The sequence below is a fragment of the Ostrea edulis genome, chromosome 7 (assembly GCF_947568905.1).
Source record: "Ostrea edulis chromosome 7, xbOstEdul1.1, whole genome shotgun sequence".
Classification (NCBI taxonomy): Eukaryota; Metazoa; Mollusca; class Bivalvia; order Ostreida; family Ostreidae; genus Ostrea; species Ostrea edulis.
The window spans coordinates 66,055,059-66,199,237 of record NC_079170.1 but is presented as its reverse complement, the minus strand read 5'-3'; the positions used below and the strand labels follow the sequence as shown (position 1 = coordinate 66,199,237).

General features: G+C 35.5%; 3 protein-coding genes and 2 long non-coding RNA genes across 11 annotated transcripts in view; 2 read left to right on the top strand and 3 right to left on the bottom strand.

Moving 5' to 3' along the window:
* The window catches only part of LOC130048432 (uncharacterized), a 52,978-nt gene extending 21,183 nt beyond the window's left edge, over window positions 1-31,795 (bottom strand). For 2 of the 6 annotated variants that reach the window (XM_056145131.1, XM_056145133.1), the window contains exons 1-2: window positions 31,166-31,299; window positions 7,394-7,570 (exon numbers count right to left, since the gene is read on the bottom strand). In XM_056145131.1, coding sequence (XP_056001106.1) covers window positions 7,394-7,568 — 175 coding nt within the window. In that variant the 5' untranslated portion in view covers window positions 7,569-7,570; window positions 31,166-31,299. Of the gene's footprint in view, window positions 1-7,393; window positions 10,534-27,083; window positions 27,776-28,858; window positions 28,993-29,290 lie in introns of those variants that run through there. The other 4 variants (XR_008797222.1, XR_008797221.1, XM_056145132.1 and 1 more) reach the window with 4 other exon arrangements.
* Window positions 31,796-56,943: 25,148 nt separating this feature from the next.
* Window positions 56,944-106,176, bottom strand: LOC125653288 (uncharacterized). 2 transcript variants are annotated; one of them, XM_056145125.1, is made up of 7 exons: window positions 106,031-106,176; window positions 94,902-95,696; window positions 85,814-86,342; window positions 76,811-76,882; window positions 76,137-76,313; window positions 66,864-67,493; window positions 56,944-62,395 (listed from the first exon to the last, which is right to left on the bottom strand). In XM_056145125.1, the coding sequence occupies exons 3-7, from the start codon at window positions 86,301-86,303 to the stop codon at window positions 58,347-58,349; spliced, it is 5,418 nt and encodes a 1,805-aa protein (XP_056001100.1). In that variant the 5' UTR covers window positions 86,304-86,342; window positions 94,902-95,696; window positions 106,031-106,176; the 3' UTR covers window positions 56,944-58,346. The 2 variants fall into 2 exon arrangements, with proteins under 2 accessions (XP_056001100.1, XP_056001101.1); XM_056145126.1 differs by lacking the exons at window positions 94,902-95,696; window positions 106,031-106,176 and having other exon boundaries at window positions 85,814-86,009; window positions 86,177-86,314.
* Window positions 106,177-112,287: 6,111 nt separating this feature from the next.
* Window positions 112,288-113,032, top strand: LOC130048431 (uncharacterized). Its single transcript, XR_008797220.1, has 2 exons — window positions 112,288-112,805; window positions 112,965-113,032. It is a non-coding gene; the product is annotated as an uncharacterized LOC130048431 (long non-coding RNA).
* Window positions 112,852-114,791, bottom strand: LOC125654840 (uncharacterized). The gene is made up of 3 exons (XR_007362486.2): window positions 114,519-114,791; window positions 113,962-114,197; window positions 112,852-113,034 (listed from the first exon to the last, which is right to left on the bottom strand). It is a non-coding gene; the product is annotated as an uncharacterized LOC125654840 (long non-coding RNA).
* A 17,999-nt stretch (window positions 114,792-132,790) lies between these two features.
* Window positions 132,791-144,179, top strand: part of LOC125653897 (ras-like GTP-binding protein RHO) — a 13,272-nt gene continuing 1,883 nt past the window's right edge. The window contains exons 1-3 of the mRNA XM_048883568.2: window positions 132,791-132,950; window positions 136,710-136,870; window positions 141,657-142,040. Coding sequence (XP_048739525.1) covers window positions 136,715-136,870; window positions 141,657-142,040 — 540 coding nt within the window. The 5' untranslated portion in view covers window positions 132,791-132,950; window positions 136,710-136,714. The remainder of the gene's footprint in view (window positions 132,951-136,709; window positions 136,871-141,656; window positions 142,041-144,179) is intronic.

Below are 144,179 nucleotides of genomic sequence, written 5' to 3'. Positions count from 1 at the left end.
CACCAGTACCAGTGTACAAAGTTTGATGTTTGTCAAGGAAAGGGTTCTCAAGATATTGAGCTGACAGTATATTCCAATGTCCAGTTTTACCCTTTACCTTTGACCATGTGACCTCAAAATCAAAGTCCTGAAGATGTACCACTGTACAAAGCTTGATGTCTGTCAAGCAAAGGGTTCCCAATATATTGAGCGGGCAGTATATTCTTATGTCCAGTTTGACCGACCTTTAACCTTTGACCATGCGACCTCAAAATTAATAGGGGTCATCTTCTCCTGAAGATATATCAGTGTACCAATTATGATGTCTGTCAAGCAAAGGGTTCTCAAGATTATGAGCGGACAGTATATTGCTATGTCCAGTTTGACCCTTGACCTTTAACCATATGACTCCAATATCAATAGGGGTAATCTTCTTCTAAATATATACTAGTGTACCAAGTTTGATGTCTGTCAAACAATGGGTTCTCTAGACGTTGAGTGTATATTCCTATGTCCAGTTTGAACATTTACCGTTGACCATATGACCTCAAAATCAATAGGGGTCATCTACTCCTTAGTATGTACCAGTGTACCCAATTGGATCACGCGCTCGTGTTTTTCCGTAACAGGTACGTGGATTGGTGAAAAAATTGCATCAAATCGATGCATTTATTTGCGGGAAGCGCGCCTTTGGATGAGGTTAAGAGGCCAAAACCGAATCCCTGTATAATGTGTTATTTATATTTTCGCCACAGATTCAGCTTTGGTATCATTTACGTCTTATTCACCCAAATACATAAACATGTAAGTGGAAAATGATAGTGGTACAATACCTTAGATATGTGTGATATCTTAGATACATTTGAAAACTCGGGTTTCAAATTGTAACGTACGACTGTGACGTCATAGTTGCATTTGTGTACACATGTCAAAAGACTGATGGCATCAATCCACATCCGAGGTTCATTTGCGGATGCGGACATTGCCGAGTAGTTACGATTGCAGTGTACCAAGTTTGATGTCTGTCAAGCAAAGGATTCTTAAGATATTGAGCGGACAGTATATTCCTATGTCCACAATAGAATGACCCTTGACCTTTGACTTTTTGATCTGAAAAAACTATAGGGATCCTCTTTTACTCATAACAAACCCACATATGAAATATCATTATCATCAAGTGAATGGTTTTCAAGATATTGAGCGGACAACATGTGGTCTAACGACCGACCGACAGGTGCAAACCAATATGCCGCTCGGGGGGAGGGATAGATATTTAATGTTGCATTTCTTATGTTTTCATCATTGAATAAATGTTACAAAATTGTTGCTTTTCTATGTCCTTGGTTTGGAAGTTGTGATATGGTTTCGTGGAAATTATAGTACAGCTAAGCTCCTAGAAGTTATTGTATGTTGGGTGTCAGTCTGAATTAAAGTATGGCTGAGATTAAAGAAAAAAATATCGCACCTTGACATCCTTTAAAATATGTACTTCCACATCATACATGTACCAACAGTTCATCTTATTTGAAGCAATTATTTATAATTTATAATGGAAGGGAAACTTATATATCATGCGCTACGAAAAGAAAAATAGATTCATTCCTGAAATCAGAAAATGATATGCGACGGAAAAACTTAAAAATTGTGAATTTAATGGATTATGTTAATCAATTTGCATTTTATGAATCAATTGATGGTATCTTTGATATTTGTTCACCTTGGTAACGCTACATCATCCATCTTTTCACCCTGCGTTATTTTCATTTTCAAGCATTTCGTCAAAATAAAGATATGAATCCCAATTTAGTAAGAAATTGAGTGTCTTTTACCTGAACAGGATATAGGGCTCACGGCGGGTGTGACCGGTCGACAGGGGATGCTTACTCCTCCTAGGCACCTGATCCCACCTCTGGTGTGTCCAGGGGTCTGTGTTTGCCCAACTATCTATTTTGTATTGCTTGTAGGAGTTATGAGATTGATCACTGTTCGTTATCTTCACCTTTCATTATCATGGTTTTTTCTCAAACTGTTTCAAACCTTGAATTCAGTTCATGAAGCAAACATCCGTGCGAATTTTCTTAGGTACTCGATATCAAACACGAGTGTTTGAGAAAAGTAACTACTTTCATTCGAAGTATGGGGCATATTCTGTTTCTTAATACGTCTGTGCGTTCCGTGCGATATGTTTTAGACAAAGAAAACTCATCATTTCTATTGTTTTTGATAAAAATAAAGAGAGTGATCGCTTCAGAAATCTGGAACCCGTGCGTTACTGAATCGTTTCAGCATGATGGAAAGAGTTTAGGAGTTGCGAAGACAAAGTATTTTGAATAGAAAAAAATTACGTCCAAGGGCCACAACTTCTTTAAAAACATTGGACAGCATTCCTCTTGCAATATGCACAGTTCCACATTGTGATATTGCTTTGCACCAAGTTTCATCAAAATCCCCCAAAGCGTTTAGGAGGAGTTCCGAAGACAAACTTAAAGGGACAGACAGACGGCCGACAACGGTTTAGCATAATACGCCGGCATTCTTATGCGGGCGTATAAAAAAATTATGATTCCCTATTGTGGTCTCACCCTACACCGGGGGACAACAACTTACACAAACTTGAATCCGCACTAGCTGATAATGCTTGCCTATTACTATGAGTAACCGTGACCTTGCTGATCTTGTGAAAAAAAAATTCAAAGAGTTATCCTATATATACTCTTGTAAAACAGTGATCCCCTATTGTTAGTTAGTTATTTGATTTATTGCCCATCAAGAATATATCATTCATATTAATCGTCACTATAGTTGAAGGTGAATTATGCAGTAGAGTTAGGGAGTTGGGGTGGTAAATGGAAATTTCACCAAAAATATACAATAGTAATGGTTTTGGTTTTCATCAATAGGATTTAATTTGTTCCTCTTTTGACTATTTAGTATCTTGACTTACGTCTCTTTTCTTTTTGTCGATCATTACTTTTGTGTAAAGCACAATGTAGTTGTAAATTGTTTATTTTATTATTTCCACACATGTGCCATTGTTCCGCGAATTCCGTTTTTGAATCTACCTCTAGTTTGTTAAACATTCCAAAGTTAATTTGTTTCCTGATTTTTCATTGGTTTAAACCTTGTACCTCAATTATATCAGGGTCATTTTAGATATTCGCCTTGCTCTTTTAAAGCAGGTAACTTAGAGTAATTTTCATTGGTTAGTATATAAACAGCGATAGTGGCATTTTCAAGTCACTTTGCTAAGAGTGACGTACCTACAGGTTCGAGCCATCGCCTCCTCTTCTTCTCTTCTAAGGGATGAATCCCGGACTGTTCGTGCAGCCTTATTTTCTTTTTCGTGTTTAGGAAATAGTCTAAATTCTTTTTAATGTCACTTAGACCCTTATTAGAGTCACATTGGTTCAAGGATGAATTAGATTTCCCTTAAGTGTTTTTAGGTCATTATAGTGCTATTTTTGATAAATTAATTGCCTTGTCCCTGTGAAATGTAAAACTTATATGGTACCAATTTTGATGCACCAGATGCACATTCGACAAATAATGTCTCTTCAGTGATGCTCAACCGAAATGTTTGAAATCCGAAATAACAATGAAGTTTTAGAGCTATTATAGTGTGCCAAAAAAGTGGAATCAAATTCGTCTAAGGATAAGAGCTATGCCTGAGGGAAATAATCCTTAATTTTGAAATGAATTTCTAAATTTTATAACAGCAATTAAATATACATCCGTATTTTCAAGCTAGTAACGAAGTACTTAGCTACTGGGCTGCAGAAACCCTCGGGGACTAACAGTCCACCAGCAGAGGCCTTGACCCAGGGGTCATAATGTAAATCTTATACGGTACCTATTTTGATGACCAGATTCGCATTTCGACAAATAATGTCTCTTCAGTGATGCTCAACCGAAATAATAAATAATAATAAATAGGACTTTCGGAAATTTACAGTCTACTTCCTTAGATGTTCACTATGGTATTGAAGGTGTTGTATGGAATCTCCTAGGTTGTATATGGAAGCTCACTCCTATCTATTTTGATATATTTTTCATAGGTTACCACACTTTCATTTTTACGACCTTATATTTTTGTTATCAAATTATTTACTTTGTTATTATCTGTTCAGTTATTAACTTATTTTCCACCTTTTATTATTTTCCTTATTTACATATTGATATTATTTTGGAGACTTATTTGTTATTTGTAATCCACTACAAAATATTCAGTATTACATGTACACCAAAATAAATTACTCGTTAAAATTTATCATTTATTTATACACAGCAAGAATACTGTGCTTAGCAGTAAATTTGTGGACCCCAAGGGGATAAGAAGAGCGCAACATAATATCAAATTATATGGAAGTGAGCTTCCATATACAACCTTCATAAGTTATCACACTCTCATTTTTGCTCCCTTATATTTTCGTTTTTTAAATTATTTACATTGTTATTATTTATTCAGTTATTAACTTATTTTTCTACCTGTCATTTTTTCATTTACATATTGATATCATTTTGGACACTTATTTGTTATTTGTTATCCACTACAAAATATTCAGCACTATACTAAAATGAATTAGTTGTTAAAATTTCAAATTGCCTTCTTTTTTCAAGGTGTTGATCATAATCTGGAAATCTCAAAGCCTGGGCTGAATAAAATAGGACCAGTCATTGTACATTTGCATATTTAGTGAGCTGGGTCTGTTCCTTAGTATTATTTCATCAAGTTTAAATTAATTTTACCATTCATTGATACTTTGGGCAGACTTGACACACTTTGCGGCCATAGTCAAATTGGTTCCCGTTACATTTTTTCTTGAAAATGTAACAGGAAGGGAGAAAATGCAACGAACCAAACCGGGATTCGAACCCGGCCCCCCTGAATCTCTAGGCAGGTACTTTACCGACTGACCTATCTGGACACCGAAGAGCGAATCCGACTGACCGCTATATTATTCCCTTCCTGTTACAATTGGTGTCGTGACCAGGATTCGAACCTGGGTTGTCACGGCACCAAATGTAACAGGGAGTAATGTAGCGCTCAGCGGGGTTCGGTCGTTGGTGGCGAGATAGCTCAGTCGGTAGAGATCCTGACTAGAGATTCAGGGGGCCTGGGTTCGCATCCCAGTCTGATCCGCTGTATTTTTTCCCTTCCTGCTACATTTTCAAGAAATTACTGGTTGTTCACGAAACTTGCTCGTCTTTGGTCATGAAATATCTAGTCCTATTGATCCTATGTTGGGAAACCCTCAAGGTACCCCAAATCCTACTTGCCCAGTTGAAAATGTGAAGTGGTTGAAAAATGTTCTGCCTGGAATTTATGCTTTTGTTAATGAAAAGCTGAAGTGAGCCATTGCAAAACAAAAAAGATTTTTTTTTTTTTACATTTTTTTTAAATTCTTCTTTTTTTCATTAATAATTTCCAGAGGCTCCATACTCTGACATTAAATGGTATCGTTACAATTAAATGAAAAATTGTAATAATTTAAAGTCTTTAATTTGGAATGATTCAGAGATATCTATAATTACTATCGTGTAATCTCAATGCACATCTCATACCTAGAGGCCTCTACTAATCCTAGAAATTATAAATCTTACTTAAAAGTTTTGAAATCCAACACAACACAGGGAGATAATTTATACATGTTCATCTACGGGATTGTAATAAAAATATCACAATTACTCTTCATGCATCATTATCCGTTTTAGTGCTATTGGACAGGTCTAAATTAAAACTAGCATTTTGAATGTATTGCATGGCAATACATAGTCCCCTACCGGTTGCAAAAATTACTGTACCACAACAATATTCAGAGTTCATTATATACGTTATTGTAAAGGGAAAAATAGGGGACCAGGATAGGAAATCAATTACTATTCGAGTAGAGACTAGCCAAGGGGAAAAAGAGAAATTTATAATTAGGTGTAATTTGGTCTTTAACCAAGTCAATAAACTGTGATATGTAGGTGATCATAAATAATTGAGCCATATTGTTGTATTACTATGCTAGACGATTTAATGAGTGTAGTACTCTTATCTACAGAGATAAGAAACTTGGATGTATAAACTAACAATTCATGCTATTTTTCTAAGTCCAAGGTCATTGCGTAATGAAAAAATCAATGAACCGAGATGAAATTCGAACTTGATGAAGACTTGTTTTGCCAAAGCAATATACCAAATATCAAATGAATATCTGCAAGCACAACCCAAAAAGCCAAGAAAACTGATAATTCAAGCTATTATTTTAAGTCCAAGGGCCAGAACTAAGTCTAAAATCAACGGACCGGGACGAAGTTAAACCTTGATCTGTAACTGATTATGGCAAAGCAATGTACCAAATATCAAATAAATATCTGCAAGCACAAGTTTAAAAAGTCCGGAAAACTGATAATTTGTGCTATTTTTCTAGGTCCAAGAACCAGGATAAGAAATCCAACCACCTATCGAGTAGAGACTAGACCAGGAAAAATACAAATTTATAATTAGGTTTAGGTCTTTAACCAAGTCAATAAACGTGTAGGTGATCATGAATAATTTAGCTATATTGTTATATTTCAATGCTAGAAGTTTTAATGAGTGTCATATTCTTATCTACAGAGATACGAAACTTGGATGTAATTGGATGTAAACTAACAATTCATGCTATTTTTCTAAGTCCAAGGGTCATAACTTAATGAGAAATCAATGGACCGAGACCAAATTCAAAATTGATCTGTAAGTTGTTATGGTAAAGCAATGTACTAAATTTCAAATGAATAGCTGCAAGCACAACAAAAAAGTCTGGAAAACTGATAATTTATGGTATTTTTCTAAGTCCAAGGGTCATAGCTAAGTGAAAAATCAACGGACCGAGACGAAATTCGAAAATGTCCTGAAACTTGTTATAGCAAAGCAACGTATCAAATATCAAATAAATATATACAAGAACAGAGAAAAATAGTATGGGAAACTGGACGGACGGACATACGGACGGACAGACGGGCGGAGCACAAACCTAAAGTCCCCTTCGACTTCTTCGGTAGGTGACTAATAAAGTTCTCAAGTTAAAAGATAGAGACTACATATGCATATATATTTACATTCAGCAGACGAGTGCTGATAGTAAAATGAGATCCAGGTAGAGTATTTGTCATACCACTCTTCTTTACTGACCTCACCCAGGGGGTTAGCTTGTGCGTCAGTCTGTTGGTTTGTCAGACCTATTGTTTGTTTGTTACCAAATAAAGAGTATGTTTCTCTGAAAATTTCCCAAACACAGGCCACAACATTAACAAGTCCTTGGACCATGAGATTGGATCCGAGACTTAGGAGCGATACATTGCTCAGACTTGTGTTCTAAAAATAGCAGATAATGTGGAACATTGTGGGGGTCAACCATTTTTTGTTGTTGCTAAAGTTCAGCCTCACCCATTTCATCATCACTGTCTTCTGAGGCCTCATCATCCAGGAAACGCAGGGCCAACATATTTTCACTATCATAATCATCATCTTCATCGTAGTCATCATCATCAATATCTAGCTGTGCAAGGTTTGCTCTCTTTGCCACTTTTCCCACTTCTTTCATCTTTTGTTTTGTTTCCATGGCTACAGGACAGAAATATTTTTCTAATTACCATAAAAGAAAAATAAACAACACTAGCAATATCAGATCTTCTGTAATGGAGGAGAGTTAACTATATTCCGCTGAAGACTTGCGTGGGATCATGATGTATACATACATGTATATTACAGACTGTTTGTTAGACTCTGACATCACCCATGAAAAAGTTAGTCCTGTTTAAGTTGATTCACAATAAAATGACTATAATCAAAGGAAACTGGTTAAATTTGGCTGTTAAATTCATGATTGATTAATTGATTAAATATTGTTTAACGTCGAGGATCTTTCAATCATATGGAGATGTCGCCATTGCCGGTGAAGAGCTGCATTATGCCTGTGCTCGGCAATTATGACCATTGAGTGGGGAGGGATCTTAATCGTACCACACCTGCTGTGACACAGGACCTCATTTTTTCGGTCTCATCCGAAAGACCGCCCCTTTTAGTCGCCTCTTACGACAAGCAAGGAGTACTGAGGACCTATTCTAACCTGGATCCCCACGGGAACTGTTAAATTCAGTTTGCAAATACATGTATTTGACCCAATTGATGATTTTAGTTAAGAATGACATTGAAGTTTGATACTTGTCTTCTCTATACGATATTCTCTCTGATTAGAGTTTGCTTTTCCATTATCTTAACATATTCTGTACATATGTATATGAATGTCGTGGAAACCATTGTACCAACAATACATTCATGAGTGTCCAAAACAGGATTTACATCTCACTGCATGAAAGAGTTGCACAAACGGAAACAACTATTTGGCAACTCGTTATTTGCAAAATGTGCTTCAAAACTTAAAAGTTCTGCGTGCAGTATGAGAGATGATTTACGTTTGACAACAGCTATGGAATTGTCCTCATCCTCATCAGATTCTTCCTCGGACTCGCCAACAAGTTATGGAGCTCACATTTCAAAAAATACCTCGCTCTGTACCTTATTCCAGGTAAAAAAAAATCCAAGACATACAATGATTTCAACAAATCATTATTTTTCTCGAAAAAAAATTCTACTCCTACATGTACTTCGAAAAAGAGGATTAATTCCAGTTTATTAATAATTTAATTAAATCCCAGCAAATGAGGGGGGGGGATTACAGAAGTTTAACATTTAGTTTATTTCGTGGATAAAGATCTTGTAACTTGATGTCTGTGATCATTCATGGTGGTTTAACAGTTGTTAACTAAGTCTCACTAATGACACTTTATTGGAAACTTTCGATATTTGACGTTATGTATGTCTGTTATTGCGATGTTGTCTGAAGTGTACATTTCAATGGACTCTCAATAAGATAAGTTACACTTTTTTTAAATACTATGCTTGATGGCACAGCTGAAAAGACTGATTTAACTGTCTCAAACCTAAGTGCATTATCTTCACCTTGCATTAGCCAATCAAAATAAAAATTGATATACGTATGCTTGCATACAAGACCTTTTTGTGAGCAATGTTTCGACTTTGAATTCTTTGTCCCGACTTTTATCTGCATATTACTGCCGGAATATTTTTCCTTTCCCAAACATGTATTTTCAAGTTTATAAAATCTCAGTTTAATTAGTAACAAACCATTGACAACGAGAGTAATAATCTATAAATACAACAAAAAAAAAATACTGAATGTATCGTTCCTACAGAACGTGCAAAATGAGCTCCTGTTTTTTTTAATGTACATAGGTGTTCTATATTTCCTGAATCAATGTATGCCATTGTGTGGTGATAGTGCACTATACATAAATACATACTGAAAAAGGATTGTGAATTTGCAGTGTGGATACCTTTGCTTTTTAAGTTTACCATGAATAACCATGAAAAACGAAGCCAGGGTGTGTCATTAAAACAAACACAGACCACTGTCTAGTCATTACAAACACACAGGAACATGGATACCCAATATCAATTATAATAAACTACAGTAATCAGTTAGTCAATAATTGATAATCAATAAGTTATTCCGTTATCCAATCATTTGACCAGATTATTAATAGATAGCTAACTTATGCATGAAAAATTAAACTCTAAAAAATATATTCTCTTATTTATTTGGTGTATTTAAGGTTGGTTGGTTATATATTGTTTAACGTCCCATTTGAGACATTTTCACTCATATGGAGACGTCAACATTGCCGGTGAAGGGCTGCAACATCTAGGCCTATGTTCGGAGCTTACAGCCTTTGGGCAGGGAGGGATCTTTATCGTGCCACACCTACTGTTACACAGGGCCATAGTTTTTGCAGTCTCATCTGAAGGACGGCCCTTTTAGTCGACTCTTACGACAAGCAAGGGGTACTGAGGAGCCACCATCTAGCGGTTTTTTTTTCGCGGGGTTATAATCTTAGCTTTAAGTGGTTAGATAGCTTTCCGCGAAAATTTCAATTGCTAAATATGCACTCAAATGTGGCTTCAGTATTTGAAAAAGAGACAACTCTTCCCTGACCGCCAAAATTTATTCCGCTAAAATTATTAGGATACCTTTCAGCCAGCAAATCGACACATTTTAGACCCGCGAAATAAACCTGCTATACGGTATTCTAACCCGGACCTCCATAGAATATGTATTAAACGATTCTCTGAAAAACGCTAACTGACTTATTCACAGGTTGACTTTAGTACATGTTTGCATGTTTATAGTTGCTATTGAATTCCACTTCTAATATACATAATATATTATGGATTTCAATCAGGTATTTACATGTAAATAAATACATAGAAAACTTATCCATCAAATAGGCAATAAAACACCAATGTTTAATTCTCTCATAAAATTACTATTAATGATTTTTCCTTTTCAAAGATATTTTGTAATCTTGAAAAAATAATGAAAAACACAGCATTTGAATTTTCCCAACAAGGAGATAATCCCAAACATTCATCAGAATCATCATACAGTCCCTGCAAGTAGTCTTCTGGCTCGTCCTCCACTAGGTACCATGTAAGATGTATCACCTCTAAAACAGACCCCCAAAAACCCGTGAGATGCACCACCCCTAAAACAGACCAAAACCAAGAGGCCCACAGGCCTTATCGGTCACCTAAATACTGATAAGAAGTGTCATTACTTCTATGGGCTATGAAATCTAGAAAGCATTTCCTGTTCTGAATATCTAAGCTAAATTCTAATTTTGGGAAACAGTATAAACAAGATGTGTTCTTAAAACTTCACTGACCTCAAAAGTGCATACTCTGATGAAAGGCTTTGAATAATAAGTGTATTAACATTAAAACATGAAAATATATGACTAATATGGACTTATCCTCAAGTCACAATCAGGGTTATCAAATTCAGCATTTTTTGCACATCCTTTTCTGCTATACCTAAGTATACATTTAGCTTTTATACAGTATCAGCAAACTTACACATACATACATACTATATACAAAGTTTGGCCCCACCCTGGGGTCAGAACCTTTACTGTGGAGAAAATTAAATTCACAATTTTGGTGAAAGACTACCTGTTCAATCCATTTAGCACTATATACCAAGTTTATCCCCGCCCTGGGGTCAGAACCCCTACCCCAGGAATCATGAAATTTACAATTTATCTCCCCCTGTTCCAAAGATGCTTCATACCAAATATGAAAAGATTTGGAATGATAGTTATCAAGAATTTAAAAATGTCTATTGTTCACACATTTAATAATTGACCATTTTGGCCCCACCCTTATACCAAAAACCCTACTCCTGGGATCATCAAATTTACAATTTGGTAAAGGGCTACCTATTCTTTTTAAATATATATTCACTTTCAATTTAGTATCAATAGCACTAAGGATTGATTGGTTGATTGATTGTTTAGCCGTTTTCCGCCACACTCAACATTTTTCAGTTATCTGGTGGCGCCAAGGTATTTGTTGGTGGAAGAGAGAACCCAGATACAATATACCTGGGAAGAGATCACTGACGTTCCAAATGTAAGCTGGGAAACTTTCGCACTTACCGACGCGAGCTGGATTCAAACCCGCGCCGACCAGAGGTGAGAGGCCGTGTGATTTTGAGCGCGATGCTCCAACCACTCGGCCACGGATGCCCCTTGACTCCGGCGATCATGAAATTTACAATTGTGGTAGAGGCTTTCCTCCTCTACATCACTGTGCATTTAGTTTTGCTAACATATGTGTGGTTCTTGAGAAGATTTTTGAAAATTGGTCAATTTTTGACAGTTTTTGCCACGCCCCTAGGGCCCCAGAGGTGCTGGGGTCCTGAAATTTACAATTTATGCCCCCCTTTGTCCCAATAATGCTTCATACTAAATTTGCAAAGAATTGGACAGGTATTTATCAAGAAGTTAAAAATGGTCAATTGTTAACGCACGACGAATGCAAACCAATTGCAATAGGTCATCTGAGTTTACTCAAGTGACCTAAAACCATCAGATGTACCACCCCTAAAACAGACAAAACAAGCATTCTGAGAGTATTGCATGGTAATACATAGTCCCCTACCGGTTGCAAAAATTATTGTAACACATTATTCAAAGTTCATTATGCAGGTTATGGTAAAAGGGAAAATTAAGGAACCGGGATAGGAAATCAACTACTATTCGAGTAGAGACTAGCCCAGGGGAAAAAAGGGAAATTTATATTTAGGTTTAATTTGGTCTTTAACCAATAAACTGTGACATGTTGGTGATCAATAATAATTTAGCTATATTGTTGTATTACTATGCCAGAAGATTTTATGAGTGTAGTACTCTTATCTACAGAGATAAGAAACTTGGATGTATAAACTAACAATTCATGCTATTTTTCTAAGTCCAAGAGTCATTGCTTAATGAAAAAAAAACAATGGACCGAGATGAAATTCGAACTTGATCGAGACTTGTTATATCATTGCTTTTTAGCGTTTTATTTATTTTCTATGTATTATGTGTATAACATGCTGTTGTAAGGTATATATCCATTGTAAAACACCTTTGAGCGTACATAGTGTATGAAAAGGGTGCCATATAAATATGGTATTATTATTTTATTATTGTTATGCCAAAGCAGTGTACCAAATATCAAATGAATATCTGCAAGTACAACCAAAAAATGCAAGAAAACTGATAATTCATGCAATTTTCTAAGTCCAAGGGCCAGAACCAAGTCTAAAATTAACGGACCGGGACCAAATTCAAACTGTATCTGTAACTTATTATGGCAAAGCAATGTACCAAATATCAAATAAATATCTGCCAGCACAATTAAAAAAGTCTGGAAAACTGATAATTCGTGCTATTTTTCTAGGTCCAAGGCCAATAACTAAGTAAAAAATCAATGGACCAGGACCAAAATCGAACATGATCAGCAACTTGTGGCAAAGTAATGTACCAAATATAAAATAAATATCTGCAAAAACAGAGAAAAAAGTACGGAAATTGAACTGACGGACAGACAATCGGACACACGGACGGACAAACTAAATTCCCTTTCGACTTTGTCAGTAGGGGACTAATAACTGCTCGAACTGTCTGACTTCTAGATAACTTATAATAAATCAACTGCGGTGTTTCATTATCAATATAAAACAAGTCTCATTGAATGTATCCAACAAAGTCAAGTTAGCAATCATGAAAGGCGAAGATAACGAACAGTGATCAATCTCATAACTCCTATAAGCAATACAAAATACACGGACCCCTAGACACATCAAGGGTTGGATCAGGTGCCTAGGAGGAGTAAGCATCCCCTGTAGACTGGTCCCACCCGCCGCGAGCCCTATATCCTGATCAGGTAAACGGAGTTATCCGCACTCAAAATCAGTGTGCCAAGAACGGCCTAACAATCGGTATGAAACACGTCAGACAGCATTTGACCCAATGATAGGTTGTATTGACGAACTAGATCGTTATAACGACCATAGAATTTGCGAAATGCTGACTTAAATCGAGACTGTTGAAAACCCTGTACCATCAACTTGTTTGTCAGTAGATTGTCATTTGAAGAATATCAGAATGGAGACTTACAAAATATTCAAACATTTATACTGATGTGTAGAATTTTGGATAAAATATTGAAACACAAAAATAGAAAAAAAAATGGAAACATATTTATCAAGTGTCATCAATACAAAAATGGCATTATGTCATTTTAAACATATCTATATAGAAGGGTTTCATTGGTTTAAGGAGAATAGACATCCTTTGGTTTAATTCGACGACCAACTCTAGACCTTTTGAATTCAGGACGAGGTTCTGGAATAAAATCAGCCAAATATGATTGCTCTTCACTGAAGTCCTCATTATGTACAGGCTCATGGGTAATTTCTTCAGAAATGGATTCTTCAAGGAGAGCAACTACTGACATCCAACTATATTGTGTAGAAATACTATCATAGGGTTCTAGATGGTCTAAATGCACTGCAATACATAAACTATCTTGTGTTTTCTGTATTTTGTTGGTCCCTTCTCTTAATTTGTTAAATACTTTGTCTTATCCAACCTAAACCTGATTTAGCTCCTGCTGTAGGAGGATACCATCTCCACATATAATCATCCTGTGAAAATTGTCTAAGTTAAAAACCTCTATCATAATACTTCTTTTGTTTTTCATCGACTCGTTTCAGATTTGTATTAACAAAAACATAAGTTTCAGACAGAACATTTCTCAACAACTCCACATATTCAACTGGGCAAGTGGGATTTTGGGCACTTTGGAAGGTTCCCAATGAAAGGTGAAGATAACGAACAGTGATCAATCTCATAACTCCTACAAGCAATACAAAATAGATAGTTGGGCAAACACGGACCCCTGGATACACCAGAGGTGGGATCAGGTGCCTAGGAGGAGTAAGCATCCCCAATAAGCATCCCCAATATAAGAGTAAGCATCCCCAATATAAGATCAATAGAACTATAAATTTCATGACTAAATACGAGCAAGTTTGATGAACAACCAGTAATTTCTTGAACTGCAGACATACGCAATAAGAAGAAAAGGCAAAATCTCATCCCAATTGTTCCTATTCTTATTTGCATAACTAGCTAACATTTAAGTCTCAAAAATAATATTTACATGTAAAGAATAAAAAAATAAGAGATAGAAAAATAAATTAATAACTAAATGAATAATGACAAAGTAAATAATTTGAAAACAAAAATATAAGGGAGGAAAAATGAGAGTGTAATGGTTTTGGTTTTCAGAAACAGCTTTAATTTCTTCCTCTTTTGAATAATTAGTACCTTTACTTACGTCTATTCTTTTTGTTGATCATTACTTTTGTGTAAAGTCCAATTTAGTTGTAAATTGTTTACTTTATTATTTCCGCACATGTGCCATTTTCCGGCGAATTCCGTTTTTGAATTCACCTCCATTTTGTCAATCATTCCAAAGTTAATTTGTTTCCTGATTTTTCATTGTTTTAGACCTTGTACCTTAACCATATCGGAAGTCGATTTAGATATTTGCATTGCTCTTTTAGAGGTAGTATATAAACAGCGATAACGGCATTTTAAAGTCACTTTGCTAGGGCTTAAAGGACCCACAGGTTCGAGCTCTCTCTTTTCTTTTTCTTCTTAAGGTTGAACGCGGAACTGCACGTGCAGCCCTATTTTTTCATGTTTAGGAAATAGTCTAAATTCCTTTAAATATTACTAAGTCCCGAGCTAAAGTCACATTGGTTTAAGGATGAATTAGATTTACCTTTAGTATCTTTAGTCCTTTATAGTGCTATTTTTGATTAATTAATTGCCTTGTGTAATAAATGGGGCTTTGGGAAATTTTCAGTCTACTTGCATAGAGTTTCACTATGGTATTTAGGGTGTTGTATGAAATCTCCTTGGTTGTATATGGAAGCTCACTCCCATCTATTTAGATATATTTTATAGGTTATCACACTCTCATTTTCGCTCCCTTATATTTTTGTAATCAAATTATTTGCTTTGTTATTATTTACTCAGTTAATGCCTTATTTTTCTGCCTCTTATCTTTTGATGTACATGTTGATATTATTTTGGAGATTTATTTGTTATCAACTACAAAATATTCAGTATTATACTACAATAAATTAACTGTTAAAATTTGAAACTGCCTACTTATTTCAAGGTGTTAATCATACTCTGGAAAATCTCAGAACCTGGGTTAAATAAAACAAGGCCAGTCATTGTACATTTCCATATTTAGTGAGCTGGGTCTGTTCCTTAGTATTACTTCACATTGTTTAAAGTAATTGTATCCTTCATTTATACTTTGGGCAGACTTGGTACACTTTGTGGCCATAGTCAAACTGGTTCCCGTTACACAATTGAAAAACATCAGTTATTAGGACGGATGGAACATTTTGGAATTTTACTGATATTGGATCAAAATACGATGGGCTAAAAATATATTTTCAGGGCTATTATATTTTATACTTAGACTGATCACGTGATTCGGTGTCGCATGGTCTTAGCAAAGTTTTATATACCTGCAATATTGAGGCCATCAATACATTTCGATATTGGAAAAGCGTGTTGCGGTTGAAATTTAAACTTTAATTCAATTTGAACAATCTTTAATCTGCGCTACTTGGGAACTGTCGCATATTGATATGAGTAAACATGATCCCCGTTCTTGAGAATATTTTCAAAGATCCATTACATCCCCATGTAAAACACCATAATCCCTTATTGTGGCCCCATCTTACCCCTCAGTTTATTATGTGAACAAACATCATAATCCCTTATTGTGGCCCCATCTTACCTCTTAGTTTATTATGTGAACAAACATCAATCTGCACTAACTGGGGATGCATGCATATTAATATGAGTATTCGTGGTCCTGATGTAATATTTCAAATATTTCTCATATATTCCCATGTAAAACTGTCTTCCCCTTCTGTGGCTCCATCCTACCTCTTTAGACTATGCATGATTTAAGCAAACGTGAATCTGTATTACCTGGGAATGTTTTCATATTAATATGAGCAATAATGGTCACTCAATGTCACAGATTTCTTTGATTTTCACAGTATTAACTTCACTTGCACCATCTTACATAATTTTAACCACACCACCAAATTTCGACCATCCGTTGCCATGGAAACCGAGAGCAGTCTATGAGGGCTAATTGAACTGCAAAATTCAGCCCGTTTTGCCCATGTTTTGTACTTGTGGTATATAACAAATTAAAAGACAACTAATAAACTCCATAAATCTCGATTTCCCATAAAATCCCCTCCTTATTTATGATATCTATATCCACCTATGGTAAAGAGTGTGTTACTGACCGCTGTACCAATGTATTATAATTTGGCACTTATGAATGTTTTTTGGATTTCATTGATGAATTTAGATAATTTGGAAAATACATACAGCATAATTAACTGCCATCAAAGGATGTCCATATCAATGACTCTTAATATATATAAAAAGATTCATGGTGAAACTTAGTGCAATTGATCTGTAGTAGCATAAAAACTGTAGATTTGGGCATTTTGCCAAAAAGGGATTTTTTGTTGGATTTCGTTGATGAATTTAGATAATTTGGAAAATACATACAGCATAATCATCTGTCATCAAATAATGTCCATATCAAAAATTCTTAATATATATAAAAAGATTAATGGTGAAACGTAGTGCAATAAATCTATTGTAGCACGAACACTGTAAATTTGGGCATTTTGCCAAACAAGGGTTTTTGGTTGGATTTCGTTTATGAATTCAGATAATTTGGAAAATACATACAGCATAATCAACTGTCATCAAAGGATGTCCATATCAAAGACTCCTGATGTATATAAAAAGATGAATGGTGAAACGTAGTACAATTGATCTATTGTAGCACGAAAACTGTAGATTTGGGCATTTTGCCAAAAATTCATACTAATGACAAATAATACAACCTACACCATAATAAAGATTAGTTAGAGTGATTAAAAAAACATGTAAACATAAACTGTAATCCAGTAGTACCCCTCCCCCTCCCCAAACACCAAGTAGATTTTTCAATAATTTCCATAAACGAGCACTTCGTTACTAGCTTGAAAATACGGATGTATATTTAATTGCTGTTATAAAATTTAGAAATTCATTTCAAAATTAAGGATTATCTCCCTCATGCATAGCTCTTATCCTTGGACGAATTTGGCTCCACTTGTTTGGCACGCTGTTTTTGGCTATATTTAGATCTAAAACTTCATAGTTATTTCGGATTTCAAACATTTCGGTTGAGCATCACTGAAGAGACATTATTTGTCGAAATGCGCATCTGGTGCATCAAAATTGGTACCGTATAAGTTTTACATTATGACCCCTGGGTCGAGGCCTCTGCTGGTGGACTGTTAGTCCTCGAGGGTCTCTATAGCCCAGTAGCTAAGTACTTCGTTACTAGCTTGAAAATACGGATGTATATTTAATTGCTGTTATAAAATTTAGAAATTAATTTCAAAATTAAGGAATATCTCCCTCATGCATAGCTCTTATCCTTGGACGAATTTGGTTCCACTTGTTTGGCACGCTGTTTTTGGCTATATTTAGATCTAAAACTTCATAGTTATTTCGGATTTCAAACATTTCGGTTGAGCATCACTGAAGAGACATTATTTGTCGAAATGCGCATCTGGTGCATCAAAATTGGTACCGTATAAGTTTTACTATATTACATGTACTGTATTGCCATGTAAACTATTAACAATAACTATAAAAAAAAATCTTCTCAAGATATTGGGTATATACCAATAAATTGTTCATTGTACTGCCTTGTATTTGCTGACCTTTGACCTGGAAATCATTAGGGTCATCTACTATTCATAACCAACCAACATATGAAATATCATAATTGAACAACAGGCCCAAGATATTGGGGGGGACACCATTGCATAGAGTACTAGCTACATTGCACCTAGCCATTTTTAATTGATTGATTTATTGATATTTTCCGCCACACTCAACAATTTTTCAGTTTTCTGGTGGTACCCAGTATTTATTGGTAAAAGTGAGAACCCAGATACAATGTACCTGGGAAGAGACCACCGACCTTCCGAAAGTAAATTGGGAAACTTTCTCACTTACCAGCGCGAGCGGGATTCGAACCCGCGCCGACTGAGGCCGTGTGATTTTGAACGCTATGCTCCAACCACTCGGCCACGGAGGCCCCTACCAGTGACCAACCCCTGTATGAAATATCACTATCAATCAAAGGGTTCTGAAGAAACTGGTCAGACATCAATTGTACAGAGTATTGTATTGCACCTGGTGACCTTTGGACCAGAAAAACAATAGGTGTCATTCTCTACTGCAGAAACTGCATGAAACTTTAAAATTTATTGAAGTTTGTTCAATGTTACTGTAATCTATGTTGACATACCAGTAATTAGTAAATTTATAATATTAACACAGAACAACTCATTTTTGCAAAGTTGTTTATTCAACAAACATGGATCACAATGTTATCCAAACAACACAATCATCTTATTTTAAAATCATTATAATAGTGATTTTCCTTCAACTGTTCAGTAATGAATCCTTATTCAGTAGGCTCACATAAGACACTTGCAGGTTAATTTTGCAATGTTTTAGTTACATTATTCTTCTGACACCAAAACTTGATCTTAACTAAGTCATGGTGTTTTCTTAGAAGAATAGACTACCAGTCTACTGAATCAGGATGGACTTGTGTCGTGAGGTGTGTTCATTGACTGTAAAACTCGCAGTTTTTTTTTCCCATTCTCAAGAGCTCCTCTTTGTCTTCTATATCATATAAGAGTCATGGATTGCATCTTCTGCTCTTCAAGTTCTAAAAAATGTGTTGAAGAAATATTGAAAAGTTCATCTTATTTTTCACATTTTCATACAGTACACACCTAATTCAATTTGATTAAACTAAATTTACATATACAAGATCATTCATGATGCTAGAATAGTAATTTTACCACTTAATTAATTACTTAATTGATAGATTATCATGTCCGCCCGCCCCTCAAAAATCATCTGTGAAATAAGCATAGATTTATATATCTGGCATTAAATTATGCACTTCTGTTGACAAAAACTCGTTTGTCATCAATATATTTCTCAGAAAATAAAAATTAAAAAATAAAATCTTTCCAGTCTGCCCCATACTTTTTGGTGACCCTGGATGATAATCTTACTAGTTAAGTTGAATTGGTCTAAAGGATGTTATGTTTTGATACAGTTTGTATACATGTGTTTATGCTGTATTGAAGAGCTATTAATAGTGTTAATACTCATAAATTAACAAGATGTCCACAAACCTGAGTATTAATCAAATTTTAAAAAAATTCAAAGTATCACTTTAGCTCTAAGGGCTATGAAATCCATGTTATACACTATATGACTCTTTTGGACCCACATTCACAACCCTGTGTTTTCGAAATTCGCAATTTTGGTACCCCTTTCTGGTTTTTCCTTCATAAGCATTCAGCTTTATTTAAGGTAGTTCCACCCTCCTGTGACGTCATAAGATTTTGCGGAGTCAATGATTTAATAAGATTTATGCATAACATGAACATAAATTGTGTTCGAGTCTTTTTCAATAGTTATTGTAAAAAATCTTGTATAACCAGAAAATATTTCAAACGTATATGAATAATCAATGAGCTACATTTTTCACAATGCTATACGAGTTATTTCCCCCTGATTACAGGGAGCGCGCAGCACATTGCTGTCCTCATTCGATGGTGTCAAGTAAGGAATAAATAGAAAATTGACAATTTCTTATTGCAGTCAATTGCCAGTTAAGGAATTTTTCTAAGAATTAAGTGTAATGACTTGAAAACAGTATAACTGAACAAAATGTCTTGGTCACTGATTACATGTATGTGGCCCTTGTGTGTTTTTCTGGCAAGCAATGTATGGTCATGATGTAACAAAGTATGTAAATATTAACTAGTCCTCAATTTCTTTAGATCAGAATCATGATGTCCTTAGTATATCAACAATTCTTCATTATTAATTTCTATCAATATTTTCGACAACCAAACACAACAAAACATGCAATAAAATATGCCTAAAACACATGTACAACCAACGCATACATGTACATTATCAATTTATCGTTTCACAATGAACAGCACTACTTGTTGCTAAATGTACACAATATGCCAATAAACAAAGCATGTTAATTATCTCGAATTAGCATCTCTTATGTAAAATGTTTGTTAAAATATTTGTTTTGCATGTGATACAATGTTTTGAAAGTTAAATTTTGTGTACATCAACTTACAGCTCTTCTTGCACTTAAATTACTCAAATGAGCACAAAAACAATCAGCAGGCACATAACAACATTTGAACAATGGATCTGCTCCCTTTTATTATTACAAAGTTGGATACATATAGTTCTATAGATAGGTTGTCCCCCCATCTTTTTTTTTTTTTTTAAAAAGCATTGTCATGAAAGTTAAAAGTTAACAGATGCAAGGTGAAGATAACGAACAGTGATCAATCTCATAACCCCTACAAGCAATACAAAATAGATAGTTGGGCAAACACGGACCCCTGGACACACCAGAGGTGGGATCAGGTGTCTAGGAGGAGTAAGCATCCCCTGTGGACCGGTCACACCCGCCGTGAGCCCCATATCCTGATCAGGTAAACAGAGTTATCCGCAGTCAAATCAGTGTGCCAAGAACGGCTTAACAATCGGTATGAAACACGTCAGACAGCATTTGACCCAATGCGAGGTTATATTGACGAAATAAATCGTTATAACGACCATAGAATTTGCGAAATGCTGACTTCAATCGAGACTGTTGAAATCCCTGTACCATCAACTTGTTTTTCAGTAGCTTACCTTGATTTAAAAACTGACTATACCCAGAACAAGCTCTTGCATATCGAATCAGTTGAGATATATAAACACCATATGCAGGTGATAATGGAATATTGCTACATAAATGTGGGAAGTTGACGATGGAGAAGCTGAAATCATCCCGTTTGTCATATTGTTGAGTTGTCAGTTTGCCGTTAATGTCTACTTCCAATAAAATATCTAAGTATGAAGCAGAAGTGGACGACTCTGTGGTGTCCTTTATTTCGAGCTCACAGGGATATATCAAATCGACATATGAATGAAAGTTATCATTGTTAATAGACAAAACGTCATCGATATATGTAAAAGTCGAATTGAAGGTCACAGCGAGATATTTTTTCTTCTCACGTAGAAGTTTTTGAATAAATTCTGCTTCAAATGAATAGAACTGAAAGATCAACCCTTGCCACCTTCCTTCTTCAGTTTTGGATTTTAAAAAAAAATTTACTTGTCAAGAATTTTCAGGCAATATTATAAAGTCACCGCCCCCCCCCCCTCCTTATCATATGTATGCTTTCATTGTGCTCTTAATTCTAGGTGTCTGTTGTTTTAAAAACAGACTACTACTGAACTTCTCAGTATTAATTGCATAATTTGGACACAAATAAATGTCAAATACACTTATAACCCCCCCTCCCCAACTCTACAATTTGACGAAGTGTATATCTTAAAAAGTTTTCTCCATAAAATTGAAGAAATCAAACCCTGGTTCTAAAACAAAATTCTCAATTTTGGTATAGAGCATTTTTAAAAGTACCGTCAATCCAGAGTCCTTAGATTTACAATCTATGTTAATTCCCTTTGTCCCAAAGATGCTTAAACGAAATTTGAAAGGAATTGGAAGGGTGGTTATCAAGAAAACATATTAATGTTCAGTTAACGTCTGATGATGACTGACGCAGACAAATAGCAACATGTAGGTCACTTGAGTGATTCTCAACATTGACTTACATAATTAAAATTAATCATTTTTACAAATGATACTGAGATCATACACATTTGTACATATATATGTACGTCATTGGCAACAAAACAACTAGTCTTTTTAAGTATGCTAATTAAGTGAAGTAATACAATTTTTAGGAAGTTGTGATGAAAACGTTTCAAGTCATCATGTCGTATAAAAAATGGATGGTCTCATGTGATTATTCTAGAGAATTCAGTTTCCATGCAGGCTCTATAACCAAGAAACTAAACCCAATGTACCATATATGGGGCTCACGGCGGGTGTGACCGGTCAACAGGGGATGTTTACTCCTCCTAAGCACCTGATCCCACCTCTGGTGTGTCCAGGGGTCCGTGTTTGCCCAACTATCTATTTTGTATTGCTTGTAGGAGTTATGAGATTGATCACTGTTCGTTATCTTCACCTTGCATTCCCCACATCTATTAATATGTTTTAGGATTTATCATACTGGGATTCAAATTTGAATTTCAAATTATGTATTCAACGTGTATGTATTAATGTTGAATATTTACCTCCTCAAAGTCAGCAACTTGGTCAACTCCATCTTTAAGTGATTTGCACAGTATGATGCTCATACAACTGAAACACAGAAAAGCACACATTAATTACATACATTAATGGTCATGTACTTTGGCCAAATATGTGATTCTTGGATGAAAAAGTAAGAATTCAAAAGTATTTGAATATTTACAATTTACATTTAATATTTTTTTATTTACTTCAGTTGACAGGACCTACATGTATTAAAATTTGAGGGCCCAGTTACAGGACCCAATTCAAAATCATCAATTTTTCATCATTTAATTTTTCCAAATCAAGTGTCCTAAAGTTCATAATTACAGAGGTGAGAAAACTTTAAATCATAATAGTATTTGTGTGATTTCTTTTGTAGATTAGAACCATCCCATATTAGTGGGAGTTACCACAGGTAAACAAACTTGAAGGTAGCCTGGCTCACAAATATATATGATTTTAACAATCTTTATCTAGAATGCACACAGGACATTCACATGTTTGTTTTTATTGTAAACTTGACAATCAGAGAGAGAGAGAGAGAGAGAGAGAGAGAGAGATACAGGTCATCACTTAAGCCTAGTCCTTTTGAAAATGTCCACATGAAACATGATTTTATAAGTATTCCCCTATTTTTACAGATCCTGAACTCTGTGTAAATGTGATAGGAAACTCCCTGAGTGAATGTTAGGTAAGGGACATACTTAACTAGTACTCTATATTGTACACCCATGCAGTAAATGACAGGACTACTTACAATGTATACCACTATAGCTGACTAGCCTGGGTGGCAGTATAAAATAGATTGGGGTTCTCATATGTTTACTAAAAGCCAAATTTTCTGATACATTTTTTTCAGCCTTTACTTTAGAATTTGGATTCTAAATCAAATAGAATACTTACGTCAATACAAGTTCCAACACGGCAACAGTCAGGGCTTTTTCTTATTTTCTATGAATATGTCTGTCAGCCTTCTGTTTCCCTGGTGATTTTTTTAGTCGGATGTGATACAATAAAGCGTTAAATTCCACAACATTTACTTTTTCTACGAATACGTAGACGATTGGATGCTAGAGTCCGGTGACTATGGCAAAGATTAAACGGATTTGTATTCCACGAAATAAACCGGAATCCTTTAGCACAACTGAAGATAAAGATCGTGGTAGTGAATTAAGCGAACAAAGAGCATCTGATATTGATAAACTTCTGAAGAATAAATTGAATAAAAACTCAATTTCCACCTCCTGCCATACTGCAAATATATGGAGGCTGTTCATATCGCCAATACAAGAGAGTGTTACAAAGGGCAATAACTCTTTCTGGTGTATTTTGGTTTGTGCACCAGAGGAAACTACTGGTTTATGTGTTTATCTTTGGTTTCTCCACAAATGTATTTCTGTAGTTTTTTAAAGTAAGATTCAATACATTTTACTAGCATGTGAGTTTACACCAAATGACTGGGCAAATATATTTTATCCCTTTCTAAACATTACATATATGAAACCCTTATACATCATAAAAATAATTATTTCTATTGTTTTCAAGGATTAAATAAAGACAAAAAAAATCTAAAAGCTAAAACCTAGCTCAAAATAATTTTTACAATTGTTGTTTTTATAAACAATAGCTTTTAATTTTTGATTATTCAAAATATAACATGCATGTACATATCTTGTCCAGCTGTTGTTAGAGGATCTGTTTCCATGGCAACCGTTGCTAAGTCAAACCTTTGCATGTCCTTTTTGTTTTATATCTATCATAATATTGTTACACACAAAGCTTCATCAAAATCTGTGACATACCGTGGCCACTGAATTTTGATAGTTACATAGAATCAGTCCTAAGGCTTTTGAGAGGGACTTCAAATTCAATAACAAACAAAAACTTACGCTGACGCACATATATTCAAATCGTCATTAGTCTAACAAGAACATGAACATAACCAAAACGAAGTCAAGCTGAAGCAATTGAAATGAACAATGTTTTCTTGTAACTGTAAACTTTACGCAAACGGTACTACACACAACACTCGATGGTTTAATGTAATTGTAAACAGCACGCTATCGGTACTACACAAAACGCCCCGTGATTTAACGCTACTCAGTAAACAACACGCTAGCGGTACTACATACAACACTCCACGGTTTGACGCTACTCAGTCAACTACACACTAACAATACTACACACAACACTCAATGATTTAAAGTAACTGTAAAAAAAAAACGCTAACGGTACTACACACAAAACTCAAGTAAACAAGACGCTAACGGTACTACACACAAGACTATGGTTTAACGTAACCGAAAACAAGAAGCTAACGGTACTACTCAACACTCCATGATTTAATGTCACCGTAAACAACACGCCATCGGTACTACACACAACACTCAATGTTTTAACATAACTGTAAACAACACGACATCGGTACTACACACAACACTCTATGTTTTAACATAACTGTAAACAACACGACATCGGTACTACACACAACACTCAATGTTTTAACATAACTGTAAACAACACGACATCGGTACTACACACAACACTCTATGTTTTAACATAACTGTAAACAACACGACATCGGTACTACACACAGCACTCAATGGTTTAACGTGATTGTTAAAAAAAACACGCTACCGGTACTATACACAACACTCAAGTAAACAAGACGCTAACGGTACTGCACACAACACTCCATGGTTTCTCTCACCTATAAACAACACGTATAGTCACGCTAACGCAACTACACACAACATGAGGTCGTTTAACGTAACTTTAAACACACAGGTAATCGCACTAAACTTGTCACGCATAGTCACGCTAACACACAAACACATTCCGATAAACGTATTTAAAATCCTTAAAACAGTCCTGCCAAAGATATCATGTCGTTGATCTAACAATAGCATAAAACAAAAACGCTGTCACGCTAACGGAACTACATACAACGCGATATGTGGCTATCAAAACAAAGTACGTAGGACACAACAGGTTAAAGTTGAACCTAACACAACACGCTTTAAACTAGACTCAAAGTCATATGACAAACCGACACGGACATGCGTTCTCAACACATTGTTCCACTGGCACAAAGTGTAAAGAATACATGCCATATTCGCGAATTCACAAATCACGTTGTTGGACCATCCCGCTAAACGACTCTGCTGAGAGCTAGCTGTCGTCCGTAAAAGCGTCATTGAACCAGCACAAAATTGTTTAATTGTTAAATAAAGCTCAGTGGGGATGACACAGAACACTTAATTAATGGCATATTTTATGTAATGCACAATTTGCTGTTGCGTACAACAATTTACACACCACACCATTGCGCAAATCAACAAAATACAACGTTGGGGACACAGCAATTACGGACGCCTGTTGAGGTCAGTACATAGAAAGAACTTTCTTGTATTGCGTTTAATCGCAAAAGATAGCGTTTCAACGCAAATAACTTTGCGTTTAAACGCAAATGTTTGCGATTAAACGCAATGATTACTTAGTCTAAACGCAAAAGATTGCGTTTAAACGCAATAATCATTGCGTGTATTCACTTTTGCGCTTTGCGATCAAACGCAATAAAATAAGGTTCTGTCTCAGCCTCAGCGGGCTTCCCTGCGTTATAAATGTCAAATTATGTCTTTTGTACAGATAGAATTCGAAATATTATGTCTTTTTCACCGACGTTATATAGTAATCAAATTCTAATATAGGTAGACATATTGTAATAGTTCGTTCAAAAATCAGGCGGACATATTGTGACACTAGCTTGAAAAAAATTGGGCGGACATATAGTGCAGACGGACATATAGTGACTCTTTGAAAACAAAATTGAGCGGACATATTGCGCAGGCGGACATATAAGGACAGTTTGGTCCAAAATTGGACGGACATATATAGCGAAAGCGGACATATTGTGCAGGCGGACATATAAAGAATCAACAGCATGTATATGCATACCTTGAATCTGCACATGCCTGCCTCATTAATTTTTTAAAGTTAGAAGTAATGAATACCATACACGTTATATAACTTTTCTACATATTCATATGAATATAAACCATTTTGGAACGTCTCCATAAGAGAAAAATATTCTCAAGAGGGACGTTAAACAATATACAATCAATCAATCAACAATAAAGCCTTTTGTTCTCATTCTGAAGGTTTTTAAATCTGCAATGTTAAAAAGAAATGTAAAATCCATTGTTTTTAGTATATGCATGTAATTGAATGATTTTTGTTAAGCTGGACACTGTGTCTATACATATTTTGCTTCATCTAAGAAAACAAAAACTCTGACTATGATGTTTATTTAATAGTATACATGTAATTACATAACTGTGATAGATGCACCACTTATATCATAATAAAGTATATGCACATGTTATGTGGTTATGTGCTTTAGACTGCAGATATACTTTATTATTATAATTTAATTCTATCACTTAAAGTGCCTCACTACACCCAGAAATAGTTTCTCAAATCAGTACGAATTGATTAAATTATATAATATATGATGATATACAATAAGAAAATGTGCCAAAAAGGCAAAAAATATACAAATTTTGATAAACACATGGTTTTCAATAAAAATATTTCAACACATCTGGGGGGTTTGAACTGTAGATTTGTGGTTCTCCGGCCCAATGCTTTTTTTCCTCTCTTTTATTTCCGGCCCAATGCTTTAACCACTGAGCTATGATGATAGACAAACAAATCGATCGATACAAATAATTTCACAAAACATTTAAATCGCCATCTTGTGACGTGGTATCATGCAGAGTATAAGCTTTAGTGTAGTGAGCTACCTTAAAATGTTTGTTGACCATAATACATCTATGTCAATGTGAACTATTTGAGTGTCAATAGGAATCCACGCTAGCAAATCACAACATTGGGGTGTCTTTCAGGTGTTGTTGTCCTTGAATCTGATGTCAATATTCATACTGTGTTTTGTGTGCAGTGAACCATCCCTTGCTTCACATTCTAAAATGGCAAATGTCGTTACATGTATTGATAAAATATACAACATGATTTACAAGTGCTCTGATTAGTGGTAAAAGTATTATATTTCATGCATACTTAGTTCGACATGGCTGTACTGCAGTGTTCAAAATGTGATGCAAGTAAAGTTTATAAAGAACATTGACAGTTCAATGTCACAATGAAGCCTAAGTAGTATTTATATTTCATTCATAAAATGGTACTATAAAGTTATGATAAACTTGGATACATCCATAAGATATGAATACATATATGTACAGCTAATGTACATGTATTAGGTACACATACACATATTGTTCAATCTATAATGTTGACTTTTCAAGAGGGAAATCCCATCTTTTGCACAGGCCTCTTTAATTGCCATTGTTCCAGCTGAAAATGGGCACTTAATCTAAATTAAGAATATCAGGGATTGTTGGCAATGGTCTGTTGCCTTAAGGAATGAGGATGCAGTAAATTCCTCCATAGTTGTTGTGACCTTTGGCTGTGCTGACTTTGGATGTTTTATCCAATTACCGGCGTATTTTACATCCATTTCATTTGCCTTCTTATATTTAAAATCCCGTGGGGATCCGGGTTAGAATAGGTCCTCAGTACCCCTTGCTTGTCGTAAGAGATTACTAAATGGGGCGGTCCTTCAGATGAGACCGCAAAAACCGAGGCCCCGTCAACTAATTCAGGTATTACACATTTATCATGTTTGTAAATATTGTTAATCGCTAAGAAACGCCACACTTGAGGCTCCATAAACCGAGGTCTCGTGTCACAGCAGGTGTGGCACGATAAAGATCCCTCCCTGTGCAATGGCCATAAGCGCCGAGCATAGGCCTAAATTTTGCAGGCCTTCACCGGCAGTGGTGACGTCTCCATATGAGTGAAATATTCTCGAAAGGGACTTAAAACAATATTCAATCAATCAATCTGAAATTTCCAATACATCTACATGTAAAAAATTGATCTTCACAGTTCGAACCCATTTATTACCTACTTTGGGTACATTATAATCATAATAAATATAGATTCAAACATGTGTTGACATTGGTTTTTTTCCTTTAAATTGTATACCTGCCTTTGAAAACTTGCTGCCATATGAAGATCGACACTTATACTGCACCATTATGGGTATATTGGGATCAGACATCCACACTGATGATGACTTCACAGTGCACAGCACCTTTATCCTCAGATTCAAGGTATATCTATAAAATAATTAAATGTTAAAAATCTTAACACATCTTTGATGTAACTGATAGAAATAGGCACATTTAATCGCTTTGTTTATTGAATATATAACTGTACATTGCAGGTACGAACATGTAGTATCGTTTTCCACCCCACCCACACCACCCTCCCCAGTATGTTCGTATAAACACAAAACATGTCTTATGCAAAAACCGTTTTTATTTTCAAGTATGCATATATTTCCAATTGGAATGATTTGAGAATATAAAAACGTATCATACATCTCTCTAGCTCATAGCTTACGTTTTTACTAACCTTTACTTTATCTGCAAGGCGTACCGTCATCGACGCTTGTACGCTGGCGGTTATTACACGTAATTCGTCAGACACGAACCGGAGAATCCCCGACGAATCCACTAATGCTTCAATTCTTATGTTTATCTCGTTAGAATCTTCACATAATCGATTGATAACGTTACATCGTTGTATATCACTTTCCACACAGTGCAATCTGAGAAGTTGGTGTACCCGGAAGTCAATAATATCGCTAAATCTCGGCAATTACATGACAAGACTTACATACCCCATTCCTGCAAAAGTAATATTTTGTGCAAATGCAGAGTGGTGTAAAACAGGAAAATACTTCACGTCTGAAAGCACACTGATGCCCAGGTTAGGTGATTGACAGCTAAGCCGGTATTAAGCATTCGCATGCTAATCTTTTATCTTTCTTATTTGCTTTTCCAAAGGTGCAATGCATTATATCACTTAGAAAATAAATGGTCGGGATTTTATTTAACTATTTATCACAACCACACACACTCACACATATCAGGTCTTTTTGCAAGTTTTGTATCAAGAGGAATGTGTTAAGAGTAATTTTTCATTACAATCTATAAAAGGTAAAGTTCAATCAAATTCCTGAATGTTCAGCAACATTACTTGAAAGATTAAAACACCTGCACAAAATTGACTCTGAAATCTCACTCTGCATTTTATTATTCTAAAATGTGACTCTCTAGTTGTGTCGCCTTATCAATGTTAAGAGTCAATTGACTCACACAATGGCCGTGGGAAATTTAGTCAGTCTTCCGATATATTTCCAATGCTACACTGAAGGAATAAATCAAATTGATGTAATTCTTCTCTAGATCACTATGTTTTTTTAAAAGATGTGTGGTCGTCAAGAAGATTCAATCTTATTACAATCAGATCTTTGATCCGCTCCATAATCTTTCTTCTCCCAAACCCACGCTATCTCAAGACATCACAGGAATTCACGAAATCTAGTCAACATTGATATTGAAACTGAATAATAATTTTTAACTACTTTTTGCAAATGTTCATATCTTTCAGATAATTGCTAACAAAATGCTCATGAACGATTCTTCTTATTTCTCAAACTTTTCATAATTTGAATAACTGTGCAGATATCAATGCGTATTTACTTTCGCACCTTCTGTCAGTGGTCTTCACTCGTAACAACTCGGCTACTTCCGTAACCTACAATGGCCAATATATTCATCCGCTACATTGCCCATGGTGTATTTCATATATATATATATAGAGAGAGAGAGAGAGAGAGAGAGAGAGAGAGAGAGAGAGATATGATGTCATCCATGGACTAAAATAATGTAAGATTTCTACATTCATATCAATTCCTTGTGCTTTGTATCAATATTGTCGTGTCATGTATTTTATTTCTTCTGTAAAAACAACTACTTTTTGGCGGAAACATTGGCAAGAAATCAACTGCGGTTGCGAAAAAAAAATGGCTGGTGAGGTTGGGTGATTGCTATTTGGCGTTCGAGCTACCATTCGACACCATAGAAAAAATAATCATACTGAAAAAGACTTACATATTTCTGCGATTTTAGCAGATCAATGAGAATTGATTTGAAATAAGTTGAGGGCATTTACGAGATTATTGGCGTACACACTTAGATTGATTCATTGATTGTATATTCCTTAAGGCCCTCTCGAAATTTTTCCCCACTCAAATGGAGACGTGCCCATTGCCAGTGAAGGGCCGCAAAATTTAGGTCTATGCTCTGTGCTTCCGGCTTTTGAGTAGGGAGGGGACTTAATCGTGCCACATCTGCTGTGACACCGGACCTCGGTTTATGGAGCCTTAAGTGTGGCGTTTTTCAGCGATTAACAATATTTACAAACATGATAAATGAGTAATACCTGAATTAGTTGATTTTCTTAATATTGGTCAATTGATGTTGCTATACTCAGCGCCCTGGTCTTCGAAACATTGGTAATCGTTCGGCTGTTTCTGTTTATCTAACTGCTTCCTGTACTCGTCACTCCTTGATCACGAGTTTTTTCTACCTTGACGTAAAGGGCCGAGCGATGTTCCGATTGATAAAATGAGTGATCAAAGAGTGGCGGAACAGATAAGACTTGAATTTACCGAGTGATCAAAGAGTGGCGGGACAGATAAGACTTGAATTTACCTGTGCATGTGATACGTGTCAGTCACATAGAATTCGGGGTTGTAATTTACGTTAATACAAAGCCAGTTTTGGAAGCAAAGTAAATATTTGTAGACGGATTTTCCGCTCCACTTTCTCGATAGTAGCATTACAAACATAAGCTTGAACTGAAGCCTGAACATAATGTAATGAGGGATAAACGCTCCCACTCCCCATATCCACCCACACACTTCCCCATTTAGGGTTTTGAAGCCACGGTTTCTAAATGTAGGCAAAAGAACATCTTTCAGGGCTGTTGTTTTTTGTGATGAAAATTCTCCTACGCGACACATTGATAACAAACACGTAACCGCCATTCGCAACCAGGCTGAGAGTGAATGAAGATATTAGATATAAAAGATAGACAGATTCTGTATGCTCTGACCCTGTGATCAGACCACCAGTGTATTTTATCAACAGTTTGAATCACATTAAAGATATTATTTTATCATCTATTTACCGACTTTATAAATACAGGTATGATCAATACTAGTTATCTGAATCCAATGTGTCTGAAATTTAGACTTTAAGATTTTCTATTTCTTACTTTATAGTAATAATCTAGAGGCAGCTCTGTCATGGCGTAATGCATAACAATGAAGGTTTCACCACTTAAACCTTAGTTGGATTTCTCGCAAAAAACCCTGAAACTTAGTCTGGGTTTTCTTTTATTCGAGAAGTCATTCCAGACTTAAGTCAAAGTTTTGAACGATTTTTTGTACCCTTGCCTTGCGATCAGACAATTGTGTTTTATTAGCAGTTTGAATCACATTTTAAAAGATGTGTTTTAATCATCAAGTTATTGACTTTATATATATGATCAATGTTAGCTATCTGAATGCATTGAGTCTGAAATTTTGATTTTAAGATATTCTATTTCTTACTTCATTTGGAGTTAGCCCTGTTAAGGGGTAATGCGTAGCAATGCGGTTTCTACTATTGAAACCTTACTTGGATTTCTCCCAAAGCAATATTGAACTTAAGTCTGAGTTTTCTTTTATTTGCGAAGTCAAACTGTGAGCAAAATTCCAGAGCTAAGTTCAAAGTTCAAATTTTGTCTATGGCTTATTTCGACAAATCCTTGCCTGGTTCTGTAAAGTTATACTCAGTTATATGTATAACAGGAAGTTGTGTATGAATCATTACTAAGTCACTGTAGCAAAGAAGGGGAGAAAAGGCTTTGGATAAATCTGGGATCGAACCCAGGAACCTATACTAGTGAGGTGAGTTATCCACTCAGGTAACCAGGTTAATATAAAAAATATGATAATGTTCCTACAATATGAAATTTAAACTTAACTTGCAAATCACACAAGAACCCTTCCTAAAATTTAAACCCATTTCGGAAATCATACAAGAATGTTTCATATCGAGAAGATGAAAAAATGATTTCAGAAAAAAATATCAGAAACGTAGCATACATATTACCTTAAACATTTATAGTTCGATATAGTACCGGGAACGATACTTAGTCTAATTTGAGCCTGCAAGGTGCAAAGTGACCACCCTAAAACAACTGGACAACCATGACCGGTATACACGATAATATATCTCTATCAAAAGTAGTGTTTTGTCTCAAGTAAAATGTATTATTATATATACAGATATTTGAACACGACTAGTGTTTTGTTTGATCATAAATGTATTGCATACATTGCATACAGATGTTTAAACACGAGTAATGTGTTGTCTCATGATAAATGTATTGCATAAAGATATCTGTTTTCTTAACATATCTTATTTATCAAGTCAAAAGGATTGGGAACAAGTTCTAACAACTTACAAGTCCTTCTCCTAAACAGATATTTCAACATGAGTACATTACAGACATATGTTTAAACACGACTAGTGGTTTTTTTTAATGATCAATGTATTACATAGATATTTGAACACGTGATTAATGTGTTACATACAGATGTTTCAGCATGATGAATTACCGTTGCTGTCCCCGGACATCTAATCATCAAAAAAGCGAATGAGATCTGATAAGTATGAGGATAAATCGCTGACCGAGATGACGTCATCAGCATGCATTGCCTGATAGCTCAGAATCAGACCCATGACTTTGCTTTCAGGACTGAGACAGATTCATTTTTCATATTTTATAAAACACTGCATGTGACTGTCCATGGAGTTCATCACCGAGCTATTTACTACGACACGTGACGTCTGCTTGTATATAAAACGTCGTCATATAATTACGTAAGCATAGCATTTCCTGTAGTCCTGAAACATTTCTTATACCTTTTTTCCTTGGCAGTGTATGTTGGCTCGATTTCTCCTTCATGTGTTTCCTAAATGTCATACGTTCTCTCTCCTACGTAGTGGAGTAACAGACCTCTCTTTCTATAACAATTCTCCTACGTAATGGAGTAACAGACCTCTCTTTCTATAATAATTTTCCTGGTTGTATTAGCATCCTATGTAGTCACAAGTTTCAAACAACTTTTCCAGTCGCCCTACCTAACGTCCTCATCTCGGTTCAGCGTTAATTTTGTCTTTTTATCTCATCGTCATCGCCAGGTGATAAATCTATGCCGCTATAAACGCCGGATGCCGTGAGGTCACACAAGCAAACACCTGAATGCCATGCCTCTTGTGCTTTAATTCCCCAAACATATCTTCCGGTAACAAAAAGATAGATAACAGAATCGGATAACTCCGGATTTCGATATTACAATTATCATACATGCATTTAAATGCCTAAGTATTGTTTTATAAATTAAAGTAGTTCTTTTATATTATCATGACTTAACGTGCGATTAACTGCGAGACAATGATGAAGTCATCTGTTTAAATTTACAAATTAGGGTTTTAGATTATTTTATTCTAATCATTAAGATGGTGTCCATTATGATATCAGGCAGAGGTCGGCACATGCTATCTCTCAGATTTTCGTGAAACTTTGTGCACAGGTTCCTACTGACCCCAATATGAAATTTGCCAAATAAAAAGTTTCTATCATGTTTAGTTTGGGTTCGACATGGAAAAACAACCTTGAGATAATTTTCGGTGCAAAAAAGGTCACGAAATATTGGGAAAAAGTGCTATGTTTGAACAGCTCTAAAATGTCATATAACTAAGAAATAGAGAAAAGCAATATTTTATCTGTTAGATATACACTATATGCAATAACTAAGAGGGTTTTTGTGTGTATATTCTTCCAATGAATGATTTATTAATTGTTAAAATTGCACATATTTCACACCAATATATATTACAAAATAATGATCAAAATTTAAGATCTCATAAAACCCAATACAATGTCTCAACAGATATAAATTATATATAACCAGAAACTTGAAGAGGTGTATTTCAAGTTACAAAAATAAAATCAGTGGGAAAAGCAAGGTTTGATGGTGAAAAGTTGAACTGAAATCTCTAAATTTTCAATAAGTGCAAAAAGGTAACCTACTTAAATGAAGATTGTTGAACTACATAAATAGAAATAAATATGAAGTAGATATAACCAATCAATGATTAAAAGATTAAAATTCATGAAAAATTAACAGAACCTATGAACATTCAGAAATAAATTTCATGTCCTTGTATATATTCTATGTAATAAAGGCCAAAAAAATGCCTATGTAAATCATTATATAAAATTTTACAAAGTTGATTTTTTGAGGTCATTTCTGATACAGGATTTGAGATAATAGTCAATTAATTAACACACATAATAATATGAAGTTAAAATTATCAGTAAATCAAATTTTAATCAATTGCCTAACATGAAGAATCTTAATTCATTCACTCACATTACAAACTTAACATTGGCAGATTCAGAGGGGGTGGGGGGGGGGGGGGTAGAACATACCCTCTGCCTTTCTCTGGGACATCTAGATAGTTATTTAGCATTAACCAGAAATTTCTTGACTCTCTTGTAAAGCATTTCCATTTGCATTCATGAAATTATATGTCAGATTCCATTTTCTGCCTACATCAGATTGGCAGGATTTGCTTTAATGCATGTTTACTCTAATGTTGAAATAGATATTGATCACTTCCAGATACCCGAAATGTTTGTTGAATTTTACCCAGTGACGGAAATTGTTCAAAAAGTATCTTCAACTCATGCATAAAAGGTTAACTAGCAATGAATAATAAACATATCTACTTTATCAATTCATCAGATATGACCTAATGCAGATCTTAGATAATTTTTCTTGAACCCCAATCCCCCTCCCTTTCAAGTCACTGGATCTGCCACTTTTTAACAAATGACAATAAACAAATCATGTGTTAATGCCTGATACTTAGAAGCATGCTTTGCAAAGAAAGAGCTAGTGCATATTTCTGACATTTGTTACAAACAAACTTTCCCCCTAGAAATTATGAAAAATGGCACTGACTTTATATTGATAAGTGTATATTAACGATTGATACATTTCATAGTATGGAATCTTATTTTGCCACCCCACCACTCTCTTCTAATTTATATCTAATGCCATAGCAGTGTTTCTTTTGAATATTGGTTCACAAGCAGGGATATAATTTGTCACTTCAAAAATTGAGATATGCTGCAACCATAGAGTTAAAGTAGTGGTCATCATTTGATTATCTTTGTCAGCTGCAAAGTGTTTCTGTGAAATAACTGTCAATAGATCTAGATTGAAGTGGAGCTATGAGTTCTGCAATTCCCCTTATAACTTCACAAATCTTTTGTCTGTAGTAATTCTGTGTTCTCTCCACAGCCTCTTTCTATCTTGGACTCAGCTGAGATCTAAATAACAAAAGTTGTGTGAATTAATGGAAATAAAATGATGAACATGTTTAAATAGCTCTGTGAGCAATGCACTAAGAAAGACAAGATCATATGTTTGATATAGTTGCAAGGTCAAAGGTCATGGTATACAATAAATTCTGGTCATTAGGCATTTCATGTGAAACAAACTAACCCATACCTTATCCCTCAAGATATAACAGATCTGGTAATAATGAATGTTTTTCAAAAGTAGGTCAACAAGGTCAAAGTCAGAAGTTCAAAAGTAAAGCTCTTTTCATTAGTGATCTATAATATGTGAAATCTATATCAAAGCCCAATTCAAAGTGGTTGAGAAACTATATACCAGTTTAAAGTTTTTGAAAATCATGCTATTTTAAAGACTAAGGTCAGGTACTAAATTAAAAGTCTGGTAATAAAGAATATACACATTATTTGTATATCATTATGTAAAATATCAATATAATAAAATATGGGTTAAACTTCAAAACAAAGGTCACAACATCAAACAGCATGGTATCAAATGAAAGTTATTGCCATAAGATATCTAAATACTAAACATAAAAGGCTAGCCAACCTTATATAGTTCAGGAGAATTGCCTACTGTAGGTTATATTTTCTTAAAAGTAGGTCAAACACAAAGGTAAAAATATTGATACCAAAAGAAATGTCTTATTACAAGGAATAAAAATATGAAATATGAGAGTCCTATTACTAACATGAGCAAGTTCCAGACAGACATGACATGACCCCCCCCCCCCCCGACTTTAGTCATGGGTGCATAGAAATTAATCAACACAACTTAGGAACATTTGCATTTTGAAAGGATTTAGTGTGGTCCTGCTAACCTTGAAAAGAATTGTTTTACTTTCCTGTATATTCCCATATCATACTTTGATCTCCTCCATACCCTAATTCTTTAGCCCCTGAATTGAACAAAATAAAATTTACACTACCTGAAGATCCTTGCATATGAATATGACTAATCATTGACATACTTTTCTTGAGAAGAGGATTGTTAAAGATGTTTCCTTATATTATCCCTTATAAAACTTTGACCCCCTATTATAGCCTCATCCTACACCCAGGTCATGAATTGAACTAACTCCAATCTAAGCAACCTGGGAATGATTGCATATCTGAATTACATTAAATGACCCCATCCTATTTTTGCCTTTTCTTGATTATCTCCCTTTAAAGGGGGCATGACCTTTCATTCAAACGAACATGAATTTCATTCACCAAATGGGTTTTTTAGTTTGTGCCAACTGCAAAGTTAGATTAAAATTGGGTCATTGGTTCTGGAGAAGATGAAAATGGGAAAAATTATTACCACAATGATGACAACAGAATCCAGACAAATTTTGATGAGAAAAGCCTTAAGCATTTCAAAACATCACCTTTGACCTATATATATACGAGCTAGTATTTGAAATTATCTAAACAAGAATTGTCTGAAGAGAGTTTAAAGCTTGTCGAGTGGGTTGAAATCTTTGATAACAGTCATGAATTAAAAATGCATGTATGTGCATGAGGAAATCATCTGTTGTGTGTGGCATGGTGGCATCACATAAAACTTCAATATGAAGGGTCAAGGTCGTAAGGTAAAAATGTTACTATCATATGACATAAGGAACACACATTTCTGTAATATCTAAACCCCATCTCTAACCATTCTTATGTTATTGTCAAAGTTAAAGTTTTTATATTCTACATGTATGTCTCTCAAGTTTGTTAAAACAAAAAGATTGTGACATCATAACTTTGGATGCCTTTGGTCAGGATTTGTCTCTAGCAATATACATGTCAAATGTGGAATTAAGCCCTTAAATCTGTAATAGTTCTAAACTTACATAATTTATGAATTATGACAATATGACAAAGTCAGATGTATCATGTTCTGAGTTTAAAATCTTTTAGTAGGGGTGATTTGACTATCATTATTTTCCAAATCTGTAATGAAATGGGTGTTTTATTCATTATAAAGCTTTGGTATATACATGTATGCCACATTAATACACTTTAGTATCTGTGTGCATGCATATCAATCATCTGATTTTGTGTCATGTTAAACCATCTGAATTTTATAATCCATTCAGTTTAAATTTAGAGAAAAAAACAAGTAAAATAACGATATCTAATAGTACTATAATTTTAAATTTGTACATAGTTACTACATCAACCTTTAAACCCCTACCCTACCCCCCTCCACACACACACACACACACACACACACACACACACACACACACAATGGTTCTTATAATTGCATAATTACATAAATAAATATATATCATTATTTTTTTAAATATTATTTATTCGATTTTTGTCACATACATACTACCCTCTCACACTGATTCAGTTATTAAATCTGGGAACCCAAAAAACAAACACATGTGAAATGTAACTAGTAACAAAAATCAGTAAAAAATAATCTGATAACAGATATAATCTTAATATATGTATTTTTTATGCATGCATGCTGATATGTACATAGCTTGCAGGACAATAAACATTTTTATAAACACTTATTGAAAGAAGTATAGCGCACTTGATATGCAATTTCGCCTACATAAATAGGAAAATGGTTTATTGATTAAAGAACGACTCATGTAAATGTCAGTAATCAGGGTTGGCAAAAAAGTGGTCAATATGAGTATTGACCGGGCCGGTGGTTAATACTGGTTAAAATCGGTCAATACTGGTTAATACTGGTTGATTGAAGACTATTTGGTCATTATAGTCTGTGTTATTTATTCTAAATGTTTAAGTGACCATTATGGTAAATACTGAAATTCATAACATGCACTATCAAATTGTAATATACTTATAAGTCATAGTATTAAATATATAATGTACAAATGATTCTGTTGAATTGGGGAAGATGTAAAAGTTTCAGTTAAAATTCCTTAGTTTAACAAGAACTCCACTGTACCTAGGTCCCAGCCTATGCTTATTAACACCTGTCAACTCTGTTTCCTGTGCTCAGGTAATGTCCAGCAACCTTTTATTCTTTCTTAATCTGTCCAGGTACATGTATTAAGAGGTCTGTCTCCAATCGTCAAGCTATGCTATAGAACTGTGACCCTCTGGTAGGTAATGAGGATATTTCGGTCAGTTTCAGCAAACCAAATATATTAAACTTATGAAATTACATTTGATTATCTAATGAAAAATGTTAATCAACAATTGATCCATATAACCAAAAGACTTAATTTATCTTTGCAAGAAATGTACAAAAATAGGAAAATGGACAGTTTAAATCACAATTGACCAGTATTGACCACTTGGGGAGTATTGACCGGGACAGTTAAAACCACTGGCTAAAACCGGGGGCGGTTTTAACCGCCCAACCCCGTCAGTAATGCTAAACTGTGGCAGTTATTTATCTTGGTTAACGAAACAAAAAACGTTGGCCTTATATTTGAATATAACACGCCAGTCTATTATTGGAAACCGGTGTTTTCCATTTAGATTTCTGAGTCGGTCATTTCGTCAGCAAATATATTTGCGCTATACCTCTTTTTACCACCTTCATCTTGATTTTGTGTGATTCTATTGTTTCTTAATTCAATGATTTGTGGATGAACATTGTGTTCTACGGATTTTAAAAATCCCTACTCTTACATTCAAAAAACAAAACCCAGATTGATTCAATGTTTTTTTTACTGTAGGGATTTATCACTTTACTCATTATTATTTTAAAAAGAACCATTTCATCAAATGAAATTTTTGCATTGACATATCATGAGAACTTGCATCAAAATTGTCTAGCAATCAAACACAGAGTTTTCAAAGAAAAATAACAGAGAAAATTCGACATTGATACTTACCACTTCCAACGGGAACAACCACCGACAACTTGAAATAGGAAAAAATATTTCCCTTGAAACATTGAAGTTTACTGCTCTGTCTGCTTTACACTTTCCTTTGTGTAGTAGATAACAACATTTGGTGGTGGTTGCCTCCAGTAAATCCCCAAAGAATAGCAATTACCTCGGCATACTAGTAAGCATCTGCACCGTGCACGATAGTTTAAACAGTTAAACTTTTAGGTCGACTTCGAAGTAGATGTACCCCGATCGGTACAGCAGGGGGTCAATCTCGGTTGAATATTACACACAGTTCCAACTTTAAAATATCTTGAATATCCACTTATGTCTTTTGAACAATTAAAAACTTCACGTTTCTATCACTTGTCAGCCATATCTGTTTACCCACGAAACTTTGATAAGGTCCGGGCTGAATATTTATTTTTCACAATCAAATGAAGAAAAAAAATTAATTCCACGTTTACACTTGATAAAAAAATCGAGATAAGTGAAAAATGTTCTAAATAAATACTGTTTTCTTCGAAAATTACAATTTATGTAAGTTTTGGATCATTTTACATTTTTTACGCCAAGGGAGGTAACTCAAATTACTGGCTTTTTTGGCTACTTCTGTCAATAATTGCTCAACAACAGCATTGTTTCACAGCAATTTTATTGTTTCATCTTAATTATTAAGGGATTTCCTTCAAATATTGTCTATACTTTCTGGACAAATTTTATTGTATTGGGTATTATTTAACTTTACAAAATGATAATTTTTTTTTCTTGGACAGACGGAAAGTCACAAAATGATTGGGGGAAAATACACAAGACAAAAAAATTACAAAATATATTAGGGGATTGCCTCCCCACATCCTCTTTTACAGTAGTGAACAGTAAAGATGACGAACAGTGATCAATCTTATAACTCCTATAAGCAATACAAAATAGAGAGCTTGGCAAACACGGGCCCCTGGATATGCCAGAGCTGGGATCGGGTGCCTAGTAAGCATCCCTTGTCACATCAGCCGTGAGCCCTATATCTTGATCAAGTAAATGGAGTATTCCGAAGTCAAAATCAGTGTGCAAAGAACAGCTTAACAATCGGTATGAAACATGTCAGATAACACTTGACCCAATGGCAGGCTGTATTGGCAAACTAGATCGTTATATTGACCATACAATTTGGGAAATGCTGCTTTAAACGAAACTGTTGAAACCTCTGTACCATCAACTTGTTTGACAATAGCATGCTTCGATGTAAAAACTGACTATAAGCAGAACAAATTCTTGCGTATCGAATCAGTTGAGAGATTTAAACACCATATGCAGGTGATAATGGAATATTGCTATATAAATATGGAAAGTTGACGATGGAGAAGCTGAAATCATCCCGTTTGTCATAAAGTTGAGTTGTTAGTTTGCCGTTGATATCTACTTTCAATAAAATGTCTAAGTATGAAGCAGAAGTGGACGACTCTGTGGTGTCATTTATTTTGAATTCACGGTGATAGTACAGGTAAACCCAGCTAAATAATCGTCCGTTTTCGATGCGTTTTCATGGCGAGCATACATATCATGTAAGTTGCAGTAGATTTATGTATTTGCATTTTACATACAATTGAAGTGAGTGTGAATAGTATAAATGCTATGCCCTTTGCTTATTCTATTCTATCAATAGATGAAATATTTCTCCGCGTTTTTTGAATGATTTTTGACATGTTTACTGCAACTGTACGTGCATGCATCTAAAGAAAAACCATTCTAACTTTAATTATCCAAATCTTTTAGAATCCTTAACTACTATACGATGTTAATATTAAAATTTTGAGCACTGTATTGTGTTATAAATCGTGATTGCATTTCGTTTTGAAGTCCTACACCTTAGCATCGGAGATGTACGTGTTACCTGTCGAAATTATCCGATGATCTAAATCGGAAACAATGATGTGAAGTGAAACAAAGAAAAACCCATTCCCTTATACTATAAATAGGGAAATGATTGCAGTGACTTTAATTTCGTTGTTTTCGCGGTCGGGGATTTTCCCGCGAAATTAAAACAACCGCAATTGTTTTGCAAGTGTGACACATTACGTTTTGAACGTGTCATAAAAATTGAATTCCGCGAAAATAAAACCACCGCAGTTACATTGTAGACCAATATGAAAAACCGCAAACGTTTAGCACAGCAAAACTAAAACCACTTACAGTATGCCATGCAAACCATGACACACATAACAATAGAACATTCATCTAATTAAGGAATGAAGCTAATTTTGACCTATGTTATACGATATAATGCAACTTGGTGCAGTTTACGCTTTATAATCCGCGAAGCTTTGCTTTGATATGCGGATCAAGCAATCCTCCAAGTGAAAATATATTTCATAATAAAACAGCAAAGTTGCAAGTACTCGTTATACCATTATTTTGCAAATGATATCGTCGTGTCAGAATTAGTATCCGAAGACTTTTTACCGTTAATGTGCGCTTATAAGTAAAAAAAATACTGTACGCCTTGATTAACATCGAGAGAATTTTAAGTAAAACGGCTATTGGTACTTTGCGGAACGGAACGAAACGGAACGGAACCGATTGTGGGGTACCCTAAGGGGGAATCCACTGTATAAAGAAGTTGGTTGTAAAAATAAAATACTGGACTTTAAACTTCTAGTTATATACATACTTGTGTCCACTGATGCTGGCCTATGAAAAGTAGAGAGTTGTAAAGGAGAATACCGGGCTTTAAAGTTTTATTTTTTAAATATACAATTGTGTTCAATTATCTGAGCTTTACTTCTGCGTTGATATCTGTAGTTAATGTATAAAATATGTTTAATTTTCGATTTGCATTTGTTACTGATATAAAATGGATATTTTCTGCGCTGGTTCCGTTCCGTTCCGCAAAATACCAATATCCGTGTGGATATTAGTATTTAACGGAACGGAACAAAACATCGAAATTCAAGTGTTTTTTCTACAAGTGCAAGTAGTCTGTTATTATTCAAGTGTTCTCATTCTTTTTAATCGCATCTTAAGACACAGAATTCTCTTTTTTGCTTTTTTTGAGGGGCGGTTTTTTTTTGTGTGTAAATTAATGCCACGTTATTTTTCCCTATCGGGGTGGGGTTGGGGTGGAAATAACTGCTTTCACACACATACATGTGTTTTTGAACATGCCTGAAATTTTTGATTGCAATTTGTTTCGGTTTTGAAGACGCATTTTCACACGTGTTCAATCGCATCTTCAGACACAGAATTCTGTTTTCTTTTTCTTTTTGGTTGTTTTTTTTTTCTTTTTTTTTTTTTTTTTTTTTTTTGGTTGTTTTTTTTTTTTTTTTTTTTTTTTTTTTTGCAAATTAATGCCACGTTTTTCTCCTGATTTTGTAGAAGCTTTCATTTTCATCGGATTATTATTTGATCACTCTGAAAGTCAGAGGAATTGTTAATTTGAAAAATCAATATACATATAGATATATATAAGATTCCGTTCCGTTCCGCTAAATACCAATAGCCGTGTGGATATTAGTACTTAACGGAACGGAACGAAACATCGAAATGGAAGTGTTATTCTACATCTACAATTAGACTCTTGCTATTCAATTATGCTCAGTCTTTTTAATCGTACAGAATCTTAAGACAACGAATTATTTTTTTTTTCCTAAGGGGGTGGGGGTGGAAATAACTGCTTTCACACATATTCATGTGTTTTTTGAACATGTCTGAAATTTTTGATTGCAATTTGTTTCGGCTTTGAAGACCCATTTTCACACGTGTTCAATCACATCTTAAGACACCGAATTCCTTCTTTTCTTTTATGTTTTTTTTCGGGGGTGGGTGGTTTTGTTTTTGATTGTAAATTAATCCCACGTTATTTTCTCCTGTTTTTGTTGAAGATTTCTTTTTCATCGGTTTCTTATTTGATCACTCTGAAAGTAAGAGGTCTATTGATAATTTCAAATATCAATATACATATAGATAAATATATGAATAGATAATCGGGGTCTATATAAAATTTTCTGCATTCCAATAATGATGGCAAATGAAAAGCTCACAAAAAAGGGACTGAAAATTTTCGAGGATACACACAAGTTGAAATAGTTGCTATAATTTTCGGATTCCGTTCCGTTCCGCTAAATACCAATATCCGTGTGGATATTAGTACTTAACGGAACGGAACGAAACATTAAAATTCAAGTCTTATTCTACACCTACAATTAGTCTCTTATTCAATTATGCTCATTCTTTTTATTCGTACAGAATCTTAAGACACCGAGTTATCTCTTTTTCCTATGGGGGTGGGGGTGCAAATAACTGCTTTCACACACATGCATGTATTTTTGAACATGCCAACATGGCTGAAATTTTTGATTGCAATTTGTTTCGGTTTTGAAGACCCATTTCCACACGTGTTGAATCGCATCTTAAGACACAGAATTCTCTCTTTTCTTTTTCTTTTGTGGGTTTTTTTCGGGGGTGGGTGGTTTTGGTTTTTTTTTTTTTTTTTGGTAAATTAATGCCACGTTATTTTCTCCTGTTTTTGTTGAGGCTTTCTTTTTCATCAGTTTATTATTTGATCACTCTGAAAGTCAGAGGAATTATTAATTTCAAAAATCAATATATATATATATATATATATATATATATATATATATATATATATATATAGGATTCCGTTCCGTTCCGCTAAATACCAATATCCGTGTGGATATTAGTACTTAACGGAAAGAAAAGGAATCGAAATGGAAGTGTTATTCTACACCAACAATTAGTCTCTTGTTATTCAATTATGCTCATTCTTTTTAATCGTACAGAATCTGAAGACACCGAATTATCTCTTTTTTCCTAGGGGGGGGGATAACTGCTTTCACACACATGCCTGAACTTTTTGATTGCAATTTGTTTCGGTTTTGAAGACGCATTTTCACACGTGTTCAAGACACCGAATTTCCTCTTTTCTTTTTCGGGGGCTTGGGGGGTGGTTTGGTGTCGTGGCTTTTTGTAAATTAAAGCCACATTATTTTCTCCTGACATAACTGTACAAAAAGTGATAAATTTTCTAACAGTTTGGAAAAATACAATCATCCAAGAATTTATTAGATAACAAGTCTTACAATTGATTGAATATGTAGTACTCTTTAACATTTTTTGATAGTCAGGACCTTTTCTTTGTTAACAGGTAAAAAGGAAATTATATAAAATATCTTGTTCTGTAATATGTATAAATTGCGGAACATCACTGTATAAAGAGAAAACTTTAGGTTGACTTCTGTGACTATCATCAACATTTGAAACTGAAGGAGGATAATCATTCAATAATTCAACTTTTTCTGCGTTATCGGAAGTAGTAACTTGAACACCATTTTATAGAAAGTGTTGCAAGGGGGTATAACTGCAGATTTATTTGTGTTAAAAACATCTTAACTAAGTAGCAATATCTGGTTCCGTTTCATTCCGCTAAATACCAATATCCGTGTGGATATTAGTATTTAACAGAATGGAATAAAACGCATCGAAATTGAAGCGTTTTTCTACAGATGCAATAAGTTGTTATTCAATTATTTTCATTCTTTTTTTTTTTACTGAAAATGAAAACCCGTATTATAATAATGAGGCAAAGGAGATAAGCGGCCGTGTCTGAAGAGAAACTTTTTTTAAAAATAGTTTATTCATATTTCAAAGTGCCCTTACAATGTTCAAGACATTCGGGCACATGTCTTGATAACAATAAAACATTGATATATATATAATTGCATCACAATATGTGCACAAACAAGGTTAAAAGATTTTCAAAGATGTTTATTGGCCTCCTCATTCATAGATGTACTTCAGAGGGTAAGAGACTACAATAGTAAAAGGTCATCTTACAAAGTGGTAATAAGAGGCAAAAAACATACAATCACAAAACATCAATCTTACAAATAATAAAAGTTTAGACAATAATTCCCAAAGTTGCACCAAATGGCCAGTCCATGATTTACACAATGCCAAAATTCCAACTTTCATGAAAATAGGGATCTATGACAATAATTTGGCGTACACATATTAATATTTCTAGTAGAATATATTAAATTGACTAATAAATACATGCAACTTCATATGACATTCATGAAAATGTAATAATTGTAAAGAAGATGATATATAATCCAGGTTTTACATAATGCCGTGACCATGTGCGATCTCCAAATTCATGTTTCATCAATATATGCAAAAACGATTGCAAGAAAATAAGTGTGGCTTCACGTATTTGATAAGTACATAGTATGACACATTTTGCATATAAAACTTACTCTTTGGACTGTCTAACAACTGGAAAATAAGATTATAATTTCTTCCCTGATGTACACAAAACAGAGTTTAAAGTACTATAAAATCTAAACCGGTACGGATAATATCCGTAACACCACAATATTTTACTAATTTTTTCAAATATATCATTGAAATCTATACGTAGCCTTTTGTATAGATGAGAGTACATCTTTAAAGAAGCTTTAACATGCATGTATATATTTTCGGTACTTTCTTCAATTTCTTTGATTCTACCGTATATCTTGTATTTGTAAATAACGGTTGCTATAGTAGAAATTACGCTATTCAAAATGACAATTCTGTGGTTGTTATCAAAATAAAATCCAATAAGAATGTGTTTCCATTTGATGTCAAATATGACAACCTTTGAAGTTATTTCCCAAATATGCTTTACATTTTCACAAAAATGAATCAAGTGTCCATTGTCTTCAATATTTTCTTTGATTGATTCCGTTTTTGTGTATTTTCATGAGAAAACATTTGTTACATAGAAGATTATTGAGAAGTTTAAAATTACAATCTGCTACCTTTTTTCATACATAAATACGATTTCGTTTTTGTAAATGAAACTCCAGGAGGATTTATTAATTTTTAAACTATTTAAAAAAAATGAGAGAAAAAAATAATATTCATCAAATACCCCACATAAAACTTACTTTTTACTGGAAATTCGACTTTTAAAAAAAACAACAACTTGAAAGTCTTAAATTCAATGCACACTCAAAATCAAATACATTTGATAGTTTGTTATTATACCATAAACAAATATTAATACAGTCATGCATTTAAATAACGAATTTTGAATGCAGATCTTTATTGTATAGGTGTAATATTAACGGCTGTGTTAATCAATCGTTGGTGATATCTCTACCATTCACTTTTACCCAAATATTTTGGTACAATTGTTCTTTAATTGTATGCGTAATATATTGGTTGAATACGGTAATGTTACAAAAATCGTAATTAATTTCGTTTCTGTACTTGTGGTTACATAAATACCCCCAAAGCAATGGAATTTGAGTCTGCAGTATTTAATAAACATGTTTGTTGCAAAATGAAAACGTTAAAATGCCGTTTCGCAATTCCTAGTTTGCTTTGAAATATTCGAAATTCTATATCTTAAGACACCAAATTCTCTTTTACGTGGTTGAAAAAAAAAAAATTTCCGCGTTATAACGCGAAATTTTCGTGAATTATATATATATAATAATTTTGAAAGACAAAAACTCTTACCCTAGAATCCCATTGAACTACAGAGGTATTAGTTTGCAATGTGTAGAATCAAAGATTTATAGCTCGATTTTAAACAAGCTCATGACATATAGAAGAAAATAAACTTTTAGTAGATGGTTTTCGGCAGAATAGATCATGCTTGGATCATATATTTACTTTCAATTGCGTTATCCAGAATTACAACTCGACCTTTGTCACGTTCATGGACCTACAGAAAGCGTTTGATACCGTTGATAGAGAATTACTCCATTACTGTCTACTGAACAATGGAATTGATGGCAACTTCAACAATTTACACAGATACAGAGTCATGTGTTCGGTTGAATAGCGGGTACACAGATTGGTTTCGATGCAACATTGCAGTTCGACAAGATGATAATTTATCTCCTGCATTGTTTGCCCTTTTTATCAACGATCTAGCAGTAAAACTTAAATCTTTAAACAAAGGAGTTCAGATCAATTATTATATCTTTAGTCTACTTCTACATGCTGACGACATTGCCTTAATCTCCCACTCTGAAAATGATATGCAACACATGCTAAACGCCGTCAGCGACTGGTGTTGGAAATGGCGAATACGAATCAACACGCAAAAATCCAAAGTAGTACACTTGAGGAAAAACAGATTAAAACGTAGCAACTTTAATTTTCATATAGGGGAAAGTTTTCTTGAATATGAGACGTCATACAAATATCTAGAGGTAATCTTCGACGAAAAACGTGAATTTAAAAAGAATGCAGAAAAGTTAGCTAAATCTGGAGGCCGGGCTCTCGATCAGTCATCTCGAAAATTCATACAATTAAATCTATTAGATTCTTAACGTTCGAAAAATTATTCACCAATTGTGTCGTTCCTATCTTAGATTATAGCAGCGAAGTTTGGGGATACAAGAAACATCACTGCTTTGAGATGGTTCAAAACCGGGCACTATAAGATACTTCCTCGTATAAGATACTACCCCGTTGTTAGCAGTCCAAGGGGGAATGTGGAGGGATTATGTCATTCTGTCGTCACGAAATAAATATGTTACGCCTTTCGAATCGCCTGGTATACATGGAAAATTAACGTCTTACAAAACGCGTGTTTCTCTGGGATCGATCGGATGCAAAATAATCAATTTAACTGGAATTTTCAAATAAAAAATATGGACTCTCTACACTTTGAACATATCTACCAAAACTCTACACCTTGTAATTTACAGCATGCAGAGGAGAAAATAGGTTTAAACATGGAAACCGATTGGTTGAATGACTTACAGCATGTTCCAAAACTCAGAACTTACACCATTTTGAAATGATGCTACAGCGTAGAAAAATACGTAACATTGGATATTCCAAAACCATTAAGATCTACTATGGCCATGTCTAGATGTGGAATCCTGCCCTTGCGGATTGAAACAGGTCGATATAAAGGAGAACCAGTCGAGGATAGACTATGTTCTGTATGTGACCTAAATCAAATTGAGTCTGAAAAACACTTTCTACCAGTGTGTTCCTTTTCTAAAGAACAAAGAAAAACTCTATATAATGAAATTGGACTTAATGTAAATTTAAATCAAATGGATGACTCTGTGTTTACTAATATTGTTTATAATATTTCCCAAGACAAACTGCAAAATTCATCTATAATTCTTATAATATCAAACAAAAATACTTAAGGAAAGCCACATAATTAAATCATCTACTACTTAATATACATACAAATGACTATACATGCGCATACATCATTGAATATGTTAAATTGATTAAAGTGACATATAGGTCCGTTGGACCGGGTGTAAAATTATATTATCATGTATCTTACTGAAATATAGAATTTGTATTACACATGTCACTATAATAAAAGATTTACCTACTTACTTACCTATATATATATATATATATATATATATATATATATATATTTGAGCTGAAAATTTTCAAATCTTATTATCCATTTTTAATGTTTAGAATGTCTAACTAAGGTATTTTTTAGTTGTCGAGGTGCATGTGAGATACAGAGCTCACCATTCTTTGTTATGTATAAAAAGGTTCGTGCCCTGTTTACATATAAGCTATATATACCAGTAAAAGTTTGTTTAAAGCATTATTTTTCAATTTGCAAGATAATTATGAATACAATTAAATAGTTTCCAGTGTTTGGCACATATCTTTTGTTTTAAACATGCTATTTTCTATTAATACATTTTTTTTTTTTTTAAAATGGCACAGGCCTTGTTTACATAACGAAGAATTGTTAGTGCTGTATCTCACTTGTAACTTAACAACTGATATTAAAATTTTGGATGACCTTTAGAAATACTTCAGTTAGGCGTTGTAAAAAATAAAATTGAAAAAATACAATTTCGAAATTTTCAGCTCAAATCGAATCCATGCCCCTTTAAATAAGGGGCAAGGAGGGATCAAAAGTATGTTATCACCATCCAACGATTGGTTACATAACTGGTGATTTATTTGGAATAACGTAGGGAACTTTTCAAATCATTTCAAAATCGGATGGAAGACATTTTCGTTGCTCTTAACGATGGTCGTAGAAGGGGGTTGCAACTCTCCCCTTGCTTTTGATGTAAGAGAGAGAGAGAGAGAGAGAGAGAGAGAGAGAGAGAGAGAGGTTGAACTCTTTTAGGGTAGAGGTAAAGATGATCAATGTCAGATAAAAATCTAAATTCAAATAGTTAGGGTGAGAAGGTTTTTAAAAACCCTTGTAAGTTCATATCATCCAACATTAATTTTCATACACTGATTATCATTATTTTAAACATTCATCAAATAGAGGTTTTTTTTGGGTGGGTGGGTGGGTGGGGGGTGTTGTTGTTGTTGATGAAAACTATGTGATTTTTTTTGGTCAGGCATTAAACCCTTAGCAGTAATCGTTTTAAATTCGTTTGTCATTTTTATTTAATTCCGTTTTTAAAGAGTGTTTTAGGTGGTAGCAATGCTTCTTAATCATCATGTTCACCTCTCCTTCATTTTGTTACTGAATTTTATATATTAGTACCAGGAGCGGATCCAGGAATTACGGTTGGAGGAGGGGGGGGGGCAACTTTATGAGACAGGAGGCTGGGACCGCCTAGAGGCCCCCAGTGGATCCAGGGCAAATCCTTCGTGGGAATTTTTCTCTCTATACAGTAATGTCAATTGTAAAACTTGTTACCTAATACATTCTTCGATGATTGTACTTTTCAAAAATAGTGGAAAATTCATCACTTTTTGTACACAACAGATGATTCATCAGTTATGTCAGAAGAAAATGTAGCCTTTATTTACAAAAACACCCGAAACCCCCCCCCCCCCCCCCCCCGCCAAAAGAAAAGAATGAATTCAAAACCGAAACAAATTGCAATCAAAATTTTCTGGCATGTTCCAAAAACACATCCATTTGTGTGAAAGCAGTTATTTCCACCCCCAACCCTTAGGAAAAATAGATAATTCGGTGTCTTAAGATTGTGTACGATTAAAAAGAATGAGCATAATTGAATAACAAGAGACTAATTGTAGGTGTAGAATAACACTTCCATTTCGATTCCGTTTCGTTCCGTTCCGTTAAGTACTAATATCCACACGGCTATTGGTATTTAGCGGAACGGAACGGAATCCTATATATATCTATATGTATATTGATTTTTCAAATTAACAATTCCTCTGACTTTCAGGGTGATCAAATAATAAACCGATGAAAATGAAAGCTTCAACAAAAACAGGAGAAAATAACGTGGCATTAATTTGCCAAAAAATAAAAAACACCCCCCTAAAAGAAAAAGAAAACCGAATTCTGTGTCTGAAGATGCGATTGAACACGTGTGAAAATGCATCTTTAAAACCGAAACAAATTGCAATCAAAAATTTCAGGCATGTTCAAAAACACATGTATGTGTGTGAAAGCAGTTATTTCCACCCCACCCCCACCCCCATAGGGAAAAAAAGATAATGCGGTGTCTTAAGATTGTGTACGATTAAAAAGAATGAGCATATTTGAATATTTTAACAACAGACTAATTGTAGGTGTAGAATAACACTTCCATTTCGATGTTTCGTTCCGTTCCGTTAAGTACTAATATCCACACGGCTATTGGTATTTAGCGGAACGGAACGGAATCCTATATATATCTATATGTATATTGATTTTTCAAATTAACAATTCCTCTGACTTTCAGAGTGATCAAATAATAAACTGATGAAAATGAAAGCTTCAACAAAAACAGGAGAAAATAACGTGGCATTAATTTGCCAAAAAACAAAAAACAAAAAAAAACAAAAAACACCCCCCTAAAAGAAAAAGAAAACAAAATTCTGTGTCTGAAGATGCGATTGAACACGTGTGAAAATGCATCTTTAAAACCGAAACAAATTGCAATCAAAAATTTCAGGCATGTTCAAAAACACATGTATGTGTGTGAAAGCAGTTATTTCCACCCCACCCCACCCCCACCCCCATAGGGAAAAAAAAGATAATGCGGTGTCTTAAGATTGTGTACGATTAAAAAGAATGAGCATATTTGAATATTTTAACAAGAGACTAATTGTAGGTGTAGAATAACACTTCCATTTCGATGTTTCGTTCCGTTCCGTTAAGTACTAATATCCACACGGCTATTGGTATTTAGCGGAACGGAACGGAATCCTATATATATCTATATGTATATTGATTTTTCAAATTAACAATTCCTCTGACTTTCAGAGTGATCAAATAATAAACCGATGAAAATGAAAGCTTCAACAAAAACAGGAAAAAATAACGTGGCATTAATTTGCCAAAAAACAAAAAAACAAAAAACACCCCCCTAAAAGAAAAAGAAAACCGAATTCTGTGTCTGAAGATGCGATTGAACACGTGTGAAAATGCATCTTTAAAACCGAAACAAATTGCAATCAAAAATGTTAGGCATGTTGAAAAACACATGTATGTGTGTGAAAGCAGTTATTTCCACCCCACCCCCACCCCCATAGGGAAAAAAAGATAATGCGGTGTCTTACGATTGTGTACAATTAAAAAGAATGAGCATATTTGAATATTTTAACAACAGACTAATTGTAGGTGTCGAATAACACTTCCATTTCGATGTTTCGTTCTGTTCCGTTAAGTACTAATATCCACACGGCTATTGGTATTTAGCGGAACGGAACGGAATCCCATATATATCTATATGTATATTGATTTTTCAAATTAACAATTCCTCTGACTTTCAGAGTGATCAAATAATAAACCGATGAAAATGAAAGCTTCAACAAAAAACAGGAGAAAATAACGTGGCATTAATTTGCCAAAAAACAAAAAACACCACCTAAAAGAAAAAGAAAACCGAATTCTGTGTCTGAAGATGCGATTGAACACGTGTGAAAATGCATCTTTAAAACTGAAACAAATTGCAATCAAAAATTTCAGGCATGTTCAAAAACACATGTATGTGTGTGAAAGCAGTTATTTCCACCCCACCCCCACCCCCGTAGGGAAAAAAAAGATAATGCGGTGTCTTAAGATTGTGTACGATTAAAAAGAATGAGCATATTTGAATATTTTAACAAGAAACTAATTGTAGGTGTAGAATAACACTTCCATTTCGATGTTTCGTTCCGTTCCGTTAAGTACCAATATCCACACGGCTATTGGTATTTAGCAGAACGGAACGGAATCCTATATATATCTATATGTATATTGATTTTTCAAAGTAACAATTCCTCTGACTTTCAGAGTGATCAAATAATAAACTGATGAAAATTAAAGCTTCTACAAAAACAGGAGAAAATAACGTGGCATTAATTTGCAAAACAAAAACAAATAAAAAAACAACCAAAAAAAACAAAAAAAAAACAAAAAAACAAAAACAAAAGAAAACCGAATTCTGTGTCTGAAGATGCGATTGAACACGTGTGAAAATGCATCTTTAAAACCGAAACAAATTGCAATCAAAAATTTCAGGCATGTTCAAAAACACATGTATGTGTGTGAAAGCAGTTATTTCCACCTCACCCCCACCCCCATAGGGAAAAAAAAGATAATGCAGTGTCTTAAGATTGTGTACGATTAAAAAGAATGAGCATATTTGAATATTTTAACAAGAGACTAATTGTAGGTGTAGAATAATACTTCCATTTCGATGTTTCGTTCCGTTCCGTTAAGTACTAATATCCACACGGCTATTGGTATTTAGCGGAACAGAACGGAATCCTATATATATCTATATGTATATTGATTTTTCAAATTAACAATTCCTCTGACTTTCAGAGTGATCAAATAATAAGCTGATTAAAATTAAAGCTTCTACAAAAACAGGAGAAAATAACGTGGCATTAATTTACCAAAAAGAAAAAGAAAAATCACCCCCCCCCCCCCAAAAAAAAAACACAAGAAAAAGAAAGTGGGAATTCGGTGTCTTAAGATGCGATTCAACACGTGTTAAAATGCATCTTTAAAACCGAAGTAAATTGCGATCAAAAATTTCAGACATGTTCAAAAAACACATGAGTGTGTGTGAATGCAGTTATTTCCACCCCACCCCCACCCCCATAGGGGAAAAAAAGATAATTCGTTGTCTTAAGATTCTGTACGATTAGAAAGACTGAGCATAATTGAATAGCAAGAGTCTAATTGTAGATGTAGAATAACACTTCCATTTCGATGTTTCGTTCCATTCCGTTAAGTACTAATATCCACACGGCTATTGGTATTTAGCGGAACGGAACGGAATCTTATATATATCTATATGTATATTGATTTTTCAAATTAACAATTCCTCTGACTTTTAGAGTGATCAAATATTAAACCGATGAAAAAGAAAGCTTCAACTAAAACAGGAGAAAATAACATGGCATTAATTTACACACACCCCCTCCCCGAAAAAATAAACAAAATACAAAAGAAAAAGAAATGAGAGAATTCGGTGTCTTAAGATGCGATTAAAAAGAATGAGAACACTTGAATAATAACAGACTACTTGCACTTGTAGATAAAACACTTGAATTTCGATGTTTCGTTCCGTTCCGTTAAATACTAATATCCACACGGATATTGGTATTTTGCGGAACGGAACGGAACCAGCGCAGAAAATATCCATTTTATATCAGTAACAAATGCAAATCGAAAATTAAACATATTTTATACATTAACTACAGATATCAACGCAGAAGTAAAGCTCAGATAATTGAACACAATTGTATATTTAAAAAATAAAACTTTAAAGCCCGGTATTCTCCTTTACAATTCTCTACTTTTCATAGGCCAGCATCAGTGGACACAAGTATGTATATAACTAGAAGTTCAAAGTCCAGTATTTTATTTTTACAACCAACTTCTTTATACAGTGGATTCCCCCTTAGGGTACCCCACAATCGGTTCCGTTCCGTTTCGTTCCGTTCCGCAAAGTACCAATAGCCAGTAAAACAAGATATTTTAAGTAGTTCCAGCTGCTGGTTGTCAATGGGGGTGTGTCCCTACAGCAAGTTATATTATACAAAATAATGTATGTTCCTCCATCAGTTTCAGCAAATCAAAATGTGTGTTACAAGTAAGATTAAATTATTATGGCGGAAAAGCGAAACATGACGAACACAGATAATTCTACTATATTTAAAAATGCATGTCAGCTTTAACGTCAGGGTTAGGTTTGACGCTGCCATAGCACAACCAGAGAGAGAGAGAGAGAGAGAGAGAGTGGGGGGTGGGGGGGAAACCGTAGACCAGAAGTAATATGGGACTAAGGAAAAGAGGCCCGTGGACTTTAGTTGTCACCTGATTAACATAAAAACAAAGACATAATTAGAAGCGTTTATTTTTAAACGCATATGTTCTTTTGTTACGTACAAGACAAATGTATGTGTATTTCTCATATCTCCATCCAATGGATAGTTCTAAGTCGTGATACATCTCTCGTATTCATTATAAAATTTTGTAAAACCATTTGTAAATATTTTGATATAATTAGTAAAACCCAGTTTTACCACAAAAGTTTCATATGATGATGAAACCATCTTTATTTTTGCATTATTCACAAAATTTACTTGAAAATTCATTGGAAGACATTACAAAATTTAAATCCTCTAAAATCGTCCTTTCATTGGTGAATTTCATATATTACCTCATATTTATATCCCAACAGAACAGGTCGTTTCAAAGATTCATGATACAGGTGTCTGTGAGACCGATTCTGGTGAATTATGATTGGTTCAAGTGTCTATATAAGCGATTCTCAATCTCATTATAAATATACATTCCATTTACGAATCCCGTTTCATTTTTGAAACATATTTTGCAAAACATAGTGTAGAGGTAAATCGATGTGGAATATGCCCAAATAGGCATTTTACGGAAGCCTGTAAAGTGAGTCGCGGCCAGTACTTAATTTTTCTGACAATCACCAGTTATGCAACTGGTGTCTCACATCAGTCTTTCCAATAAAGGGAGTTTTAACTCCCGCATACCCCTCTTCAAATAATGAGTAAATGCGTATGTTTTACAAATACAATGTATATCAAATGTGCACACGAGAAAATATTTCAAACGTGTACAAAATATACCAATGTACCAGGTAGGTAAAACAATGGGAGGTCTCCTCTATCCCTGCTCTACTTTGACAACGTTAGATTTAAGTCATTTTCACAAAGATGTGCGGTCGGTATGTCCCCGAACTTTTCTACAACTATAAAACTGTCAGAATTTAACCCATGTAGTGAAGTAGGAATGGTCTACCATCTCCAAACCATTAAGTAAATTGAGGTTTGGACAAACGCCAAAAATAAAATGTGTTTTTTTTTTCTTTATTTGCTTGTTAAGAATTTAGAAAATTTTGAATTAGAAATAGTATTTATTATAAATAAACCACCCATTTTCTACACTAAAACAATCCTGGTTATACATAACCCGTGTTTGCCCAAACCTCTAATTCATGTTCCTTAAAGGAGTTGTGAGATTGAGCATTGTTCGTTATCTTCACCTTTTCATGTGTACTATTTTTAAATGATACAAATAATATTGAGAATATAACCGACGATAGACGCAAACAGGGAGGGGGTATTCCTTCAAACCAAGGAATGGAACAACTCACCCCAACCCCTCCCCCAGAAGAACGGACCCAGTTACAGCCACTTTAATAGAATTTTACTCAAATTCTACCTGATAAAAAACCCAACCACATTACAGAATATACCCAAGTATATAATTATTACAACACCCCTATAGCAGTTTCTATGCTTTAGTATTAACAAGTACAGCTTGTATTCTGGCAATAAAGACTGAGTGTCTGTACCGACGTGTTTAGGTGGTGTGTTGTTGCGTCATACAAAAAGGTAATGTAATACTGACTTTATGTATTGCTAGTAACCCCCTTCTCCCATCCCTCCCCAACAACACGGCAAACAATCCTACTAGGACTAACTTTTTTCGGGAGAGGGGAGCTGATCATCAGTCACACTTGTAAAGTCTTTAATTAATCATTTATTTCAATCGTCCAATATTATGTACCAGAAAAACTACTTCTAGGTACTGATTTTATGGATAATAAACATGTATAGTACACAAACATAAAGCAATGCACACAAGTACATCTAATTATAATCAATGGTTTAGACAATAATTGCTTAGAACATTGCTGTTTATTACATGAACTTTTAATATTAAAGATCTATCTGATTTTAGCATAATCACAGAATATGTTTAACGCTATATCAATGTATACAAACAAGCAGACATTTAACGAGAGAGATATGCGGAACAATTCATTAGATAACATTATGTACAAATATACCGGTAACATATCGGGTTTCAGTACATCTACTGACAAAGTAACATCTCTACAATTCTATCAGGGACAATACAGAGTGTCTTCTGACATGTTTCTTTATCTCTTATACTCAGTAACGACATCTCTCTACAATTCTATCAGGGACTATACAGATTATCTTCTGACATGTTTCTTTATCTGACACATCACTCTCTTGTACTCAGTAACAACAATTCTCTGAAATTGTATCAGAGACTATACAGAGTGTCTTCTGACAAGTTTCTTTAATTTTTGTACTCAGTAACAACATCTCTCTATAATTTTATCAGGGACTATAGAGAGTGTCTTCTGACATGTTTCTTTTTCTCTTGTACTCAGTAACAACATACCTCGTCAATTCTATCAGGGACTATACAGAGTGTCTTCTGACATGTTTCTTTATCTCACACATCTCTCTCTTGTACTCAGTAACAACATATCACTACAATTCTATCAGGGTCTATACAGAGTGTCTTCTGACATGTTTCTTTATCTCACACATCAATCTCTTGTACTCAGATACAACATCTCTCTACAATTCTATTAGGGACTATACAGTGTGTCTTCTGACATGTTTCTTTATCTCACACATGATATATACTCAATAACGACATCTCTCTACAGTTTTATGAGAATGTATTCTGAGAAGTTAATTTATCTCACGCATCACTCTCTTGTACCTAGTGACATCTCTCTACAATTCTATCAGGGACTATACAGAGTGTCTTTTGACATATTTCATTATCTTACAAATCAGTCTTTTGTTGCACTCAGTAACAATATCTATCTACAATTTTATCAGGGACTATACAGGGTGTCTTCTGACATGTTTCTTTATCTCACACATCACTCTCTTGTACTCAGTAACGACATCTCTCTGCAATTCTATCAGGGACTATACAGAGTGTCTTCTGACATGTTTCTTTATCTCACACATCACTCTCTTGTACTCAGTAACGACATATCGCTACAATTTTATCAGGGACTATACAGAGTGTCTTCTGACAAGTTTCTTTATCTCTTGTACTCAGTAACAACATCTCTCTACAATTCTCTCAGGGACTATACAGAGTGTCTTCTGACATGTTTCTTTATCTCACACATCACTCTCTTTGTTATTTTATACAAATCGTCATTATCACTGTACTTACACACCAGTCGCCTCGTCATCTCTAGAACAGACACATCTTCCCTGTCTAACACAGAGTCAAACCCTTTATACCTTACCCTGACAGTTACGTCCGCCCCCGCCTCAAGCAGGATCCTCACCCTCTCCACTTTATCAATAACACTATCATCAATCAGTTTATACAACAGAGGTTTGACATCAGAGTTGTAATCATGGTACTTATCATACAACTGTATCGACTGATTGACATCCAGACCAACACACAACAGACGTCTCAGTACATCACAGTCTCCCTCACTGATTGTATTGCACAAATCTCCCTCCCTATCCATACACCACACTTTCCTGTCGGTCACCACCACATCATCCCTACTGTCCGTTTTAACTTCAGCATGTCTGATGTCCACCAGACAGTTAAATAGGTGTACATTTCCATTAAATTTAGCTGGAGTGATTTTATTTTGTTCCTGTATGAGATATTTCATTATATCTGGTTTGTTCAGTATTAATGCTTTATATACTGCTGACACATTGATATCCACAATCTGAGTAACCAAATCAGCTTCATGTTCAACAAAGTATTTCACTTTTGATAAAGAACCCTTTCTTACTGCGTCTATCAGTGGTGTATACCCATGTTTATCCTGTAGATTGGCATCAGCCCCCGCCTTCACCAGTTCCTCCACTATATCCACATGTCCTTTCTTACATACAGTTATCAGTGGTGTATACCCATATCTATCCTGTAGATTGACATTAGCCCCCGCCTTCACTAGCTCCTCCACTATACTCACACGCCCTTTCTCACATGCAGCTATCAGTGGTGTATTCTCCCATCTATCCTGTAGATTGACATCAGCCCCTACCTTCACCAGATACTCCACTATACTCACATGTCCTTTCTTACATACAGTTATCAGTGGTGTATTCTTCTGAATATCCTGTAGATTGACATCAGCCCCCGCCTTCACCAGATACTCCACTATACTCACATGCCCTTTCTCACATGCAGTTATCAGTGGTGTATTCTTCTGACTATCCTGTAGATTGACATCAGCCCCCGCCTTCACCAGATACTCCACTGTACTCACATGTCCTCCCTCACATGCAGCTCTCAGTGGTGTATTGCTGTACTTACCCTGTAGATTGACATCAGCCCCCGCTTTCACCAGTTCCTCCACTATACTCACATGCCCTTTTTCACACGCAGCTATCAGTGGTGTATACCCATAACTATCCTGTATATTGACATCAGCCCCCGCCTTCACCAGTTCTTCCACGATATTCACATGTCCTCCCTTAAATGCAGCTATCAGTGGTGTGTTCGAGTCATCATCCTGTAGATTGACATCAGCCCCCGCCTTCATCAGTTCCTCCAACATGCTCACATGTCCTCCCTCACATGCAACTATCAGTGGTGTATTCCCCCGTCTATTCTGTAGATTGACATCAGCCCCCGCCTTCACCAGTTTCTCCACTATACTAATATGTCCTCCCCTACATGCAGCTATCAGTGGTGTCTTCCCGTCATCATCCTCTAGATTGACATCAGCCCCCGCCTTCACCAGCTCCTCCACTTTACTCAAATATCCTCTCCTGCATGCAGCTGTCAGTAGTGTATCACCATCAATATTTTGTATATTGACATTAGCCCCCGCCTTCACCAGCTCCTTCACTACACTTAAATGTCCTACCTCATATGCAACTATCAGTGGTGTATTCCCCTGTCTACCCCGTAGATTGACAACAGCCCCCGCCTTCACCAGTTTCTCCACTATACTAATATGTCCTTTCTTACATGCAGCTATCAGTGGTGTATTCCACGATAACCAATCCCGTAGATTGACATCAGCCCCCGCCTTTACCAACTCCTCCACTATACTCACATGTCCTCCCTTACATGCAGCCATCAGTGGAGTATTCCCATATATATCATGTTGATTGACATCCTCACTTGACTTCACCAGATTCCCCGCTATACTTACATATCCCATCCCACGTGCTGCTATCCGTCGTGTATTCCCCCGTCCACTATGTAGATTGACATCAGCCCCCGCCTTCAATAGCTCATTCACTATACTTTCATGTCCTCCCTCACATGCAGCAGTAAGAGGTGAATGACGAGACCAGCAGGTGTCTTCACTGATCCGACCTATCCCATTTATTGTTTTCTTACAGTCAGGAAGCAGAATTCTGACTGTCTGTACATCACCACTATAACAACTCAATAAGAGTAATCTGCATGCTTCCGTGAGATTATTATATTCACTTTGTTGTTTATTATCTGTATATCTCCCAGATTTAGATTGATGTGGAGAATTTCCTGTTATCCCAAATAATTCACCTACTTCATTGTGTTGTTCAGTCTGTTGTACTATGTACTCTAATATCTGATGATGTCCATAGTAAATCACCCAGCTGATCACTCTCACATTGTATGTGTGTTCATCATATAATATTTGTCCCTTATCACCTCGTTTATTTCTCCGATCACCCAACACCTGTGGTCTCAACCACTCATCTCGTTTCTCCCTCTGATCCACCAGCACATTATGTCTCTCCGACTCACTCCAATCCCTCATCTCCAAACTCTCCTCCACCACACGCTTTCGTTTACTCACTATCTTATCTACGTTTCCCTGACTAGACAGAAATAATGATTTCAATTCTATGTATGACTTTGTCTCTAACACACCAATAAAAGCCTGACACACCTGGGAAAGTTTTAAAACCTGATTCCTGAAAACATCATATAGCTTCATGTTCTGTATGTCTCTGTACAATCTCTCTGCTAACAGTGGGTACTGATCCTCAGGTAACCTTATACACAGATCAAATGATCCCTCTCTCTCACTGTTTTTATCATCACTCTCCTGGTCTTTTCCATCACCATCATCACTACTCTCAACCCCCTCAACAGATTGAGAATCACTCTGTTTCTCTTTCACTTTGTGAACCATACCTGGTTCACTTGTCTGTGGTTTGACATAATTAGCAATATAACTACTACTCATATACAGCAATATTTGGTCAGGAAACTGTTTGCCATACTGATAAGCACATATTTCAAACATGGAGTCATGTATAAATGTGTACTGTGCACCACATTGTTTTGTGTATATCCCCTCCATTGCTGACAAAGCATCCATAACCTTAAATGCATCAGTCTGGCTTTCTAATTCACAATTTTCCAAAGTGTCATTTTTCATATTTATGAAATATTCATTTTTTCTCTCTTTTAAAATGTTTTCTGAGAGCCTGTTTTCATTTAGCATACACAAAACAAGTGTTGCATAATTCAGTTTGTTATGTTTTTGCATATCATAAAGTGCATCAATGATGCATGGGACTAGATTCATGAAAAACTTTGAACCAAGAGCTTGAAATTTTGTTTCCTTTGAAAAGAATTTACAGAGAAGGGGAAACATGCGTGATGTTGATGTCAGCCATGCAGGCGATATTAGATCAACATTTAAACCATGTTTCAGGAGAATCTGTTTTTTGTCATTGTTATCTAATGCATGATCAGAACTGTGTAATTTAATCACAGTTTCTTCTTTAGTAAGGAATGATTTGTAAGGTAGTGTCTCATTGAACACAGCCTCTCTACATGTCATCAAAGTTCTAGACTTAACCATGCAAAGTTGTGTTATTTTCTCTTTGCAACTAGTCAATACATCTAATTTAGTTTTCTGGAGTCCAAAGACACCCACCACATCATCAATAACAAAAACCTGCGGATTCCTGGGGTCACCATAGTCCTCCATCTTCCTGACGTCTTTGGTTGGTACAACCTTGTAACCTTCCTCCTGGAGCTTGAGAGCGATGTGGTTAGCCGTGGCAGATTTTCCGGACCCAGGCACACCAACAAACGTTACGTAAGGTTGGTTTCTCACTTTCTCCATCATTGATGGAAAGCTGTGGGTCTCATAGTAAAGCTTGTCTTCCTCTTTCCATTTCTGAACATCAATATCGTTTGGTTCTGAAATTAAGGAATCAGCTGAACATAAATGATGAAATTTTCTTTCATCATGTACACCAGATTGATTGAATATTGTTTAATGTCCTTATCATGATTATCTTCATCTATATGGAGATGTGCTGCAAAATTTAGGCCTGTGGTCGGCGCTTATGGCCTTTGAGCGAGAGAGGGATTGTTATCGTGCCACACCTGCTATGACACGGGACCTCGGTTTTTGCGGTCTCATCCGAAGGACCGCCCCATTTACGCACCTCTTACGACAAGTAAGGGGTAGTAAGGATCTATTCTAAAATGGATCCCCATGGGACTGATGTGTTAGAACGAAGTACATAAAAATACCGTAATTAGACTAGTACCCATTAGGTCACTGATTAACATTGTGTTATATACGTGTATTTCAATAATATATCCTGGTTTTCTTTGTTTTTCTCCTTTTACATCACATTTGAGAATTTTGTAACTCAGGTATATATACTCAGCTTTAGGTATTTTAGGTGAAGTACAATCATCTTTCTTAAAAGTCGACTGTTGCAGTGAGGATTCTTTCTACTCCTAATGCCTATTGTGAAACGGTATCTCTGCTATCATGGAATAGAGAATGATGATTTTCAATTTTAATGTCAAGCTCCTGGACATTGAGAGTCTTTTGATAGCTAAAACTCAATCCTATGGGTCTCAGACTATGACACCTACTTACCCCGTTGGGTGTGCGAGACTTCACAGAATCCTGTGAAATGGGGGATTTAAAAAGACATGTTAATCACTATGCTATAATTGTTAGTCTTCCTCTATAACCCGCTCGCGCCGGTAAGTGAGAAAGTTTCCCAGTTCACTTTCGGAAGGTCGGTGGTCTCTTCCCAGGTACCTTGTATCTGGGTTCTCTCTTCCACCAACAAAAAGTGGGCGCCACTATATAACTGGAAAAAAAATTGTTGAATGTGACGAAAAACATAAAAAATCAAATCAATCAAACCCTCTATAACGTTTTGTGGCTTTTCTTGCAGAATCGGTCAAAGTTTACCTTCGGTGTGCATGCGCAGGATCATTGGCAAGCTAAGCAAATATGTTACATTTACTTGTGTACTTATTTTTAATCTTTATTTATGAAAGGTGAAGATAACGAACAGTGATCAATCTCATAAATACAAAATAAGGAGTTGGGCAAACACGGGCCCCTGGACATACCAAGGGTGGGATCAGGTGCCTAGGAGGAGTAAGCATCCCCTGTTGACCGGTCACTCCCTCCGTGAGCCCTATATCCTGATCAGAAAAAACGATTTATCCATAGTCAACATCAGTGTGCCAAGAATGGCTTAATAATTGGTATGAAACAAGTCAGACAGCATTTCATCCAATGATATGTTGCATTGGTAAATTAGATTGTAATAATGACCGTAGAAACTGTTGACTTTATACGAGACTGTTGAAATTGCTGCACCATCAATTTTTTGTTAGTAGTCCACTTCGATTAAAAATTGGTCAACCAAAATTTGAATAGCAGTTGTGGAGTTACAAGAGAGATACAGCACTATAAAATATTTAATTCCGCTCAGAATTAATATATCATAAATTGGGAAAACCTGCTTTAAACGAAATATTTACTAGTATTTTTAAGCTATGTAAACACAAACATGACACGAGCCTTGTTTACATAACACATAATTGTGAGCTCTGTATCCGCCATGTATATCAACAACTGACATTCAAATTCTTGTTGACCATAAGAAATACCTTAGTTAAGCATTCTAAACAGTAACATGGGCCACATCGCTCACATGAGTCACCTTGGCTCATGTCTAAATAGTTTCCCATAATATATCGGCTTATAAGACTTTGATCCCTATGATGGCCCCAACCTACTCTTGGGGGCCATGATTTTACCGAACTTGAATCTGCACTATGTCAGGAAGTTTTCATGTAAATGTAAACTTTTCTGGTCTATTGATGTTTCATGTAAATGTAAACTTTTCTGGCCCATTGATTCTTCAGAAGAAGATTTTTAATGATTTTCCATATATATTTGTCAGTAAAACTTTGATCCCGTACTGTGGCTCCATGTTACCCCCGACGACCATGATTTTTACACACTTGAATCTGTATTATGTCAGGAAGCTGTCATGTATTTCTAAATATTCTCCCTATATATTTGTAAGTAAAACTTTGATCCCCTATTGTGGCCAGCCCCATTCAACCCCCGGGGACAATTATTTGAACAAACTTGAATCTGTACTATGAAAGGTGAATATAACGAACAGTGATCAATATCATAACTCCTACAAGCAATACAAAATAGGTAGTTGGGCAAACACAGACCCTGGACACCCCAGAGGTGGGTTCGGGTGCCTAGGAGGAGTAAGCATCCCCTGTAGACCGGTCACACCCGCCGTGAACCCTATAACCTGTTCAGGTAAACGGAGTTATCCGCAGTCAAAATCAGTGTGCCAAGAACGACTTAACAATCGGTATGAGACACGTCAGGCAGCATTTGACCCAATGATAGGTTGTATTCACGAACTAGATCGTTATAACGACCATAAAATTTGCGAAATGCTTACTTCAATCTAGACTGTTGAAACCCCTGTACCATCAACTTGTTTGTCAGTAGCTTTCGTCGATTTAAAAACTGACGATACCCAGAACAAGCTCTTGCATATCGAATCAGTTGAGATATATCAACACCATATGCACGTGATAATGAAATATTGCTACATAGATATGGGAAGTTGACGATGGAGAAGCTGAAATCATCCCGTTTGCCATACATTTTAGTTGTCAATTTGCCGTTCATGTCTACTTTCAATAAAATATGTAAGTATGAAGCAGAAGTGGACGACTCTGTGGTGTACTTTATTTCGAGCTCACAGGGATATATCAAATCGACATATGAATGAAAGTTATTATTGTTAATAGACAAAACTTCATCGATATATAGAAATGTCGAATTGAAGGCCACAGCGAGAGATTTTTTCTTCTCACGTAGAAGTTTTTTAATAAATTCTGCTTCATATGAATATAGAAACAGGTCAGCTAACAAAGGAATACAATTCGTGCCGATGGGAATTCCAAGAGACTGTTGGAAGACCTGATCACCAAAGACCACGAAGATATTGTCAATGAGGAACTCTAGTATATTTTTTATTTCAACTTCAGAGTACTTGTGCGTGGAATCAGAGTGGTGTTTAATAAAGTAAGTTGCTGAATGACTGATCACTAGATGAAAGGTGAAGATAACGAACAGCGATCAATCTCATAAATCCTACAAGCAATACAAAATAAATAGTTGTGCAAACACGGACCCTGGACACACCAGAGGTGGGATCAGGTGCCTAGGAGGAGTAAGCATCCCCTGTCGACCGGTCACACTCGCCTTGAGCCCTATATCCTGTTCAGGTAAACGGAGTTATCCGCAGTCAAAATCAGTGTGCCAAGAACGGCTTAACAATCGGTATATGAATAGATATGAACATTTCCTTTTCTATTTTTGTTGAAGAAGCAACTGTCTATGATGTCAAAAAGTCTAGTCTTTAATTTATCGTGAGAAATGGTCGTGTATAGTGTTGAAAAGGCATATGTCACAGGAAGCAGTCATGTAAATCTCAGCTTTTCTGGCTCAGTGGTTCTTGAGAAGAATATTTTTAAATGGACCAACCCTATTTTTGCATTTTTGTGATTATCTCCCCTTTGAAAGGGACATTTTGAAAGATTTTCCCTCTACATTTGTATGTAAAACTTTGATCCCCTATTGTGGCCCCATCCAACCGCCGGGGGTCATGATTTGAACAAACTTGAATCTGCACTATGTCAGGAACCTTTCATGTAAATTTTCGCTTTTCTAGCCTAGTGGTTCTTGAGAAGAAGATTTTAAAAGATTTTTCCTATATATTTGTATGTAAAATTTGATCCCCTATTGTGGCCCCATCCAATACCCGGGAGCCATGATTTGAACAAACTTGAATCTGCACTATGTCAGTAAGCTTTCATGTAAATTTCAGCTTTTCTGGCCCAGTGATTCTTGAGAAGAATATTTTTAAATGGCCCAACCCTATTTTTACGTTTTTGTGATTATCTCCCCTTTGAAAGGGACATGGCCTTTCATTTGTACAAACTAGAAAGCCCTTCACCCAAGAATGCTTTTGGCCAAGTGTGGTTCAAATTGGCTCAGTGGTTTTGGAGAAGAAGTCGAAAATGCAAAAGGTTTACAGACAGATGGACACACGAAGGACAACAGGCAATCAGAATAGCTCGCTTGAGCTTTCAGCTCAGGTGAGCTATAATACCTATAATTCTATTAAAACCTTCTAAAAATTTTACAGAAATATCTATAACAGAAGAGGTACCTCATTTACATAAAAGAACAAATATAAATTGACAAAAACTCCATGAATGATCAAGGTACCTTTTCAACGGATGCGACGGGGTCTGAAAAGCTATTGATTATTTTCTTTGGCCCTACAAAATCTTGACTTACTCTCAAGGTTTACCATTATTTCCCTGATCGTCTTATCTTCCTCCACCTGCTTCCTCAGTTCTTCTTCGTAATGTAGATCATTTTCAGGGTCCATCGACTCGAGACGTAGGAAATCCACTACCTTTTCATATTTGTTTCCAGCCACAAGGAAGGCATCCAGATCTACCATTGTCGATCTAATGGTGGACCAGATAGAGTTAAAGTCTGTGTTGGACATGAATGGATCGCATGAATAAACACAATGATTCCGGACCAATCGAATCCTCTCGATGTTGGCAGAGAGACTCGAGTCACGGGGGTCGGGATCGTTGCCCCAACCATTGGAGTGTGGTGGTATGCCAGATATATTCCTCAATAAGATATACAATAAGGAAATGTCCATATCACCATAGTTCCCAGTATAACTTCCATGCCGAGGTAATATTAGATCACGCTGATCTTTTGTCAGCCGAGGAAGCATATCTTCTTTTAGTTTGATGGTGAAAGGAAATGTTAGAGGCGGGACATAGTGACGCAGTATGTCACGCAGCCCACCTGTACAGGGCCCGAGTACAGCACGGCAAGCTATGTTAGCGTTCGTCGTCTCTGGTGTCGATGCATAATTAGAGCTTGATGCCATTATCTTCCAATCTGTGAGTGAAATGAAAACATAAATTAGTGTGTGATTTCTATTTATTAACAGAAATTTATTTTGGATTTCAATCTTTAATGGATCAGTGGCTCATCTGCGGATCATATACATGTAAACCAGGTTTACGTGCTGGCTGAATCGATTTTGACTGAGAAGGAATTATGTTGCACATTATAAAACTGAGTAAGATGTCGAGAGCTAGGAAGGACTTCGCAAAATTCCATAGCACTTGAAAAGTCAGTTTTACTAGTACTTAATGTATCTCAACAGGATATCACTTTAGTATTGAAAAAGAAAAACCAAAGTGATGGAAAATGGCACCTAGCTAGGAAGTGCAAAAAGGGAAAGATGCAGCAAAATCAAATTCAAACAACGAGTTTCATTAATCATGTTAATTAATCTGAAACCTTACTGAAATAGCTGTCCAACTATAACCATGATAACTATCTTACACAGATACCTTTCAATCCATCATTCATAGTCTACAAATTCCAGGTAACTAGTAAGTACTCAGCTGTATAACAGGCGCCTGGGTAAGGATGTTGCACTGTAACCAATTATGTAAATAATGGAGGAAATTCACAGTAGTAGTGAATGATTACGGAATAATACAACCTATCATTGGGTCAAATGCTCTCTGACATGTTTCATATCGATTGTTAGGGCGTTCTTGGCACACTGATTTTGACTACAGATAACTCCGTTTACCTGATCAGGATATAGGGCTCACGGCGGGTGTGACCGGTCAACAGGGGATGCTTACTCCTCCTAGGCACCTGATCCCATCTCTGGTGTGTCCTGGGGTCCGTGTTTGCCCAACTATCTATTTTGTTTTTCTTACAGAAGTTATGAGATTGATCACTGTTCGTTATCTTCACTTTTCATCTAATTGTTATTATTCTGTTTAACGAAAATGTGTGATTTTCTGATATTGATGTATACTTCTGTTTTTCTATTAATTGAATTAAAGTATATTGAGTGGAAATTAATAAACAATAACATACTGCAATCTTTGTTTACAAACAAATAATTTACTCTCTAAAATGAGCTTCTGTGATAATGTAAAACCTTAATTTTTATGTGAAATCTTTTAAACATATTAGACAGCAGATTTTGATCATTAAAAGTGAAAAACAAAATTTTAGGGAAAATAGTGAACCAGTCGCTTTAACGCACGACGGACGATGACAACCAATTGCAATAGGTCACCTGAGTTTACTCAGGTGACCTAATAAAGGGTATATAGTCTATGTTGCTTATTACAGCCTATTTGTTTGGGAAAATAATAATTATTAAGAAAAATAAAGAAGGAGAAGTACATTTTCCTTAATGTTGATGATGTGCTTACTTTTGAGAAGCAATAGCAATGAAAAAATAACATGTCAACATATATATTTTTCAATGCCTATCTATTACTGGAATATATATATATCTTGTAATTTTTTTCATGATTTAGTCCATTTAAGGCCGAGTATAGATCTACCTTAAGTGTTTTACAAATAAACACTATATACCAAGATTGGCCCCGCCCTGAGTCTGAACCTCTATCTCGGGGATCATGAAATTTACAATTTTGGTAGAGACCTTCTTGCTCCACACCACTATTCAATCAGTGTTTTTTACACGTGTGCGGTTGTAGAGAATTTTTTTGAAAATTGGTCAATGTTGGGCACTTTCTGTCCCGCCCCTAGGGCCCCAGGGGTGCTGGAGTCCTGAAATTTACAATTTATGCCCCCCCCCCTTGTCCCAAAGATGCTTCATGCCAAATATTTAAAAATTGGACTGGTAGTTATCAAGAAGTTAAAAATGTTGAATTGTTAACGCACGACGTACATCGCACGACGACAAAAGGCAACTCAGGTGAGCTAAAAAAAAAATGTAACTTGTATTGAATGAATTCAATTATAAATTGACAACAGCGACTGGCCAAAGTTGCAGAAAGTTAACTTGTTACTTGTACATTATAATGTTAATCATGATTAAATGATCATAGTTATAATAAGACGTGATATCCGATATGTTACAACAATTTTGAGACCTATGCTATCATTCTTACTTGCTTTTAAATCTATCATGATAAGATGGGTTTAGAATACAAACTTAGCATGCTAGCTTTAGAAGCAAGTAAGAATAATTATCAAATTGTAAGATACTAGGCCGCCATATTTCACCGTATTATGTACAGAATTTGTATAACCTTGATAGTATGATGGAGTTTGAGTGCATGAATATTGGTAGTCATCTATTGAGTTGAAATATTTTGCAAAATAGCACTGAATGTAATTAATATTTGTTCTACCTGTACATAGTATTACCTACTGAGAAAGTTAAAGAAACATAAGTTTTCATTTATAATTACATAATTGTAATGGTTACTATGGTGATAGTATTATAATGGGAATGTTTCTTATGGTAACTGTTAGTTAAGATCATGTCTGTATGATATACTTAAGAGAAAATATTGTCAAAACGTGTTTGTTCTTAATAAATATCATAACATTGTTTAGAATTGCCTTCAAATTGTGTGCATCACTGAGTTTCAAGTGTTATTTCTACATAAATGAAATTCTACACCATAATATATCATATTCGTGACGTCATATTTCCGGAACCATGCAAGATAAGACCATAAAATGTTCAATGCTTAATTAGGCATATTTGTATGTCATTTCAAAGCGAAAATTTCATTTTTGATAAATTCCTCATTTGGAACCAAAATCTCGTGGCTGGTTACATATATCACCTGGTCTTTAAAGCTGTGACATACTTTATTTTGTAACAAAAAAGGTCAGCAATATATGACCTGGTCTTTTAAATGTTCTTATCTATTCAGGATAGCTTATTCCATCTATGGGATAACCTATAAATCTGCGGATCATAGGTAAAGCTACATGGCAGTTTCAGCTTGATAGTCATCGCTGCACCATAATATGTCCTCACAATTCACTTTAGTCACGGGACTGCATAAAAAGGAATCTGCACAACTTAGAAACATTTGCATTTTGATATGATTTAGTGTGGTCCTGCTAATCTTGATAAAACTTTATTTTAATTTCCATATCTGACTTTGATCTATTATGCCCCTATCCTACTACTGGGGCCTCGGAATCAAACAAACATTTCAAAAGATGCTTCCCTATATTTTTTCCATAGAAACTTGGATCAGCTGTTGATGACCCAGTCTATCCCAGGGGGTCATGATTTGAACAAACTTTAATCTACAGTTTGGATATGCACTATCTAGGGATGTATATATATTAAAACGGGTTGTTCTTCAGACAATGATTATCGAAGATTTATCCCATACATTCCCATGTAAAACAATGATCCGCTATTGTGGTCCCACCCTATTACTTGGGGTCATGATATCAACAAACTTCAATCTGCATTACCTGGAGATGCCTGCATATCAATCAAAGTATTTAACACCTGCTGTAATATATTACAGATTTTTCCAATATATTTCCATGTAAAAAAAAAAATAGAGCACCGCTAAACCGGTACATGATACGCCCGCATACATTATTGACCCAGGAATTTGAACAAGTAAGAAAGGATTATCCACAAAAGGATTTCATCGGAGTTGCAATAACAATGTATTTTGCATTACACAAATCTATGTCCAAGGGCTATAACTCCTTCAGAAATAATGGGACAGCATTCCCCTTGTAATATGCACATGTAAGTCCAAGGGCACTAACGCCCTCAAAAATAGTGGTGCAGCATTCCCCTTATCATATGTTCATCTCCACATTAAGATCTTCCTTTATACTAAAGTTTCATTGAAATCACCCAAAGGGTTGAAGAGGAATTGCAAAGACAAAGTATTTCTAATAGGAAAAACCCAAGTCCAAGAGCAGTAACTCCTTTAAAAAACATTGGACAGTAATCCCCTTGCAGTATGCACACCTCCACATTGTGATCTTTCTTTGTACCAAAATTCATTAAAATCCTCCAAAAGGTTTAGGAGGAGTTGCGAAGACCTAGTATCTTGAATAGAAAAAATGAAGTCCTAGGGCCACGTTTCCTTTAAAAAAAAATATTGGACACCATTTCTCCTGCAATATTCACAGCTCCACATTGTGATATTTCTTTGTACCAAGTGTCATCAAATCCCCTAAAGGGTTTAGGAGGAGTTGCGAAGACGAGGTACTTGCATAAAATAAACCTAAGTCCAAGGGCACCAATTCCCTTAAACAAATAGAGGTGCAGCATTCCCCTTGTAATATGCACCTTTTCACTTTATGATCTTTCTTTGTACAAAGTTTCATCAAAATCCTCTAAAGGGTTTAGGAGGAGTTACGAAGACAAACTTAAAGGGACAGAAGGACAACAGCGGTTTAGCATTTTTATGCGGGCGCTTTAAAAAATCATGATTCCCTATTGTGGCCTCACCCTACACTGGGGGACAACAACTTACCCAAATTTGAATCTGTACTAGCTGGGAATGTTTGCCTAATACTATGAGTAACCGTGACCTTCCTGATCTTGTGAAAAAAAATTCAAAGAATTATCCTATATACATCTATTCCCTTGTAAAACAGTGATCCCCTATTGTTCGTTAGTTATTTGATTTATTGCCCGTCAAGAATATATCACTCATATTCATCGTCACTATAGTTGTAGGTGAAGTATGTAGTAAAGTTAGGGTGCAGCCAATGGACATTTCACTGCAAATATGCAATAGTGATGGTGTTGTTTTTCATTTTCTCCTCTTTTGAATATTTAGTACCTTTACTTACGTTTCTATTCTTTTTGTTGATCATTACTTTTGTGTAAAGTCCAATTTAGTTGTAAATTGTTTACTTTATTATTTCGGCACATGTGCCATTTTCACGCGAATTCCGTTCTTGAATTCACCTCCATTTTGTCAATCATTCCGAAGTTAATTTGTTTCCTGACTTTTCAATGGTTTAAACCTTGTACCTTAAACATATTAGAAGTCAATTTAGATATTTGTCTTGCTCTTTTAAAGCCTGTAAGTTAGAGTAATTTTCATTGGTTAGAGATAGTATATAAACAGCGATAGCAGCATTTTCAAGTCACTTTGCTAGGGCTAAATAACCCAGAGGATTGAGTTCTCTCTTCTTCTCTTCTAAGGGTTGAATCCCGGACTGTTCGTGCAGCCTTATTTTCTTTTTCGTGTTTAGGAAACAGTCTAAATTCTTTTAAATGTCACTTAGACCCTAGTTAGAGTTACATTGGTTCAAGGATGAATTAGATTTCCCTTTAGTATTTTTTGGCCTTTATAGTGCTATTTTTGATCATTTAAATGCCCTATCCACTGTATAATAAATAGGTCTTAAGGAAATTTTCAGTCTACTTGCATAGGGGTTCACTATGATTTTTAGGATGTTTCATGGAATCTTCTAGGTTGTATATGGAAGCCCATTCCTATATACTTTGATATATATTTTATAGGTTATCACACTCTCATATTTGAACCCTTATATTTTTGTTATCAAATTATTTACTTTATTATTCTCTATTCAGTTTTTAACTTATTTTCCACCTATTTTTTTTTTATTTACATATTGATATCATTTTGGAGACTTTCTTGTGATTTGTTAACCACTACAAAATATTCAGTATTACACCAAAATAAATTACTCGTTAAAATTTATCACTTATTTATTTACAACAAGGAGACTGTGTTTAATAGTAAATTTTTGGACCCCAAGGGGATAAGAAGACCGCGTCCGAAACATAATATGAAAATAGATGGAAGTGAGCTTCCATATACAACCTCCATCGGTTACCACACTCTCATTTTTGCTCCCTTATATTTCCTTACCAAATTATTTACTTTGTTATTATTTATTCAGTTATTAACTTATTTTTTTTTTACCTCTTTTTTTTCATTTACATATTAATATCATTTTGGAGATTTACTTGTTATTTTTATCCACTACAAAATATTCAGTAGTATGCTAAAATAAATTAGCTGTTAAACTCTCAAACTGTCTGCTTATTTCAAGGTATTGATCATATTCTGCAAATCTCAGAACCTGGGTTGAATACAACAGAACCAGTCATTGTACATTTGCATATTTAGTGAGCTGGGTCTGTTCCTTAGTATTATTTCATAAAGTTTAAAGTAATTTTACAATTCATTTATATTTTGAGCAGACTTGGCACACTTTGCGGCCATAGTCAAACTGGTTCCCGTTACATGTTTTTCTCGAAAATGTAACAGGAAGGGGGAAAATGCAACGAACAAGACCGGGATTTGAACCCGGTCCCTCTGAATCTCTAGTCAGGTGCTATACCGACTGAGCTATCTGGCCACCGGCGATCGAACCAGGCAGACCGATACATTCCCCATTGCTGTCGTGACCAGGATTCGAACCTGGGTTTTCGCAACACCAAATGCAACAGGAAGGGTGTAATGTAGCACTTAGCCGGGTTCGGTCGCCGGTGGCGAGATAGCCGAGTCGGTAGAGCACCTGACTAGAGATTCAGGGGGCTTCGATTTGCATCCCGGTCTGGTCCGGTGCATTTTCTCCATTCCTGTTACATTTTCAAGAAATTACTGGTTGTTCACGAAACTTGCTCGTATTTGGTCATGAAATTTCTAGTCCTATTGATCTTATATTGGGAAACCCCCAAGGTGCCCCAAATCCTACTTGCCCAGTTGAATATGTGGAGTGGTTGCGAAATGTTCTGCTTTTGTTAATGAAAATCTGAAGCGAGCCACTGAAAACTAAAAAAGATTTTTTTTATAATTTATTTTATAATTTAATTTTTTATTCGTAATTTCCAGAGCCTCCATACTCTGAAATTAAATGGTATCATTACAACTTAATGAATGATTGTAATAATTTCAAGTCTTTAATTTGGAATAAGTCAGACATATCTATAATTACTATCGTGGAATCTCAATGCACATCCCATACGTAGAGACCTCTACTAATGTTACTCCTAGTAATTATAAATCTTACTTAAAAATTTTGAAATCCAACACAGTAAAGGGAGATAATTAATACATGTTCATCTTCGGAATTGTAATAAAAATATCACAATTACCGTATATACTAGCCTATATGTCGGTTTACCTATAGGTCAGTTGTATATTTGGTAGCCTATTTTGGAGGGATTTGCCATTGACCAGCTTATAAGTCGGTATAACTTTTTTCAAGAATCGGTTGACAATTTCAAACCAATGCTTTAGCATTTTCACCTGTTTCAAATAACAGTGTGTGATATGCGCTGATATACATTCATTTTATCATAAAATCAATTTCAGTAAAATACACTTAAGATGAATAAAATCATTAAGATATGTAAATACTTGTACTTCATGCATATAATCCTAGAATACATGAATAATATAATATGTCCAGTCAACGTTAATCATGATAATCGTCGGAGTACAAATACATTGCGCTTTCCAGAAAAATGCTGATCTTAGGACTGGCCTATAACTCGGATATAGAGTTTTGGACCAATTTTTAGCTTCCTAAAGTCCGACTTATAGGCGAGTATATATGGTACTTTCAATGGTACTTTCAATGGATCATTATCCATTTTACTGCTATTCGATAGGTCTAAATTAAAACAAACATTCTGAGAGTATAGCATGGCAATACATAGTCCCCTACCGGTTGCAAAAATTACTGTACCACAACAATATTCAGAGTTCATTATATAGGTTATGGTATAAGGAAAAATAGGGGAACCAGGATAGGAATGGTTGGAAATCAACTACTATTCGAGTAGAGACTAGACCAGGAAAAATACAAATTTATAATTAGGTTTAGGTCTTTAACCAAGTCAATGAACTGCAACATGTAGGTGATCATGAATAATTTGGCTATATTGTTATATTACTATGCTAGAAGTTTTAATGAGTGTAGTATTCTTATCTACAGAGATAAAAAAAAAATTGTATGTAAACTAACAATTTATGGGGTGTTTTTTTTTAAGTCCATGGGCCATAACTTAATGCAAAACCAACGGACCGAGACGAAATTCGAACTTGATCTGTAACTTGTGATGTTAAAGCGTACCAAATATCAAATGAATATCTGCAAGAACAACCCAAAAAAAAGTCTGGAAAACTGATAATTCATGCTACTTTTCTAAGTCCAAAGGGCATAACTAAATGAAAAAAATCAACGGACCGAGACGAAATTCGACCTTGACCTGCAACTAGTTATAACAAAGCAACATACCAAATATCAAATAAATATATGCAAGAACAGAGAAAAAAGTGTGGAAAACTGGACTGACAGACGGACTGATGAACAGACAGACGGACGGAGCGCAAATCGTCGGTAGGGGACTAATAAAGTACTCATGTTAAAAGATTGAGACTATATATACATTATATTCAGCAAGTGAGTGCTGATAGTAAAATAAGATACATGTAGAGTATTTGTCATACCACTGCTCTTTACTGACCTCACCCAGAGAGTTAGCTTGTGCGTCAGTCTGTTGGTTTGTCAGACCTATTGTTTTTTGTTTTTTATACCGAATAAAGAGTATGTTACTCTGAAATTTTCCCAAACACGGTCCACAACATTAACAAGTCCTTGGACCATGAGATTGGATCCGAGACTTAGGAGCGATACATTGCTCAGACTTGTGTTCTAAAAATAGCAGATGATGAGGAACATTGTCTAAAGGAAGTTCAGCCTCACCCATTTCATCATCACTGTCTTCTGAAGCCTCATCGTCCAGGAAATCCAGGGCCGACATATCTTCACTACCATAATCGTCATCTTCATCGTAGTCATCATCATCACTATCTAGCTGTGCAAGGTTTGCTTTATTTACCACTTTCCCCACGTCTTTCATCTTTCGTTTTGTTCCCATGGCTACAGAACAGAAATATTTGTTTTTGATAATCATAAAAGAAAAATAAACAATACTAGTGATGTCAGCTCTTCTGTAATGGAGGGGAGTTAACTACATTAAGCTGAAGACGTGCGTGGGGTCATAATGTATACATACATGTATATTACAGACTGATTGTGTAGACTCTGACATCAGTCATCAAAAAGTTACTTCTGTTTACATTGATTCACAATAAAATGACCATAATCAAAGAAATCTGACCGTAACGTCCCTTTTGAGAATCTTTTACCCATTGCCGGTGAAGGGCTGCAAAATTTAGGCCTATGCTCGGCGCTTACGACCATTGAGCAGGGAGGGATCTTAATCATGCCACACCTGCTGTGACACGGGACCTCGTTTTTTGCATCTCACTGCATGAAAGAGTTTCACAAACGGAAACAACTATTTGGTAACTTGTTACTTGCAAAATGTAGTTCAAATTTTAAAAGTTTTGCGTGGAGTATGAGAGATGATTTACATTTGACAACAGCCATTAAATCTTCCTCATCCTCATCAGATCCTTCCTCGGAATTGCCAACAAGTTCTGGAGCTGAAATGTCAACAAATATTTCGCTTTGTACCTCATGCCAGGTAAATAGAATCCAAGACATACAATAATTTCTCCAAAACAAGAGGCCCACCGGCCTTATCGGTCACCTGACTACTAGTGAAAAAGTATCACTACTCCAAAGGGCTATGAAATATCAAGAAAAAATACTAATCTGAATATCTAAACTAAATTCTAATGTTCAGCAAAAGTATAAAAAAGATGTGTTCTTAAAACTTCACTGTCCTCAAAAGTGCATACCCTGATGAAAGGCTTTAGATAATAAGTGTATTAACATTAAAACATCAACATATGTTTTGGACTCATCCTAAAGTCATGAAATTCAGCATTTTTTACACACCCTTTTCTGCTATTCCTAAATATGCATTTAGCTTTTATACAGTATCAGCAAACTTACACATACATATTATATACTAAGTTTGGCCTCACCCTGGGGTCAGAACCCTTACTATGGAGAAAATCAAATTTACAATTTTTGTAAAAGACTACCTGTTCAATCCATTTAGCACTATATACCAAGTTTGACCCGCCCTGGGGTCAGAACCCCTACCCCGGGGATCATGAAATTTATACTGTATGTCCCCCTTGTTCCAAGTATGAAAAGAATTGGAATGGTAATTATCAAGACGTAAAAAATGCCTATTGTTCACACATTTAATAACAGACCATTTTGGCCCCAACCTTATACCAAAACCCCTACCCCTGGGATCATCAAATTTACAATTTACAATTAGTTACTTTCAATTTAATATCAATAACACTAAACATTGATTAATTGATTGATTGATTTGATGTTTTCCACCACACTCAACAATCTTTCAGTTATCTGGTGGCACCAAGATTTTGTTGGTGAAAGAGAGAACCCAGATACAATGTACCTGGGAAGAGACCACTGGCCTTCCGAAAGTAAACTGGGAAACTTTCTCACTTACCGACGCGAGCGGGATTCAAACCCGCGCCGACCAGAGGTGAGAGGCGTGTGATTTTGAGCGAGATGCTCTAACCACTCGGCAAAGGAGGCCCCTAGCACTAAAGAAGATGTTATTGAAATGTTTTACACATAAACACTATATACCAAGGTTGGCCCCGCCCTGGGGTCAAAACCCCTACCCCGGACACCATGAAATCTACAATTTTGGTAGATCTCAGGCTTTACTGCTCGACATCACTATGCATTTAGTTTTTCTAACGTGTGTGGTTCTTGAGAAGAATATTTTTAAAACTTGATAAATTTTGGCAGTTTTGGCCCTGCCCTTAGGGCCCCAGGGGTGTTGGGGTCCTGAAATTTACAATTTATGTCACCCTTGTACCAATAATGCTTCATACCAAATTTGAAAGGACTTGGACTAGTAGTTATTAAGAAGTTAAAAATGTTCAATTGTTAACGTACGACAGACGTCGCACGGCAACCAATTGCAATAGGTCACCTGAGTTTCCTCAGGTGAACTAAAAAAAACATCAGATGTACCACCCCTAAAACAGACAAAACAAGCATTCTGAGAGTATTGCATGGCAATACATAGTCCCCTACCGGTTGCAAAAATTATTGTACCACAACATTATTCAAAGTTCATTATGTAGGTTATGGTAAAAGTGAAAATTAGGGAACCAGGATAGGAAATCTACTACTTTTCGAGTAGAGACTAGACCAGGAAAAAAAGAGAAATTTATAATTAGGTTTAATTAGGTCTTTAACCAAGTCAATAAACTGTGACATGTAAGTGATCATGAATAATTTAGCTATATTGTTGTATTACTATGCTAGAAGTTTTAATGAGTGTAGTACATGTACTCTTATCTACAGAAATAAGAAACTTGGATGTAAATTAACTATATAACAATTCATGCTATTTGTAAAACTTATACGGTACCAATTTTGATGCAACAGATGCGCATTTCGACAAATAATGTCTCTTCAGTGATGCTCAAATGTTTGAAATCCGAAATAACATTGAAGTTTTACAGTTATATAGCCAAAAACAGCGTGCCAAAAAAAGTGGAGTCAAATTCGTCTAAGGATAAGAGCTATGCGTGAGGGAGATAATCCTTAATTTTGAAATGAATTTCTAAATTTTATAACAGCAATTAAATATACATCCGTATTTTCAAGCTAGTAACGAAGTACTTGGCTACTGGGCTGTAGAGACCCTCGGGGACTAACAGTCCATCAGCAGAGGCCTCGACCCAGGGGTCATAATGTAAAACTTATACGGTATCAATTTTGATGCACCAGATGCGCATTTCGACATATAATGTCTCTTCAGTGATGATCAACCAAAATGTTTGAAATCCGAAATAACAATGAAGTTTTACAGCTATATAGCCAAAAACAGCGTGCCAAAAAAGTGGAGTCAAATTCGTCTAAGGATAAGAGCTATGCGTGAAGGAGATAATCCTTAATTTTGCAATGAATTTCTAAATTTTATAACAACAATTTTATAACAGCAATGTCTATGTCCAAGGGCCATTACTTAATGAAAAATCAATGGACCGAGATAAAGTTTGAACTTGATCGGTAACTTGTTATCCCGAAGCAATGTACCAAATATTAAATTAATATATGCAAGCACAACAAAAGAACGTTCGGAAAACTGATAATCAATGCTATTTTTCTAACTCCAAGGGCCATAACTTAATGAAAAATCAACGAACTGAGACTAAATTCAAAATCTATTGATTACTTGTTATGGCAAAGCAATGTACCAAATATCAAATGAACATCTGCCAGCAAAACGAAACAAGTCTGGAAAACTGATAATTCACACTATTTTTCTAAGTCCAAGGTAACTAAGTAAATAATCAACATATCAGGACCGAATTCGAACTTAATCAGTAACTTCTTATGGCAAAACAATGTACCAAATATAAAATAAACATCTGCAAGAACAGAGAAAAAAGTGCGGAAAACTGAACTGACGGACAGACATACGGACGGACGGACGGAGCGCAAACCTGAAGTTTCCTTCGACTTCGTGTAGGGGACTATAACTGTTCGAACTGTTTGACTTCTAGATAGCTCATAATAAATCAACTACGATGTTTCATTATCAATATAAAACAAGTCTCATTGAATGCATCCTACAAAGTCAAATTAGCAATAAGCAATACAAAATAGATAGTTGGGCAAACACGGACCCCATTACACATCAGAGGTGGGATCAGGTGCCTAGGAGGAGTAAGCATCCCCTGTCGACCGGTCACACCCGCCGTGAGCCCTATATCCTGATCAGGTAAACGGAGTTATCCATAGTCAAAATCAGTGTGCCAAGAACGGTCTAACAGTTGTATGAAACATGTCAGACAGTATTTGACCCAATGATAGGTTGTATTGACGAACTATATCGTCATAAAGACCATAGAATTTGCGAAATACTGACTTCAATCGAGACTGTTGAAACCCATGTACCATCAATTTGTTTGTGAGTAGCTTGTCATAGGAAGAATTTCGGAATGGAGATTTACAACATATTCAAACATTTACACTGATGTGTAGAATTTTGGGAAAATATTGAAACACAAAAATAGAAAAAATGGAAACATATTTATCAAGTGTCATCAATACAAAAATGACATTATGTCATTTTAAAAATATCTATATGCAAGGGGTTCATTGGTTTAAGGAAAATAGACATCCCTTTGTTTAATTCGACGGCCAACTCTAGACTTTTTGAATTCAGGACGAGGTTCTGGAATAAAATCAGCCAAATATGATTCCTCTTCACTTAAGTGCTCATTATGGGTAATTTCTTCAAAAATGGATTCTTCAAGGAGATTAACTACTGGTATCCAACTAGGTGGTGGAGAAATACTTTCATGGGGTTCTAGATGGTCTAAATGGACTGCAATACATGAACTATCTGGTGTTTTCTGTATTTTGTACGTCACTTCTCTTAGTTTGTTAATTACTTTGTCCTATCCAACCTAAACCTAACTTAGCTCCTGCTGTACGAGGATCCCATCACCACAATATAATCATCTTGTGAAAATTGTCTAAGTTAAAGACCTCTATCATAATACTTCTTTTGTTTTTCAACGGCTCGTTTCAGATTTTCATTAACAAAATCACAAGTTTCAGACAGAACATTTCTCAACAACTCCACACATTCAACTAGGCGAGTAGCATTTTGGGCACCTTGGGGGGCTCCCAACATAAGATCAATAGAACTAGAAATTTCATGACTAAACATGAGCAAGTTTGGTGAACAACCAGTACTTTCTTGAACTGTAGATATATACGCCATAAGAAGAAAAGGCAAATTCTCATCCCAATTGTTCCTATTCTTATTTGCATAACTAGCTAACATTTAAGTCTCCAAAATAATATCTACATGTAAATAATAAAAAAAATAAGAGATAGAAAAATAAAATAATAACTAAATGAATAATGACAAATTAAATAATTTGAAAACAAAAATATAAGGGAGCAAAAATGAGAGTGTAATGGTTTTTGTTTTCATAAATAGCATTTAATTTCTTCTTCTTTTGAATAATTAGTACCTTTACTTACGTCTATTCTTTTTGTCGATCATTACTTTTGTGCAAAGCACAATTTAGGTGTAAATTGTTTACTTTATTAGTTCCACACATGTGCCCTTTTCCCGCGAATTCCGTTCTTGAATTTACCTCCATTTTGTCAATCATTCCGAAGTTAATTTGTTTCCTGATTTTTTATTGTATTAAACCTCATACCTTAAACATATCAGAAGTCATTTTAGATATTTGCCTTCCTCTTTCAAAGCATGTAAGGTAGAGTAATTTTCATTGGTTAGAGATAGTATATAAACAGCGATAACGGCATTTTCAAGTCACTTGCTTGGGCTAAAGGACGCACATGTTCGAGCTCTCTCTTTTCTTTCTCTTCTTGAGGTTGAATGCAGAACTGTTCGTGTAGTCTTATTTTTCATGCTTAGGAAATGGTCTAAATTCTTTTAAATATTACTTAGTCCCTCGCTAGAGTTACATTGGTTCAAGGATGAATTAGATTTCCCTTTAGTATTTATAGGCCTTTATAGTGCTATTTTTGATAAATTAATTGCCTTGTCCCCTGTGTAATAAATAGGGCCTTAGGAAATTTTCAGTCTACTTGCATAGAGGTTCACTATGATTTTTAGGATGTTGTATGGAATCTCCTAGGTTGTATATGGAAGTTCACTCCCATTTATTTTGATATATTTTTCATAGGTTATCACACTCTCATTTTTGTTCCCTTATATTTTTGCTGTACTTTGTTATTATTTGTTCAGTTATTAACTTATTTTTCTTCCTCTTATTTCTTTTCATTTACATGTTGATATTATTTTGGAGACTTATTTATTATTAACTACAAAATATTCAGCATTATACTATAATAAACAAGAGGTACTGTGAGCAATGCTCACCAAGAATACCCCCCGCTTACCCCAATCTACCAAAGGGTGTTGGTAATAGGTATAAACTACCTCTTTTCTGAGTGTAAAAAACAAATGGCATGACAAACCGAACCATATTGCTACTTCGATGTCCAGTGCACGTGACCTTTGACCTTTTGACCCCAAAATCGATAGGGAACATCTTCATCCCATGGGTAGTTCATATGTATGATATGGTGACTGTAGGTGAAAAGGATAACGCTTTAGAGTCCGGAAACCATATTGCTACTTCGATGTCCAGTGCGCTTGACCTTTGACCTTTTGCCCCCAAAATCGATAGGGAACATCTTCATCCCATGGGTAGTCCATATATATGATATGGTGACGGTAGGTGGAAAGGATAATGCTTTAGAGCCCGGAAACCATTGCGTCTACAGACGAACGGACCGACGGACAGACAGACGGACAACCCGATTCCAGTATACCCCCCCCCCACAACTTGTTGCGGGGGGTATAATTGACTGTTAAAAGTTCAAACTGTCTGCTTATTTCAAGGTGTTAATCATAATCTGGAAAATCTCAGAACCTGGGTTGAATAAAACAGGACCAGTCATTGTACATTGCATATTTAGTGAGCTGGGTATGTTCTTTAGTATTATTCCTTAGTAGTACTCCACATAACTCCACATAGTTTAAAGTAATTTTACCCTTTATTTATACTTTGGACAGACTTGGTACACTTTGTGGCCATAGTCAAACTGGTTCCCGTTACACAATTGAAAAACATCCTTTATTAGGACGGATGGAACATTTTGGAATTTTGAAATACGATGGGCTAAAAATACATGTTCAGGGCTATTCTATTTTATACTTAGACTGATCACGTGATTCGGTGTCACATGGTCTAAGCAAATTTTTATATACCTGCGATATTGAGGCCATCAATACATTTCGATATTGGGAAAGCGTGTTACGGTTGAAATTTAAACTTTAATTCAATTTGAACAATCTTTAATCTGCACTACTTGGGAACTGTCGCATATTGATATGGGTAAACATGATCCCCGTTCTTGAGAATATTTTCAAAGATCTATTACATCCCCATGTAAAACACCATAATCCCTTATTGTGGCCCCATCTTAACCCTCAGTTTATTATGTGAACAAACACCATAATCCCTTATTGTGTCCCCATCTTATCCCTCAGTTTATTATGTGAACAAACACCATAATCCCTTATTGTGGCCCCATCTTACCCCTCAGTTTATTATGTGAACAAACATCAAAATCCCTTATTGTGGCCCCATCTTACCCCTCAGTTTATTATGTGAACAAAACACCATAATCCCTTATTGTGGCCCCATCTTACCCCTCAGTTTATTATGTGAACAAACACCATAATCCCTTATTGTGGCCCCATCTTACCCCTCAGTTTATTATGTGAACAAACACCATAATCCCTTATTGTGGCCCCATCTTAGCCCTTAGGTTATTATGTGAACAAACTTCAATCTGCACTAACTGGGGATGCTTGCATATTAATATGAGTATTCATGGCTCTGCTGTAATATTCTAAATAGTTCTCATATATTCCCATGTAAAACTTTCGTCCCCTTCTGTGGCCCAATCCTACCTCTTTAGACCATGCATGATTTGAGCAAACGTGAATCTGTATTACCTGGGAATATTTGCAAATTAATATGAGCAATAATGGTTTGCTTTTGAGAAGATATTTGAAGACTTATTCTATATTCCAAAGTAAAATTTTAATTGATTGCTCACCTGTGGGCCATGATTTGAATAAACTCGAAGCTACACATGTCAGGAAGGTTTCGTGCAAGTTTCAACATTTCTATCGCCGTGGTTCTTTTTTTAAATGACCCCACTTTATTTTTGCATTTTCGAGATTATATGGTCCAATTTCAAACAGTGTCCGGATACCGCAGAGGTAGCACTCTCGCTTTCTCAACGCTGCGACCCGAGTTCGATCCCCGTGATCGGCAGTGGTTGTATGTAAGAGAGTATGGCGGTTGCCCGCTCTGACACGTGGGTTTCCTCCGGGTACTCCGGTTTCCTCCCCCATAAATGACCCCCTGGCGCAAGCATCTGTGCATCAAAGGACTCCATTGGAAATAAGCTTTAGAGCTTTCATGTGTTATCCTTGGTATTCATGCATGTATGTTTGTATGTAAGGTGAAGATAACGAACAGTGATCAATCTCATAACTCCTATTAGCAATACAAAATAGATAGTTGGGCAAACACGGACCCCTGGACAAACCAGAGGTGGGATCAGGTGCCTAGGAGGAGTAAGCATCCCCTGTTGACCGGTCACACCCGCCGTGAGCCCTATATCCTGATCAGATAAACGGAGTTATCCGCAGTCAAAATCAGTGTTCCAAGAACGGCATATATGTATGTACTGAATAAACAGTTATTTATTTATTCTTATCCCTTTTGGAGAGAGCATGATCCTTCATTTGTCCAGACTTAATTCAAACCTCCTTTAACCAAGGAGAATTTGTACCACGTCTGTTTGAAATTGGACCAGTGGTTATTGAGAAGATTTTAAACAATGTCACAAAATGTTTTCCAATTCTTGATTATCTCCACTTGAAAAGGGGTGTAGCACTTCATTTGAACAAACTTGAATCCTCTCTATTCAATCAATCATGCTTTATGGCAAGTTTGGCTGAAATCAGCATGCCAAAGTGACTGTTGGAAGTCGAAAATGATAAACATTTATGGACGGACAGAAAGATGGACGTCGAAGAAAAGGTGATCAGAAAAGCTCACTTGAGCTTTCAGCACATGTGATCTGATAATGATAGGAAAACTGACAAAAACAATATGTTTTATCTTTGAAGAGACATAATATTATATCTACTGAGTACCCTCTGAAATAGTAACTATCCATTGTTATTTGCAACAAGAGCTCTGCAGAGCCCGGCATCCCTTACAATGTAAGCAATCAGTAAATGCAAGTTTTTGTCTCTATGAAATCCCGCAGTGACCTTGACCTTTGGACCCCAAAACCAATATAATTATTCTTTCCTTAATAACAAAGTCACATGTGAAGTATAAAATAATTTTAGCATATATTGTGGTCAGTGAAGTCCCGTAGTGACCTTAACCTTTAGACCCCAAAATCAATAATGTTCCTTTTCTCTTGAAAACAACGCTACCTGTGAAGTATCAAATCAATCGAACAAAAAACGTGGCCTGTGGAGTGCATGTCTACATGCAAACTCAATGTTATACAGAGATTATCACCCACATGAACGGTTTCGTTACTAGATTTCTTCTTGCAATAAATAATATACGTAATCCCTACTACATGTATCTGAAGTAGTATCTGAATTTTGTAATAATGATTATTCATTGATTTCTGTGATGATTATTCGTTGATTTCTGTAATAATGATTATTCGTTGATTTTTGTGATGATGATTATTCATGGCTTTCTGTAATAATGATTATTCATTGATTTCTGTAATAATGATTATTCATTGATTTCTGTGATAGCAATTATTAATTTATTCCTGTTATAATGATTACTTACTAATACCTGTTCTAAGTTCCTTGTCGTTCAGATAAATCATCAAATCCTCAGCTTGTAAATTACAGTTGGCCAGATATGGAGGGTAGAGGAACACAGATAGAATGAGTTTTCCAATCTCTCCTCTCTTCAGATCCTCTTTGTAGAGGTCATAACCTCTCTCTGTAGAAAAGGTTAACTTCAGCAGTATGCTGCCACGTGAAACCTTTAATTTAGCACTATAAATCTTCCATAACCTCAAACGAAAGTTGAAAAACCTTGTTAAAATTTCAATTGTGTTCTTTTTCAAAGGAGCATATTCTTTTATTTTCTGTTCTAATTCTTCAAAAAACTGGGGAAATGCTGATTTTGAAATATCATCCTTGCTCTCACGTACATATTTCTTTACTGATTTATACAGTAGTTTTATTTCTTTGCCCGATGTCCCTCCAGTGATGTTATTCTTCATACAGTTCAAAATAGAAATGCTTCTGTCAGTAAACGTTTCCACATGTTCCATCTTTTTGTGGATCCCTGGCTTCAATCCTCACAGCTTCTTCTACAATATAACACAAATACTACAATCAGCTACAACACAGTGTTACTTCTACACGGAGAGCTACAATAAAACACAAATATTACAATCAGCTACAACAAAGTGTTACTTCTACATAGGAAACTACAACAGAACACAAATACTACAATCAGCTACAACAAAGTGTTACTTCTACATAGCAAACTACAATAAAACACAAATATTACAATCAGCTACAACAACGTGTTACTTCTACATAGGGAGCTAAAATAACACACAAATACTACAATCAGCTAAAACAAAGTGTTACTTCTACATAGGGGGCTACAATAACACACAAATACTACAATCAGCTACAATAAAGTGTTACTTCTACACAGAGAGTTACAATAACACACAAATACTACACTCAGCTACAACGTGTTACTTCTACACAGAGAGCTACAATATAACACAAATACTACAATCAGCTACAACAACGTGTTACTTCTACACAGAGAGCTACAATAAAACACAAATACTACAATCAGCTACAACAAAGTGTTACTTCTACACAGGGAACTACAACAGAACACCAATACTGCAATCAGCTACAACAAAGTGTTACTTCTACATAGGGGCTACAATAAAACACAAATACTGCAATCAGCTACAACACATGGTCATTTCCTCTATTCTCCAAGGATATAATGAATAATTGTCCCCTGTGAAGATGAATTGAAGGTTTACTATACAGTGAAACTCTGATATAGCGAATGTGACTGCAGACACTCTATACAAATTCGCTATATACGTAATTCACTATACGCTTATACAAATTCATAATTCAAATATAACGAATTCGCTATAACACTGACTTGTTCTACATGTATATCAGTTGTATAAGAAAGTAGCATTCGATATACTCGTGTTTGTATTGTCTCTAAGAGACATTAAGCCTATTTATTTTCGAGAAGAAATATTTTCATGCAAGAAATATACACACTGATTTATATTTGATAATTCTCTTGATGGACTATTAAGTCACATGAACATGTCGAAAGAAACATGGCAACAAAATTATGTGCCATACAAGAAGTATATCGCAGCTGTCATTAACTTGTTGCTTAACACAAATAAAGGAGTGTATAATAAAATAAATAACTTCAAATTTTATTAACGAGAATAGTAAACAATATTGACAATACCTTTGCTAAACGTATGTGTAAGTATATTGTTTTGCGTTAACAACCTCTTTTGAAAAAATACACACAGAAATTTCGTAAAAAGTGTGGATCATTTATGGCAATGAAAAACGACTGTTAAAAATCACGAGTTTAAGATGAAAAAGAAATTCGTTATAAAAGGAGATTTATACAGCTTGAAAATACGGATGTATATGTAATTGCGGGGATGAAATTTAGAAATTCATTTCAAAATTAAGGATTATATCTCCCTCATGCATAGTTCTGATCCTTGGACGAATTTGGTTCCTTTTTTTTTTTTTTGGCACTCTGGTTTTCCTTTTGTTGGACGGCCCAAACAGTCGTGGAGAAGATCCGTCGAGAATGAAGTGAGGGGAGCCGGAATGACGTGGACTCAGCTGAAGAGAACAGCCCAGAACAGAGTCCGTCGGTATGGTGTTGTTGCTGCCCTATGCTCCACCGGGAGTCAACAGGAATAAGTCAAGTCAAGGTTTCCTTTTACCTCTTACAAGTTTTTTGTCATTTCCAATTTCCACAATTTGGGCTTCAGCATCACTGAAGAGATATTATTTGTCGAAATGCGCATCTTGTGCATCAAAATTGGTACCGTATATGTTTTACATACATTCCAATCATTTTTAATCCAAGGGGAATAGAAATTTACTTCATTACATCCGTATATTCGCTGTATCCGTGTTCGTTATACACGCAGATTTTCATATAGAATATACCAAGAAATTGCCAGAAAAATCGATTTCACTTCTCTATAGCCATGATTTTGCTGTATCAGTGTTCACTGTATTCGAGTTTTACTGCATATATATTTTTTAACATCCTCTTCAGAGCTTTTCATTCATATGGAAAAGTCACCATTACCGTTGATGGGCTGCAAAATTTAGACATGCTGGGCACTTATGACCATTGAGGTGGAAGGAATCTTTATGATGCCACACCTGCTGTGACAAGGGACCTTGTTTTTCTGTCTCATCCGATGCATGGCATGGACGCCCCATTTATCACTTTTTACAACCATCAAGGATACTGAGGACCTACTCTAACCTGGATCTCCATATAGAAGATAACATGAAACTTACAAACAGGATTTCATTACAAATATTACAAAATTTAAGGTAGATTTGATTGTTAAAATATCTTGAAATTTTGGGAAATATATAAATTGCAAAGAAATGACTCTGTTGTATCAATGATCGTAAGAGTGTTGAAGAGTAAATATATATTTACCACATGTTTATACTCCATTATTTTTTCGTGAGACTTTGGGTTAGAATACGTCCTTGTGAGGTTTTTTTCTTTTTGCCAGAACGAATTATCATATTTTCAATTGTAATAATCACTGTGACGTCATAGTACTTTTGTTTATACAGTCCTGTATTATGTTGCTATGGTAAATAAACACGACTTATTTCAAGAAAGTGAATATATATATACAAAAATTCACTAAAGGTCCAAAAAGTGCGACAATGGTGGAAAAAATTAGATACTTCAATAAAACAAATAGTGTGAATTAATTCTCAATCCCTAGTGGTATTTGGCAATATGTAGCAATAGTTGAAAGCAAAGTTCAAAAATCGTAAAATCGGCAACATCGGCAAAATTTACAGTATGTAACCTTGATAAGAATTATATTTAAAAAAGAATGAAATATTGTCCAAGTATGATTAGACCACCAATTACTGCAGTGAAGCAACATGATTTACACAGTGAATGGATTTAGTTTCCTTTCAATTTCAGTATGAAAATGAATGACGAAATTGTCTTATTGTCAATTTTACATACTGTTTAATAAATGTGAGATAAATCCAAAAATAAAAACTAGTTTATATAGAACAAGAGGTCCTGTGAGCAATGCTCACTAAGAATACCCCCCGCTTACCCCAATCTCCAAAAGGGTGTTGGTAATAGGTAAAACTTCAGTATTATGATCCAAAGGGTATCTAGGAACACAGCATCTCCATGCGATGAAAAAAGCCATTAAAGAATTTAAATGGAAACCATATTGCTACTTCGATGTCCAGTGCACCTGACCTTTGACCTTTTGACCCCAAAATCGATAGGGAACATCTTCATCCCATAGGTAGTCTATATGTATGATATGGTGATTGTAGGTGGAAAGGATAACGCTTTAGAGCCGGAAACCATATTACTACTTCAATGTCCAGTGCGCTTGACCTTTGACCTTTTGACCCCAAAATCGATAGGGAACATCTTACATCCCATGGGTAGTCCATATGTATGATATGGTGACTGTAGGTGGAAAGGATAACGCTTTAGAGCCCGGAAACCATATTGCTACTTCGATGTCCAGTGCGCTTGACCTTTGACCTTTTGACCCCAAAATCGATAGGGAACATCTTCATCCCATGGGTAGTCCATATGTATGATATGGTGACTGTAGGTGGAAAGGATCATGCTTTAGAGCCCGGAAACCATTGCGTCTACAGACGGACGGACGGACGGACGGACGGACAGACAGACGGACAACCCGATTCCAGTATACACCCCCACAACTTGTTGCGGGGGGTATAATTAATAAATTTCTTATAAATAGTATATACATCACAGACAATAAGACATGTTCACATAAACACCGACCTTCGAGTCTTGTTATGCAAGACGAAGATTTTAGTAAAAATCCAGTGTTTGGGTTCAGTAAATTCATTATCACTTTTATGTACATGTAAAACATAAAATTTCAGCGGAAACAAGTTAGCGTTTGGTAGGGAGAGTATTAGCTTGGTCTACAGCTGACGTAGTATAATTATCAATAATCTGCGTCTGTTATTAAATCTAATTGTTTGATTTTCCCCCACCTGTTATAAATTTACTTCAAACGTTAAGGTACTCATCATCAGAGTACTTTATACTTTGAAATCGGCGCGTAAAAAGAATCAGTAAAGCAAAGCCGTTATAAAATTTCTAAAATGGTAATTTTATGATTTTTCAACGGGAATTAGTTGAGAAACGCATTAAAAGATAACTACATGTATCAGGATATTCATGCTTCATATTTACACTTATGTATACTATATCGATAAAAAAAAAACCACACACATTCAACGGTCAGTAATTATGATTTTCCTTGCAAACTGATTATAAAAAATCTTTTTTTTCTGAAATGCAATAATTAAATCTGTGTATAATTCTATCAAAATTTACCATTCGTGTTAAAGTATGAAATAAAAAGAAAATAGGCAAATAGGGTTAAAAGTGTAAATTTTTGTACAATTACACACACAAAATAAAAATAAAATGTGATAATATATTTATTTAATATATTTATATATAATATTGAGGGCAAGTTGTCTCAAGAGAAGGGGCGCCTTTCCCTGAGAGAATGCGAGTTGTCCTGAGAGGGGGCGATTTGTCCTCAGAGGAGGCGAGTTGTCTTGAGAGCGAGTTGTCTAGGGGTCGAGTTGTCCAGCATTCATATGAATACATCTTTTTGTTCATTTTTGTGGAAGTACTGGATGTATATTTCTCATAACAAGAGTACCCCCAGGGTACACAATACGCCCGGGAAAAGCTAAATATAGGGCGTTTTCTTATACCATGATTTGTAGAACTTGCCTTCAAGTAGTATCAGCAATCATTAGGGTATGGCATACTTTCTTTGCATTGAAAAAACAAGACAAATCATGTACTCTCTATGTAATATTTTCACTTGGCATAAGATGTATGTGTACCAAGTTTAATGGTCCTTGCCCCCAACGAATTGGTCTGCATCCTGCTACTATGACCTTGACCTTTGACATTAAGAAACAATAGGCATCCTCAACTTGGCATAAGGTGTATGTGTACAAAGTTTGACGGTCATAGCCCCAACAGTTCGATGTGTATACTGCCTACAAGGTTTTCCTAACAAGTGACGTTGACCTTTGACCTTGAAAAGAAATAGGCATCTTCCTCTCATCATGGTGATCAAATGTACCACATTTCTCTATCGTGGAGCTTACGGTTTGGTTTTTATCCTGTCTACAAAGTTTTCCAACTAAGTGATACTGCAACCTTGACCTTTCACCTATAAGCTAGAAAAATAATAACCATCTTCCTCTCATCATTGTGATCAAATGTACGAAGTTGTAATACCCTGAACCGCCGTGGTAGCCGAGAGGCCAGAGCGTTCGCCCCGCACGCGGAAGGCTGGGGTTCAAATCCCGGCCGCTACAGACCTAAGTCGGTAAAACAGGTAGTGACAGTTCCGAGCAAAGGCCTAAATTTGAAGTCCTTCACTGGTCTTGGTGAGGTATCCATATGGACAAAAAATTCTCGAGCGAGTCGTTAAGCAAGATACAATCAATCAATCAATAAGTGTAATATCCTGGAGCTTACGGTTGGGTTTGTATCGTGCCCACAAGGGTTTCCTACTAGGATTTCCTACCAAGTGATACAACGATCTTGACCTTTGACCTTCAAAAACAATAGACATCTTCCTCTCATCATGGTGATCAAATGTACCAAGTTGTAAAATCTTGGAGCTTACAGTTCGGTCTGGACAGAGACAGACGGACAGCCTGACGGACGATGCCATACCATAATACAACCTGTCTTCGACGGGCGCATATAATGTTAGTAAATCTCGCATCAATGCACATAGCAATTATGCACAAGCAAAAGAAAATGTCATATGTACATTGTTTACAGTATTACATAAACAGATACATGTATACATGAAAAATATAAACATATATTCTATATTATGTAGAATTCTTGTCGTTTTCATAATTCATGAATATTGATGCGTCATCTCGGTACACTACATACAATTGTATATTTTGACTTAAGATGCATATTATCTAATTTCTTAACACAAGAGTATAAACGATGCATGTGAAATAAAGATAGTATATAGTAATTAACGCCAAGGATCTACAGGTGTATATGTCACAGGGTTTTGACACAATATTAGCTAATTGCATGGTATATATAGTATAATAGTGAGAAGGGAGCTAACAAAGCAGCCATTAATTCTCGGTTGTCGTTAGCACCCTTCTCACTACCATACTATGTATACCAATTTGCTCATATTGTGTCAAAACCCTGTGGCACGTGCAATGTCGTTTGGAGTTGATTTAACACGCAATTAAAAAACAGGTAGAACAGGTATCTCGTGTTGACACCTGACGCTTCTAAATAGTATAAAAGGTTTATTCCCACGAAGATTTTGCGTAATTCACTTTCCTGCTAATACATCTATATATCGTATATCAACCTGAGGAAATAATCCAAGAATTAATGTATGTACGTACAAAATAAATAATGTGACCATGAATTTACATTTAGATTGTGCAATATTTGTATATTTTTGAAGCGAATAAAACTGTTTATTGTACTGAACTATACATATATGATATGTGGGGCAGAAATGTACGAGAAATATTTCATCTTTATATTAGAGATTCAAACGTTTCAAATTTAGGGAAAGGATTAAATACCTTTATTGACATTGTCTTTCATAAATATAGACGTAAAATAATCAGAAACACGTACTTGTCAAATTATCTTAACATTTGGACACGAAAGCATGTGCATTGAAATGTAGCATCGTTTTTATTTAAGTAAGAGAGAGGGGGTTATGAAAAATAATGAACTGATATAGAATTCTTGTCAAGTGAGAAAAAATAAACAATAATGAATTGTGCTTTTGCCCAAACTTGAAAATGTTGAAATGACAATTCGGATGGGGGTGAGGTATTTATCAACTGAAACTGCCTCATTTCCGTACATGTATCAGCGCTCGTTGCTCTTTCTTCACTACATGTATATGTATAAGTATAAGGTTAACTAAATTAATAACTGAACGCTCCTCCATTTTTCTCTCATTCAAAACTTCTCACATTTTAACCAAGCAATAGTTTTTTAAAGATTTTTTTCTATTTATTCCTATGTAAAATGCGATCCCTTATTGTTGTCCCATCCTATCCCCGCGGCCATAATTTGAATAAACTTGAATCTGCACTATATCAAGAAGCTTTCATGTAAATCTCAGCTCTTCTGGCCCTGTGGTTCTTGAGAAGAAGTTTTTTTTTAAAGATGGTCCCTATATATTGCATGTAAAACTTTGATCCCCTATTATGTCTCCAATCTATCCCCGGGGGCCATGATTTTACCAAACTTAAATCTGCACTATGTCAGGAAGCGTTCATGTAAATCTCAGCTCTTCTGGCCCAGTGGTTCTTGAGAAAAATATTTTTAAGGATTTTTTTTCATTTTTTCCCATGTTAAACTTAGATCCCCTATTGTTGCCCCAACCTACCCCCGGGGGCCATGATTTGAACAAATTTGAATCTGCACTATGTTAAAAAGCTTTCATGTAAATCTCAGCTCTTCTGACCCAGTGGTTCTTGAGAAGATTTTCAAATATTTTCATTTTTTATTCACATGTAAAATTTTGATACCCTATTGTGGCCCTAACCTACCCCCAAGGGGCCATGATTTGGACAAACTTGAATCTGCACTACATCAGGAAGCTTTCATGTAAATCTCAGCTCTCCTGGCCCAGTGGTTCTTGAGAAAAATATTTTTAAGGATTTTTTTTCATTTTTTCCCATGTTAAACTTAGATCCCCTATTGTTGCCCCAACCTACCCCCGGGGGCCATGATTTGAACAAATTTGAATCTGCACTATGTCAAAAAGCTTTCATGTAAATATCAGCTCTTCTGACCCAGTGGTTCTTGAGAAGATTTTCAAATATTTTCATTTTTTATTCACATGTAAAATTTTGATACCCTATTGTGGCCCTAACCTACCCCAAGGGGCCATGATTTGGACAAACTTGAATCTGCACTACGTCAGGAAGCTTTCATGTAAATCTCAGCTCTTCTGGCACAGTGGTTTTTGAGAAGATTTTTAAATGTCCCACCCTATTTTTGCTTTTTTGTGATTATCTCCTCTTTGAAGGGGGAATGGCCCTTCATTTGAACATACATGTACTTGAAAGCCCTTCACCCAAGGATGCTTTGTGCCAAGTTTGGTTAAAATTGACTCAGTGTTTCTGGAAAAGATGATGAAAATGGGAAAAGTTTACAACGCCAACAGACAACGGACAAATTTTGATCAGAAAAACTCACTTAGCCTTCGGCTCAGGTGAGCTAATAATGTATCCCGCTTTAAATTTGATCCTAATTATTTTCAGTGTTAAAATCATAATTTTACGTTCAATCTATTTTCAATGTTTTGGCTAGGTTTAAATTCATGTAATTTTAATTCATAGGTTTGGTCAATAATGAATATGGTGAGAATTACACAGCAGTAAAAATGAGACTGTATTCATTGTTGGTTATTAGTTTTGTTAGTGTTGATTAAGATCTGACAAAACAAATATACATCAAGTAGTTTTTGACAATCAAACGTGTATGGATCTTTCTGTGCATTATTTACCTCTAGATTGGATGACCTCTTGTAATAGTTCTCTCGTACTTTTCTCAGCAGTGCAGAGATTTTCAATTTTCTCGAGGTATTCGTTTTCCATCTTTATGTCAATAGCACCTTCTTCAGCATTCTGCAGGCGTTGGACGTAGTTCTTGCCAAGGAAGGTCTGCATTCTTTGGCAAATCCCTGAAATATTGGACCAGTGTTCCTTGAACTCTGTGTCTGACACTGATGGCTCAGCAATATGTCCCCATACTCTGTTTCTTATGATACGGATTCTTTTAATGTCATCACCAAGAGTAGTCCCCCATTCCCTGGCATTTGTGATTTTTCCCATCCTTGTGTTGGGGCTGTGACGTTTAGACAACTGAGATTGCGCAATAGTGTGCACGTAAGAGTAATATCGAATTTTGTGTACCCATCAGTCTGAGCATTCTGAACCAATGCTGTTTGTTCCGCTGTAAGCCTTTGGTAAAGTGACTTCTGTTGTGACTTCTGTTGTTGTAACTTCTGTTGTTTAACACGATTAAGTATTTGATTTGGCGGGATCTCATTTTGAAGTATATCTTGCAACATTGGTGTCAGTTCCTCGAGGATGACCAAGCCCAGTCGTAAGAATCTGCTTCTGTCTTCTGGGTGAATTGGTTTACTTTGGGCCATTCTCACAATATGATCTCTACACAAAACTCTATACTTCCAAGATTCTGGGTTACATGCTAGATCAACATTTCGTGTCAGCCAAGCAGTGATGACCAAATTACTCCGGGTCTCTCTCCTGGAGATCTTGTCTTATTCTGAGACATTCTGAAAATGTAAAAACAAACAAACAAACAAAACATTTGATTTTCATCAATCAATACACAATGTACGTGTTTTCTGAAAGATCCAAAGGCAACTGTGGATAATCACATATCAAGATCTGAATTATCATTTCATAGCATAGTCATATTTACTGTGGGACCTCGTTTTTTTTTAAGTTCATGATTTATTATGTTAAACGGCACACTATTCTGGTAGTTTGGGTTCTACTTTTACTTTTATTTCTGGATTTTGATCCTGAAGTAAATTATTCACCTGTTGTTTTTTTTACCACGCCCACTTTATCTTCCAGCCAATAAGTAATGGATATATGCCGAATACTGTTCTGTATGTAAAATTATCAGACTGTTTGAGGACCGTCTGGTGATTTTACATATAGAATTGTATGAGGCATATATCTTACTTAAAACATTGCCATTTAAATGTCCAAAACATACCTGGAAGAGCTAGTCCAATAATATCACAATAGGAACTTATAAGGCATGAATGATTTTTCTACTGGACTCTGTCTAATGTAAAACTTATATTGTACCAATTTTGATGCACCAGATGCGCATTTCGACAAATAATGTCTCTTCAGTGATGCTCAACCGAAATGTTTGAGATCCGAAATAACAATGAAGTTTAAGAGTTATTATAGGGAAAAACAGTGTGCCAAAAAAGTGGAGTCAAATTCATCTACGGATAAGAAATATGCATGAGGGAGATAATCTTTAATTTGAAATGAATTTCTAAATTTTATAACAGCAATTCAATATACATCCGTATTTTCAATAATTTTCTAATAAGTGGACACTTTAAAGGGGGAAAGGGTTGTTTTTTCTTTTGACTGTAATATTTTATTCCATTCATTTAAAGAAGTTCTAAGTTCAATGTAACAGTAGTGATGGAAAGTGGTGAAGAAATATCTTAACACGGAACACTTTCAGAAGAAGTGGATCAGATTCTCATAGAGATACAGACAGTGTCATAGATGATATTATCAACACAGAGAAGGCAAATCCTGGTTTTGATTTAAATTTGAATTGGTTGATACCGTCACCACGAAGTATGAAAATTCGGGTTTAGATTTCAAATGTCAACCAGAGGAGATCAAACCCAAAGAGACGAAAAGATTCTCAGACCTTCTGTCAGAATTGGACATAAACTCGCTTATCATTTTCATACCACAATATTAGTGAAGATTTTTATTAAAAATCATGGAAACCGATACCCTCTCTATGTCTGGAATATGGTGATACCAAATAGATGTACATAATGTACGTCGTACATAGTTCGCATATGAGTTTACACTGCCTATTCCGCAATTTCTTTGTTAAGGGACCAGTCAAGCTTAGTTGCGTATAACAGAGCGGTTTGAACATTACCGTTTGAGAATTACTTTTGTAACTTTTAAGTGCCTAGCTCGGGATTCTCATTGAGCTTATATACATTTACGTGTTGTAAATATTATATGTTTATAGCAAGTCACTTCTGTTACTTTTTTTCATATTAGACCTCTTACACAAGTTGCGAATCCTATTGTTTTTTTGTTTGTTTTTTTTTTTATTTTTTTTTTTTTTTGCTAAGGTTATTACCATTTTCATATAAAGAACCGTTTATAAAATTCAAAAAATAGCAATATATAAATATTGCATGTAGTTGAGGTGAAATTTCTCACCCCGAGAAAATCATTGTCAACCGAGGCTTTAGATTTATACTTACATGTATAACAAACGATCACTACAATGCCTAAATGTAAATCCATGTACATATGTTAGTCTAATTTAACATATTTGATTTAGTATATCCTCTTGCACTAACTTTCATGTTAAAAATTAGTTCTTTCCACTCTTGTTGATAACGCAGCATGCATTGGGTCAAATGCTGTCTGACGTGTTTCATACCGATTGTTAAGCCGTTCTTGGCACACTGATTTTGACTGTGGATAACTCCGTTTACCTGGTCAGGATATAGGGCTCACGGCGGGTGTGACCGGTCGACAGGAAAGTACAAGAACTGACTTTTGAAGCGGTGATTGTATTGCATACGCAAGAACAAACTGATAACGTGACCAAATTCATGTTACACGAAATTGAACATCGATTTCATTAGTACTGTCATATAAGGAAGTGCATTAGCAAATGTAAAACTTGACAGACTGGACATTCAAGCACACTATACAATGTCTGCATCATGACCTCTATATACAACTATGGTCCCCGTGTATAAACAGTAAAGCCCACTGAAGCGATAGCATAAGACAGTCGCTATAAATAGCCGCCGTCTAAAAACACCAAAGGAGTTGGCAATTTTAACAAAAGAAAGTCTTTTATGGAAACAATTGACACTTAGCAAAGTTTAGGTTATTTTGCAGGAAATTAATTGCCATTCTCGACCCATTTATAAGTCAGTCTAACTTTTTTCAAGAATCAGTTGACAATTTCAAATCAATGCTGTAATGTTTTTACCTGTGTTTCAAATAATATTTTGAGAAATGTGCCGATATTTGATACTTTTTCCCAACAATTCAATGTCTTATCAATACTCTTATGTATTTATCTGTGTTCCAATAATGTTTTGCGATATGACATCGATATTTCACTTTTTATTCTCATCAAATTAAACAGTTACTATTTTGTTTAATAGTTTATTCATGTTTTTATTGTTTAAAAAATATAGGCTATACATTACGCCATTCAGAAAAATAATAATCTTCTTAGGACACTTCTATAAATCGGACATAGAGTTTCGGACCAAAATTTAACTCCCAAAAACTTCACATTTAGGTGAGTATCTACGGTATGCTGTTAGTTACAAACAATAGCATAAAATTTTGTACATCATTAAAGCGTTTGAATGACTTCATTTCAATGTTTAACTAAAAAGAAAACTAAGAACCGGGAATATATATATTCTTTCCGGAAACATCCAGCAAAATATAATCAAGGGTCGCAGGGTTATAATTTAGGGTCGGTCGGGTTAGGCTAATAGCGGAAATCCAACAGATTATAATATTGGCCTGAGTAAAGTTTTTATGAACACACTATGTAAGGAAGCGGAAGTTAAAACGAAATGGTAAATCCATGAAAGGTAAAGATCAATTTCATAACTCCTACAAGCAATACAAAATAGATAGTTGGGCAAACACGGACCCCGGGACCCAACAGAGGTGGTATCAGGTGCCTAGGAGGAGTAAACATCCCCTGTTGACCGGTAACACCCGTCGTGAGCCCTATATCCTGATCAGGCAAACGGAGCTATCCGCAGCCAAAACCAGTGTGCCAAGAACGGCCTAACAATCAGTATGAAACATGTCAGACAGCATTTGACCCAATGATAGGTTGCATCGACGAACTAACCCTAACCTTGACCACCACAGAATTTGCGAAATACTGACTTTTATCGAGACTGTTAAAACCCTTGTATCATCAACGTGTTTGTCAGTAGCCTGCCTCGATTTAAAAACTGACTATACGCAGAACAAGCTCTTGCGTATGGAATCAGTTGAGAGAAACAAACACCATACGCAGGCGAATATGGAATACCGCCACACAAACTTGGGAAGACGACGATGAAGAAGCTGAAACCATTCCGCCTGTCATACAGTTGAGCTGTCAGTTCGCCGTTATTGTCTATTTTTTAATAAAATATCTAAGTATGAAGCAAAAGTGGACGAGCTCAAAGGGATATATCAAATCGACATATGAATGAAAGTTATTATTGTTAATAGACAAAACGTCATCAATATATCGAAATGTCAAATTGAAAGTCACAGCGAGAGATTTTTTCTTCTCACGTAGAAGTTTTTGAATAAATTCTGCTTCATATGAATATAAAAACGGGTCAGCTAACAAAGGAGCACAATCTGTGCCCATGGGAATTCCAACAGACTGTTGGAAGACCTGGGGGTGCGTTTTACAAAAGAACTTACGACTTACGACCAACTTTACATACTGGAATTTACCAGTTTATTGTAAGATCATTCACTCCCAATGCAAATTTTTTTAAACAAAAATATTGAAAATTAAGACTTAGAAAAGTTTTACTTCATTCATTCAAAGTAATAACTGTGTAATAGAATTTAAGACATGCGACTTTGTCGTAAGTTGTTTTGTAAAACGGGCTCCAGAGCACCAAAGACCACGGAGATATTGTCAATGAGGAACTCTAGCATATTTTTTATTTCAACTTCAGAGTACTTGTGCGTGGAATCAGAGTGGTGTTTAACAAAGTAAGGTTTTGAATGACTGATCACTAAGATATGAATATTTCCGTTTTCCAATTTTGTTTGAAGTTTCTCCTTCACAGCTGAGGACCAAAGATAGGGGCTTGGTAGAGCACTTACTGGATCCAGCAATGTATCTTTATTTATAAGGGTTTTTGTGTAGCATAGGAATCCAGTATAGGTATGGTAACTCATATTCATTCGATCCATTGACTGTATATCGGTTTATCGCAAATTTCGCACTGTTTGAGCTGATTAAAAGAATTCTAATATATCTAATAAGATAATGACAGTAGGCCTTACAACGTAATTTTCTAAATGTACTCATTAAAGATATAGATCATTATTTCTTTGATTCGCGCCAGTACTATTCATTTTTCATGTACTTTCTTTACTTTTCCTTTTCCATGATTTCAACGGTAAGAGAGAACAATATGTGTGTATTTTCTCATTAATTATTATTCAATTATCTAAAGTCATCACATGATTCTAACGCATACATCGTTACCTTGCAACAATAACGTGGGGTGTTACCGTTTGACTGCCGTTTAGGCACCACAGCAGGACTCAAGCTGCCCATCGCATTTGTCGCATTTTGCGATTTTTTAGGGGGAAAATGCAACAGAAATGCGGGAACTGTGACACGGACATTTCATACTTTTAGCAATCGCTGCGCCATTTTGAATTTCAGCTCTTGGCATCCAAACAGCCTTGGGGCTGTTTTACCTGTAAGAATGTTGATACTCTGTCGCATAGGAACAATAGACCTAGGGGTGTCTTGTTTATTTAGCAGTTTACACCACACAAAGGGTTGATCCACTATGTGTAGGTGGGTGTAGATAAAATGAACTTTGCACATGCGAGTTACCTATACCGGTATATCGTAATATACTGGTGAGATACCCCGAATCATTACTGGGGAGATACCCAGAGTCAATACTAGGGAGATACCCCGAGTCATTACTGAGGAGCTACCAGTTTTGGACTGGGTGGAATAAAAGCGTGTGATTATGCACACAAGCTAGTTAATGGAAGATACTTCCGTGTCAATAAAAACATTAATTTTGATTGATCTGTTCATCACAGTACAAAAACAATTTCATCTAGAAAGTTAATCTATTGAATGTTCAACTATATTTTCTAATTTATTGACGGTAGGATAGATCTAGTGTATAAATGAATGAATGTTGGGGAAATTACATCATTAGGTCTTTGGTTTGGTCTAGTTGGAAAATGGTAACGAGGAAACGCAAAATTGTAGGTTCTTCTGAAATTGCTAGGTTGTCATCTTTTGACCTCATATAATCTTAAGCCATTTAAAATTTATTTCAGACTTTGTGAAGTACCTTTTCCACTACATGATGATTTTCACTAAAGGACCAGGCACCTTGTCATTCTGCATTTCAAGATGAAAACAGGAGGATTTATTCTTTCATGAATTCTTTGTGAAAAATGTGATGTTGTGAAACTATGATGATGTGTTATGTATTACAGTAATTAGTCTACAGTGAGTTTGTCATCATTGATTTTTCATAGACTGCTAATTTAATGTTTATGATGAATACCGTATGTTATTTACACTACTAACATGATAAAATAAACATATATATAGAAACCCATTTCTTGTCTTTATTCAATGTAGCCAGTTATAGGCTATGAAATATATCTAGATTTTTCTGTTATGAAATAAAATTGACTCAACTTATCTATAACAATATATGGAAATAAAACCATGACTGTGCTGCAATGTCATCTAGACTTGCTGAAATATAATTTCCACAATATCACATTAGTGATTTATGATAAAATCTAAACAAAGCTATGTTCTATACATGGTGTAAGTATATATATATATATATATATATATATATATATATATGATGTACAGACTGTGGACAAAAGTATTCGCACGGGCGATGGCGGCCATTTTGTTTATCAAAAACGCTTGACGGTAAATAAACATGTTTTTGAGTGTCTGAACAGGACAAATAACTTGTAAATGCAAACATATTGTAAATAAACAATTTGTTTCTATCAATAATCAATAAAAATAAATAAAAGAATTTCAAGTACCTTAATACTTTCGTGATATACCCTCGGGCCCTTTAAACTTGGCACACTCGTTGTCGAAGGGTGCAAGGGTGGAGATTTTGTATAATTTACTGTAAATGAAGTCCAGATTTCCAGAATAGTGTGATACAGTTCATCACCAGAATTTAATGTACAAATGTGACATTAAAGCTTTCTTTTAGTTACCAGCCATATTTTTTCTACGGGGCATAAATCAGGTGATTGTGTGGGCCACTTCAGTGCTGGAATTTGTTTGTCAGTTTTGTAATTGGTTGAAAGACAAGATCAATGAACAGGTGCATGGTCATCCATAAAAAGATAACTGTCATCTTGAAAGAGTTTTGCTATACAGACCACAAGTTATCTACGTGTTTTTCAGAGTTATTCATGTTGCTATATGTATTGACTCTGCAAAGAGTACCAACGCCATGACACGTAATGCATCCCCAAATATTTTACCAGTTTCGGGGGAAAATACAGTCCGACAGTCAAGATTTAAATCACTTCTTTTCCATACTCGACAGTATTTTCCAAAGACAATCTGGCACTTGTCAGAAGAAATTATCATTTTCAATTCATTTTAAACGGTCCAGTTTATTTTACCCGCACACCATTGTACACGTTTTACACGACTGAGAACTCGGACCGTATTTTCTTGATACAAACACATCTTTAGTATCCATTTCTGTCTTAAACATCACCAAATAGTTTTCTTTGAAATATCTGCATTGTTATTTTCATTATATTTTTGTAATGTCCGACAGTGGTCTTTTTCTATCCAACTGTGTCTATCTAACAAGTCTTCGTTCTGCACGTGCACTCACCAATTTCTTTCGTCCACTTCTTTGTTTATTTTCTGTTGCACCTCGCTCTCGAAACTTATTCCAAGCTCTATACCCATTTGATATAGGAACTCTTAATAATTTTCCAACTTCTTCGGAACTTTCTCAGCCCTGAACTAATGCTGCAATGTTTTCTTAGCAGCCTATACCGAGTTCCGATGTTTACAACCCGTTTTCTAATCACTACCTTGCATGTATAAACAGAGTTGCAGACGAACACAAACATTATTACGTCATATAACTGACCTGCAACGTTTTAAATAAATCATCAGTAAAAGGATAATTCATGTATGTGCAAAGAGATATAACCCGCAATGTACGCTACTCGATAAACACGTTTGAAAAATGACGCGATCGTGCGAATACTTTTGTCCACAGTCTGTATATATGTAAAACTTTTATCTCTATTATGGCCTCAACCTACCCCCATGATTTTTACAAACTTGAATCTGCACTATGTCAGGAAGCTTTCATGAAAATATAAACATCTATGGCCCAATGGTTCTTGACAAGATTTTTAAAGATTTTCTCTCTAAATTTGTCTGTAAAACTTTGATCCCTTATTGTGGCCCCATCCTACCCTCAGGGGGTATGATTTTAACAAACTTGAATCTGGACTATGTCAGGAAGCTTTCATGTAAATGTAAAAAATTATAGCCACGTGATTCTTCAGAAGATTTAAAAGATTTTCCCAATTTATTTGTATGTAAAACTTTGATCCTCTATTGTGACCCCATCCTACCCCTGGGGACCATTATGTTAACAAACTTGAACCTGCACTAAGTCAGGAAGCTTTTGTATAAATATCAACTTTTCTGGCCCAGTGGTCCTTGCGAAGATTTTTAAATTACCCCCACCTTATTTTTACGATTATCTCCCCTTTGAAGGCCCTTCATTTGTGCAAACTTGAATCCCCTTCACTCAAGGATGATTTATACGAAATTTAAATGAAATTTGCTCAGTGGTTCTGGAGAATATAAAATATGAAAAGAATACGGACAGACAGACGGATGGGCAGACGACAGACATAAAGCGATCAGACTTTCAGCTCATGTGAGGTAAAAATGAGAGAGAGAGAGAGAGAGAGAGAGAGAGAGAGAGAGAGAGAGATGCCATTTTTTGTGTCCTCGAATGACAGTGCAATTTCATTTGAGACGAAGGAAATTTAAAGTACATGCTTGGGAAGGAAGCATGTAAAATTCGTGCAAAAGTAATCTATTCTTTCCTTAGTGTAAATGCAGAGTGGTGTGAAACGGGAAATCACTTCACGCCTGAAAGCACACCGATACCCAGGTTAGGTGATTGACAGCTAGGCCGGTATTAAGCATCAATCTGCTAATCTCTTATCTTTTTTATTTGCATTTCCATAGGTGCAATGCATTATATCACTTAGAAAACAAATGGTCGTGATTTTATTTAACTGTCTATCACAACCACACACACTCACACATATCAGGTCTTTTTTGCAAGTTTTTTATCAAGAGGAATGTGTTAAGAGTAACTTGGCGAACAATAAGCCTATTCATGATTGGGCACCAGTCGCGAATCGGGAGTTTAAAATCCACATGAATGGTATATCCGTAGTTACAATAGATACAGTACCGTACTAAAACGCTGTCCAAAATATTTAGAATTCAAAACAAATATATAGATCATACTTCAAAGAATGATATTTAATCAAAATTATCATCAAAATTTGTTTCACAGGCAGCATCATGTATATCAGACATTAAGCGGTTTTTACCACACAGATAATTACACTGATACCTGGAGTACCTAAGGAACCAAATGACATTGCATATATGCTCGCAACATCCAACAATACGTGCTCCGCATTTCCATTGACATATCAACTGATGTTAATGAGAAACCTCACATGTTTTGTGGTGTAAATCAAATGTGGAATAGCGTTTTCTGTATGGTGCAGTATTAAAGCTTTGACTTGGATTCATCCCCCCCCCACAACAAATGTTTTTCAACAGCATTTACAACCTACTGATACTAATATACCGAATATGATCAAGGAACCAGCGCTTGCCTCTTCCGGTACAACTCTGAGGCCGGTTTTACAGTTACAGAATGCACATTTGCTGTTAAATTTCCCATCAAATTCAAATGGGACAGAAACAGACATGATTTGCTTTTGTTTTTATACTGAGCTGTAGTTCATTGTTCCTTTTAAACAGTCTGCACCAGTTGGTTGCATATTTGGCTTTTGTCATGATCTCTTCAAATAATTTCTTAAGCATTGTTGAAATTGTTCTCTTTGACATTCTTTCAACGTGTCGTTTACATAAACAACATCCATACTTCACAGGAGGTCCCATACTTGTTTACAATTATTCACTAGCTGTATGTTGGAATCTATTACTTGTGATCGTCATTGAGACTGCATAAACTTAATAATCATGGCAAGCATATTCATTAATAAGAAAAAATAGGTATTCGAATCACATATATGCAATCTGGGCTTGTCCAAAACTTCAGTGAGACTGCCGCTATACCACCTCGGCTATCCATCCCTTGAAAAATTTCCGTATATCAAGCTATTTAAAGTCACCCGTCGTGAACATAGAAATTTTCTTGACAATACGTCAAAAGTTATACACAAAAAACCTTCAAGAAGTAAGATTTTTTCATAGAGTGGGTCAAGTCCCCATACTTTCATTTACAAAACATATTACACCTTAACATGTACCAACATATTTTACTTAGTTCGCAATGGAGACTTCGCCCACTCCAATTGAAAATCTGTTTGGAGAAATCAAATTTATTGTTATTTTGTGCGTTTTCCGTGTATAGATGATTTTAAGTAGGATTTTTTCACTGTAACTTTGAAATGGGCACATCGAAAAGGCATTTTTGGAAACTATGAATTGATTGTTTTAACTAGAATGCAATTTTATCTTTTTCTGGAGAGTTTCAATTTTAACTTTGATATTTGCCCCTCTGTGGGTTCTCGACTCGATAAAGTCACCCATCTTCTTTTGATCCAGTTTGACCCCTGCCACAGGGGCTCATCACGAACTTGTCTTTTCAAATTTTGACACAATCTTCACTATGATTACATGAACCCCTGTGATAAAGAGCTGCTTGAGTTTTAGGGTATGAGTTGTTGTTTTTTTTCGGAGAGATCTAACCGAAAGTAAAAATTTTGCATTTCCTTCTCTTTATCTATATTCATTCAAAAATATATTTACCTGATTGTGTCGTCTTTGATAACTGTATACCGTTTTGCCATCAAAAGTCAGCTCCCTGTGTGCTTTACAATGTTCTGATCCGTAAGACATCTCGGGTCCGTCGTCAGTTTGCACGGGTGGATGTAAAAGTAGTCCCAAGCTAAAACGGGGTGGATGTAAATGTAGTCCCGGACATATGTCCCGCGATGTCCGATATTGATGTTCGCTGAATTATTGTTATACATTAGTTCTTCAAATATCTTACTAAATCTGTTTTAAGACAATCACCAAGAATTATCATTGTGAATTTGGTGTAGGTAAATTCCCTAATCATTTAATAAATGGCATAATTAAAGTGTTTGTCTTAGTAAAAACTATGCAAAATCGTACAGAAGCAAGGTTCTTCAAAAACAAAATCATATCCTCTATGTGGAACCACATATCAATAAGAAACATTTTGGCAATATCTTTTGGACTCATAGTTCCGTCGATTATGACCTTTGCCCTTAGGCTCCTGGAACAGACTCTGCAGACTTCAGACTTTTGTGGAATGTGTGACGTCACGCAGACTTAGACTGTGGAATGTGTGAGGTGATAAATAGAGGACATCTATATTGCGTGTTTTGATATTTGGTTTATCCAACTCGTTGCTATGGTGTATTTATTCGCGAGGCTTGCCGAGCGAATAAATACACCATGATATCAACGAGTTGGATAAACCATATATCAAAATACGCAATTTTATAGATGTTCTATTTATCTCATGCGTCTTCTTTTCACTTAATTTTGAGATGATCACCAGTATGGTAGAAACAGCTGATTGAATTTGTTTTGAATCCGTGGCTCAGACGTCGTGCTTATCTGTCTACCTTACGCGGGGAAAAATAGTGCGCTTATAAACCATTAATATACAGTACAAAAGGGCATTTGTATAAAAGAAACCATGGATGAAAATTGTTTTAGAAGGGATTATAGTTTATAATTAATAATGGTTTTGCCATTCCAACAAAGTAACAAATATTGACCGAGTATTTATTTTTTGACGTAGGCCTGACCTTCTAATAAAAGTTTGATGTCGTCGTCGTTTTGAAATAAACAATTGTAATAACGAATTAACGATCGATGAAAGTAATATTTTAATGCAGCTGTAATGGTGGATGATTTATAGTGTCTGTATTTGTTATTAAGTCATTGTTATTTAATATCTAGTCACGTACTGATATGGATTGTAATATTTATAATGTTGTGTAACATTATGCTATTTCTATAATAATATTATATTTCTTTTAACGTCGGGTTCGTTGCCGACTTTGCGCATGTGTTGAGTCCCTATATGTCCGCCTGCACAATATGTCCGCCTTCGCTATATGTCCGCCCAATTTTGGACCAAGCTGTCCTTATATGTCCGCCTGCACAATATGCCCGCCCAATTTTGTTTTCAAAAAGTCTCTATATGTCCGCCTGCACCATACGTCCGTCCGCCCAATTTTTTTCAAAGTGTCACAATATGTCCGCCTGATTTTTGAACGAACTATTACAAAATATCCACCTATATTAGAATTTAATCATTTACTATATAACGTCCGTGAAAAAGACATAATATTTTAAATTCTATCTATACAAAAGACATAATTCGACGTTTGTATAGTAGGGAAGCCTGCTGAGGCCATTACATAGAAAGGACCTCGTTTTTTGTCACGAACGGACCTCGCAAGCTCGGTCCGTCTACCCGCCAAAAAACTCGGTCGTCATATTTTCCCATACAAAGTCTATAACCTATAATGATTATTGCGTTTAAACGCAATCTTTTGCGTTGAGAGTAAATAATTATTGCGTTTAATCGCTCTGTTGTGTCCGACGTACTTTATTTTAATTAATAGCCACATATCGCGTTGTATGTAGTTCCGTTAGCGTGACAGTGTTTTTGTTGTATGCTATTATTAGATCAACGACATGATATCTTTGGCAGGACTGGATTTTAATTACGTTTAACGGAATGTGTTTTTGTGTTAGCGTGACTATGCGTGACAATTTTAGTGCGATTACCTTCGTGTTGTTTAGAGTTACGTTAAACGACCGCATGTTGTGTGTAGTTGCGTTAGCGTGAATATACGTGTTGTTTATAGTTGAGCGAAACCATGGAGTGTTGTGTGCAGTACCGTTAGCGTCTTGTTTATGCCTGTGTCACATTACTAGCGGGTACCGGGCGAGGTATAGGTATCGGTGGGGGACCTGTCAAGATCTAACACCGTAGGGACACATTTCCAAGTCTGCCGGGTGATTAGCTCTCCTCATATACCGCCCGCACCTCGGGCGGGACAAGGAAGGCAGCCGTGTGTTTACCGGGCGGGGAGCGTATGGAATGATGGTGTTGGTGGCCGCCCGATATCCGTAAGGTTATCGGTAGGTAACCGGGAGGGGTACGTCCGGTACCCATACGGACATCGTACGGACTAGGTACCCCCGTGCGGTCACCGCTCGGACACCTGAGGGGTATCGGATGAAGCCCGGACGATGTCCGTTCTGAGAACATCCGGGTATCGTTCGGTGACCTTTGCCTTTTCATGCGTGTTAAGTGCAATTAAGGCAATTGCAAACTGGTGTATATATACCTATCGTCATCGTCATCATCTCCAACATCATCATCGACGCTGTTGCCATCAACATTGACATGGCCAATCCTCCGAGGCATCTGAGACTGCCGTTCCTACGTCTACAACTCGCTGAAGCACGTGAGCGTTATCTTACGATGGGGTTGACATCGCCAGGATTTAACTCCGCGCTAAAAGCTGCCGGTGGGGTATACGGGCCCTGAATGGCGTGTTCTCACCGCATGGTCCCCGGTCGGACACTTTTCAGATTTTGGCATTCTCAGGCCGCTCAGAACCCGCTACCTAGTCGGATACCTAATCGCAGTGTAATGTGACACAGGTATTACTTGAGTGTTGTGTGTAGTACCGGTAGTGGGTTGTTTTTTTTTTTATATATACAATTGCGTTAAACCATTGAGTGCTGTGTGTAGTACCGATGACGTGTTGTTTACAGTTATGTTAAACCATAGAGTGCTGTGTGTAATACCGTTAGCGTCTTGTTTACTTGAGTTTTGTGTGTGGTACCGTTAACGTGGTTTTTTAGGGGGTTTTTTGTGGTTTTTTTTTTTTTTTTTTTTTTTTTTTTTTTTACAGTTACTTTAAACCATTGAGTGTTGTGTGTAGTATTGTTAGTGTGTAGTTGACTGAGTAGCGTCAAACCGTGGAGTGTTGTGTGTAGTACCGTTAGCGTGTTGTTTACTGAGTAGCGTTAAATCACGGGGCGTTTTGTGTAGTACCGATAGCGTGATGTTTACAATTACATTAAACCATAGAGTGTTGTGTGTAGTACCGTTACGTGTTGTTTACAGAGTAGCGTTAAACCATTGAGTGTTGTATGTAGGGCCGTTAGCGTAAAGTTTACAATTACGTTAAACCATTGAGTGTTGTGTGTAGGGCCGTTAGCGTGTTGTTTACAGTTACGGGAAGACACTATTGAGTTCAATTGCTTGAGCTTGACTTCGTTTTGTTTATTTCATGTGCTTGTTAGACCAATGGCGACCTGAGTATAGGTGCGTCAGCGTAAGTTTGTGTTTGTTACAATTTAATCATTGTTAAACCAGCGACGTGTTGTTTGTGACTGCGTTTGCACAAGTTCGTGTTGGTTATCATTCCATGTTATTGTACGGCCGACAACATTTTGTGAGGACGTAGTTGCTTAAATGATTTAATGTTATTGTAAGACCAACGATGTGTTATTGCGTCTGCGTGACTTAAAGCTGGTTATTAAATTACGTTATTGCTAGTACGAGGACGTGTTGGGTGTATTTTGCTGCGTAGATCTGACTGTGTGTTGGTTAGAATCTAATGTTATTATTAGACCAGCGACATGTTATTAGATTGGGTTCGGTTGGCTATAATTTGTGTTTCCTAACGTAAATAATAAGAACATATGGCATATGATAACACTACGTTAATTTAAACTTCGCGAATATGGGACACAATAATGTTGTGTTCTCTCGCATAGGCCTAAATAATGAGAAACTTGAAGTGTGGGGCGTTGTTATGTCGTGTTGTGTTGTCTAACGCAAATAATAAGAAACATGAAATATGAGGCGTTGTTTTGTCACATAATAACGCAATGTTTATTTGAATGAGTGTGATGCAACTGTGTTATGTTTAAAAACTTCTAAAAGTGTGAGGGGTTGTTATGTCATAGAATAACGCAATGTTTTCTCGATTGAATGTATATTTTTCTGCACAAGTGTATAGGATAGTGATGCGCCCATGTTGTGTTCCCTAACGTAATTAATAAGAAACGAAGTGTGGGGTGCTGTTATGTCATGGAATAACGCGATGCTTACTTGACTGAATGTGTGATATTTTGCTACACGAGTGTATGAGCTAGTAATGTAACTTTGTTGTGTTTTCTTGTGTAAATTTTTTTAAAAAAACCTTGAAGTGTGGGGTGTTATGCCGTAGAATAATGCAATGATTAATTGTAATTATAATTTTTTGCGCATGTGTATGACCTAGTGCGTCCATGTTGTGTTAGCTAACGTAAATGATAAGATTAAACTTAAGTGTGTGGCGTTGGAATAACGGTTTGTTAACTCAATACGGAAGTTCCGAGTTCCCCAAGAGTTATTTCCCTTTGTCGAACTCTTCCGTAAATTATGACGTAAAATATGATGACAGTGGGTACATTTGCTAATTACTATCGTTGTATTATTTCTTAAAAGATAATATCCAGAGTTTCTGAGACCATCCTATCTCAGGGGAAAGGCAACTTTAGTGAGTTTAAGAGTATTGGATAACAAAATGGCTCAAACAAATACTGTTAATTGCCATCTTTCTTTGATAAAAGCGTCACTCATGTAGAAGAGGAAACGAATAATGATTTAATAGCCAATTTGATTATCTTATTCAAACAGATTATGCTTGATATGGCCAGAATATACATACCAGTGATTGATATAAACAAAAGTTACGCTTTTATTACATTAATCGTACGTAATCGTTATGTACAATGCCAGTCTACGATATAATGTATACATTGTGTACCCACCATACATCATAAAATGCGAAAGAGTTCGACAAAGGGAACTAATTTTTGTGTAACTCGGAACTTGCGTATTCCCCGCGAGTGTATGACGTAACGTTGTTGTGCTTTCTTACATGAATACATGTAATGAGATGCTTGATTAGTGAAGCGTTATAGACTGTTTCACGATAACTTTCGCACATGCGCATAACTACTTCCGCAGGGCAAAGCTATATCTAACGCCTTTTAACGTACGAAGTACATATTTCAAGAGAGGAGAATAAATGGTTTTTATGTGAAAGTGTATGTGTTTTACCTTTGATATGTATTTTGGGGTTCCGATGCTGCGTTCTGATAACAATTAAGTAATATATTTTTAGAAATATACTTAAAAAATGTGCATTGAACTTGCTACCCCATAGGTATACACTGGAACTTCCGTGTTTACATTGACAACAAAAATGGCAAACCGGGAGATTTCTAACACAAAAAGATGAAAACCGTCAATGTTCTTATGGCTGAAATACAGATAAAGTTAAAAATGTATGCATGTGGAGGAGTCATCCCAGATATTTCAGGCAATGACACCCCCCCCCCCCCCCCCCCCCACACACACACACACACACTGTACTTCATATTTAACACTATTGTCTGATGCCACGCTCATATTGTCGCTTAAAGAAATTTATAGACACATGATTTTGAGACTAACGGAAGAAGGGGAACGGATAGAAAACCACAGAAGACTAGAAAAGGTGGTACAACACTTTGAAGCTGGTGATTTGTCACAAATAATGACAGTACAGGTATCAATTCAGTAATCAATATTTTAATAATAATTTTACATATAGGTCTACCATTTTTTTTTTAGCGCAAACAAGATATACATTGACTCACGCAGTGAATTAGAGAAAAAATTAAACCTTCAATATAAATGTTTTAAATATAGAATTATTTATCATATTATCTTGAATGCTGTTTGTCAATGAAAACATTTCACCCTTAGTTTAATGTTATAGGCCTAGTGATTACTTATACAAAATCATGTCTAATAAATGAACTACATGTACTAAAAATCTACATTGCACATGTGTACTTATATATAAATTAATATACACATATACAGAGACATACCCAGTATATATTAATTATAGCCTAGAAATTGCCAAACACAGTAAAGTGAATAAAGAAAATGAATTAAAAACAAGATAAACAAACCACTCGCATATATATCTGTATTTGAGCAGAACACACATGTACATCTATAATTAGACTATTAATCATGATTTTTTTATTATTTTTTTTTAAGATATAAATCCTTGGATTACATCTGACAGAATATTCTGTTTGGCTTCCATGAAGAAAACCAGGTATAGTGTGCATGTGTTTGCTAGAGAGGAAAAAAGTATGCTATGCATACTGTGAATGTCCTTTTGGGTAAGAGATAAGTTTTGATCTGGATCAACAAACCTATTTATAATATATTTTGTTCTAAAACTCTACTGGTATTTACAGGTACATTTAACTTTTAAAACTCCTTGGATTCAATATAGTCTAGCACATTCCTGCAGCCATGCACCAAGCTGAGTAATGAATGGGAGGTGGAGTTCAGGGAGAGGAAAATAATCAACAATATGTCATCCTCAGATCCTAATAAAAAATCTTGATCTGGCTAGCTCCATGCAGCATTGAAAGCTGCTAAAAGAGTTGTTTCCCAAAACTGGTAACCATTATTTTGAATTTCAATCAGACATAAAAAAGTCAATACAATAATTATTAAATTTATTTATTAAAAACATATTTAATGACAAACACTTTTAATCATTTAAAGTGCAAAACATATGCACACAAAATTGATAATTCACGGATGTTTATTTTTCAGATGTGGAATATCACTGACAAAGCTCCTGACATCATGGAAAGTGAGGTGAAAGTTGGTGTGACTGAGAATCCTGTAGGAAAAAAAAGAAGATGAAAGCTCTGGTCTTATCTGAAGAAAAGTCTGTTTACAAGAATGAAAAAGACAGAATTTGATGAACAAGACTGCTTGATTTCTAAACAAATATTTCTTTATAATCTAAAATAACTCTTAATTTGGTAAAAAATAAAACACAGACATGTTCCTTTGAATAGGTTCCAACTGACACTCCTAAACATGCATTGTAATTACTTTATCTGTTTCCTAAAGTCTCGAGCCTAACAGTTCATATTTTAAACTCTTATACTGATATTGATTACCATTTCATATGTATTCACATAACATTATCATTATCCACTGTCTCTGAAACTGGCACTGCCCTTAGATGTGTGAAGCAATTGAATTCGGTTATTTATTATTGTATATTTCATTTTGTTAATGCACATCTTGTTTCGGTCAGTATTTCATATATATAATTATGATATGTGCAGTGCAGAAATGTGAAATCTTTTTTTATTTTTTTTTTGAAATGTGAAATCTGACAGAATTAGTACTTCTGAATAATTGTTATTTATTTATATTGTTATAACTAATTGCTACTTAAATTGTACATGTCTCTCAAGGGCCCTTGATTGGTGAATAAACATATATATATATATATATATATATATATATATATATATATATATATATATATACATATGTAGATAAAATATGTGTGTTGCATAATGAAAAATCAAGTAATAAGTCAATAATTTGAATTTCTTCGGCTTAAATTCTAAATTAATCACTTACTTGAATTACTGTCTTACGATAAACAAAAGTACAGAATCATTAAATTAGAAGCAGATGCTAATTTGAATCAAGACATTCTTGAAATACATGCATATGTACATGTATTATCCATCAAATGAAATATTTTTATAAATTGACTAGCTTCTTTAATGCTAATACTTTTTACCTTTTTGAATATTCCTTCTGGTTGCTTGGTTCTGCATTTCTGCATCAACAGACATATCCTTATGAGAACATGGTGGGAAAATAATTCTCATTCTAGGGATCTGATATCACTGTGCCAAACCACAAAGTGCCCAGAACACACATAGACATATAGGAATGTTCATTCAGCATGGGTACAAATCCATCCAGATTCAGTGCCTCAACCAATTTCAACGGTTAAGTGTATCTTTAGGAAATCTTAAAATTAAATATGTATGCAAAGTTAAAATCTGCTATACATTTATACATACAGACATTCGCTCAACTCATGTAAACAGACTTTCACAGTGTATCTTAGCCACTGTTTATATGATAAAAAATATGAAGCAACCTCCCCTGCGTAGAATTTATCATATGTAAAGATCTGTACTTATGTGGCAACTATAAAAATTTCGTCTGAGATTGATTTTACAAAGTGAAATTGATTTAGCGATCATTTAACCATGCAGCCCTCATTCATGTGGTTACGTTTCTGATATGAATTTCGAATGAAAATGAATCAAATATCTTTCAATTCACCTTAAAAAACTTCTTCCCTTTTCTTTTCCTCTCGCATCGTCTCGATTAGAACACCTGTACACACTGCAACAACATACTATTGCAAGATCTATGAGTTGATCAAAACGAAAGCAGCGTTTTCCGTAAAATGAAATTTGCCCTGCGGAAGTATTTATGCGCATGCGTTGACAGCAGCTCCGCAGTTACCGTGAAGGACTCTATTATTTTGTATATTAACGCTACGTCATCTTTTAGATATCCGTGATTGTATGAAGTAGTGAAGCAACCATGCTGTTTTCTAACTTAAATATTTAAAAATAAAAAAACAACTAAGTCATATATCTTTGACTGAGAGTGAGACTTCTATATGCAACTGTTTTAGCTAGTAACACGATTGTGTTGTGTTTCCTGATGTAAATCATGAAAAACTTGGAAGGGTGAGGCGTTGTTATGTCACACTAGTATTTGTTTTCTGACCTGTTTTTATATTCATATGAAGCAGAATTTATTCAAAAACTTCTACGTGAGAAGAAAAAATCTCTCGCTGTGACCTTCAATTCGACTTTTAGATATATCGATGACGTTTTGTCTATTAACAATGATAGCTTTCATTCATATGTCGATTTGATATATCCCTGTGAGCTCGAAATAAAGGACACCACAGAGTCGTCCACTTCTGCTTCATACTTAGATATTTTATTGAAAGTAGACATTAACGGCAAACTAACAACTCAACTGTATGACAAACGGGATGATTTCAACTTCTCCATCGTCAACTTCCCACATTTATGTAGCAATATTCCATTATCACCTGCATATGGTGTTTATATATCTCAACTGATTCGATATGCAAGAGCTTGTTCTGGGTATAGTCAGTTTTTAAATCGAGGTAAGCTACTGACAAACAAGTTGATGGTACAGGGATTTCAACAGTCTCGACTGAAGTCAGCATTTCGCAAATTCTATGGTCGTTATAACGATCTAGTTCGTCAATACAATCTCGCATTGGGTCAAATGCTGTCTGACGTGTTTCATACCGATTGTTAAGCCGTTCTTGGCACACTGATTTGACTGCGGATAACTCCATTTACCTGATCAGGATATAGGGCTCACGGCGGGTGTGACCGGTCAACAGGGGATGCTTACTCCTCCTAGGCACCTGATCCCACCTCTGGTGTGTCCAGGGGTCCGTGTTTGCCCAACTATCTATTTTGTATTGCTTGTAGGAGTTATGAGATTGATCACTGTTCGTTATCTTCACCTTGCATAATGAGATAGTTGAAGACCATTGCATCTAGTAGGTCATATTTAATTAAAGTATCTCGACAATATTATGTAATCGTTACGTTTTAGGGGCATGGTTAAAATTTTAAAAAATCATTTTTAAAATTATTTTCCCATTTTAAATGTTTACAATGCTTAATAACTAAGATATTTCTAATGGTCAACAAAATTTGAATGACAATTATATTGAGAGATAAAACACTCACAATTTTTTTATTGATCGGTTAATAACTGCAGATACATGTTTAAAACGAAATCAGATGTTACAAACACTAAAAACTATTTAATTGTGCTTAGAATAAACTTGTAAATTGAAAAAAATAAATAAATCTGCTTTGAACGAAACTTTTACTAGTATATTTTAGTTGTGTAAACAAAAAATTATACGAGCCTTGCTTACATCACAAAGAAATTAGAATTGTGATCTCTTTGCAACTCGAAATTAGGAATATATGTACCATAGTTAAGCATTGTAAACATTAAAAATGTAAAATGAAATTTGAAAAATTTCAGCTCAAATCTTGACTATGCCCCTCTAATGATAAAACATAATCATAATGGGTATGGGTTTTTTTTCATACTTGTGAATAATTATTACCGTTTAGAGGTAGAACATAAGATTTGTAGCTTAAGTGTTTAAATAGTGTCATTGGGAATTCTTATTAATCAATCAATACTTTTAGAGTACTAAATGTTATTAACCCATACTTATGGTACTCACCACCTCTTCATCTTGAACCGACAGGGGTCAGCAAATTGATCGATTTAGGAACAAAACCCACACCTGTAGCGTTATTTCATTGGCGAATACATGATATCACGTGTCGAATATCCACACATTACGCAATTAACGGAATTCGGAATGGGGACAAGAGAACGGCGCGACATCCTCAAAGTATTCCCTCTTTAGGCACGTTTCCGGTGTTCCTGCACTGTGTAGTATACACACCCTATCGGACACCTGTCCGTGACACCCCACTCCTTACCGGTAAACGGAAAAAAAGTCACAGGAAAAAAAGTCACAATATGTATAAAGAGCGCCTATGACCACACCTAGGAAAAAAAGTCACAATTTGTTTTGTTCAAAATTTTTGATTGTTTTTGCCTACACCAAGGAAAAAAAGTCAAAATATTTATAAAGAGTGACTTTGACCGTACATAGGAAAAAAGTCACAATTTGGGTAGGAAAAAAAGTCACAATATTTATAAAGAGTGTTTTGTTTTTTTTTTAAATTGATGCCATTTTGTCTACTTATACAGGAAATACACTGTCTAGAAAAGGGGAAAGGTGCCTTATGAAGCCACTAATTAATCTCAACAGTCCCTGTCAACAACTGTTGTAAATACTTAAAAGTTAATTACTTTTTATTGAGGTTATTTGTTTGTTTTAACATTGAAATATATAAACTCTGTTGCAAATGATTAAAAAAACATGGGATCTTCTAACTTTGAATCATATTTAAGTAAAACTTTTCTCCTTATATAATATTTGACTTTTTTCTATATATACATGTAGTTTTCTTTCAAAATATATATACTGTGACTTTCTCCCCCTTTGTATATGTGACCCTTTTCTATCAAAATATATACTATGAATTTTTTCCTATACATATAATATAATATATATTATGAATTTTTTTCCTACATCTATGTGATTTTTATACAAAATGTATATTGTGACTTTTTTCCTGTGACTTTTTTTCCTGTGACTTATTTTCCTGTGACTTTTTATCCGTGACTTTTTTTCCTGTGACTTTTTTTCCTACATTCTCCTTACCTGATAATTGGATTATTATCGAAGTCATCAAAAACAATTTTCTTTAATCTATAGATATTCCCACGCCTTCAATGTTCCCCTGTAACCTTCCAACTGTATGATGGTCTGTTATTCATTGATATAATTCGAAGTAATGAATTAATTGATAAATTTGACATTTTAGATATAAAAGAGCTATTTTATGATTATTTTGCGGGTCATTTTTTTCATAATAGTGCCTATATAGAAAAGCATTAAATATTCATATTGGTAAAGGTTTTACGAGAATGGACAAATTGCGAAGATTTTTGAAAGCGAACTTAATTCATGCTCACATGCATATACATGTATAGTGCAGACTCGTTTTAGAAATATAACCCAACGACAATGAAATAATAAATAAAAATATGGATGGGCATATTGTGATAGTTCCTTTAAAAAAAAAAGTAGTAGGGAAGACATTATTTTGTGTAGGCGGACATATAGTGAAACTTTGGGAAAAATTGGGCGGATATTTTGTGCAGGCGGACATATAAGGACAATTTGGTCCAAAATTGGGCGGACATATAACGAAGGCGGACACATTGTGCAGGCGGACATTGAGGGACTCAACACACGTGTGTCATGCCGTTCTGGACGACGTTTGACGTATGTGAACGGCCTGACCACCGCGACGCTATCAACGGACAGATCAGAGCTAGCATGGTACAGATCCACCACCCCCTAGACTTTAATATTATTAATTTTAACATTTCTTTTAATAAACCTTTGTAAACCTTCAAAATATGTTTTTACTCTCTGTAAATCACTGAATCTGGATTTACATGGAAACGTACAGGTTTCCCGTTACATTTTGGGGGGCTCGTCCGGGATTTACAGTTGAGAAAAATTTTCGGCCAACAAATAAACGTATCAACAATTTATGTTCAGAATTTTGCGAGGTACTTAGAGAATCTTTCTTTCTATTTTTACGATTTAAATGGCGTCAGCACTTTTCAGTAATCTGTCCAACAAAGTTAGGCAATGGTTTAGCTTTCGCGTACCGGAAGCAGGGGCTAGCGAGGAAAGGAGCGGATCTCACGGAATTAAAAATATTTCCAGCAAAAATCAGGCAACTCAAGAGCAGCATAATTTCTACAATGTAGGCATAAGATCAGATAGACCTACTTTAATTCAAAGATCCTTTGTTGACAATGACATACCTGCAACATCTTTCGTGGAAAATAATGAGGATGATGCTTCATGTAACATTAGGCCTAGTGTACCACGCCGACAAGAAAACAATAGGTTTTTTCAAACAAGTCTGGAAAACAGCTATAATGTAGGGTTTGAACGAAATGTTCAGGACGATTTTGACTCATATTTGAGTCATAACCTTTGCACTCCATATGCAAAACTGTCACAAGGTAGTTCAGCTTCACAGTCTGTTTTCAATCAGGGCGATCACGTGACACAAAACGGGTAATGGGGTACAGAAAACGACCCATATTATTCTGGTCGAAACAGGGGAAATTATTTTGCACACAGTACGCCTATGACAAATATTCAAAATAGAAATGAAACGTCAAATTTTCAAACAAACAAAACCCCACATCAGAATGTTACAAACAAAATGCAATATTTGGAACCGGAAAAGAAAATTGACAATGAAAGAGAAAAATACTTTTTCTCAAAATGCGGTCCCGGTAAAGTCACTCCTAAATATCCGAAATGGTCAGATGGGGAGCAAAGTTCATTAAATTACCCCTCCCTCAATATTCACTACAGTTCAGGGTCGAGAGTAGAAAATGATTATTTCGCTGAAAATAAATATCAGACTCAGAGGTTCGAACACCTTATCGGAATTATTTTGATCAGAATGATCAACGACCTCCTGTTGAACATTCATTAGAACAAATGGAAAACATGCCCAACGATATGAAAACTTTTCAGAATTCTGAATGTCGTTTGATAAATGACAATTTTGGCAAACGACAAATGTTTGCAACACGTACGCAAAAATTCGAAGACCCAGGTCAATTGAATGCCAATAGCTACTTTTTAGATCAAAGACATAGACACAGAAAAGAAAAAGAACCTGATCTTTTTACCGGAGAAAACGTGGAATAGACAGATTATATCTGCCATTTTGAACAGGTGTCACTCTGGAACAAATGGTCAGAAAGTGAAAAAGCGGCACAACTCGCTATGAGTTTACGAGGTACTGCTCAGCGAATTCTCGGTGATCTGACTCGTGATCAATTAACAAATGATGAATCTCTAAAATCAGTTCTAACGCAAAGATTCAATCCGTCAGAGCGCGAGACCGCTTTCCGCTGCGAGTTCCGGAACCGGAAACGACTGTCAGGAGAGACAGCAGCTGACTATGGTTATTCCTTAAAAAGACTAGCTACTCGCGCATTTCCGACAGTACCTGTTTCACTTCGTGAAAGTATTGTTGTTGAACAGTACATTAACGGACTAGGTAGACAAGAATTAAGAAGACATGTGCAATTTGCACACCCTACTACCTTAGACAGGGCTATATCTCTTGCCCTGGAATTCGAGGCATTTGAAGGAGTTCAAAATAATACTCCTCATAAACCAAAAGATACGGAAATTCAGTCTGTCCGAGCACTGAAAGCAACAGACGAGTCTAATAATCTTGAAAATAAAAGACTTTCAGAATTAGAAAAATCGCTCGCTCTGATGCAAAAATCTATTAAAAAATTAACAGAAAGAGACAACCAAAATGGCAGAATAATTTCTCGCCGCACACAAGATGAAACTCGAAAGAAAATTGTCAAATGCTACAACTGCAACCAAACGGGGCACATTAGTAAATTTTGCCCAAAGTCACAAACACCAATACTTGCATCAAGTCCTAGAAAGGTTACATTTTCGGATTCTGTCTCAAAATCTGGTGATTTAAACTAAATGGGGCTGAGCTCGGGGCCAAAAGCCCAGCCCACAACGATTTAACTACTGAGAATTTGACAAGGCCCTCATTTGGAAGGTTGTCGGCAATCTCTAAGAGTTGTTGGTTTTCTATTGTTGAGATTGGTGGTAGTGTGAGCACAAATATGCTCATTGATACCGGCTCATCGGTGTCTCAGTTATCGAAGGAGATATATGAGACGTTGAGTTTCAGACCGATCTTAACAAAAGTCACAGACAGGTTAACAACAGCTGACGGTGAACCCCTGTGTGTTTATGGGAAATCGAATTTTCCGCTCCGGATAGATGGAATAAATTTTAATCACCCAATTATAATTGCGGAATTGGGCGGTCTTTATGGTATATTGGGGTTAGATTTTCTGTCCGACAATGAAATCGTAGTGGATACTTGTAGAGGAATATTGATGTCCTCGAAATTTCAAATTCAGTTATACAGGGGGAAAAAAGTTTAAATTATACGTGTGCAAGAGTAAAAATTTCTGAAAATATTCGAAGACCACCTAGGTCTGAGATGTTTATTACTGACAATATCAAAGGTAATATTTCGGATGATGTGACGGGCATCTTGGAGCCAGATAAGGGCCAGAAAGGACATGATGTCCTTATACCCAAATTAATTGTCAATATCACAGAGTCGTCTGTGGTGTTTTCTGACCTTAATCCTACTGACAACGATATACATTTGAAGAAAAATAAATGTATAGCTAGTGTACAAGTTGTAGATTGTATCATATAGACAATGATGATTGCAAAAGTTCAGGAGTAGCAAATGGTGATATGTCTTTACAATCAAGTTTACCAGATCATTTGCAATCGCTACTAGAGAATGTGTCAACAAAAAAAAACCGTTCATCTGTTGAGAAAAACGAGTTGAAACATTTTGTTTTACAATATTCTGATATTTTTGTCGGATCTGACGGAAACTTAGTCCCAACTGACCTCACTGCTCACAAAATTGACACTGGGGGCGCAAAACCGATTAAGCTACCCCCAAGACGACTTCCAATATCTCAGCGAGATGTTGCTGAGCGCGAGATAGAAAGTATGTTACAGAAAGGAGTAATATAACCTAGTAATTCTCCATGGGCTTCGCCCATTGTTCTAGTAAAGAAAAAGGACGGCTCAACGCGTTTTTGCGTTGATTATCGGCGCTTAAATGCCGTCACTGTGAAAGACGCATATCCGCTGCCTAGAGTGGATGATTCCTTTGATTCATTGGCCGGTGCAAAATATTTTTGCACACTCGATTTAGCCAACGGATACTGGCAAATGGTTATGCATTCCGATGATAGACAAAAGACAGCCTTTGCTAGTCATAAGGGATTATATGAATTTACGTTAATGCCTTTCGGACTGTCAAATAGTCCGGCAACCTTCGAACGTTTAATGGAAATTGTACTTTGCGGACTCCAATGGGAGAAATGCATGTCTCGTCTATCTAGACGATGTTATTGTTTTTGGAAAGACTTTCCAAGAAACTTTAGGGAACTTAAGATCAGTTTTTGAACGATTTAGAAGTGCAAAGTTAAAACTGAAACCTAAAAAATGTATTCTTTTCAAAGACGAAGTGTCATTTCTCGGTCACATAGTCTCAGCTAATGGCATTCAGTGTGATCCAAAGAAAATTATTGCGATAAAGGAATGGCCGGTACCCGAAAATATTTCGGATGTTAGAAGTTTTTTGGGACTCGCGTCGTATTATCGTAAATTCATACAAAATTTCTCATCCATCGCTTACCCTTTAACAAGACTTACACAGAAAAACAAACCATTCGAATGGACCGAGGAAAGTGAAAGTGCTTTCACTACTCTTAAAAGGTTATTGACAGATACTCCGATACTATAATATCCTGACATCAAGGAAACGTTTATTCTTGATACCGATGCTAGCGCCTATGGTGTTGGTGCAGTCTTATCTCAGGTACAAAATGGTCAAGAAAAAGTTATAGCGTACGGAAGTAAAACATTGTCAAAATCTCAAAGCAAATACTGCACCACGTATCGCGAACTTCTGGCTGTTGTATTTTCATTAAGCACTTCAAACACTATCTTTATGGGAGACATTTTCTCCTTCGCACCGACCATTCGTCTCTGCTTTGGCTGAAGAATTTTAAAGAACCGGAAGGGATGTTAGCCCGATGGCCTTCTTTCCTAGAGACGTACGATTTCGAGATAAAATATCGGAAAGGCTCACTGCATGGAAATGCAGATGGGTTATCAAGACGCCCCTCGCGCCGATGTAAGATAATTGATTGTAAACAGTGTTACGGTACCTTGCCCAACAGCAAAGACAATAGCTCAGAAGAGTCAGATAGTCAAAATAGTGCCTGCACCGAAAACAACCAAACAGTATCAGCAGTTACAAATAAAGAAAACCAGAAAAATGAAAATTATCAAACATTCTTATGTTCAAATTGGTTAGGTACTGATGTAGATATTGAACGTTTACAGTCAGAGGATGGCACAATAAAAACAATACGAGATTTCTTGCTTACGTCAAAGGAACGTCCTACATTAGCAACTTCAGACAAAGAACTCGATGTTCTATTGAAGCAATGGTCGGTACTTTAGGTTAAAAATAAAATATTTTACCGAAAATGGGAGAATGAGGACACGTCCATTTCTCTGCAATTAGTTGTTCCGAAATCAATTGGAAAAGAGATCATGGTTCAGTTGCACAACAGTAGACTTGCTGGTCATCTAGGCCGTGAAAAAACTCTAAAGAAAATTCGATCGCGATTTTACTGGCCTGGTATGTCCACGGATATTCGTAGATGGTGTCAAAATTGTATGTTTTGCCAGAAACGGAAACCAGATCCGGGGATGGGAAAATTTCAACGTGTAGATGTGTCAGCGCCTTTAGATGCTATTGTCATTGACATCGTGGGTCCTCTACCTACTACAGAAAATGGAAATCAGTATATAATGGTCGTTGGTGACTACTTTAGTAAATGGACAGAGACTTATGCATTGCCTACACACACTGCACAAAATGTCGCTGATAAACTCGTTACTGAGGTTGTATGTGGAACACCAATGCGTATTCATTCAGATCAAGGACGCGAATTTGTGTCTCAATTATTCACTGAACTGTGTAATCTATTAGAAATTGAAAAATCAAGAACCACTCCTTATAGACCTCAATCCGACGGAATGATTGAGAGGTTCAATAGAACCCTACAACAAATGCTTGCAATGTTTGTAAATGAAAACCACAATGACTGGGATGAACATCTCTATTTGACATCTGCCTATATAGAGCATCTGTTCAAGAAAGTACTAGATATACTCCCAACCGAATAATGTCGGGAAGAGAAACTTTACTTTCTATTGACGTGAAGGTAGAATCACTAATTAATCACGATAAACCCTCTTGTCCGGTGCTTTATGTAGAGTGGGTAGAAAAGGTTATGCAGTCAGCATTTCAGTTTGCCCATGAAAAACTTCAATGTAGCTTTGAAAAACAAAAGCATTATCATGATAGAAATTCTAAAAGTAGGGAAATCAATGTTGGTTCTTTAGTCCTCCGATGGTATTCTCCCTCTGGAAAACAAAAATTACGGTTAGGCTGGACTGGTCCGTATGAAATCATTAGACAGATTTCTGAAATTACATATGAAATAAAAGATTGCAAAACCTTAAAGAAAAAGATAGTACATGTAGATCATTTGAAAAAGTTTATAACTGAGGAAACAAAGAAACAAAATGATGTTCCTAGTACTAATATGTCAGGGACAAGTGATTCTCTGGCTGAAAGCGAACCAGAATCTGATTATGTCCCTAAAAATAAACTTTATACAAGATCTGGTCGACTTATAAAACCCCCAAGTAGATATTCATAAAATGTCTCAGATATCTGACATTTTTTTAGGGAGGGAGAGGGTCTGTATGTACACATAAATATACTGTGTGTTACTATAATTTTTACTATTATATCAAATAGTTACCAGTCAGTTTTTATTTTATTTTGATTTCAGGGTGGAATTCAATTACTTTACTTTGGATTTGTTGGTCAACGACCTAGAAACGGAATTTTTAGAAGACACTCCTGTCTTCAGACCACCTGCTGCATGTGGTCCTACCTCTTCATCTGGGGATTCTGCAAAGAACACAGAGTTCTTCTTCTCTTTTGGCATGTCTTGTCTAATTGATTGATGTCCTCCAGCACTTATTTTCAGCACAAAGGCCAGATATCAACGACACTGGATGGAGAAACACCTCCCAGAAGTCATTTCATATGCCTGTCCAGTAGTTAACTGCAAAGTCGCCTGCCATAGACGATATGATATGAAGGTCCATCTGCTCAGAGTCCATGGTACCAACAAAGGATTAGTGGAAAGTATTCTTTCCAAGAGTCATAAAACTTCATGACCCAATGCATCTTTCATTGATCCTGGGAGTTTTTCATTCTACGGTAGGACCAGCCCACCTGTGGCTAAGGATGCCGCTCCTCTAGTGCCGTTGACTTCTACATCTGTGCCTGTGGCCTCATCCTCCTCCCCTGTAGTGCCTGATGAGGTTCCCATTCCAAATTCTGAAGTTTTGGAGCCACCTGCCAAGAAGACCATCACAGTCCAGGAATACCTCACTAGAGAGCGTCCAGTCTATTCAACTTCGCGACCTCTTCATGTCTCTACGCAGACCAGGTGTCAGGATTTCCCTCCATTTTCTCTACCTGATGTCCCCGAGACGCAGGAAGAAATCCTGGCCTACGTTCATTGGATAGAGACTCTTTTCCACTCACTGAATTTGAAGAAGAAAGCTGCAGAGGAAAGGCTTGCATGTTTGAAGGCCACCTCATCTGAAATACTGGTGGAAAGGGAGAAGACACGAAAATTGGAGGCCGAGAACCTGCGCCTGTGTAGAGAACTGGCAGATCTCAAGGCTGTGAATCTTCTGTTTCCTGAACTGTGAGGCGTTCTTTCCATCATTCTTCTTTTGGTGCATCTTGTGATTTGGAGACTGTCCCAGTTAGCACAACAACGTTATTAAAACGTTGTAAAAACATTATGAAAATGTTATCATTTAATAACCTATAAAGTGATGACTTATCAACGATGCTGATTGGTTGAAAAATTCGTTTGATTTCTCTGTCAAAATTTCGTTCGGAGTTCATCTGCACTAAGCACGCGGGACTACTTTTCTCTGGAATGCGTCTTCCCCGTTCTAATTTTAGCGCTATTTACAGAACGGGATTTCCACACAAGCATTTATAGAACGACATGCATTCGTTTGATTTTTGTTTTTCATTGCTATCAAAAATAAGCACAACTAAAGATATGAATGAAATACAAATTAGTTTAAAGAAAGAACATACATAAGCGATGACGTGACAGAATAGTCAACTTGATGACGTAGACCACTTACTGGTAGAAGTAGACAGATTACACGAGTTCCCGGTATGAATCGTCTGCTTTACGAGATCGATAACATAACGAAGCAAGTGGCGACTTCTGATCTGGTAAATATTAATGAAATTGAACTGCGTTATACGGGGCTCAGTCAACGAGTGCGTTTTAGATGAAGAGGTGTTGAACTTTTTACTCGATATTGAAATGGAGCCGAGTTACATTCCACCGTTCCAACGACACAACCAGTGTTCAACGTCTCCTCCAACACAATGCAGCATAAATCCAGTCACCACTTGTTATCTTCCTTTATATTTAATTCAGCTTTTAGCCATTGCACCTTTAATTTGGCGTATAATCCATTTAAATCTGCACAGTAACGGTTCCTGACCTAAACGCACAGCCATGCCATTTTGTTGTTGTTTCATTCTTACATATATGTATTCCTACGCGTCATTTCAAAAACGTTAATTCAAGCTTTTTGATGGGAGAAACTATCTTAAAAACATAATTAAATGATAAGAAATAAAGCTACGCGCATTGATGAAGTTTTCCGTCCAAGGTTTCGTTTGATACATGCATCAAAAAAAGAATTATAAGTTTCATTTCTTAAATGAAAACATTTTCTAAAACGTTATAATACCGTGATTTGTGTGGGTTTTTTTAGCTCACCTGAGCTGAAAGCTCAAGTGAGCTTTTCTGATCACCCGTATTCCGGCGTCCGTCCGTCTGTCCGTCCGTCTGTCCGTCTGTAAACTTTTCACATTTTCAACTTCTTCTCAACAACCACTGGGCCAATTTCAACCAAAGTTGGCACAAAACATCCTTAGGTAAAGGGAATTCTAAATTGTTAAAATAAAGGGCCAGGCCACCTTTCAAGGGGGGATAATCAAGAAAAGGTAAAAATAGGGTAGGGTCATTAAAAATTCTTCTTCTCAAGAACCACTGGGCCAGAAAAGATGAAATTTATAGATAAGCTTTATTAGGTAGTACAGATTCTAAATTGTTAAAATCATGGCCCCCGGAGGTCGGATGGGGCCACAATAGGGGATCAAAGTTTTACATACAAATATATAGGGAAAATCTTTAAAAATCTTCTTCTCAAGAACCACAGAGCCAGAAAAGCTGAGATTTATATGAAAGCTTCCTTATATAATGCAGATTCTAAATTGTTAAAATCATGGCCCCCGGGGGTAGGATGGGACCACAATAGGGGATCAAAGTTTTACATACACATATATAGGAAAAATCTTTAAAAATCTTCTTCTCAAGAACCACAGAGCCAGAAAAGCTGAGATTTATATGAAAGCTTCCTGATATAGTGCAAATTCTAAATTGTTAAAATCATGGCCCCCGGGGGTCGGATGGGGCCACAATAGGGGGTCAAAGTTTTACATACAAATATATAGGGAAAAATCTTTTAAAATCTTTTTCCCAAGAACCACTAAGCCAGAAAAGCTGAGATTTATATGAAAGCTTCCTGATATAGTACAGATTCTAAATTGTTAAAATGATGGCCCACGGGGGTCGGATGGGGCCACAATAGGGGGTCAAAGTTTTACATACAAATATATAGGAAAAATCTTTAAAAATCATCTTCCCAAGAACCACTGATCCAGAAAAGCTGAGATTTATATGAAAGCTTCCTGATATAGTACAGATTCTAAATTGTTAAAATGATGGCCCACGGGGGTCGGATGGGGCCACAATAGGGGTCAAAGTTTTACATACAAATATATAGGAAAAATCTTTAAAAATCATCTTCCCAAGAACCACTGATCCAGAAAAGCTGAGATTTATATGAAAGCTTCCTGATATAGTACAGATTCTAAATTGTTAAAATGATGGCCCACGGGGGTCGGATGGGGCCACAATAGGGGGTCAAAGTTTTTTGTTTTTGTTTTTTTTGCTGTTTGTTTTTTTGTTTTGTTTTGTTTTTTTTTTTTCGTTTTTTTTTTTTTTTTTTTATATATAGTGCAGATTCAAGTTTGTTAAAATCATGGACCCCGGGGATTGGATGGGGCCTCAAGGGGGGCATCAAAGTTTTACATACAAATTTATAGGAAAAATCTTTAAAAATCTTCTTCTCAAGAACCACTGAGCCAGAAAAGCTGAGGTTTATATGAAAGCTTCCTGATATAGTGCAGATTATAAATTGTTAAGATCAAGGCCCCCGGGGGTCGGATGGGGCCACAATAGGGGGCCAAAGTTTTACATACAAATATATAGGAAAAATCTTTAAAAATCTTCTTCCCAGAACCACTAAGCCAGAAAAGCTGAGATTTACATGTATATGAAAGCTTTCTGATATAGTGCAGATTCAGGTTTGTTAAAATCATGCCCTCCTGGGGTAGGATGGGTCCACAATAGGGGATCAAAGTTTTACATACAAATATATAGGGAAAATCTTTAAAAATCTTCTTCTCAAGAACCATTGGGCCAAAGAAGTTCACATTTACATGAAAGCTTTCTGACATAGTGTAGATTCAAGTTTGCAAAAACCATGGCCTCCAGGGGTAGGTTTGGGGCCATAATAGGGACTACGGTTTTACATGCAAATAGATATGGAAAATCTTCTGATATGGACCAAGGTGACTCAGGTGAGCGATGTGGCCCATGGGCCTCTTGTTAAACGTTATCATAACATTTTTTGAAAACATTGTACTACAATGTTTTGAAAACATTTAAAAGAAACGTTTTGAGAACATTTCTAAGAAACCATTTCAGAACATTTTGAAGAAACGTTTTGAAAACATTTATAGAAACATTTTGAGAGCATTCAAAATTATATACGATATTTTTCAAACAATTCTGATAAATGTTTTCAAACCCTTTCACCAATGTTTTATATAAACTGTGAATATGTTTAAAAACCTGAACTGTAATAAAATAAAATAAACAACAGTCTTCTTTACAAATAAAATTTGTATTTTTGAAAAATCAGTCCATATTATTTCGAATCTGATGGAAATTCATCTTCTTTTTGATTTGACTTCTTTCCCCCTTTTTTCTGAAAAAAAAACAACCAAACAATTGAACATGAAACAAAAATTTACAAAATTATTACTCATTTATGCGGACAATTGCATGTACTATGTGTATTCACACAGCTGATGAAGACAAGAAACACGTGATATGCTACAGAGTTGTAAAAACAGACCAGCATAAGATTTAACAATGTTTTACTGTATTTTTCTGATGACAAACTTCATATATATACCTTAGCATAATTAGTTCCTCCAGGAAGGTATGGAGCAAACCCGAGAACGTCTAAAACTTCTCCTTTAATTGTCTCAAACGAGACAGTTTTCTTTGGTACTTTGCGTGCAGCATCTATAAAAATGTGGAATGGAATTCATTGTAAAAAGTATATATCAGTACATGTGTTCAAAACAGTTGAATTACAGCATTAGTTAAAATGACATGTGATGAAATGAAATCACGAGGATCGACAAAATGATAAACCTATATGTTTTAGTTTATTATTATTTATTTATTTAATATATCAAACTTGTATTGTTTAAACTTACAAAGTTTTTTTTTATATATAAAGGGGGTTCCAATAAAGGCAATTTTTCCTTTCTGTCCAGCGCCACTAAACTGGCTCATGCAATTGTTGATCATAATTAACACATCTCAGTAAAATTTTACAGGAAGAGGATATTCAATTCAATAAATACATGAAAGATCTAGCAGGTACTCAGTACGTTGTCCCCAACCCCGGGAATTTAACAAAAGAAAAAGTGGGAGAATTTCATATAAAAAAAAATACTGATTTTGTTTCAAATCATCCTTAATTAGTATGAATGCCTTTTAATGTTACTCAGTCTGTGGGGACAGTATTTGAGCTAGCTGTGAAAAATGTGCAAATATAAGAATAAGAGGGACGCTGCGTCTTTACAAATGTGTAGGTGGATATGTGTAAACAATAAGAACAAAGCAGCACTCAAATCACTGCATTCTACTAAAAAATTCAGAGTTATCTCAAACAATCAATATAGCCATGCATATCATACTAGTGCTGCATAATTTGTGTATTAGTAATGGTGTACATTTGATGTTAGTATTTCAAAATTAATGTTCTTAGAATTTGAATTTCTTTTGTTTACAAATCAAATTATACCTTACAATTGCTAAATATACAGAATAAATCATTTACATATCGATGCTGGCATTTATAAGATATAAATATTAATATTAACTACAAAACTATACTCACATTACACGACTGTTCACCAGCTTTCAGACTTTGTGTGACAAGAATGGCTTGGGTTTTCCAAAACTTTGACCTACACAGCATATCAAATCGCGAGAAAATTGCATAACTATGATCGGCTGTATGAGTCTTGGCCATAGCACCCCGCTGTGTCATTCCATTAATTCTCGGTAAACACATTGAAAGGGGAACCTTAGAATTCCCAGAGCAGAGCATACCCACAAGCAAATGAAATGAATTCATTTGTTCAAAATATTTTTGAGTTAAATTAAAAATACACTTTTTTTCTTTTTTTGTGTGTGTTAAAATAAAAGATGTTTTAAAACTGGCGTAAGATGATTACCAGTAATTTAGAAGCATGAAATCATTTTCCTTAACTTACAAAATGATTATCATAATTCAATACACTGCAGTTGAATCTTGTACGTTAACAATTGTTTTAAAAGTTTGATATCAGTTAAATAAATCAAACCAAATTGAAGTACTAGTAGTTTTGAAAGTTATATGTATTTCTGTAACGTTTTAAAAATGTTTTATCAACATTGTAAAGCAATGTTGTATTTGTGTTGGCTGGCAACATTTTAATATTATGTAATTTTAAAAAAATCACTTTCAAAAGAGTATCTTTAAAACACTACTTTGATTTGGGTCACTTTAAGAAAAAACATAGTATATTAAGTATGTTTCTTAAATCATTATTGAAACGTTTTGAAAACGTATTTTCAAATGTTTAAAAGAAAAATGATCCTAACAGTTTCAACAATGTTTTTACAATGTTTTTATAACGATGACAAAATGATTCTAAAACACTGACAAATGTTTGGTCAAAAACGTTTGCTTATAACATTTTTATAACTGGAAAAAAAAATGCTATCATAACATTTTAAAAATGTTTTGTTAGTAATGTTTTCTGATAACATCCTTACAACAGGAATACAATGTTATGAAAACGTGTTACTTGGGGTGTTTTGTTAACTGTAGATTTTTTTTTTAACTTGTAGATTTGTTTTGTTAAAATGAGTCTTTAATTGTAATGAAATAACTTACAATCCGTTGTATCATATTGATACATAATTTATATTTATATTTATAATAATATGGACTGTTGAATGAATTTCAAATATTATTTGTTGCCAAATATTATGCTGTTATATTGCATAATTTAATGAATTGTTTCTTCATATTGTAATGTATTGTAGTGAATGCTTATAGCTATTATAAAATTTCTATATACACGTGTATTTACTAATGTATGTATCGCATACATTAGGTCTTAAGAAGGGGAGAGTGTAATGGTGGATGATTTATAGTGTCATTGTTATTTAATATATCTAGTCACGTACTGATATGGATTGTAATATTCATAGTGTTGTGTAACATTATGCTATTACTATATTATTATTATATTTCTTTTAACGTCGGGTTCGTTGCCGACTTTGCACGTGTATCAGGCCGTTCTGGACGACGTTTGACGTACATGTATGTGAACGGCCTGACCACCGCGACGTTTTCAACGGACAGATCAGAGCTAGCCTGGTACAGATAAGCTACCAGTAGGTATCCACCACCCCTAGACTTCAATATTATTATTTTGAACATTTCTTTTAATAAACCTTTGTAAACCTTCAAAATATGTTTTTACTCTCTATAAATGACAGAATCTGGATTTACATGGAAACGTACCTGTAGGTTTCCCGTTACAATTTTAAGAAATATTAATTACTGGGAAAATCATGCATAAAATTCCAAACAAAACTATTACTCCTCATTATTTGTGAGGCCGGGAAAATATCAATACATGCATTTTTCACTGGCGACAGTAATGGGGCATTTTAATATTAGGCATAGTACTCAGGCTGCATTGAAATCAGAGAGGTGAAAAATTAGATCACCGAGTTATAATTGATAAGATATGATATCCCAACTAAATGGTACTGAAAAGAACCCAAAAATAATGAAAATTGTTTACATAATCTTAATCTGAAACTATTACACCGACAAAAATGAGTTTGGGTGCTTGTAAACGTTAAAAAAAATTTTTTTTTTAAAAGGAGGGGAGAGTAGATCTACATTAAAGCGCTTCCCCGTTAGGCCTACATGTAGAGTGGTTATTTTTGAGTAGGCTTTAAAGTTTAACAATATTCCGAACGCATTGATATGTTTAAAGTTTTTCCTTCTTTGCTAGCCAAGGGTTTTCGGTCCACTCCGCTCCCTATAAACATTTATGGGGAGCGGAGTGGACCGAAAACCCTTGGCTAGCGAAGATACGTGTTTTCAGAAATTGCAGTCTTTACCAATAAACGATAAACAATAACAATAAACGATTTAAAAAAAAAAAGTACTATCACATGAATAAAATTGTGTTGATGTGTTGCCTAGATGCATAACATTTTTTTTAATTCATTCTTCCTTTCTTTCGCTCTCTCTAAGCCATCTAATTTTAGACTGGGCTCGAAAATCCCAAAAATAACGGACCAATCGGCACGAAGTATAATGTTTATTTTGGGAGATTGCAGTTAGTCTTGATATAAATTATACCCGTCTGCGTGCAGAGTATTTTTCGAGTGGGAGCTCTGTGGATTTAACGGACACTGTTGCAATAGGTATGTATATTTTAATGTTGTTTGATTTGCAAAATGTGTTAGCCTTAGAACCGGAATTCCATTCGTGAGATGCCGTAATTTAAACGGAAATCATCGAGTTTGCTTTTTCACTCGGCACACCTTGGACGATTTCACATTGTCGTGTGAATAGCGAGATTAGTCGATGTGTGCCGATTGAGGTGAAATTTCCCATGATTCCTCAATTATCTTATCCCCCTCTAGGAAGCAATTGAGGTGTGGTCGAATGTTTAGTGACTCAGTGCTTCGAATGGTAGACTCGCTATAGAATAACATTATTTTGTAAATAAGGTAAGAATACAGATGGTATAAATCAAATATTCGGGTAGTAGTAGACACTGTGATGAACATATTGGGTTTATGAGCGCAGTAAATTGGATAAAAAGGGTTATATCCGTATAAGGCATTCGCTGGCAAATTTGAACCACGAATCTGATTTTTTTGTATTGCCTTGGTTTCAATGTATGAAATGAAGGTTAGATTTGACTGATACGTCTGATTACGGTCATACTCCACATCTCGATGTGTAAGTTATGTCTGATATGATCCTCTTTTTCTGCGGAGAGGAATATTGCGATGTGTGCCGCCATTGATTATATGTAAAGTAGGTGAACTCCATTGAGAAAGAGGTACAAACCCGAAAGAGAATAACACGCCATCAGATTGTTATAGAAAGCCGGTGATTACATAGGTAGGGACCTGGGTGTTGTTTACTGTCAGAGAAGAAGCAGTAAACCGTTTGGGGTAAGAGTTGTGGGTGAACAGCTACCTGTTTCACTGCCTGCGTACTTCCTGTTTTTTAACTTTGACCTTCTGTAAGAACCCTGTGTCTTGTTTCTGTTAATAATGGAAGCAGGTAGTTTTTAGACGTCAACCTTTAGAGTTTGATTTGGTTCTGTCTACATTGGACATCTTGGTACAGTGAGAGACGGGAACTAGTTCATGTTCACATCATCTTATCTTTGTCAGGTGGGGCAGGGTGCTTTTGAAACTGAAAGTTTTCTTTTGATACAGTTAAGATACCAACTCAAGATGATTTTTTTCTCTCATTGTTTTGATTTAAAAGAATGTATATTTGTATTTATCCACCCTATTTGAGAATCTTTCATCATTAAGAGGGACGTCGCCAGATGAGGAGTGGGGTGGATTTTGACGTGATGCGTGGCACTCAGAAGCCTAAGAAGTGAGAGACTCAGCGTTCTTTATTAAGTGAAATGTCAATGCTTTCAGTGATGAGTCCTTGGTTGTCGAAGTCCCATCCAAACTTTCACCTCCAGCAGTCTTCACAACAACTTTTTTTCGTGCATTTAAAGCTAGATTTTTATTTAGTCATAGGCTTGTTTTGCTGTGATTTTTAGTATTATCTCAAAATGACCTCTATTCCAGCCGCTGACATTTGCGACGTTCAGACAAGTAAAAACATTGTCATTCTCTTTTTTTTCTTTTTCATTTGTCTGTTAGCAGGTTAGAATTAGTTGTGGAGAAAAATGAATTTGTTCTTTCAGGAATTGCAGTGACTGCTCATTTTTTAAATCAGAAATATCCAAACCGTTTGCATTCCTATCGGACTTGACTTGGTATTTTCATTGTGGCTAACATTTTAAGCTGGTGACATTAATTAGGTTTGGACTGGATTGTGTATTATTAGGGGACCAGCTAAACATTGACTTGTACCAGTATAGTAGCACACCTCTCGCTGATAATTGCCTTGTACTTGGCATTTGAAGTTGTGATGTTAAATTAAAATCCTGCAAAAGGGGCATGGCACTTTGGTAAAATGTGCCTGATGGTACAACACCTTTAATAAAGGACATTACATTACAACACTGAGGGATCGCACTCGGGGAGTTATCTATAGTGTAAGACTTTGACAACTGTAAAAGATTACTTAAAATATATAAAAATGATTTTTGTTTGTGCAGTTTCTACAGTTTAAGGGACATTTTATCCGTGCAAGGGGAAATATTCATTTGTTGTCTAAGGGGAATGGTACCCTTTACAGGTAGTGAAAACAACCCAGATAAATCATTGAGGATAGAATATTTCCTTACACTTATACTCATTTTGAATTCAGTTTATACATCAAAATTTTGTGTCACACACTGGTTGCAAGTTATTCCAACAGTGCTGTGCAATACTTAACATAGATATGATAGTCACATGACCATCTCTGTATTAAACTCTTGTACATATTGTCACATGAACATCTCTGTATTAAACTCTTGTACATATTGTCACATGAACACCTCTGTATTCAACTCTTCATTGATTTTTTTTGGTTTTCAAACTACCACCCCTCCTTTTGAATTGGGGGGAAATTAGCGACATTTTCCTCAAATTGGGAAAAATCATTCATAGTAAATTGAAATGGTAAAGATGCATAAAATAATCAAATAACAATTTTTTTTGTTTGAGGTTTATTTCAGATCTGATTTAAAATCATAAAATAAATCATTAATTAACATTAAATATGTATTGGAAGTCACACCTTGTATACATATTATTTACTTATTCTAAGAAATATTTATTGTCTAATTTCATAAAGAAAATAATAAATTATTAATTCACCAGCATTTGTACCCATAATCCAATCTAATTGAAATTAGATGTTGGATCCGCTTGCATACTCGCTACACAAACATCTAAAAACATCCCATAGAGGGTCACGTCAGAGGTCAAATTCGGTATCACTTTAGACTTATCGGCTTCAACAAACATTCAATGATTTTGCCAGTGGTGATTTCATTGGTCAATCGAATTTGACCTCTGACGTGACCCTCTACTGGATGTTGTTAGATGTTTATGTAGCGAGTATGCGAGCGGATCCAACATCTAATTTTAATTAGATTGACCCATAATCTTGTAAATATTATATTAATAATCAAGTTTCCAGAACGTCTCTCCTGTTTGTATTTTTCGGATTTTGGTAAAATCCTATACTGTTGGCCACTTCCTGTTATTAGCCTTACCCTACATATTATGGCGGTCAAACTGAAAGTGTCAACATTATGGCTTAATGTGTATCTGGAAACTATACACTATGCTGGATATCTGTTTATATGAATGCCTCCATTGTTTTACATATTCTTTCCAAAACCTTTTGCATGTACAGTGGTTTGGAGAATAAAACTGAAGTAAAAAACGTATTTACTCTTTGTCAGCAATATACGGTAACACTTTTTTTAAAAATGGCCTAATTTCCCTAGGTTTGAAATTGGGAAAAATATATATATATAATTGGGGGAAAATAGCTAATTTTATTGAGGGGAAACAGCCGAATACCGGTGGCACTTTGGCTCCCCAAAAAATCACTGCTTTTGTACATATTGTCACATAGTTGTGTGCGCATTGTTTGTAAACTTTGGTAGGTTTTACAGATCATCGGCAAACTAAACTAGAACGCATCTATTTTATCACAATTATAATTTGATTAAAATGCTGTTTAATATTGAATAGGGTTGTTGTGATGATAGGAGATTTGAGTAAGTAATTCTGTTGGCTTAGGCAATTAGTTGTCCAAGGCCAAGTCGCGAATGATTAAAAAAAATCTTTAAAGATTTTTATGTTTTGTGGTTTGTACTGTTTCCATTTTTATTGTCATATATAAAAAATACTCATTGAATATGCATGGGACTCGTCAAATTTTTGTGGGACTCAAGATGCTTAAAAACCACGAGTCAGGGACTCGTCTTCGTTAATTTCTAGTGACAACCCTGATGATTGATAGATTGAATATTGTTTAATGTCCCTCTCGAGAATATTTCACTCATATGGAGCCGTCACCACTGCAGGTAAGTAAAGTGCTGCAAAATTTAGACTTATGCTCGGCGCTTATGGTCTTTGAGCAGGGAGGGATCTTTATCGTGCCACACCTGCTGTGACACGGGACCTCCGTTTTTGCAGTCTCGCTGGAAAGACCGTCCCATTTAATCACCTCTTGTAACAAGCAAGGGGATGCTGGGGACCTATTCTAACCTTTATCCCCACAGGATTGTACTGATTGTAACATGAACACTTCTGTATTGAACTCTTGTATTTTTTTCTTTCCAGCGATAATGGCAGCCATTAGGAAGAAGTTGGTAATCGTCGGAGATGGTGCCTGTGGTAAGACCTGTCTCTTGATCGTCTTCAGTAAGGATCAGTTCCCTGAAGTCTACGTCCCCACCGTCTTTGAGAACTATGTGGCTGACATCGAAGTCGATGGAAAGCAGGTAAGACTGAGGGGGACATTTTCCAACACAGCTTCCACAGAGCCCCCAGAGGTTCCTGGGCAATTAAACCTAGTCCCCAGGGGTGTTTATCAACAATATCAAGAATTTCTATTCTGAGAAGAACTTGTTTTAATATTTCTGATTCTTGTACTGTGTCATGCTAACTTCTGGGTCGACGTCCTACGTTGTTTCCTGAAATTCTCTTTTTCCACTGTCCGTTCTCGGGGGACGGTACGCGTTGTCTCGCTCTAGAAGACCATGCTGACACTTTGGTGAGTCCACTCGTTTCTCAGCATGGATTGTAGAACTGTTGTTATGTTTCGGAGGGAGCACACCTAACTCAGCTTGTCACGTCCTAACTCTTGACAAAGTTACGTCATCTCTAGTCTTTTCTCTAACCTTTGCTTTAGTGTTAGTACATTCAGCATGTTCACCTTAATCTGATATTGGATTAAGAGAATTATTAGAGTAACCATTGTATGGGACCCATTAATTTTGTAACATATTCAGCATGTACATAATCTGTATTTTTTTCGGCATTCGTTTTTTATTTGTTCCTTCTCTCTCTCTCTCTCTCTCTCTGCCATAAAACGTCTTTGGTTTTTCATTTGATTTGATATGTGATGTCTCTTTTGCTCTGTCTCGTGTTTGAGTAAAAAAAAAAAATTACTAGATTTATTGCATATTCTTTACAAAATTACAAAAACACGGTTGAATCTCTACCAGGAGAGTTGCATTCACTAGTGTATTGTTATAAATGTATTTGTTCATGCGTTGTTAGTTGATAAAATTAGGGAAATTGGCATATATAATATATATATATATATATATATATATATATATATATATATATATATATATATATATATATATATTGTAATAAGAAAATTTGTTCTACCTTGATAATAATTACTTGATGTTTTGACACAAGTCTAGTACTTGTTTAAGCATTTTTAAGAGAAGTATTTGGTTAACTTGTTTGTTGCTAGATCAATTGAGGAAGTTGATTTACATAACTAAATCAGATCTTCATTTGGGAAGGAGTAGGTTTTTAGGGGACACAAATCACACAGCTTGGAGGAACGCAGATACTAGTGCACATTGTATTAAGTGGTGGGAGTTAAAAGGAATGCATTTAATTTACAAAAAGTTTGTTTGTTTTTTTTTTCAAATAGCGTGTTTGCATTAATGAATGTCCTGACAGTAAACTGCATGAAAGTGAAGGTTAACACTCAATAAACAGCAACTGTTTTTTTTTTTTAGTAATAAGCACTTGATTTGAGGCAAGAATGAACTGATTTTTGATTAATTTTTCATTTGAACCAGTCATGACAGTGTTTAATATTCAACAGTATGATTGCATGTAGAGAAATGATCAATGTCAAAGAAATGTCATAAAGAAATAATGTAGACCTAAGAAATGTCATAAAGAAATGATGTCATTTGCTGCTATATTTCTCTTCGTAGGATTTCATTTACCAGGGCCTTCAATCTCTTTGAATGGGTCCGATAAACGGACCCTTCCCAATTGGGACACCCCCCACCCCCAGATTCCCAATTTACTTATCTAGAAATTCCCTGTTATATTGTGTGTATATAAAAGAAATTAAATCCTGTTAGTTTCATTTTTACTGATAACTTCTTGTGCAATTTCGACAATGCCCGAAAAGTAAAATTTCCCAATTTGACCCAAAACATCGACAAATTTTCCCAATCTAATGGGACAAGGACAGTGACAGCCCTGATTTACTACCTGAGGAAATGGAGGAGTTTATAGAAAACCTGATAGATATTAAGGGATAGACATTAAGTTTTCATCACGCTTACCCTTTGGGCAAGTAAACTCAAAAGTTTTACCTGTCCAAATGAAAAACTTAGTTGTTCGAAATGTTTTAGATTCTGATAAGCCAATCAACCAGTAATGCTAATTATCTCCTTCTGTCAATCGGTGAATAGCTAAGTTTTCCCTTCTTTATAATATTTTTCCCTCTTTCAAGTTTTTACTTCTTCCCCACAATGTAAAAAGGTTGTAGATCTACATAAGAAAATGACAAAGCTGTTTGTAGGGAAATAGATCTTGTGAATTCACTGCCAAAAAAAAAACAACAACAAAAAACAGACTAGTAATGTAACATTTAGCGAAGTTTTTGATACATGTACCCTTGATTCAAATTATCAACGTTTTATGACAATTAAAAAAAGTCTCAAGAGTGTAACAAATCAGTTTTTATAAGATAACTGGTAAGAAAATACAAAGTATCGATAATAGTGAGTAGCGCTGCATGGTCATACTTCTGTCAGGGTTAATGAAACGTTCACACCGCCTGATTTATTCTTATTTTCGACACCCCCTTTCTATCGTCTTCTTTCCTTTCTGGTTGTTTACCTCACCAAAATACTTAAAGAGGAGGTTGTGAAGCCCCCCCCCCCCCCCCTTTTGTCATAAGCATGACTAAAGCAATGCGTACGTAGGATAGTTTTTTATTCGAAACAGCTTACTGATAGAATAAGATACAGTACGATCTACTAGAATGGGCCTTCACTATAATCTGACAATTCGGTAAAGAAAACAGTAGATGGAGTTGAACTATTTGATATTAATCAAGCTTAACACATTATAACATTATAATTATCCCATTTCCTACTGAAAAAATTACTTACCCCATCAGGCAAGTGCGTATTGAGTTTCACTTGTCTGAACTGGGTTTTCGCTTGCCTCGGGCAATTGGACAACCGTTAATGTCGATCCTTGATATTTTGTTTCGTGCATGTAGACATTTTTATGTAAAAAAAGAGGGGGGGGGGGGTTGTTGGGTGTAGACGTTGTGTTCAATTATTACCTGTAATCAATTATGGATTGTGTCTGATTATTACCTATAATCGATTATGGATTGTATCTGATTATTACCTGTAATGGATTATATCTGATTATTACCTGTAATTGATTATGGATTGTATCTGATTATTACCTGTAATCGATTATGTCTGATTATTACCTGTAATTGATTATGGATTGTGTGTGATTATTACCTATAATTGATTATAGATTGTATCTGAGTATTACCTATAATTGATTATGGATTGTATCTGATTATTACCTGTAATTGATTATGGATTGTATTTGATTATTACCTGTAATTGATTATGGATTGTGTCTGATTATTACCTATAATTGATTATGGATTGTGTGTGATTATTACCTGTAATTGATTATGGATTGTATCTGATTATTACCTGTAATTGATTATGGATTGTATCTGATTATTACCTGTAATTGATTATGGATTGTGTCTGATTATTACCTGTAATTGATTATGGATTGTATCTGATTATTACCTGTAATTGATTATGGATTGTGTCTGATTATTACCTGTAATTGATTATGGATTGTGTCTGATTATTACCTGTAATTGATTATGGATTGTATCTGATTATTACCTGTAATTGATTATGGATTGTATCTGATTATTACCTGTAATTGATTATGGATTGTATCTGATTATTACCTGTAATTGATTATGGATTGTGTCTGATTATTACCTGTAATTGATTATGGATTGTGTCTGATTATTACCTATAATTGAATATGGATTGTGTCTGATTATTACCTGTAATTGATTATGGATTGTATCTGATTATTACCTATAATTGATTATGGATTGTGTCTGATTATTACCTATAATTGATTATAGATTGTATCTGATTATTACCTGTAATTGATTATGGATTGTGTCTGATTATTACCTGTAATTGATTATGGATTTCGGTCTTATTGCCCATCACTACCTGTGATCCCTGTGAGTTATGCGTAGAATTTCGTGAAAAATATTTTTATTAAAAAAAAAAATTGGGATGGGGAAAGTTATATTATCTTGGGAGTGCCCCACCATAAAAGTGATTGGAACATGTAATAATGTGTGTAATGTTGTAAGTACTGAAGATGTGTGATGTGCTGGCACCCTGGCAGGACCTCATCAGTTATCTGGTACAGCTAATAATCCAGTGAAATTTCTGAGTATGTCGACATGTCTCCTATGATTGGTTCATCAAACAATCTGTTAAAATTACTCACTTCAACTCGAGGATGAAGTTTTTCTTATTCGCAAAACATAGAACACACTGATAAAAAGAAACATTCCAACTGTCAGAATAACATCACAACTCACACATGTCATAAGATGTAAATATTTAGATGTATAGCACAAATCTTCTTTTTTTTAATTGAATGACATGTAGGCAAGGTTCACCGGAAGTGGATGACTTCAGATTGAAAAAGTAGTGTGTCGTGTATATTGGCAATTGTGTAACGTGGGGTCTGCGGAAGCATGTGTATGTTTTTTTTTTTCTCTCGCTTTGTTCCTGTTATGCATTGTTGTGAGAGACACCACAGTTAGTCTCTCCCTTTAGCAATAAGATGACCCCCTCAGGGTCAGTCACAAGGCATGACCTGGTCTGCTGGGTCATGGGGTCAAACTAGCAGGTCGATTTCTATTTGCTTGATTGTGACAAATTTAGTTTGCGCATGCATGTATGTACGTGTTGCTTAGTTTCTAAGTTTCAGTCCTAACTGTATTGTAACCCTAGGGCATAGTATGCCATTCAAAATGTGCACAGTTGATGGTTAACTTGTATATATATAGATATATACATCTGTTAATGTATGCAGTTTCATTTGTAAACTTCTGACTTTTCTTTAAGTGTAAGATTATTCTTTTATAAAGGAATGTAGTTTGTTGATGACCTGATTTATCTAAGTTTCACTTTCATGTTTTACTTTCGCTTTCAGGTTGAGTTGGCATTATGGGATACAGCAGGACAGGAAGACTACGACAGGCTCCGCCCACTATCCTATCCGGACACAGACGTCATACTAATGTGCTTCTCTATAGATAGCCCCGACAGTTTAGAAAATATCCCTGAAAAATGGACACCGGAAGTCAAACACTTCTGTCCCAATGTACCCATAATCCTGGTAGGCAACAAGAAAGACACGAGAAATGATCCCAACACACAGAAAGAGCTGAAGAAGAGTAAGCAAGAGCCCGTCAAAACAGCTGAGGGCAACGCGATGGCAGAACAGATTCATGCCTTCTCCTACCTTGAATGTTCGGCGAAAACAAAAGAGGGGGTGAGGGAGGTGTTCGAAACGGCCACTAGGGCGGCACTGCAGGTCAAAAAGAAGAGGGGAAAGAAGTGCCTGCTCCTTTAGGAATGATTGGTGCTGGTTTTAAGAAGGGACATTCTACTGAAGAGATAAAACATTCTTAACATATTACGTGTGTGACAGAGAAACTACAGATGTAGAAGAACTGTGTGTTCGTGTTAAAAGAGAGCAATGATTGTTATGGCCGATCTTTAAAATTTTATAATATTTTTACGAGGTTTAAGATTATGATGTTGATAATGCCCCTGCAGCATTTGAGTCATATTTCTGGTTTGGGAGAATTCTGATAAGTTATTTCTTTTCCTAGACTGGGAGAATTCTGATAAGTTATTTCTTTTCCTAGACTGGGAGAATTCAGATATTTCTTTTCCTAGACCGGGAGAATTCCATTATGAGTTATAGAAGATCCGTATTTATACATATAGTTCTGTAAACATTCCAGAAGGTAGTCGGCTTAGGTCTCGTGATGTTAGCTGTCCTATAGAGTTCAAGGGACCAATGGGTTTTTTGTTGTTAATCGTGTTGTATAATTTGTTCTTTCTTCTAACAGATAATCAGTGTTTGTGTCTTCAAGTCCATAAAACTGTAAACTTCAGAAAATAGTCTGAGTAGTAGGGCTTATGATTTTCAGAATCCTTGTTATAAAAATATCAGGGAAAGCACTTATTGGGATCCAATTTCACAACTGAATTTCCTTCTTTCACTCTCGACTTGTAAGAGATGATAAGTACTACAGTGTATCCCTATGTATTTTACAGTGATCTGTTCACTGCTATAGTCTTATTGAAGAATTCAATGCTACTTAGTAATTTATAGAAATACATCTTTCACACACAAAATAATGTTTATATGACAAGTATGTTCTTGTAAGTGGGAGTTTTCCGCATAATATGTCACTTGTTTAAATTGCTTTTATAACGTACCAGAGGTGGGTTTTTTTTTTCTTCTTGTAAGAAAATGCGGTAAGCTTGTTTTTGTTAACATTTCTTTCTGTTTGGGGAATATTTTTTTGTGGAGAGAAAAATGAGGGGAGTTAATCGTGTACAAGCAGTAATAATATGTAGACTGATCAAGTACTGTGTATATAATTTTACTGTGTAACAAAGCCGCTTCATTGTATAGATTCTGTGACTAGAAAATTCTTCATATCTTGTCATAATAAAAATACAGAAATGCCACAGTATTCTGCTGCAGGTGTGTGGTTTTTTTTTGGGGGGGGGGGTTGGGGTTGTAATAAAGATTTACTGTCCTCCTTTCAGTGAGAGTGTAAATGAGGAAGGAGCTGTATACAGATCTTGAGACATTGAAGTACTCTAACATTTGACAAGGAGCTGTATACAGATCTTGAGGCAGTGAAGTACTTTAACATTTAACAAGTACTGGAAAGCTGTATAAACTCGTGGTACCTATAGTCAGAGTAATGTAACTGTATCTCGAGACAGGCCCTCACAGTAGAACATTATCACTTTAAAGATAGAACAATCCATCCAGGGGAACAATAGTAGAAATGATAAACATATATAAAGTACTCAAACATTTTGACAAATACTGGAAAGTTTTATGAACTTGGGTGTGTATAATAGAAATGACAAACATATATAAAGTATTCTAACATTTTGACAAATGCTGGAAAGTTTTATGAAGTCGGGAACTTATAGTAGAAATAAACAAGGTCTGGAAATAAGGTGTTGTCTGTGTAATGAACACTGTCATTATACAGTGAAACTTGTGACGATGTTTCTTCCCCGTGTCTAACAATACATGCAGTGATTTATTGATTTCACAGCCATTTCTGCTGGTATGTAATGTGGGATATTTGATGTGAAACTTTTCCATTTGAAGAACAAACCAGGAAGTCTTGTCAGAAAAACACGGAAGATTTCGGTTGGTTAAGACATAAGGAGGATCAATGGTGACATCCTGGTGTTTTCATTCTGTCTCAAGATAAGATAGGGATGGATCCAGGATTTAATGTAAAGAGGGGGTGGGGTTGAAAGGCAATGAGGTTAATGTAAAGAAGGGGTGGGGTTGATCGACAGGAGAGGCAATGAGGCCTTAAATCCTGAGTTAATTATACTAATAGTAATATATGTAACTGATATATATACACATGCTAACCCTGATCAAGACATGGGGCTCATGGTG

Excerpts from the sequence above, each read along its gene's own strand:
- LOC125653288 (XM_056145125.1), bottom strand. The coding sequence starts at position 86,303 with ATGGAACATGTGGAAACGTTTACTGACAGAAGCATTTCTATTTTGAAC. Across the intron at positions 76,883-85,813 it reads CGACAAGGAACTTAGAACAG|CTCCAGAACTTGTTGGCAAT; the intron begins GTATTAGTAAGT and ends TTGACATTTCAG. Across the intron at positions 62,396-66,863 it reads AATAATGGTAAACCTTGAGA|AACCAAACGATATTGATGTT; the intron begins GTAAGTCAAGAT and ends CCTTAATTTCAG.